The 144,179-nt window shown below is 37.7% G+C and overlaps 6 protein-coding genes and 3 long non-coding RNA genes across 12 annotated transcripts; 6 read left to right on the forward strand and 3 right to left on the reverse strand.

The window, feature by feature from the left end:
• Positions 1-3,310: 3,310 nt before the first annotated feature.
• On the forward strand, positions 3,311-9,121 carry LOC145821275 (uncharacterized). Its single transcript, XR_014363300.1, has 2 exons — positions 3,311-3,565; positions 8,862-9,121. It is a non-coding gene; the product is annotated as an uncharacterized LOC145821275 (long non-coding RNA).
• Positions 9,122-55,263: 46,142 nt separating this feature from the next.
• Positions 55,264-70,332, forward strand: LOC145823087 (uncharacterized). Of its 3 annotated transcripts, XM_082922194.1 has the most exons (4): positions 55,269-55,576; positions 55,655-55,681; positions 68,683-68,870; positions 69,888-70,332. In XM_082922194.1, the coding sequence occupies exons 1-4, from the start codon at positions 55,574-55,576 to the stop codon at positions 70,105-70,107; spliced, it is 438 nt and encodes a 145-aa protein (XP_082778320.1). In that variant the 5' UTR covers positions 55,269-55,573; the 3' UTR covers positions 70,108-70,332. The 3 variants fall into 3 exon arrangements, with proteins under 3 accessions (XP_082778319.1, XP_082778320.1, XP_082778318.1); XM_082922193.1 differs by having other exon boundaries at positions 55,264-55,681; XM_082922192.1 differs by lacking the exons at positions 55,269-55,576; positions 55,655-55,681 and adding an exon at positions 67,638-67,858.
• Positions 58,264-62,784, forward strand: LOC145820831 (uncharacterized). The gene is made up of 3 exons (XM_082917374.1): positions 58,264-59,021; positions 59,109-59,765; positions 62,779-62,784. Exons 1-3 carry the CDS (start codon positions 58,590-58,592, stop codon positions 62,782-62,784), a joined length of 1,095 nt encoding a protein of 364 aa, XP_082773500.1. The 5' UTR covers positions 58,264-58,589.
• A 910-nt stretch (positions 70,333-71,242) lies between the features above and the next one.
• LOC114269152 (uncharacterized) lies at positions 71,243-77,362 on the reverse strand. Its single transcript, XR_014365219.1, has 4 exons — positions 73,611-77,362; positions 73,102-73,210; positions 71,651-72,284; positions 71,243-71,515 (listed from the first exon to the last, which is right to left on the reverse strand). It is a non-coding gene; the product is annotated as an uncharacterized LOC114269152 (long non-coding RNA).
• A 206-nt stretch (positions 77,363-77,568) lies between these two features.
• On the forward strand, positions 77,569-104,437 carry LOC114281900 (uncharacterized). 2 transcript variants are annotated; one of them, XM_082922197.1, is made up of 16 exons: positions 77,569-78,165; positions 79,647-79,954; positions 83,443-83,520; positions 83,713-83,933; positions 86,773-86,856; positions 87,659-87,775; positions 88,452-88,557; positions 100,367-100,419; positions 100,574-100,610; positions 100,751-100,808; positions 101,632-101,708; positions 102,177-102,247; positions 102,583-102,643; positions 103,231-103,290; positions 103,436-103,498; positions 104,049-104,437. In XM_082922197.1, the coding sequence occupies exons 2-16, from the start codon at positions 79,823-79,825 to the stop codon at positions 104,169-104,171; spliced, it is 1,341 nt and encodes a 446-aa protein (XP_082778323.1). In that variant the 5' UTR covers positions 77,569-78,165; positions 79,647-79,822; the 3' UTR covers positions 104,172-104,437. The 2 variants fall into 2 exon arrangements, with proteins under 2 accessions (XP_082778323.1, XP_082778322.1); XM_082922196.1 differs by having other exon boundaries at positions 77,569-78,161.
• Positions 88,867-91,521, forward strand: LOC145823088 (uncharacterized). Its single transcript, XR_014365220.1, has 2 exons — positions 88,867-88,900; positions 89,004-91,521. It is a non-coding gene; the product is annotated as an uncharacterized LOC145823088 (long non-coding RNA).
• Positions 94,011-98,512, reverse strand: LOC114263561 (putative AC transposase). Its single transcript, XM_082922195.1, has 5 exons — positions 98,131-98,512; positions 96,027-96,779; positions 94,666-95,930; positions 94,497-94,581; positions 94,011-94,402 (listed from the first exon to the last, which is right to left on the reverse strand). Exons 2-5 carry the CDS (start codon positions 96,770-96,772, stop codon positions 94,390-94,392), a joined length of 2,109 nt encoding a protein of 702 aa, XP_082778321.1. The 5' UTR covers positions 96,773-96,779; positions 98,131-98,512; the 3' UTR covers positions 94,011-94,389.
• Positions 104,438-104,943: 506 nt separating the features above from the next.
• On the reverse strand, positions 104,944-111,205 carry LOC114281899 (putative LRR receptor-like serine/threonine-protein kinase At2g16250). The gene is made up of 4 exons (XM_028224489.2): positions 108,696-111,205; positions 107,310-107,438; positions 106,127-106,149; positions 104,944-106,006 (listed from the first exon to the last, which is right to left on the reverse strand). Exons 1-4 carry the CDS (start codon positions 110,543-110,545, stop codon positions 105,402-105,404), a joined length of 2,607 nt encoding a protein of 868 aa, XP_028080290.2. The 5' UTR covers positions 110,546-111,205; the 3' UTR covers positions 104,944-105,401.
• Positions 111,206-140,010: 28,805 nt separating this feature from the next.
• On the forward strand, positions 140,011-140,826 carry LOC145822216 (uncharacterized). Its single transcript, XM_082918824.1, has one exon. The coding sequence runs from the start codon at positions 140,011-140,013 to the stop codon at positions 140,824-140,826; it is 816 nt and encodes a 271-aa protein (XP_082774950.1).
• The last annotated feature ends 3,353 nt before the right edge of the window (positions 140,827-144,179 follow it).

Here is a 144,179-nt window from a genome sequence, read left to right on the forward strand (position 1 = left end):
CATATTCTATGCAAAACTACAACCAACTTCTTATTCCATGCAAAACCACCACTCAAAATCACAACCACTACTTCTCTTATGAGACCCCTAAATTTTGTAAATCCTAGTAAGACCCTTACTTTTGAGTTATTATAATAAAGCCTTTAGTTCCCTGTTTATTCGCAAAATTAACCTTAGAACTGAAAACGTATCACAGATGAACCCATACAAACCCTAATAGATCTCGTTAACTTAGAAATCATTTCTAACACTCTAGAATTAATTATTTAGCTCTCAAATTTTAGTAGCTTAAAATCTTAATTTTCGATTTTTATCATTTTCATTCGGTTGTGTGTCCTTTAATTCAAAGCACGATCATTCGGACCAAATTATTTTTTTCTAACATTATTTTAATTAATACTACACTTGAAATAGATATTCTAATCAATTCCAAACCCACACATTTTATTTTAATTACATCTTGAGCCCAAATCATTCTTTATACATATAAAAGCACACCCCCAATATTATAATCCTTTTTTAAAATATCTAAAATGTGTATATATATAAACAAATGAGCAAAGACCCTCAAATCTATATCACATGGCCAACCACCCTAGCATATACACTTGTAGTGTACTTTTGGAAACAACATTGCATGATTCATGGAGGAAAATTTGACCTCGGTACCATAGTTCAAGGAAAGTTGTCTTGTACTTGTAATTATCTTGGTTCTACTTGTAATTATGTAGATCATGCCTTAATACATGATTAGGCTCCCTAATGATCCCTCATTACATTACATTCCAACTAAAAACATCTCAATTCCATTCCATTCCAACCAATGGGCATTTTGGACCTTTTACACCAATTTTATTATAAAAACACCACCACCCTCCACATGTTACACATCTCATACACTCACACACCTACACATTTAGTTGAGAGAAAGAAAGAAGAGGAAGAGAGTGAACTTTGGTAGTAGAGAAGAGGAAAAGAGGAGAAAATTGTGAAAACATTTCACTAGGTAATCAAGTAAGCCATAACACAACTCTCTCTTATTTTTCCTTTCAAATACGTGCTCTTAGAAGTTTTAAACATTCATTTCAGATATGTTTTGATGGTACTTTTGTGTTAAAAATAGAAGGAGTTGAGCCTTGATTCTACCCTTCTTGTATTTCTCTTAATCGATATATGACTACCTTTTTCTATATGAATCACTCAAAATTTCCAAAGGTACACCTGCACCTTAAATTTCTGAGTTTAATACATATTATTTATCATGTTTTCCATCTAACATCTATCTAATCTGAAATCATTTGTTACTGAAGATATATATTTGAGTTAGAAATTTGGGCACAGCTGGTTTATCATCAGAAGAGAGGCACATGCACTCATCATAGCTGTTTCCATCTAGAACCACTCGTTCTGTTTTGTAAATGGCATCTGGGTTGTGTTTTGGCTATCTATTTTGATTTCTATAATTTCTTTGCAATGTTTGCTTTGCTCGAGGCTTTATATCTAAAGAAAGATCTAGAAATTGGGTACTCTGTGTTTTGATCTATTCCCCCTCATAATGTGTATTGATCAGGTGCAAACTTGGATTTGAGGAACATATATCTCCATGGTAACAAATTGGAACTCAACCGGTACCTTGTACAATGGTGAACACCAGCATTGTTGATTTTGACTTTACTAGCATTCTATTTGGATTGTATTATTCTCATAAAAGAACTTTTTTCAAGTTTTTAGTTGTAATAACTTTCACACATGGCTCCAATTTTGAAACTCAAATGGAATGCTTGATTAAACTATAATGTTATACTGTCTGAATTCTTGTCATTGCTATTCCTAGAGTGCTTAACGTTATACTTTTATGGATTTATTTTTTTATTTTTTATTTTTTATTTTTTATTTTTTATTTTTTATTTTTTATTTTTTATTTTTGGCAATGGAAACAAGATGGTCGCCAAAAATCATGTTAGTGTTTTTTTTTTGTTTTTTGCGATGGCAAAATAGTGGTCGCTATAAATAGTCTAGGCAGTCATGAATAATTTGCGATTGTTGCTTTGCCATTGCAAAATGTATTTGCCACCCCCATATTCGCGATCCCCATTTGCCGTCACATGGGTCGCCGCAAAAGGCTTTTTGCGATTGTTTTTTATTATTTACGACGGTTATAGTGGTCGCAAAAAGTACTTTTTTTAGTAGTATGGGAGAGGGCTTGCACACCATGCCCTTGATTGGTACTATTTTTTTCTATCACATAAAGGAAAAAAGAGAAAAGGCTACCCACTATTTTATGGCATTGCTTGGCTTCGTACAAAGATTTAATAATGTATGTTCAAGTTTGTAAGGACTTTTTATAAGTTGTGGATCAAAATGACTTTGTTGAGTATTTCAGTCACTTTTACCAAGAGCTTATATGGTGGTGGTTTTGATTTTCTCAAACTCATATGAGTGTCGATGGTGCCTTTGAATGTTCATCTCTCTCTCTCTCTCTCCTTTTATGATTTCTTGCAAACAGGTATGAACTTTGAGATCTCATCACCATATTCAAATAGTACTATAGAGCTTGTGGAGTGGAAGCGGTGCGTCGGGGGCAGGTAGGAAGAGCTCCTCCTCTCAGTCATTTTCTTTCTCTCTCTCTCTCTCTCTCTCTCTCTCTCTGTCTTTCTCTCTTTGTGTAATGCTTCGATATATATCAGATCTGCAGATGTTTTGAATTAAAGCTTTAGTTTTTTTTTTATATTTTTAAATTACTAACCAAAACGAGTCGTTTTGGTTAGTTTTATTTTGAGCCGTTGAATCTTCCACTTTAAGAGATCACTTCAGAAAGGCCACTCTAGAGGATCTTGAAAAGTATTTAGGAACTTGGGTTGGAAGGCTTTCTTAACTAAAATAGCTAAAAGCATCAGCATCATGCTTTTGAGATTATGTTAACAAGCCAACATTTCAAATCAGTCCTTCAGGTGGTTACTACAAAATAAATTTTATCATTGCTACATTATCTCACTTTATTAAGGTACTATTTATATGTTATAAAATATTTTATTATTTATTTTTTAAAAGTGACCGAATATTTTGTGGAATGACCAACTGCTGAATTTTTTTTTTTTTTTTTGAAAAATATGAAATAGAAGATTTTGGCTATGTTTGGTAAGGCTCGCGAACTATATTTCCACCCTCATATTTGCGCTAGACGTTTGGACACAGATTTGAAAATACAATTCTACCACAGAGTTCAAAATGATATTCGAATTCCCATTTGGCACATTTCTCCCTTTATTCAATCTCCACTATGAAAAGCTTCCAAACATACATATTTTCTCTCTCTTCAGTCTTCGTTATTTCTGAAAAGATTCACGCAAAGAAAATAAAAGCTGAAGATCAAAGCTCAAGATTCTTCACGGGTCTCGTCTTCTCTCTTTTGAACTGAACTGTGAGCTTCAAATCGTTACCATGCTAGTGAACACCCTTCCCACCCATAAATTCACATCCACTAGCTCCTAGAAATCAACGGAGTTTCACTTTGTGCGTTGTGGAAGATTCACCCTCCGGGCAACGAAACAACGACAACAAAGAGGTAAGTAAATCACAAATTCGCCTGGAAATTATATATGGGTTATATATATCTCACTAATTTGCACCTTCATCCCCAAATTAATTTGTCTCAAGCCAAATACAGTTTAATCTCCCTCTGTTGTTGCTGTTGTTGGTGTGGTTGCCTCGAATTAGAGGTTTCACCATGTTTGGGTCTCACTCCTTTTTATTCTAGGCATGATTACAGTGTGAATGGTGGGTTTTGGAGGTGGGAAATTACAGTATGAATGGTGGGTTTTGGAAGTGGGAAATTTCTGATGTGAGAAGTAAGGAAATGGAGTGAAAATGTAAGCAATAGGGAAACAGAATAGAAGAAGTTTCAACTGAGGCTTGGACTGAACTGAAACCGATTGACCGGTTGGATAACCCACCAGTTCACCTGCCGGTTGAGTTGGAGGTTGACTGGTGGTAGTGGGGTTCTGTGAGTGATCTGTTTGGATGATCTGTGATGGCTCTGTTGGCTTTTCCTTTACAACTCACTGAATTTTTAATCAATTTTTCCTCTGTGTTTGTCTTCAAAATGCCTTTGGTATAGGCTTTCTTATAGACTCAGTTTCAGTTGAAGAAATTCTTGATAGTAGGTGTAGGTGGTCGACGGTTTTAAGATTCATTTATCAATAATGGAGGTAGTTGAACATATGCATGGGTTGGGTTGTTTTGCAGAATGGTAATGAATGTTGATCAGCTCACTTCGTAAAGCTTCACCAAGCCTCTAACTCATCTTCATCAATGAAGATGAGTTTCATCAATGATGGGCACTGTGCAGAAATTAATAAATCAAATAAAATTGAATTGTGTGTGATAAATTGAGTAGATGCTACTAAAAAGATATTCGATTTTTTTTTTTCACTCCTATATCATTTGTTAATATTTTTTGGCCATTTATTTGAACATTGCAAAACAATAAACAACAACTTATTTGTGCCAATAATTATTAAAAATAAAAAAATATATTTTATCTGAAAAATATGAAAAGAAAAATAATTCGAATCAAATACACAAATCAAAATTTGTTTGACATCAGTAATTGAATATTTATTTCAATTATAAAAAAAATTAGTTTCCTTTGTAATTTTTTCAATTAAAAAAATGATTAATGTATTTTTTTTATAATTAACTTTTTAATTGAATTTTAAAAAGAGTTTATTTATGAGTTTTGATCAGAATTTTTAATAGAGTATTGAGTAGTATGTTTGGTTATAAGTTATAACAATTTGAAATAAGTTTTTAAAACTATTTCCACACTCAATTCAAAACTCTTTTCAAAACTCATAACCAAATAAATTTTCCACACTCAAATCATAATTCAAAAACTCACAAACTTAAAATACAATTCAATTCTCAAATTATATTTATAAAACTCTACCAAACCCTTCCTTTATCATTTATTATTAGTCATCTTGCCTAACATCGTGCCAGATCATCGGCTACAACACCATTATTTTATTTTTTTATTTTTTTAGGAGTATGGCAACTTCTCTCGGAAGCTACTTTGGGCAAATTATTTGCATGATCCAGGGGATCACAAAAATAAAAATTTTATAAAATTAAAAAATTGTTTGGGATGATTTTTGAATTTTTGAGTAAAAAAATAGAGAAAAAAATATGATTGTTTGAGATAATTTTTAAACTTTTTACAAAAAAAAAAATATGTAATAAAATGTTGTAGATGCAAAGTACACTGACCTGCAATACTGTGCTAGGGTATGCATTTCAAATTTTTTTTTTTTAATGGGAATTGGTGGCATGCATTGTGTCGTGGTATGAACTTGGGAAATATAGATGGGGCTTTTCCCAAATTAAGCCCTTACATTAATTTATTTTTCAAACTAAGTCTAGTTTGACCGAATTTTCCAAATTAAGTTGAAACGTGTTTACAAAACACATTTTCTGTATTTTTGTGGTTTAGACAGACAAAATAAATAAATTTATGAAAGTGTGTTTAGAAAACGCGCTTTCAATTAAAGTCGTGCGGTTACAAATTGCGCATTTACTAATTATCACGTCAATTAATAAAACACAATTAAAAAACGCGCAACATAAAAACGTGTTTTGAAAACATTTTTTCAATAAAATAAAATAAAAAACTTAATTTTACACTCACATCACACACACTCACACTCACATACTTTTTTTTTTCTCTCTCTCTCTCTCTCACACTTACACCCACATCACTCCACTCTCTCTCTCTTTCACACACATCCACACACACTTATAATAAATAAATAAAAATAAAAATAATTAATTTTATTCATTATATTTATTTTAATAAAACATATATAATTTTTAATATATATAAATTTTATTTTACAAAATTGAGACCAATATTAAATATATATAATAATTTATAATAACAAATAATAATCAACTATATAAAATGATCACTTATTTACTTTAATTCTTAAATTTTTTTTTTATTTTAAGATTTAGGATTTAGGGTTTAATTCTTAATTTTTTTTTTTATTTATTTTAGGGTTTAGGGATAAATTTTTTATTTTTATTTTAGGGTTTAGGGTTTAATTATGAAAATTTATTTATTTTTATTTTAGGGTTTAGGATTTAAGGTTTAGGGCAAAGTATAATTTATGATGCCAAAAAATATAGTAAGAACATTAAAAAAAAAAAAAAAAGAAGATAAAACTGTGTCGTTTTAAGGACAATAAAAAACACAATAGGGGGTTACAGCAGTGACCCTGTGGCCAAAAAAAAAAAAAAAGATAAGGCTTATAGCTTCAGACATCACACACACTCACATTCTTTTCTCTCTCTCTGTGACACACTTACACCCACATTACTCCACTCTCTCTCTTTCACACACATCCACACACACTTATAATAAATAAATAAAAATAAAAATAATTAATTTTATTGATTATATTTATTTTAATAAAACATATATAATTTTAAATATATATAAATTTTATTTTTATAAAATTAATACCAATAAAAAGATATCAATCATATTTTTAAAATGAGACCAATATTAAATATATATAATAAAAAATAATAATTACTCTGTTTGGTTTGGTTATATTTTTAAATTTTTTTTTTAATTATTAGTCTCATTTTAAAGATAATCAAGCCAAATAGAGTGATTGTTATTTTTTATAGACCAATATCAAATATATGTAACAATAATTTATAATAATACATAATAATCAAATCAAACAGAGTGATTTGATTATTATGGCTCACGCTTTTTACATGAACTGGCCTAGCGAATTTCCATGACTATGCCATTTTCAAAACTTTATTCCCACTCTAGAGTGGGTGCCTATCTTTATTCCCATTCTTGGGTGAAATGGCTTTTCCAGTACCCTTTTTGTTGAATAAAAAAAGATTAAATTTTTTTTGCATAATTTATTTAAGTTGTAATTATTTCTCGTTAATTTAAAATGGTTTTGCGAAACTCGTTTTGTGCCAAATATTTTTTGTTTTTAAATTCTTAATTTTGAAGATAAATATTTATATTGAAAATATATATAGCAATTCCGGTTTTCCTTTCCTAATTTATTGTATTTCAGATTCGGTTCTGAGGATGTGTTTTGTGTCTTTATCACATCTCCGTCCTTTAATTCTTTATACTTGAGTTTGGGATGTGTTAGGCAGGTTTGAAACAGGTTGGTTGTGTTTAGAAACCAAGAGTTGATGCCCAGATTTTGGCCTCCACGCTCGAGCGGGCCCTTTTGTTTTTGCTCCTCCGCTCGAGCGGGCATTTTGACGCTCGAGCGGGATTATTCAAGCCTCAGTACTTTTCTCTGCAGGTCATCGAATGCTCGAGCGTCCAATTTTACCCTCGAGTGGGGACCTTCGTCTGCATAACTTCTGGAAGTGTGCATTCGACGCTCGAGCGTCGCTTTTCACGCTCGAGGGTGAGTCTGTGTCTGACGCTTGAGCGAGGCGTTCCACGCTCGAGCGGACTGTGTATTATATCAGTCCGAATTTTAGCATTTTGAATCACTTTTTCGGGCCATTCTCTCTCTCTAGCTTTTCAAAACCCTAATTTGAGAGCTCCTCTCTCTAGGACTCTCTTTCTCTCTACTTTTTGATCTTGGTTTAGTGAGACCCAACCCTTGTGCCTTCATTAAAGTAGTAGAGCTTTGCAAGACCTCCATTTTGATCCGAAAATCTTGGGGTTTGGAGCATCTTGGGGTTTGGAGCATCTTGAGTTTTCTTCTTTTTCTCCTTTGAGCTCTGAAATTTGAGGTAGGGATAACTACTCATATTTATGGTCTTTGACATAAACTTGTGGTCATTTTGATTTAATGTTGAAGTTGGAAAGTTTTGGGTGTTAGGGTTTCAAAATGTATAAAGAGGGGTTTTGTTCGTTTGACCAATACATGTGTATTTTGGGTCATAAAATAAGGTTAGTGATGTTTATTGATGATATTTGGATCTTTGGGTCAATGTTGAGAAAAGGGAGAGAAAAGTCCTAATTTATTGTGATGAATTAATTTGTATAATTAATTTGGAAAAGTTATGGAAATATGAAATTGAGTTGAAAATAATGAAATTGGGAAATTATGAGATTCAATGGCGGAGTTGGATTGATTAATCACTCACCTTTGAAATTGTAGATAGTTTATCTGTTTGATAATTTATTATCTGTTTAGAAATAATTGTCTTAGGCTATCGATAGAGGATAGTCTTGAGTGTTGTAGACACTGCATGATGATTAGGTGGATTATAACCAATCAATTGAGTATGCCATTGAATATGACGGAAGAAATAACACATTGAATATGTGCTTTGCTTGATCATCGTATATGATAAGTGTTTAAATACATTGTATATGTATATTATTTGGGAGAAGATGGGGGATGTACTCCACGGTTTGGGAGGAGATAGGGGATAGACTCCTAAACCGGATTTGGAAGGAGATAGGGGATGGACTCCAGTGATAATTAAGTTGGCCGGAGTGTCCAGGGTGAAAGTCCCAAAATCCTAATTGTGTTTGCATAATGTAGATAAATTGAAGTATTGTAATATGAGTTGTAGTCTCATTTGAAATTGAATCGTTGGAGTATTTTTAATATGAGTTGTAGGCTCATTATGAACTGTCCGGATGAATAGAGAACCACATCTATAAATTGGTTTAGATAATGAACTGGAAAGAGATTGAAATGTGTTGTGAATATGGATAAGTTATGAAAGAGATGTATGTTCATTTATATGAGTTAAACATTTGTCAAAATGCTAATGTTTTAGTTATTGCTCATATTATGTTTAACATATCTCTACTGGGCGTTGGCTTACCCTATATGGGACATCATTTTCAGGTTCAGGTGTTATGCCACCTCCAAGGATGTAGCTTGGAAGATCTTGGGAGTTGAAAACTCTTTTTGATTATTTTGTTATTTTTGGTGTTACATGTAAATACAAGCCAAGGGCTTAATGTGTTTAGAGTTAGAACTCTCCTTTTTGTAACCAAGTGTTGGCTTGGAAAATTGTAAGCCCGTAGGGCATTTAGTTTTATTGTCAACATGTAATACTTTTGTACTAAATACTCTGATAAATGGGAACATGTTTCATTCTCTTGTGTCTATGAATGTCATGAATGTTGGATTTATATGTATTATTTTGATGGCGTTACAATATATTTCAAACATAAAACAATTATAGGAAAACCGTTTTACAATACGGCTTTAGCAAAGCCATTTTTTTTAAAAAAAATGTTTGTTTTTTCGGTTTGTCAGTGTTGGTTTTGGTTGAATACACGTTTTTTCTTTGCTCCGCAGTCGAACACACACAGTTGAAGCTGAAGAAAGTGGAAGAGAGACGGAAAGAGTGCACAGCGGAGAAGGGTAATCAAATTTTTGGTTATCACTGTTGAACAGATGAATGAGTTCAGAGATCTTGTTTGTTCCCTTAAATATTTGTTGCCAAGAAATATTTAAATAAAACTTCACACAGCATATAGAAAGTATCTAATTTGCTAATTACTACTACGAACAGGGAAACAAAGTAAAGGTATGACTATAACACTTATGACACTTCAGAACGACGTAGCTAGTTCAAACATAAGTATCTCACAAAAATAATTTGTGAAAACATTCAACATAACATAGTACATAAAATAAAGCGACGAGTACAATACTTAACAGTTACATAGACAAATATTAGACAAACCTTTCACAAACTCATTGCCAAAAGAGTTATTTTAACACACACAGTACATAATTATAGATAACAACATATAATTTAGTAGACAAATAGACGCCTAATCCTCGCTCAAATTGGCAATCTTAGAGTCCGAATAATTTGAGAGCTCAGGGTCAGAGAGAAATGCAGGATCCTCCTTGATAGCCTTGATAGCCTCAGCATTTAGTGTTGTTCCTTTCTTCTTGGCATCCGACTTAAGTATAGATAGTTTCATATCGCGGGCTAACCTACGACGCATTTGAGAAATCTCACATTGAAGTCTTTCACATAGTTGATCAACATTATCTGGATCTTCCTTTTGGATCTCAACTAAACGTGCTTTTGGCACTTTCAGTCAATTTTCCTAACATAATCTTTCCATTTGCACTCGCTCTATAAATAGTGCGGGCCACTTTAGAAGTGTAGCGTCGGCTAAACCATATCCTGTTTGATTATCAGATGGATCCTCCACGAAACCACATGGATCTTGATAGTACTTGGGCATGACAAAATCTCGCTGCCCAAACCTATCATGATAAGCACAAGAGGCATCTAACAAAACAAATGGTGTTTCATCTTCAGTATCGCCACTTCTCTATCCCATTCCTCTTCCTCGGCTTGAACTCTCACCTCTTTCGAAATTCCTACCCCCTGCGAGTCCCCTTCCCTTTTCTCTTCCTCGTCGTGAACTCTCACATCTGCAATTCTTACCTCGTGTCGTGAATCTATACTCCATTTGATTTTTTCTCAATAAATGAATGATAGTTTCTTAGGGCGAGCTAAGTGAAAAGGTTGTGTGTTTACCATCACTCCTTCAGTCCTTTATATAGTTGTTTGTTAACACTATTGCCATGCGGTCGTATTAATGTGACTTAGATGAGTTCTGAAATATGAGGAAAAAACAAAGCATCTAAGTCGCGCTGCACAAAGTCACATGCCATTAAAAGCTCACATATACCAATACATCTTTATGAGTTGTCATTGTAATGAATAAACAATCAATGCTAAACACGCTCCACACAATCAGTATTTCAATCGTCACTCGAAAATGACTACTCACTTTTTCAAAAAAGGTCAATTATCCGTACGTTGTTTACTGTGGCCATATGAACTTGGCCATTTCATTGAGTCCTTTAATTTATTACGTCCTTTAATTTATTACGCCTGTTAAAGTCACTACATCACTGCATCACTGAGAAATGTTGGACATATCACTGTGACAACTTTGACGAGACTACTCACTGCATGAAAAAAACAGGAAGTCGTACCATAGCCACTGTGCCCATGTGAACTTCAGCAATTCATAACAGAATGAGGGGGTGTTAGAACAAAACAACAAAACAATTAGACCCTTTGTGTTTAAAAAGCCACCCTAGCTTCAAATAGATTGATAAATCTTGAAGAGAAAATATTATAGAGTTAGAATGTATTGAAGATTAATTTGTATTAGAGTACTTATAGATGGGTTTATGAATGTATAGAACTTGAAAGTGTTAGCCTAGTATCCAGACAAGAACAATACCGACTTAAATCAACACATAGTTAACTAAAAATTTGAGAGAAATCATTAAAAAATAGTTCAAAGAGATTTTAAGAGTAGTTAATACAGCAACAATTTGAGAAAATCAAGGAAGTGGAACAAGTTAAAAGATATCTGCTGAACCGAAGAATCCAAACTCCATCATGTACATCTAAATAAGCTCACAATACTTATAAAAGATAGAGAAATTAAATTAAAATTAAATTGGTTAAATTTCTCCAATTAAATTAAATTAAATATGTAAGGTGAAAAGTGAAATTAAATATATTGTGAAGGCAAAATAAATTGAATTAAATTTGTAAACGGAAAAGTGAAATTAAATTTCTAAGCGGATTTGAATTTTGCTTAAAACCTTCAGATATGCACTGAGTAGTCAATAGAAGTCGCAGTTACAACTCCTATAAAGTTGATGCATAGTTGTTTAGGTCATAAGGTTGACGTGACAACTCTTTTACAATAATTTTAAATATACAGCTACCATGTGAACCTCCTGAAGTATGACAAGTCATTGTCGGCATGTGAGTTTAGAGTTTATAAGACATGAATACTTGTGTCCATCTCCATTTTGAATTTGTGCATGTTGTAACGACTGTGCATATGTGGTATAAATATCGCATCATACCACAACAAAAGTTTTATAGATATATCGAGAGATATCATCATAAGATATACAGTGGTTGATCTATATTCAGCAATGGGTCGTCATTGGGTTGCAGATGGAGATAAATTTCAATACCCATTAAATCCAAATTTGCGTTACTCACATGCCGCCGTCAATACCATGAAAGCTGAGTGGGAATTTCGCATAACTCGAGCAAGAGTTCTCGTTGAGCTATGTCGTGAAGTTAATATTAAATTTCCTCGGCGATTAGCCATACGTATGCCAATTGACACTCCACAGTTATTGCAAAGGGCATTGTATTGTATCCGTGACGAATTTAATCGCATGACCCAATGTTTACAAAGGTCCAAACTAATGAAGACCACAAATAAGTGTGCCGAAGATGGGTTAATGGATAATGCGCACCAGTACTTCACCTAGAGCATGGATGCTATGTATGAATCTGACATTCATATGCCAGATGATGATGATAATGAATGAAATTGTTTGGATGAATGACCAAACATTTCTCTTGTAATGGCTTTCTAATGCTTATCTACGACTTATTAATGAAGGGAGAAATTTCAATATTTTTTGAATAGTTCTTGTAATTCTACAAATAACAATTACCTTTGCTTTCTTTTCATTATTGTTATTTTGAAGAACACTAATTGATCTACGCTTTCATGATTTTATGCATTATTGAAGTGGAATATAATGATGATACTGAATGAACTTTGTTGCATGTATGACCAAACGTTTTCATTCATTATAATGGATTTGCACTGTTTATACATGAGTTATCAATAGGAAGAGAAATTCGTAACGAATCTTGACATGTGTACTTATAAATGTAGTGATTTCATAAACTTCAGCTTCATATAACAAATAGTTGAAATACATCCATAACCTAGATCAACAACAATATTGTCTTACACCATAATAACGAAGATACAACACAACATACAAACATATATGAAAGATTTGATTTCTTATTCCTCATCTGACATGTAGTAGTCAGAGAGATATTTTTCATTGTTTAAGACATTATTTCGCTCAATCATTGGCAATTCTCTGTTGCTTGCTTCAGCCATTTCGGTGGATAGTTGAAGCATGAAATGTCGACATCTCCGCATCAACATTCTGTTATTCTCCTTCTTAATTCTGCTAATTGCTTTTTCATAGTCACCCACATTTCGTCTAGCCATGGTCAATGAACGACGATGAGGTACCAATGCCCCAAAGTTACGTAGATCATTAAACAATTGTTCTTGCTCCATTACCCTGAACGCCCATTCTGCTCGGATACCAGCATAATAATCCTTCGGACTTGAGTACTTTTCGCTCTTATAGTCATAAGTAAATGGAGGTAGTACCCACACTTTTGGATTTCTTTGACGGTGTGAACTTCCTGCACCTCTTAAAGACATTGTTCATAATAATAATAATAATAATAATAATTGTAGATATATTACTATTGTTATGACTTGAACAAACATCATACTTGGGGTAGCGCTATTTATAGACATGCAAAAGAGATGACATGGTTACGATAATTGAGATGTGGAGGCACTGTGGAAGAAGTGATACTCGTGATATTATTTTGTCTTATTCATTTCATGCAGCCCTGAGTAATATGTTGCCCGTGACTGTGTAGTTTATATACCCGTGATGCAGTCACTTTGGTAGACTTAGTAAAGAATCAAATTCATTATAGTTGTCTTTCTGACACCCCTCATCCCACTATGAGAAGCTCAAGTAACATGGCTTGTTTTAGTGTCACAGTGAGTAGTCGCATTGAACATGCACTTGCAGACCAAAATTACAATTTCATAAAGTTAGAAACGAAAGCACAAAATGAACGAACGTGGTTGTTAGATAAAATAATAATTGTTGGTTGTCTTTTTCAAAATGCAATCCCTTCATATTCGAGCAGTGAGTTGTCAAATTAATCAATAATGTAGTGACTGTGTGAAATAAATTCATCCTGCAATGAAAGCATCAAGTTCACATGGCCACAGTAAACTTTTTTTTGATGCTTGTTTTTTTAATACACTAAGTAGTCACTTCGAACTAATGATTTCAGTACAAATTGGTGTTTTCAAAAAATTATAAATTAAATCATAAAATGAAACAAAGGCTTTAATTTTCCTTGTTTTAAAGCAATATTGTTCATAAACAACTATGAAACAAAGTGCAGGGAAATACACAATCTTACAACTCACTTCAACCTACAAAACTATCGTTGATTTTTTCACCAAAACAATGTTCAAAACAAAACAAAACAAAACAAAATAGTTGCATTTATGACGCCTGTCATCCCACTAAAAAACAAGATAATAAAATGGCCACCTAATATCTAAAGAAGATTGGCACTACAACCTATATTTTATCTTATTTTCACTATACGAAACTTCACAGTCATCCCCTTTTCTCCTCTTTGCATTTTCTTCTTCTTTTTTTATTGGGAAAATTACACTTACCTCCCTTGAGGTTTTTGACAAATACAGAAATCTCTCCTGTAATTTTAATAATTACAGAAATCTCCCCTACTTTAACTGACAATATCAAGCTTCTTTCATTTTTTGATTGTTGTTCACCCAACTAACCGAAGCTGCTAACGTCATCAAAATAAATTCTGAAATGCCCATAATACCCTCAAGTGTCTTGAAATGCCCATAAGCTAAGTTACATGAGATAAAACCCAATTTATTTTCTCTCTCTCACACAGCACTGTGAAACACACCCAGAACCAAAAAAATAAATAAATAAAACACAATGTATTCTGTCCATGTCAGCACCACCACCACAGCCACTGACCACCTCCAATGACTTTTCCTATGAACTTTTCAGAGCCAGCGAGTTTTTCAATGCTGATGAACTTTTTGATGACTGGTGGTGAAATAAAATTGAAAAAAAAAATCTTCAAAACAATAATTTATTCTTCTCACTAAATAATTTCATTTAACATGTCCTTATTTCTAAAAAACATATTAAACCTTGGACTAAATAATATAGGCCCTCATAGGTGTAGACTTTTCACCAATTACCCTTTTTTTGTATATTAATTAAAACTAAATGGATGTTATTTTATATTGTATATTAAAAATGGCTTCTATTTTTAGTTATAATTTTTTTTTATAGACTTCTATTCTTGACCCCTAAAGATAGAATGCTGGCTTCTTCCTGATTACAGAAAAGCTCAATTCTCTTTCACAAATAAATAATTTCTGTCATGACCCAAACCCACCCCGAGAAGGTTGGCATCGTAACCGGCCGGTAATCCTAGATTACCACAGGCCTTTCTGTACAAAACATACATAACCGGGGCCTGCGGAAGCGAAAACAAAACACTAATAGTCCAAAAAGTTGTGCATTTATATGAACATACATTACATGCCAAAAATGTTAATTTACCCACTACATTACATCACATATAATCAAAATTCATGTACAAAACATAGGCTCACGCCGCATGTACAACCAAAACCAAGCTTCCTAACGGCCTTCTAGGCCTAGCCCTAGCTCGGAGGCACCAAAACACCGGGTAGGCTTCAAAACGGCGGCTCGGCTCGGACTCCGCCTAGGCTCGACTCCCGGAGTGCTCACCTATAAATACATATATACAAACAATGAGCTAAAGCTCAACAAGTAACATTAAAGTAAAGGGGTAGTGAACGAATTCCACATTTCATATATCTATAAAATACATCATTCATAAACATAATCATCTCATATCAGAACATACATAATGGCATACTCCATAGAACATAACATTTGTCATCCAACGACTAGAATAACCGGTCCCGGACACCGATTAAACACATACTGAGATCTCGTAAACTGGTCCACTTAGGACTATCTATGGATGCCATACTAGATTCGCAAACTGGACATTCGTTCACAGAAAACATTTATCATTTCAAAACCATAGCATAACGTGGCACTTTTAAACATAGATCATACTAACATATCTTTACAGAAATGTTACTCACACTGGGTTTCCAAAACCGATTGCACGGTCTTTGCCTCCTGACCTGCAATTATTAACATCAGAACACATTATCATAGAAGCAAGTGTTCATGCCATACTATCCTTGATTATGAGATGCTAAATGATGCAAATGACATGTGAAAATCATGTAATTCAACTTCTCAAAATTTCTTGAAATAAGTCCCCCGCTCGAGCGCCACTTTGTCCGCTCGAGCGGACTGCACAATTTTTCAAAACTGCTGGGAGGCCGATTTTCACGCTCGAGCGAAAATCCCTCCGCTCGAGCGGACCATGCAAAATCTGAAATTCTGAAATCTTCCAAAGCTTGGATATTTTCTTTTTGCAAAACCACTTCAACATTTATGAAATCCAAGTCTCAAAACACTTGAAACACAACTTGAATTAAACATTATAGCTTCCAAACAAACCCAAATGCATCATATACAAAATCCAACCTTGATTGAAGATGAAAAATCATAAAACATGTTCATAAAAGCTTCATTCTTAAATCCATGGAGGTTCTTCCTCAAAATATGACAAATATAACCATAAATCATCTATTCATGCCATGCATGCTCAAATTAAACATATTTCCCCTTTCAATTCTCTTATTTAACATGAGATCATTGATGCACCAACCTTACTTCAAGAATTTAGAGAAGATCCTTACCTTGATTCTTTAATTGAGGAAGATTTAAGCTTGATTTCCCCTTTTCTTCCCTTTCTCACGAACTCCCTCTCTCTCTCTCTCTTAGATATTTTCTTTCCTCTTTTGTTGAGTCAATACATGGTCAACATAGTCCTTATCCTTATCTATATATCATAAATATAGAATTGTGCCATAAACATGAGCCAAACAAGGCTTAGCGATTCAGACGAAATTCAGTCCTCAATTTATTTTCCCAAATGGTTCTAAAAATTCCCGGTATCACATAGGCGTGCTCAATTTCGTTTTCTGAACCCATTACGGCCATCAATTTCAGTTCCAAAGTTCTCATCTCAACAGATATTCTTCTAATTCAAACAGATATTCTTCAATTAATTCGCATAAACACATAATTAATTACTGATAAATATGACACATGTTTTGGGGTCATTACACTCTCCCTACCTTAAGAAGTTTGGTCCTCCAAACTTTGCTTATCCAGGCACAAGCTCAGTCAGAAACAACTCCACGGTTCTATTCAGTTATTCAGCATGATAAGGTAGTTTGTATGTCCATTCCATAACAATGAAGGCAGCATCGTAGCAGTCAAACACATAATGAACATATTTTACATATACTGAAGTCAGCTAACAAGTTCCATAGCGTTCAATTCAGAGGTAGTAACATCGATATAACAATCCATAGCAAAAGGAGTAACAAAGGTAAATTTGTTTCATCACAGTCATAGTCAATTTATTTCATGTCGTTCACTTTCAATTGATTTAACATAATTTACGTATGATGTGTTCCGTCACAGTCACATGTTCAATATTTTCCATCGCATAAGTAACATAGCCATCGCATAGATAACAGTGCTAACATCACAGTAGATAATAAAAATCATACCTGTATTCGCTTTTCCAGTATTCTGTGTTTTTTCTGAAACTAGGGTGAAAACCCTTCCTTGCCTCAATGTATTCCCCTCAGGAGTAGATGTTACGGTTGTCTTTGGTGTCATTGTTGAGTTAACTCTACTAGCAATGGGTCTTTCATTTCTTGAGTAAACTTGTGGACAAGCTTTAGCTATATGTCCTTTTTGTCCACATTTGAAACAGACTCCAGTTCCACGGCGACAAATACCCCAATGTTGCTTTCCACATTCCCTACAAGTAGGTCTACCTACACTTCTACTACTGCCCTTTGTTGTATTATCACTAAAACTTGAGTTCAAATTTTCATTCACGGAGGCCACTGATTCACTAACTGTTTCCACTTTCTGTTTCTTGAATTTCTTACTTTCCGCTCCAGTCATGGTTGTTAATTTAGATGTCTTCAAAGCCGTAATATTTGTTTCAGCCATCAAGGCTCTGTCAAGCACATCAACATATTTTTCTAATTTCAAAACATTCACCCGGTCAAGCACCTCAACATGCAATCCACCCTCAAACTTCCTTGCCTTCTTGTAATCTGTATCAACCATATGAGGAGCATAACGGGCTAATTCAGTAAATTTACTCTCATATTCCGCTACTGACATAGTGCCTTGCTTCAACTGTTCAAATTCAGATATCTTCCTATCTCGCATACATTGTGGAAAATATTTTTCATAAAACGTCTCTTTGAATCGATCCCATGTTAAGTCCCTATTCTCACCTCGTACGAGCATCCACCATCTTCGAGCTTCTTCTGTCAGAGTAAATGTTGCTAACAAAACTTTATAGACATCTGTACACGGAAACACTTCAAAAATCTTTTCAGTTTCTAATACCCATGCTTCCGCTTTTAATGGTTCAATTCCCCTTGCAAATTCTGGTGGTTTCAGTTTCTTGTATTTCTGTGTCAAGGTGATAACATCATCATTATTAATTGGTTCCATTTGCACAGGTGGTGGTGGAGGAGGCGGAAATGGTTGTCTCTGTTGTTGTTGGTTTTGCTCTTGTTGTTGTCTCACCAACCCAGTTAAAGCTTCCACCATTCTTTCTAACCGATCTATTCTGGCATTAGAAGATTCTGACTCATCTACATTCCTTGCATTAGTGTTCTCCATTGGTCTCTAGTACCCATAGCAGATAGAATATTTCATTCTCAACATAATAGTTCCTCTGTTGTCGCATCATTTACAGTTCTTGTCTCTTTATATATTCAAAAACACACGCACACATGCACATATGTTTATGCCATGCCCTATTTCTTTTCTAGGACACCCTACAGCTCATATGGACACGTGTGTGAGTAAATTAACTCGTGCGCTCTGATACCATTCTGTCACGATCCAAACCCGCCCCGAGAAGGTTGGCATCGTAACCGGCCGGTAATCCTAGATTACCACAGGCCTTTTTGTACAAAACATACATAACCAGGGCTTGCGGAAGCGAAAACAAAACACTAATAGTCCAAAGAGCTGTGCATTTATATGAACATACATTACATGCCAAAAATGTTAATTTACCCACTACATTACATCACATATAATCAAAATTCATGTACAAAACATAGGCTCACGCCGCATGTACAACCAAAACCAAGCTTCCTAACGGCCTTCTAGGCCTAGCCCTAACTCGGAGGCACCAAAACACCGGGTAGGCTTCAAAACGGCGGCTCGGCTCGGACTCCGCCTAGGCTTGACTCCCGGAGTGCTCACCTATAAATACATATATACAAACAATGAGCTAAAGCTCAACAAGTAACATTAAAGTAAAGGGGTAGTGAACGAATTCCACATTTCATATATCCGTAAAATACATCATTCATAAACATAATCATCTCATATCAGAACATACATAATGGCATACTCCATAGAACATAACATTTGTCGTCCAACGACTAGAATAACCAGTCCCGGACACCGATTAAACACATACCGAGATCTCGTAAACTGGTCCACTTAGGACTATCTATGGATGCCATACTAGATTCGCAAACTGGACATTCGTTCACAGAAAACATTTATCATTTCAAAACCATAGCATAACGTGGCACTTTTAAACATAGATCATACTAACATATCTTTACAGAAATGTTACTCACACTGGGTTTCCAAAACCGATTGCACGGTCTTCGCCTCCTGACCTGCAATTATTAACATCAGAACACATTATCATAGAAGCAAGTGTTCATGCCATACTATCCTTGATTATGAGATGCTAAATGATGCAAATGACATGTGAAAATCATGTAATTCAACTTCTCAAAATTTCTTGAAATAAGTCCCCCGCTCGAGCGCCACTTTGTCTGCTCGAGCGGACTGCACAATTTTTCAAAACTGCTGGGAGGCCGATTTTCACGCTCGAGCGAAAATCCCTCCGCTCGAGCGAACCATGCAAAATCTGAAATTCTGAAATCTTCCAAAGCTTGGATATTTTCTTTTTGCAAAACCACTTCAACATTTATGAAATCCAAGTCTCAAAACACTTGAAACACAACTTGAATTAAACATTATAGCTTCCAAACAAACCCAAATGCATCATATACAAAATCCAACCTTGATTGAAGATGAAAAATCATAAAACATGTTCATAAAAGCTTCATTCTTAAATCCATGGAGGTTCTTCCTCAAAATATGACAAATATAACCATAAATCATCTATTCATGCCATGCATGCTCAAATTAAACATATTTCCCCTTTCAATTCTCTTATTTAACATGAGATCATTGATGCACCAACCTTACTTCAAGAATTTAGAGAAGATCCTTACCTTGATTCTTTAATTGAGGAAGATTTAAGCTTGATTTCCCCTTTTCTTCCCTTTCTCACGAACTCCCTCTCTCTCTCTCTCTTAGATATTTTCTTTCCTCTTTTGTTGAGTCAATACATGGTCAACATAGTCCTTATCCTTATCTATACATCATAAATATAGAATTGTGCCATAAACATGAGCCAAACAAGGCTTAGCGATTCAGACGAAATTCAGCCCTCAATTTATTTTCCCAAATGGTTCTAAAAATTCCCGATATCACATAGGCGTGCTCAATTTCATTTTCTGAACCCATTACGGTCATCAATTTCAGTCCCAAAGTTCTCATCTCAACAGATATTCTTCTAATTCAAACAGATATTCTTCAATTAATTCGCATAAACACATAATTAATTACTGATAAATATGACACATGTTTTGGGGTCATTACAATTTCTTTTTCATGATTGAACTTCCATTAATTAAGAACCTATTCATAGTACCAGATAAACCTGTTCTGAAAGCTTGTAACCAAGTTGATATGTGGATAAAAGAGATAATTGGGGGTTAAGGCCTACGGTGTCGAAACCAAGCGGTTGGTCCAATTAGGGAGCTCATACAGTCCAGTAAGAAGATGTAGAACATGTACCTCAATCAAAAACTTCTGTTGCTTGGGTTTCTTCTAATACTGAGGGAAGTAAAGTTGAAATACAATCTCAAACCGGACATGAGAATGAGTCACCCACTAATATATGGAGTTCTAATAAAAATAGTGAGTCCAATGGTGGCAACGAGTGGGTTGTTGATAAAAATTAGATTTTGGGGAACGACATAACGTCGAAGGCAAATGGCTGAAGGTCCAATAGAGGGGGTTGGGGTTCTTCGAGTGAAGAGGGCCAGAGTAAAGTTGAATTACAGTCGCAGACAGGATGGCAGAAAGATTCACCAAGCGATTCTTGGAAGCAGTCGAGTAAGAATGATGACCACAGTGATGATGAGAAGAAAGGAATAAGGGGTTGGCAAGAAATAGAATTTAGGAGCTAGAGAAACAATCTCATTTGCAGTTGGGAGGTTAATGCAGTTCAGACAGATGAGGTCCCTTCTTCAGGGGCGCAGAAAACAGAATAGGTAGCTCAGTCAAGAGTTTCCCTTAACTGGGGCTCTTCAAATAGTGATGGTTTGGGTAAAGAATTTCAATCCCTTAACTGAGCCACCATTCAATTCCAAGAAGTCCAATGAAGATGACGACTATGGTAACCAAGGGGGGGTTTGGGGGACTAATAAAGTTTAGACAGATGAAGTGGGTACAATAAAGCAATAAGAGTTGTCATTCAATTCTTGGAACTCAAGCACTGATGGGGGGGTTCACAACAACACAACATTTGGAGGCTGACAACATAATCTCAAACGCAAGTGGGTGGTCCGCTGACACTGCAGTTCTGTGAGGGAATGGGTGCTTCATAAAAACTAAAATTTGGGGTTGAAAAAAAAAAATCACTTTCTTTAACCAATTCTTTCTCCTACCCCATAACCCTGGCTGTCATACATTATACTTGTCCAAGTTATTCAATATTATTGTATTGTTTTTGTATAGTCTTCTATTGACTCAAAATATATTAGTTAATAACTACGTATTCACTTTTTGCAAGTAATTTAGTCATATTGTTTGACCCATTGTGACATTAGGATTTGAATATTTGAATTATTTAGGAAAGCCTCAGAATAAGTAAGAATAAAAAATTGTACAATTTTATTTTAGAATAAATAAATATAGCACATTTACATCCTTTGTACAAGTTTGATTACAAAAACAATTAAAGAAAAAAAAATTCTATACACTCCGTATCACACCCTCTAATGCTCTAACTTGCCCCCAGTCCCATAACCCCGACCATGGACCTCCCTCCTCGGTCTCTTATTATAGACTTTCTGAATATGTCACTCCCCCAATCGCAAATGCAGATCTTATGGCACTCCCTCCCCTGCATGTGGCCTCCAGCGACTGCTTGTGGAGCCTGTGACCGTGACTCTCCCTCTCCTGCATGTGCTGCCTCTGATCCTCCCTCTGGCACAACATCGGATACTACTATGAGCTGTGAAACTCTCTCATCTGGTGCAACTATATCATGATCTATAGTTGGACCTCGACCTCTGTCTCTGTCAGCACCTTGACCTCTGTCGCGACATCCGCCACGACCATAACCTCGGCCTCTTCCTCTCGCTCTGGGGGGGACCTTAATATAGACCTCATCCTGAGCATGGGAGATGTCAATGAGAACTGCATCATGTGTAATTGTGGTCACGATCAAACTATTCCCCATAAAAATAGGTGTATGTAATGTAGAAATATGTGATGTAGATGTATCAACTCCAACACTACACACACTTGAACTGTGTGGTGGTGGTAACTAGGTGGGTGGGGTAACAACCTCTTGTATGCATCGGGGAGGTGTCCAATCAGGGTCTGCTACATTAGGTCTGCGAGTATGTTGCGTAGGATGTACATAGAGGGAATCTGGAGATATGTATGGGGTAGTATGCGGTGGGGTCACTGATGTCGAGGACCTAATGTAGCTGGCGCCGAAGTGGAAGGCACTGACGTATCTAGAGTAGCTGTTGCACTCTGTACACCGTAGTAGCCAAAATGTAGACGATCCCTCCGATGGGCATGCTGGATCGCCTCGTATAATAAGTCTCGGATCTCTCCAACGGCCTACAAGGCATGTTGTCTATCACGTCTTAATAGGGTGTCCTCTGCCAAGTGATATAACATCCTAGCTCGAACCACCTAAACAAATATTCGGATGTATTAGGCTACAATTGATTGAAAGTAAATCAATTATAATCTTAATAATTATCTGACACATACTATGATATTCACCAATGCCTCAAAGAGAAGGCCCAACTCCCTGATATTCGGACTCTGACAGGTGGCTCGGATTACCAACTAGTAGACATGTATGTCGCCGATACCACAACATGTAAGGATTGGATGACGGGAGTACCTCATCACTCCGGTCAGCCTGTACGATCGTGTCCCGACAGGTATCCCATTGTTGTATATACCACATGTAAAATTGACTCCAGTCAGTGCCAATTCGACCACGCTTATCAATCGAATGCAACCGTCAATCAGTGTCGAACCGGTCCTGCACGGACTCGACTCGACCAAATTGTTTGAGGACATGATCAGGGAGATGCCAGTCAACCATGTCAAAACTCTCACCATCCATATCTCCCGGCCTAGTCAGCGGTAGTCTGGCAGCGTACTGAAGACCCCAACATACGGCTACCATATGAACTACAACAACGACAAGTATATTAAAATTCGCTTGTGAACTCAAAACATATACAATGAACCAGACATTCAATGCAATAAATTTCAAACCTCGCCCTCGATCATCTGGTCAAACTGGTTTCTATAAACAACGACTACATGGGTTGATACGACCTCGGGGCAGAAGTCAACCCTCCATCGGCTGCCTTGAGGTTCAGGTGGCAACTGCTGCTCTCCTTGCCCCATGGGAAGCTCCCCAAGCGCAACCACTTGCCGCCTAGATGGGGCAATGTAAATGAATATCTCCCACACCCAAGTTTGCAATAGTTTGGACCCAATTACAATACTGATATATATCATACAACATGAATTGACATGTACTAAAATTCTTACTAACCTGTAGTAATACAAGTGGTTCTCCGATCTCCTTCGTACCTACTTAAGCCGCACAACAAAGCATCCTGTACAAGCATGCCAAAGTTGCGCCACCCCAACTGTACTCGCCGATTTCGTCAATGTCTTTCAGCAGTGGCTATAAGCTTGATTAAGTTCTATGACTTATCAAGGAGAAGTACCTCCCCAATAAGCCGCAGAATATATGGTCGGGCATACTGTCGTACCAAGTCAACTGTCGCCTGCTCTAGAAGAGAACCAAAATGCTCGGCTAGCCACCTCACCCTCAGTTTACGTGTCTTTAAGTCTGCAGGTGTAAGTGCGATTCCCAATAGCTCACCACATAACGCTATCCACTGGTCTCTCGTAAATGCTAGGTCAATACCAGTAACTGCTCGGTCGTCAATCCGTAGACCATAGAGGACAGATGCGTTCTGCAATGTCACCGTGGCCTTCCTATTGGAAAATGGAATGTATGCGTCTCCGTACACCACCTCTCAGCCAAAGCAGTGATCAGTGAGTGGTCCAGTCTAATAGGATCGATACGGTACACACCATAGAATCCTGCGAGTAGTATATACTGAAGGACTCTATGGTCCAACGAATGCTTCCATAGGCTAGAATCTACCCGTCGACATTTCAACGCTGCCTGTGCCTCCTCCTGCATAATAGAATGACTAGTTTAAATAATAGTATTATTACATAAGATAGAACAAAATGAAGGGTATTTTAATTGTAAGCGTAAAGTCCAACAAACATTGCATACCTGATGTGCCCATATACTGTCAGGCCGATGTGGATGAATGAGAAATGAGACCTCCTCAAGTAGATGTGCCATGAAGCCTATACAAGTGAAATACTAGATCATAACAATAAATCTCTCATTTAATCATAACAATAAAACTCTAATTATTCTATAAATTACGATTTTTAAAAGGAATCAGCTATTTCAAGATTTAAATTTTTGTGATACTATATATGGAAGCAATTCACTAAAATCTAATTATTTTTTATTTTAAAAAATTTTATTGGTTAACTCTAATTTAACTATAACAATTAAACTCTAATTATCCATAAATTATGACTTCTAAAAGAAAAATATGCTCAGTTATTTTAAAATTATAAATTTGTGTGCCACTAATATGGAAGCAATTCACTAAAATCTAATATAATCATAAAAAAACTCTAATTATTCAATAATTTATGATTTTTAAATATATATATATATATATATATATATTTCTATTTTAAGATTTAAAATTATGTGTCATTAAATATGATAAACAATTCAACAGAATCTCAAAATTTATAAAAACCTTTCAAATGGTCACGTCATCTATGCTATAACTAATATAGAAATCTTTTTCAAAATTATTTTAGGGCCTAAGTTACATAAGCTTAATAATAACATGAACATAGTGCAGTAATATGTGGATAGTTTTCCTATATAAATATTTGCCAAAAATTTTGAATGAGAAAATTTTGTTTAAAATATAGGTTGATGATTAAATTTATAGCATTTTTTACAAAACTTAATTATTGATTTTGTAATGCTAAAAGTTTCAATAAAGTATAAATTTTTTAAATTACATAAATTTATTCAGAAATTTAAATGTGAAAAATGCTTGGAGTAAATTTTCAAATGGTAGAAGAACTATTTGATTAAGTATAGAATTTTTTAATAAACATTTTCAATCAAATACACAATAAAAAACTTAGGCCTATGTGCTAGAGTTAAATTGTTTTACATACATATTCAGTTTAATTTATTTGTTTAGTATATTAGTTGCAATTTTTTTTTTTAATATAAAACAATTAAAATATATAAAAAATTAAAAATTAAAAATAATCTATTTAGAGTTCAAATTAAGAAAATGGCTTTAGGGTTTACAAAATGTTCAATTGGTTTAACCTTTAAAACATTATTAAATATAATTAATTAATAGTTTAACATGGGGTCATTTGCATTACAAACTAAGAATTCACATGGGCTGTCCAATTACAATCTCACAATTAAAAATGGCGACCATTTTACAATTTCACAATTCATGAAACTCAGGTAAGAATTACATAATCTTTATCGACCAAGCCTCGCCGGACATGTCTGCCTATCATGACCTCCTATCATGACTTGTCTACTAATACTCACTGCAACGAGCGGTCAAACGCCTATCTGATATATTCATCTCATTTGGAATACGGGACATAGATTTACTGCTCGTAGACAAAGTGCATTAGGCATTAAGTTCCACTGCGGATCATCCCAATAATCTTGATGCGATATTGTGTTGAATTTAGTTTTCCAAACCCTCATGTATACAGGAAGCCTATATACTGGATCAACGTACTCAAATGGATTGTCACCGCATTAAGACATAACAGCGAGCATGTGGGAACATGGATAGTGTCTTATCTCGTATTTTCCATAACTGCACGTGAGTTGATTCATGCGCACAATCTGTATATTGCGACCTCGTCCATAGCAAAAAGATGTTTGCACCTCAAAGACGCAGTAGGGCCTATCAGACATTATTGATACTAACTAATTGTCATGTTTATAGGTGTAATTAATTTCACAACATAATGAGCACAATTTAGTTTACATTACAACCTAACCTGTCGTACGATATCAACTGGAAAGTATTTCCCCTTACAATGCCCTCCTCGATAGTTTTTTGCATCTCTCTAGGGTATTGGAACTCATTCCGTGCATCTATTTCTACTTGGGCTCCCATCTGGTCAAAATATTTTATGAGTCGTCGAAATGTAAACTCAATCATAGTTGAGATAGGTAGGTTCCTTGCACCTTTCAAGACACTGTTGAAGCACTCTGCATTATTGCTGGTCAATACCCCCCACCGATATCCATTGTCATATGCAAGGGCCCACTTTTCAGGATTCATCTTGCGGACCCAATCGATGGCATCTTGGTTAATTGTCTGTATCTGTTCTAAGTAGGCATTACACTTTTCGTCGTTGATGAGCACTCCCTACTTTCCATAGAAGTTGTTTCAGCTCCTTATTTTTAAACTTTGTGTTGAAGTTATTACAAACATATCGAAGGCAGTGCCGATGATATCCAACAAATTGAAGCGAGGGATTCAGCCAATGCCGCCTCACAGCAGCTAAAATACTCTCAGCTCGATCAGATATCAAAGTCACTCCCTGTCAGTCCATGACAATATGTTCCCTGATATTTGAAATAAAGAACGACCAAGACTCCAAACTCTCCATGCCGATAACAGCGAATGCAAACAGTAATACTTTGCCATTGGCAATGACAATCATTGCTACAAGGAACACACCAGTGTATTTTCCGTATAAGAATGTATCATCTATGGTTATAACAGGCATACAATATCTGAATCCATCGATGACGGGTTTGAAAGACCAGAAAACAAAGTGGAAGACAGGCATAATGGTTGTACCTCCGGTATATCTATGTTTCCATTTAACGATGGTGGTAGGATTAGATGTCTGTAATGCATGCATGAATTTAGGCAATTGGCTATACGATTCATCCCAATCCCCAAATACCATTCTAATTGCCTTTGACCCTGCATGCCACGCCTTCTTGTATGATATACTATAGTTCATGGTCTTTTTGATATTTTTGATGGCATTCTTAATTGGCATATGAGGTTCATTCTGCATACGACAATCAAATATGAGTTGGATTATTTGGGTGTGAACACTATAAACAAACATATATATATATATATATATATTTTATACTCATCGCAACTTGTTGCAAAAGATGAGAACCAATATAACTAGAGTCCATATTAATGTGGTCCCTGTTCATCCTTGGGTATAAACAATGGTGCAGACCCCTATACTGTTTTATTTCAAAAAGACCATGTTTCTTATTAAGAGATGCACGCAACTACCAACTGTAATCGTGCTTGCAAGCAGACACCCAAAGGTCTCGCTTAGAGGTTACGACCTTATACTCTAGATTATTTCTTGGTGGTACAATTTCACTGTATGTATAAGTTGCTTCTTATCGACGAAAACCATCCCTTGGTCCAACTTTGCATTTTCAGCGTTCCAGATCTGATCACAAGGAACGACATCACGGCTACTCATGTCAAAATCACCATTCATGTGAATGTTCTCATAGCAAGGGATTTCAGGTCTAGGTGGGATGCGAACATTTTTAGGGTCAACGGGGTTGTCGACATCATCTTCTTCATCATCATCATCTGATCCGGCCAATAAATTTTCTTCATCAACCATTTCATTTTCATCATCGTCTAGGGCAACATCAGGACCATACATGTCATTGTCAGCAATAGTGTCAGCAAATTGCACATAGTTCATTATTTCCGCCATACTCCCATCAATTTCAACTGAAGTGGTATTTTGGCTGCAGATGGATACATCTTCTATGTTATTGTTGAATTCATAATCATATCCACCACGCAAACTTGATTCCACACCATGGCCCTCAAATGTCTGTTATGTGTAGACCACTAAATAACGTTGATCTGATGCATATATAGGAAACCGAAATGCTGTCGTGTCAATCCCCTGTGTAAGCAATGTAGTGAAGGGACGAGAATCCATCTGTCTCATATTCGAGACATTGCGTACAACCTCTTTATCAATGTATACTTCCAAACAATTTGGTGGTTAGAAACTTACACCGATACTTAATACGGTATTCAACGTCTCATCGTTATTGATCGGTAATGTCTTGTATCTGCTGGTTGCTTGCCACTGGTGATAAAATATCTACATTTAAAGTTCAATTGGACACTTTCATCGTAACTTGCTACTTTGGACATAAGCATCTCCTCCAAATTATTATGCATGGTGCCAAGTTGCACCCCATATATCCCTTTCGACTTAGCATTATATGACACACCTTCATTGGGATCCCGAATTATGTTTCCCCCCTAATAGAAGATAATTGGAACACTCTCCATACACTTGCTTCAATGAAACAAAAAATTTAAAATATTAACAATATACTTATATTGGATTTTACTTCTAAAAGAATTATATGGATTTTAACTCAATCAATTACAATTACTTGTGAGTCAAGAACTTTATTTACGTAATCATTAATTGTAATCTAACAATAATACAAGTAAACCTAAATAATTAATAAAAGAATAATTTTTTAAGTAATCATTGTTGATGTCCTAAATAATTAATTAATGAGTTAATACAAGAGTTAATACAATTAATATTGTTAATTAACTCATTAAATAATATTGTTCTTTTAATGATGTCCTAAATAATATTGTGAACTCATTAAATGAGTTAAAAATTAATGAGTTAATATTGTTAATTAACTCATTAATCAATGAACTCATTAAATAATATTGTTAATTAACTCATTAAATAATATTTTAACTCATTAAATAATATTAACTTATTATTCTTACGCGTTAATTAACAATATTAACAATAATATTAATGAGTTAATATTATTTCATATTGTTAATTAACTCATTGAATAATATTGTTAATGAACAATATTAACTCATTATTCTTACATGTGTTTTGGGTTTACTAAAATGGGTCAATTTGATCTTACTCTCTTTTTGTGTGTTTAGATGTTTGTGAGTGCGGTTTTTGTTTTTTGTTTTTTGGCTTACTCTTCAAACCAAATGCATTGGTTTTATTACAATAACGTTAGATTGATTAGTTTGTGTGATTAATACTTTCTTATTGCAATATAAGTGTGATGTGTGTGTCTAAATTATATATACTGTGGGGACATAGTTTTTTAATGAAAACACATGGCCAAGATGGCATCGAAGTGTCAGCCAAGGTGCCACGTGTCTTGGTCATGACGCCGAGGTAATCTCAGCCAGGCCGAGGTTATCTGCGAAGAAATCGGAGTCCGGGCTAAGCGGATAGGGGACAAGAGTCCTAGATTAGAAGAGGACTTCAGTCTAGATAAAGATAAAACTCTTAGAGAGTTTATCCCAATCTAGCTAGGAGTCCAGGATTAGCATTGAGACAGAATCCCTTGGAGTTAGGCTTCTATTGGGATTAAGTTAGTGTTGGCTATAAAAGAGAGGCACCGTCATGGGTTTAAGGTATGCTTTTTGTATTCTGAATAGTGAGTTAAGCACATTCGCTATCTTTGAGAGATAACTGACTTGATCCTCGGAGTACTCCCGAGTGGACGAACCACTGCCGAAATCTCTTCTTTTTGTGATAGGTCGTTCGAGCTTAATCTATTCTGCCAGTGTTCTCTAGCTGGGTATCTGTTTGGCAGTGTGATCAGAAATCGACTCACACAATTTGGCGCCGTCTATGGGAACGAAAGAATAATAGATGGCCAATAACGGACAGAAAGAGAAGGTTGGGGATGACACTTCTACTGGGAGTGGGAAACATATTGACCTTGACGTCGAAGAAGACAACTACAGCAAAAAGACTCGTGATAAGAATCACGGAGAGAAGGACGTTGGCCAAGAGGGCGACATACCAAAGAAATCAGACCGAGGCGGGTATTATAACGAGGATGATCTCCAAGTGTGGAAAAAAAGATGCCTGCGAAGGGACGACGAGATGAAGGAAATGGTAAACAAATTGGCGGACCTGCAAATAGTTGTCAACTTCATGATGCAAAACAATGTCATGCAGCCACCATTCCCATTACAAGATACGCCGATTCCAGCGGCCAAGAAAAATGCCCCAAAAGATGGGCAGAAAACAGTCCTTACAGTCCCTCAGCACACCACGACCGAAAAACACTCTCGCCGACCTTCAAGGGAGATCGGGCGAGGAGAGTCAAGAAGGGGAGATTCTAGGAGGACGCATCGTACCAAAGAAGCTGACCACAAAGAACATCGGCATGTTCAAAGACAGGAGCTGTGCTTCGACGCAACTAATGGAGAAAGGTCCAAGAGGACTCATAATGATACTGGGAGTAGGGCACCGAAAAGGTTGAAGTCTGGAGATAGTTGAGCTCCATGATGGACCAAGGAGGATTTGAGGGATTACCTACAGAGGAAACAACAAGATGCCGAGGTAACTTCCCCGGTCAAGCTGAGAACGCCATTCTCAGTAGAATTGGACAAATTTGAAGCCCCAAAGAGGTTTAGCATGCCGAGATTCCAGATATACGACAGTAAGTTGGACCCCAACTTTCACGTCGGTTTATACCTGAACTCGATGGCATTATACACTGGGAACGAGCCATTATTTTGTAATGTGTTCCCCTCATCCTTCAGGGAAATTGTATCAGACTGGTTTCACAAGTTGCCGAAAAGAACTGTGAAAACCTGGGAAGGCTTGGCCGAGATGTTTGCGGCCAGGTTCGTGACAAACAAGCTACAGCCATTGAGGGTAGACGCCTTGATAGCCCTGAAAATCAGCGAGGATGAAAGCCTTAGGGCTTATACCAAAAGGTATTATGAGGTATTCAATCGAATACCAGGATGTAACCAAGAGGTGGAGGTTGTGTCATTTAAGAATGGCCTGAAAGATGACTGCCTGCTTCGAAAATCACTGGCAAAGACATTGCCAAAAAGCATGGAGGAGCTTATGGCCAGGATAGAAAAGTATGCCAGGGCCGAGGAAGATACGCCGGGGACAAAGGCGTTGAAACAAGAGAAGAAAAGCAGCTCACCGAAGCGAGGCTGAAGTGATGGTGGGTACAATAAACAAAAGACAAGATTAAGAGCTGCACAGGCAGTCACAACCATATTCCGAATCTCTATTTACAAAGTCTTGGAGAAAATCCAAAATTAGCCCTATTACAAAGCACCAGCAAGGGTACCATTCGAATGTATGGGAAGAAGCCTTGGCAAGCACTGTGCTTACCACAATGAAGCTGGACATCTGGCTCAAGGGTGTAGAGCCCTGAAAGCACATCTGGAAGACCTGGTAAGACAGGGCCATTTAAGGGACCTAGCAGACGAAGCCAGGACAAGGGAAGAGTAGGCAAAATTGCCCCAGGCACCGGCAGCACCGACACACCCAGCACCGCAACCGCAGGTAGGTGGACCTCGAGTGATCAATGTGATTCACTCGAAGGCAATGAAAACGAAATCCATGGAGACACTCAGAAGGTAAAGCACTTACAGCATGTGTACTAGGTCCGTCAGAAAAGACCTAGGGCAGACGAGTGCCAAGGACCACTAGCGTCCTTTACTGAAGACGACTTAGAAATGGTGCAGCATCCACACAATGATGCCTTAGTAATATCCCTTCAGATTAGAGAGTGCCAAGTGAAGCGCATCTTAGTTGACCAAGGCAACTCTTGTGACATCTAAAAGTGGCAACGGGGCGGGACGGGGCCAGGGCCGGGGATCACACTCCCCGTCCCCGATCCCCGATGGTGAACATGGCCCTGTTCCCGGCCTCAATCCCCGACGGGAACCTTTCCCTCTCCCCACCCCCGCCCCTGATCGGGGATCGGGTTTCCCCAATCCCGAAAATTCCCCGCCCAAATTTGTTTCAACATCAACAACATCACATACATTTTCAACAACATACAGAAAGATCAACAACATCAAGAGACTAAAGTGAGAGAGAGAGAGAGAGATGGACTATCAACAACATCACATACATTTTCAACCAGATCAACAACATACAGAGTAAAAAAAAATAAAAAAATAAAAAATAAAAAAAAATTGACAGAAAGATCTGAGAGAGAGAGAGAGAGAGAGAAACTAGATCTGATGGAGTTCATGGAGGAGGACGATCGGTGGCGATGGACGATCTGAGAGCATCATCGGCATCGCGATGGGTGGTTGTGGCTGACTACGTCGCGACAGTGGCGATGGATGACGGAAGGACTCCTCTAGCGTCGTGGATAGTGATGATCAACGTCGCGAACTCCACCAGGTCTAGTTTGGTTACAGTGATGATCGACGATCGACGTGATGATCAATGATCGACGTCGAGAGAGAGTAGAGGGAGGAGAGAGAGAGAGAGAGAGAGAGAGAGAGAGAGAGAGAGAGATAGACAAAACTGGAGAGGATGAGATGAGGGTTTGGTTTGGTTAGGTCACAGTGTGTGTATATATATATTTAGGGGTAAATTCGTAATTTCATTTCAGGGACAAATCGGACCGGAGAACGAGGACGGGGCCGGGCCGGGTACGGGGGCTGGGACACTTATTCCCGTCCCCGGCCCGAATCTGTTCGGGGATTGAATTTTAAATACCATCCCCGTCCCATTGGGGGTATTTTTCGAGAAAAACCCGCACAATTCGGGGCCGGGGGGTCGGGTCCCCGTCGGGCCGGTTTCAAATTGCCATCTCTAGTGACATCATGTATGTCAGGTGTTACAAGGAGCTTAGCCTTCACCAAGATGATCTGGAGTAGTCCAATGGCCCAATGGTTGGGTTTAATGGAACGCCAACGTGGCCCCTGGGAGCAGCGAGTTTGGAGGTGCAGGCTGGCACCAAAAAGATAAGAACAAAGTTCACCATAATCGACACCCCCTCCCCTTACAATGCTATCCTAGGAAGGCCATGGCTATATGCAATGGGGGTTGTTCCCTCAACATTGCATCAGCTATTGCGGTTCCCAACAGAGTATGGAATAGAGGAGATTAGAGAATATCAAGTGCATGCAAAGAATTGCTCCATAGCAGCAATGAAATCCACCTGTAACATACGAGAAGCAAAAGCAACAGAGATTGAAGATGAGAACATGGAGGTCCTTAAGGACATCGGCAAAGAACCAGCTGAGAAGAGTGAGGAAGCCCTGAAAAAGGCCTTGGTCCACCAAGGGGATGAAGAACGCTTCTTCCTTCTCGGCTCATGATTGGCCGAGGAAGAGGAAAAGGAGTTAGAGGCATTCCTAAGAGCAAACCTTGAGGTGTTTGCATGGACACCATACGAGATGCCAGGCATTGACCCCGAGGTCGCTTGCTATAGACTGAATGTAAACAGGTCGGCCAAACCTGTCATCCAGCGAGCAAGGAGGCCGACACTAATGCATGTTGAGGCAGTAGAAGAGGAAGTGGATAGACTTCTGGAGGCTAGAGTCATTCGAGAGGTAAATTACCCGACATGGTTATCAAACACAGTGGTTGTGAAGAAAAAGAATGAAAAATGGAGGGTCTACGTGGACTTCACCAACCTAAACAAGGCTTGTCCCAAAGACAGTTTTCCATTGCCGAAAATTGATCAATTGGTATATGCTACTTCAGGGCATGGAAGGATGAGCTTCCTGGATGCCTACAGGGGGTACCATCAGATAGCTATGTACCCCCCAAGTGAAAAAAAGACTGCATTTATCACCTCAAAATGGCTGTATTGCTACAGAGTGATGCCTTTTGGATTGAAAAATGTAAAAGCAACTTACTAGAGATTGGTAACTAAGATGTTCAGACATCTAATTGGCAAAACTGTGGAGGTATACATAGATAACATGGTCATAAAGACCAAAGAACCTGAGGGTCATCTGGAAGACTTAAAGGCAGTTTTTGACATCCTTAGAACATATCGGCTCTAACTCAATGCATCGAAGTGTGCATTTGGAGTCAGGTTTGGTAAGTTCTTAGGATATTTGGTTACCAGAAGGGGCATTGAGGCTAGGCCGGATCAAATTAAGGCCATCTTAGAATTGAAGAGCCCAACATCGGCAAAGCAAGTACAGATATTGACTGGAAAGGCTGCAGCCCTAAATAGATTTATAAGCAGAAGCTCTGACAAGTGCAAACCTTTATTCAACTTAGTGAAGAAAATCACAGACTTCTTATGGACAGAAGAGTGCAAATTCGCCTTGGCCAACTTGAAGAAGTATTTGACCACAGCTCCAGTTCTATCAAATCCAGTACCAAGAGAAGAGTTGTTTTTATACTTGGCAGTTTCAGAACATACAGCGAGTGCAGTAGTAATCAGGGAAGAAAGGGGAAAACAAAGGGAAGTTTACTACGTAAGTAAAACCCTGGCAGATGCAGGGACCAGATACCTACCCTTGGAGAAGTTAACACTGGCTTTAGTAATGGCTTCCAAGAAGTTGAATCATTATTTTCAAGCCCACAAAATTGTGGTGTTAACTGAGCATCCTTTAAAGGCCCTGTTGCAGCAATGAGATTTAACAGGCAGAATAGCCAGATGGGCAGTAGTGTTGGGCCAGTATGACCTGGAATTTAGACCCAGAACAACAATAAAAGGCCAAGTCTTAGCCGACTTCGTGGCCGAGTTCACACCAGACGTCGTCATACATCGGGCTCCGTTGAGCCGAGGTACACAATGTCCAAGTGAGCAAGGAAAAACCCAGCGGGGGACAGCAGAACAAAGGAATGAAGAGAAACTCAGGTGTTGCAGTATTTACATCGGCAACTCATTCCGGCTGTTTGTTGATCGAAGTTCAAATCGACAAGGAACGGGGGCAGGAGTAGTGCTAGTATCTTCAAATGGGCAGATACTAGAACAATCCATTCGTTTGGGGTTTAAGGCCTCAAACAATGAAGCAGAGTATGAAGCACTAATCGCAGGATTAAAGCTGGCATCAGCCATGGAAGCTGACGAGGTAATAGTCTTCTGTGACTCTCAGCTTATAGTCAACTAGGCAATAGGCAAATATGCAGCCCGAGATGAAAGGATGTCGGCCTATGTAAAAGAAGTGGACAGACTAGTAGCCTTATTCCAGAATTGTCGGTTACAGCAAGTTAACTAAGAAGACAACAGCCATGCAGATGCTCTGGCCAACCTGGCTAGTGCAATGAAAGGAGAGGTAAGAACGATAATGGTTGACTACTTGTCAGATCCAAGCATAGAACCACTGAACACAGAGCATGAAGCAATGTGTGTGGAGATGGGACCAAGTTGGATGGATGCAATAATGGTATTCCTTAGAGATGGGAAACTGCCAAATGACCGTAAAGAAGCACACAAGATCAGACTGAAATCGACAAAATTCAGTTTGACAGCAGAAGGACATCTATACAGAAGATCTTTTACTGGACCTCTTCTAAGGTGTGTGCATCCTGCACAGGTTGAAGACTTTCTGTACAAAATACATGAAGGAGTATGTGGAAGCCACGCTGAGGACAGGTCACTTGCTCATAGGGCCATTACTCAGGGGTACTGGTGGCCCTACATGTAGAAAGATGCTGAAGCCTATGTCAAGAAGTGTGAGAAGTGCTAGAGGTTTGCACCCTTGATACATCAACCAACAGCAGACTTGAACCCAGTGTCCAGCACTTGGCCATTTGCCCAATAGGGCATGGATCTTGTCGGACAACTACCTCAAGCAACTAGACAAAGAAAATACCTGCTGGTAGCAACAGATTACTTCACCAAGTGGGTAGAAGCTGAACCCCTTGCCAAGATTCGGGACGTTGATGTGAAGAACTTCGTATGGAAGAACATCATCACTAGGTTTGGGATCCCAAGAGCAATAATAGCTGACAATGGTACACAGTTTGACAGTAAGCTAATCAAGAGCTTCTGTGCAAAGTTCAAAATCAAGAATTATTACTTTACCCCAAGCTTTCCTCAGAGTAATGGTCAAGCGGAAGCCTCCAATAAGGTTATCTTGGATGGGATCAAGAAAAGGCTGGAAGCTGTAAAGGGAAAGTGGGCGGAAGAGCTGCCCAATGTACTTTGGACATATTGGACTACAACAAGAAGATCAACTGGGGAATCCCCATTTGCCATGGCTTATGGCACAGAAACAGTCATTCCACTGGAGGTCGGCATCCCAGGGATCAGAACTCAGGGAGTGGAGAACGAAACTAATGATGTATTTTTAGCCCGAGATCTGGACTTATTGGAAGAAAAAAGGAAGAAAACATCAATTCTGCTGGGGGCATACCAGCAGCAGCATGCCAGGGCTTATAATAAGAAGGTCAACCCCCAAGAGTTCCAAGTTAGTGACCTCGTCCTGAGAAAGGCTGTCGATAACAAGAAAAACCCAAGAGAGGGCAAGCTTGGCCCGAATTGGGAGGGACCCTACAGAATCATCTCGGTCTTGGGCAATGGGGCATATCGGCTTGAGGACTATGAAAGCAAAGAGTTGCCAAGACCCTAGAATACTTGCAATCTGAAATTTTTTTATCATTAGATTTTCTTGTTTTTTTCAAAAGTTTTTTGTTATTAGCTGAAGTAATAATAAAGTTTTAGCTTGATTTTCAAACTTGTGTAGTTTGATTGACCAGATACTTGACGATGTTTCTAAATGAAACATGACGAATAACTTAGACTTATTATATGGCAGAGTTGAATTATACTTGCATATAATAGAGTTGAACGAAGTTGGCGATGTTTCTAAGCGAAACGTGATGAATAACTTAGACTTATTATATGGCAAAGTTGAATTATACTTGCATATAATAGAGTTGAACTAAATTGGCGATGTTTCTAAGCGAAATATGACGAATAACTTAGACTTATTATCTAGCAGAGTAGAATTATACTTACATATAATAGAGTTGAACTAAGTGGATTAACATAGACTTGTCATGTTGGCGGAATCAGACATAGATCGGAGCTAAGTGCATGTCAGTCAGATTAACAAAAAGACCAAGGTCGGTAACCTTGGCTAGTCTTTGTTTGAACCTGACCTTGGCGACAAGGTTAAAACCACATGCTTAATGAGAACCCAAGTGGAACTTAAGTTCACATTAAGGGGCAGAGGGCTAGAGAATGATGCTTGGGAGTGGGAATTTACAAGCTAAAGTTGGTTTAACACTTGTTGAAATTTTAAGAAAATTTTACAAGTTAAAGTTAAACCGAGGTTATGTTAAAGGAAGTTGGTTTAACACTTGTTAAAATTTTAAGAAAAGTTTACAAGTTGAAGTTAACCCAATGTTATGTTGAAATAATAGAAGACAGAGGTCCTAATAAGAAAAGAGTGAAGTGGCAAGTTGTAAATAACACTTGTGAAAATATTATGCATATTTTCAAGTGTTAGGTCAAAGCCGAGATAAACTGTTAGTGGGTATAGCCGAAGTATTCCACACCGAGAAAATTACACAATTAAGGTGTACGTTGAAGACATATAAAATATTCTAAGTATAGAATCATACAAGAATAAAAAGAAGACAAACATGCAATCACATTAAAAGAAGAAATTTAAAGCTGCATTCAGATAAGGAAAGAAGACACTTTGGCCTGACATTAAAGAGTAATTGTTCAAGACTACAAAAGTTGCACGTCAGCCAAATTAAAGCTTGCATTGTTTCAAAAGTAAGAAAAAAGTACAAGGTACAGAAAATAAAGAAAAACATCAAAATAAACTACTCGGCGTCAGCGGCTAGTTGTGTCTCACCTCCGAAAGACAGTTGGGAAAACTTATCGGCAGCCTTCTCAGTTGCGATCTCAGCATCGATCTCTTGAAGAGTCTGGTCGATGCTCTTCTCGGCGATAGGCGCGTCCAATGTTGTCTTCTCAAGAGTAGCATCTTTGGCGACCTTACCCTCCTAATCCTGAGACAAGTCCACGACTTGCTCATTCAGAGTAGGGGACTTGGCCCCAGCAGTTTCCTTCTCCTTCTCGGCCTCAGCTTCCTCCTTGGACTCAGCCTCATCCTCGAATTGGCTTGGAGTAGGGGGGAATGGCAGAATAAGGTTGCCGGTATCTTTGAGGGGAGAATCCTCAGAGACAACCAACTTCTTCAAAGCATCCATCCAACCAAGGGTGAAATCCTTGTTGTATGCCTGCTTCACTTGTCTCTTGTAATCTTCTTTGACATCGACTCCCCCCTTGGCGTAGGCCTTCTCATCAGCTGCCTTGATCTCGGATTCTTTTGTGGCTAAGGCAGCCTGGAGCTCGGCCTGGGCTTTGACAGTTTCATTTGGGCCTCTTTCTTTTCGGCCTCGCAATGGCCTTGGCAGCATCTGCCTTTTCCTCGACCTCGTCCTGGGCTTTTTGGCTGCCTCAGCCTAATCTATCAAGGCCTTCATTTTTTCCTCAGCCTTGTCAAGGGCCCTCTGCAAGCTAGCAGCCTCCTTGGCCTTATTCGTCAACTCCTTCTTAAGGTTGAAGGCTTGCATTGCGAAGGAGTAGCTATGCTGGATCGTCTAGCAGAAATGGACAAGAACAAAAGTTAGCAAAATTTTCTAAGTAAGGGAAATAGAGAATGTAAAGTCCCAAGTTTTAAGGGCTTACTTGTACGGAATGTTGCAACATTAGAGAGAAATTTTCATATTCTCTCATCTCGGCATTATGATTGAGATCATTGGGCAGGAGCAAGGTGGTAAAAAGGGCAACGCCGACTTCAATGTCATCAGCGCTATCGCCAGCTCTGACTGGCTTGTCCTTGATTGTAATTGCAGGAGCCCAGGGGGCATCAGACTTTAGAGAGCCCGAGGTTGTTGCCGACTCAGACCTCGGTCTCTTCGACTTGGTTGATTCGGAGGATACAGCCTCAGCGGGCCTCTTTTCTGCAGCGAATGCACTTTTCTCCGCCTCAGCAATCTTGGAGATGGGCAAGGTGTCCTCAGAATCGATCTGAGTTATCGTTGCCTTAGGTTGGACTTTCTTTAGTCTTTTAGGCTTTGGCTTTGGCTAAGATGGTTGTGCGGTGACAGTGGTGGGGATGTCGACTAGAAGGTCGTCTGCTACAGCCTTCTTACGACCCATCTCAGTGGCGGCAACGGTTCGACGTCGGCGTTTGCGTTAGGAAGGCAGGATTAGTTGCGGAGCCGAGGTAGATGATTGTTCTGCTGGATCGGATGTTGATCCTTGGTCAGGCCTTGACAATTCAGTTTGTGGAGTTGTAGCTGATGGTGGGGACTTGCTCTTCTTCTTTCTGGGAATGTCGGGCAAAGTTGATCTGTAGGTCAGGATGAAATTTAGAAGCAGATAAGCCTTGCGCTGATTAACAAGTAGGTCCAACAGCTTCTTGAAATCATTATTGGGGAATAAGTTTTTTCGGAAGTCTTTTGGGGGCTGAGGAAGAGCTGCAAAGTAAAAACAAACAAAGGTTAGAGCATTCAGAGATATCAAAGTAAGCAAAAACTAGAAAGCAAATAAAGGTGGCATTTAGCTCTTACCATCTCCTTCTCTGAAAACTGTTCGGCTTAGGGGATAGAGGTGAAGGTTGTCATTTGGTTGAAACTCCTAGTTGCCCGAGACGATGAAGTAATCGTCCCCAGCACCCTTGTTGGAGTCAGGGAGGTTGGCAACAAGTTTGTATTCCACAGACCTCAGCTTAAGGTAATAGACATAACCCTTATCTGACTTCAGGTCGCACATGGTGTAACAATATTGGATGTCGGCAAGGGTAACCCTAGCATTCTCTCTTTTAGCTAAGGCAATTATACCATTGATGACACAGTAAGAGTTAATAGCTAGCTGCATTGGGTTTAGTTTATAATAGTGAAGGACCTCGCAAAAGAGGATTTCAAGGGAAAGCATAAGACCACACTCAGCGAAGGCTACTACTAGGAAGGGCATAGAGTCGTCATTGGGCATAATGGAGCCTTCCTCCCCAGCCAACCTGAGATGAACGTCGGCTGGGATGGAAAACTCTTGCCTAAAATATTCTAATTTGGTTGGGGTGTCTACCCTATACCTCCATATACCCATGATATTGGCTTGAGGGGAAGGTGTTAAATTTCAGAAAGAAGTGTTTTGTGAAGGTTTGAGGAACCTCGGCTAAAAACTGCAATTAATGGGGCAAACTTTTTCTGAAAATCTAAAGGGTTTTAGGTTCGGTTTTCCTAAAGATTAAGGTTCTACAACAAATCCCAAAACCTAAGTCTATGGAAACAAAAATTGAAGACAATAATCTGGAAAAGGCACAGAAAACCGAAACAAGAACAATGATTCAGAATCAAGAAAATTGATGAACTACCAAGAACACTATGATAGAGTGTACAAGGGTGTGAAGCCAAAAATAGTGGCAAAGTGAGCAATGTGTGTGAAATCGTGTGTATACCTAGAAACAGATGAAACAAAGCATGTTTTAAGCATATGAAGGGTAAAATTGGAAACACAGACAAGAACAGGAGCATATGAATGTATTCAAACATGGGAAAAAAAAAAACAGAGACAATAAAGTATGAAACTAAAAGGGAGTAACTCACCGAAGAAAAAGAAGCTGGAGTAAGGTACGCCGGAGTCAGATGATGGTAACGATTAGAGAAGGACATCAAAAGTCTCGCCGAAGGAGGTGAACAGAAATGGTTGTAGAGCTTGAGAGCTTGAAACAATTGTGGATTTGGGAGAGTAGAGAGAGAAAGTTTGTACAAAAATGATGGTGGAAAAAGTGAAGAGACGGAGAGAGATAGGTGATTTTGATCAAACGTGAAGAATGGCGACAAAATGGCAATAAGTGTGCCTAGGACGACGTACTTGTTTGACGCACAAGGGCGATGTAACTTAATGGTGCGTGTCAAGTACGGCTCAGTAAGTGAAAGACGTGTGGCAGAAACGGTTAAAATACTGTGCGTGACAGCTCATACGCGTGATGAAACTCTTGGAGTTCTTGATTTAATGAAGCAAAGACCTCGGCTACGGGGGTGATCTCAGCTAAATAATTTAAACCGACTTGGTTATTTATTCTAAGGCATTGATGAAAACAGATTACAGGTCTTGGTCATATGGGGCCAACGAATGATGACCTCGCTAATGAAGGATAAAGCGAGCTTAGCCAACGTGCTAAGTAGAAGAAATGATATAGGTTCCATCACCTCAAGATGTCGAGGTAATAGAACCTGAGGGGCAGTTGTGGGGACATAATTTTTAAATGACAACACATGGCCAAGGTGGCATCGAAGTGTTGGTCGAGGTGTCACGTGTCTTGGTCATGATACCGAGGTAATCTCGGCTAATCCGAGGTTATCTGTGAAGAAACCGGAATTCGGGATAAGCGGATAAGGGACAAGAGTCCTAGATTGGGAGAGGACTTCAGTCTGGATAAAGATAAGACTCTTAGAGAGTTTATCCCAATCTAATTGGGAGTCCAGGATTAACATTGAGACAGAATCCACTGGTGTTAGGCTTCTATTGGGATTAGGTCACTGTTGGCTATAAAAGAGAGGCAGCCCCATGAGTCTAAGGTACGCTTTTTGTATTCTAAATAGTGAGTTAAGCACTTTCGCTATCTTTGAGAGATAACTGACTTGATCATCGGAGTGCCCTCGGGTGGACGAACCACCGCCGGAATCTCTTCTTTCTGTGACAGGTCGTTCAAGCTTAATCTATTTGCTAGTATTCTCCAGCTGAGTATCTGTTTGGCAGTGTGGTCAAAAATCGACTCACACATATACATAAGTGTGTTTCAGGTTTAGTGAAAGTGAAATTATATATACAAGTTGTTACATTTTATTAATTTGATTTTTGTTTTCTACATAATGTTTGGTTTATGGAATTTTTAGATTTCATTTAACTGATTTGCCAATTTTCTTGATGACTAACAAGTTTGTTTGTGTAATTTTCAGAATTTGTGCATCGATTTCTCAAAAAATTAATTTAGATTACATGTGATAACATATCAAATCTTAACGTCATTTGATTTGTTCATCCATTTTGTGCATGTCTTAATAAATAATAATGAATACTTAAAAAGAATTTTTTAAGTAAACCTAAATAATTAATGAGTTAATACAAGAGTTGATATCCTGTAGCACCCCCAAAAGAATAATTTAAATACAAGTAAACCTATGAAATTTACGGTTCAGCCACTTAAACAACACAGACAATAAAATTAATAAGCCTAATTATTTCCAAACTTTCAAAGTTAACCAAGGGAAAAATCAAATGCTACTTACGGGCTAAGACAATGTATGTCTGTAATTAAGGGATTTGATCTCTTAACTTATGTTCATTTGTGAGTTAAGAGAAACTCTGGTATTTACTGTGACAATACCCCAAAAAATGGCACTTGAATCTCTCTAGGCCTTTGTTATAATCAAGCAAAATATTGGAGTATAAAATATTGGAAGAAATGATGATATCACACAGCAATATCATTATTCAAAATACATTATAAGCGATGCAAACATTTGAGAAAAAAGTAAAATATATAAAAGTTACTAAGATAAAATGCTTCGGAAGGTATAAAGTGGAGTCTGTGCTTTACTACAAGTGAAAATTATAACCAAACCTTACACTAGAACAAAAATTCCATTTGCACTTTCATAATTTTATAATTATTTTTATTTATTTTCCTCAAATATTTTTTAAAGAAAAGTGAATCCCATTTATTCTTTGTTGTCCCAAATTTGAACTTTTTTTGTTTTATTGAGTTACATTAATGGCTTTCTTAGTCCAATATATTTTTAATGCTGAAATGAGACCTAGAGTATACGAGTTTGGCTGTGAATATGTGAAATTTAAATTTTGATGCAATTTGTTGAATAAGTTGTTGAATTTTTTATTTGATGATAAAATTTGATTATGAGAAAAACTATGTGACAATTGACAACACACCCAAATGAGGAAAAAAATAAAACAGGAAAAAAAATTCCAACCCACAATTTTAAGATGACATTTTTAAAAACATCAACAAAAAATCTAAGGTGACCTTTATGAATCGTTGCTAAAACTTAATTGTGTGAAAAGTTCTGTATGGTGACAAAATAACCGTTCCTAGTAAAAATCTATAAAAGAATATATATCTCAAAAATAAATAAATTCCTTAAAACATAAAATCAGCATGTAATAAACAAAGGCTTCAAGAAAAGATCACCAGGTACTCGCTCTAATCCCGACGCTCGAACCCATGTCACAAGAAAGTGGGAGATATACCAATGGAAACAGACCATCATTACAAATATATCATTGAATGAATAGTGATTAGTTCTCTATACTAATCGAAATAGAAAAATCGATTCGAACATGCTAAACAGAACTATCATTGGAGCTACAAGGCGCTTCGGCATTGGGGACCAAGAACATTAAACATTACATCTTCGCAAAATACACAATCTTCCCCCAAAAAAATTTCAATCAACAGCTATCTACCTAACATAAACAATGTATGTCCGTAATTAAGAGATTTGATCTCTTAATTTATGTTCATTTGTGAGTTAAGAGAAACTCTAGTATTTGCTATGACAATACCCCAAAAAATGACATTTGAATCTCTCTGGGCCTTTGTTATAATCAAGCAAATTATTAGAGTATAAAATATTGGAAAAAATGATGATATCACATAGCAATATCATTATTCAAAATACATTATAAGCGATGCAAACATTTGAGAAAAAAGTATAATATATAAATAATTTAGAAAAGTTCTATAATACATCTAAAAAAAATGGGGTACCACTGGATTGAATTCACATTCCTTTAGAAAAAATTGATTATCACTTTGGCAAAAGTTATGTACCACTGGATTGAATTCACAGAATCCTAGCCCTAACCCTCTCAAAACCCAAATTTGAATTCACAGAACCCTAGCCCTAACCCACATTGGTATCTTCCAAACTTTCTCTCTCACTATTCTACTCACATTCGCATTTTCACAAACAAAATCAACATAAATAAAATTCAAACTGAGAGAGAGAGAGAGAGAGAGACAGTGCCAACATACCTGCAAGAGAGACGAGCTCAGAGAGGGGGAGGAAGGTGCAGCGAGCGACAGAGAGATGGAAAGTCACTGTGAGCGACCCAAAGAGAGAGAGAGAGCAGAGAGCGACTAAGAGATGGAGAGTAACTGTAAGCAACCTAGAGAAAGAGAGAAATCAGGGAGCAACAGAGAGAGGGAAGAAGGTTGCCTTTGGTTGGGGTTTTGGGGGAAAAGAAAGAGAGGAGGTAGAAAGCGTGGTTGCAAATGAAAGGGGTGGGCCGTTTCATAACGAGTTTCTGTTAAAAGCGTGTTTTCAAATCGCACAATCATTACCTGAAAGCGCTAATAGTAATAGCACTTTCTTAAGTAAATGCGTGTTTTCTAACTACGCTTTCATAATTCCACTGCCTGGGTCAGAAACATGCTGAAAGTGTGTTTTGTAAACACGCTTCAGCTTAGTTTGGGAAATTCTGCCAAACTAGGCTTAGTTTGGGAAATAAATTAGGATAGGGGCTTAGTTTGGGAAAAGCGCCAATATATATGAAAAGTACACTGAGTTGCACTATTGGGCTAACTAATTCAAGGGCAAAATTACGATATTGCCCTCTAGCTTCCCCCATACACTTCTTACAAATTGTATGGATTTTTTTTGACTTTTTTAGTAATTTTTTGACTTTTTTAGTGTATGTCAAACAAGCACTTAGGGTGTGTTTGATTGGACAGACTGGATAAGAGGGGATTAGAATCTATCAAACTTGAATCTTGGGACTGTAAATCCCCTGGACTATTTGGTTGGATTAGATGTGTATTTCGTGTTTGTTTTTTCATAGATTAGATGTCTGGAAATTACTATTTTTAGTGAATCCAATGGTTGGTTGGACGGACTGGATAGGATAAATGTGCAAAAGACTATTTTACCATTTTTCAATTGTTTACTAAGTAATAACAATATTAAATATATTTTTAATATTTTAATTATTTTTAGCTACATTAAATAAAAGTTTATTTTATTTTATTTTTTACACAATTAAATAAATTTATTTTTTAAAAATAAATTAAATAAACAAATAAAATATCAATAAAAATATATGTTATTTTTTTAATTAAAATTTTAAATAAATTTATTTTAAAAAATAATAATAATTAAATAATGAAATTAAATAAAATATCTATTAAAATTTAAATAATGAAATTAAATAAAATACAAACAAAATTTTAAAATAAAACATCAATAAAATATTTATAAAAAATTATTTTCAAAAATTAAATAAATAAAACATCAATAAAAATAAAATAATTTTATTTTTAAGTGAAACATTTAAATTTATTGAATTTTACTAAATATAATACATAATTAAATAGTAAATGGTCAAAATGGTCATTTTATCACCTAATCCCAACAGTAAATAATCCCATGAAAATTGTCCGCCCCCTCCCCCCATCCGCGGATTGTATAATCCCTCATATGGGGGATAAGGAGTCCGGCCTGACTCCATGTTCGGCGAACTAAAAAAAAAAACAAACGCCGGATTGGATACTTTCAATGAATTACAATCTGCACAGTAAATAGTCTCTTCCTTAGGGTGTGTTTGATTGGACGGACTGGATAAGGAGGGATTAGAATCCATCGGACTTGAGTCTTGGGACTGTGAATCCCCCGGACTATTTGGTTGGATTGGATATGTATCCTGTGTTTGTTTTTTTATGGGATTAGATATCTGGAAATGACTATTTTTAGTGAATCTAACGTTTGGTTGGACGGACTGGATAGGATAAATGAACAAAAGACTATTTTATCCCTTTTTAATTATTTACGAAGTAATAGCAATATTAAACATACCTTTAATATTTTAATTATTTTTAGTTAGATTAAATAAAAAATTATTTTATTTTATTTTTTACACAATTAAATAATTTTATTTTTTTAAATTAAATAAACAAAATAAATAAAATATCAATAAAAATATATGTTATTTTTTTAATTAAAATTTTAAATAAATTTGTTTTTAAAAATAATAATAATTAAACAATGAAATTAAATAAAACATCTATTAACATTTAAATAATGAAATTAAATAAAATATAAACAAAATTTTAAAATAAAATATCTATAAAAAAATATTTTAAAAATTAAATAAATAAAACATCAATAAAAAGTTAAATAAAATTATTTTATTTTTAAATTGAGACATTTAAATTTTATTAAATTTTACTAAATATAATACATAAGTAAATAGTAGAGGGTCAAAATGGTCATTTTACCACCTAATCCTAACAGTAAATTGTCCCCTCAAAACTGTCCCACACCCCCCGGGATAGTATAATCCCCCATATGGGGGATAAGGAGTCCAGTCAGACTCCATGTCCGGGGGACTAAAAAAAAAACAAATAATGGACTACTCACTCCTTTGGATAAGCAATCTGAATAGTGAATAGCCCCCCCTAATCCCCCAATCAAGCACACCCTTATGCCATGTTTGGTTGGAGGATTTGGGGAGGGATTTGGAAAGGGAAATGGAAAAGGTACGTGAAATGTGAATAAAACATGCCTATATTTCATCTAGTTTCACACACATTTTCCCTTTTCTTTTTCAAATCCCTCTCCAAATTCTCCAACCAAACGCAGCATTAGAGTAGAGAGTATGATATAGTGTGTACATATAAAAAAATACTAACTAAAGCATAAAATAGATTTTTGATTACAATTTGGCTCAACATTTACTAAGACTGATGTAGATGCTTTGATAAAGACAAAATAGATTAAAATAGTTAATAAGACAAAATATTACATTTAAATCAGCTTGTTTGGTTTCGTTTTTCTGAAACCAGTTTTCAGAAAATTCTACTTTTCTTATTTTTCTTGTTTTTTTATTTTTACTAAATTTTTTTAATATTTTAAGCAATTTTTAAAATTTTTAAATATACCTAACATAAATATACCTAAAAAGTAAGAAAAATTATGAAAAAAACCTTTTAAAAATTCACTAAATACCAAAAATACAAAAAAAAATACAAGAATTCAGTACATTTTTTATATTTTTATGTATTTATTAAAATTTTAAAATATTTTTTTACAAATTTTTTACTTTTTAGATACATTTAAGTAAGGTGCATTTAAAAAAATAAAAAAATTGCTTAAAATTTTAAAAATATTTACTAAAAACAAAAAAACTCAATTTTCAAAAAACTTAATGCAGAAAATTCAAACTAAACACACTGAATAATTTTATTTTTTCCCTCACAACAGGTTTCGTTTGGCAAGTTGGGTTGGGGGCTTTTTTGGCTATTTTAGCCACAAAAGACAAAATAGGCTATTTTAGCCACAAAAAACAAAACATCACATCCAACCCATAATCATTATACTCTTCTCTCACAAAAAAAGTCAAAAAGTCAAAAAGCCCTTCCCAAACCAAGCTTTTTAGCCCAGGCTAAAATAGTCAAAAAAAACCAAAAAACCAACCCACTTCCCAAACCAAGCCTAAATCAACTAAAAAAAATTCAACTATCAGCCAAAACAAAATGTTTTTTAATAAGACTAAAATAGTTATAAAAAAAATAAAAATAATAATAATAATAATAATAATAATAAAATGTCTGCTAAGATGCGCCTCTCTTTCTGGGGAAAGTCTATAGTACATTTTGTTTAAAAAATGTATGGTACATAGAAAGTCAATGGTTTAGATTGAGCCACATCATTAAAAATGACCTGGTAAGCAGGTCACTTTTTATAGTTATGAGCCAAAATCATATTTGTTCATAACTAGAATCAAATTAATCATAACTTAGTTATGAGCTCTCATCACATATCTCATAACCACATCTCATAACCAGTACCATTTTGTTGATAACCAATATCATATATTTCATAACTACAATCACATATCTCATAACTACATCTCATAACCAATATCCTTTAGCTCATAATCACACCACTTTGATCATAACCAATATCACATATCTCATAACATTAATCACATATCTCATAACTACTACCCATATAACTCATAACCACATCTTATAACCAATCCCCCTTTGACTCATAACCAACATTACATATCTCATAATCAACACCCTTTTGCTCATAACCACATCACTTTAATCATAACCAATATCACATATCTTATAACTAATAATCACATATCTCATAACCAAACACTCTTTTGACTCATAACTACACCACTTTGCTCATAACCAAAATCACATATCTCATAAACAACAATCACATATCTCATAACCATTACCCACATATCTCATAACCAACACTCTTTGGCTCATAACTAACATCACATATATCATAACCACTAATCACATATCTCGTAACACCCTTTGGCTCATAGTCACACCACTTTGATCATAATTAACATCACATATTTCATAACCACATCTCATAACCAGCACCATTTTGTTGATAACCAATATCATATATTTTATAACTACAATCACATATCTCATAACTACATCTCATAACCAATATCCTTTAGCTCATAATCACACCACTTTGATCATAACCAATATCACATATCTCATAACATTAATCACATATCTCATAACTACTACCCATATAACTCATAACCACATCTTACAACCAATCCCCCTTTGACTCATAACCAACATTACATATCTCATAATCAACACCCTTTTGCTCATAACCACATCACTTTAATCATAACCAATATCACATATCTTATAACTAACAATCACATATCTCATAACCAAACACTCTTTTGACTCATAACTACACCACTTTGCTCATAACCAAAATCACATATCTCACAAACAACAATCACATATCTCATAACCATTACCCACATATCTCATAACCAACACTCTTTGGCTCATAACTAACATCACATATATCATAACCACTAATCACATATCTCATAACACCCTTTGGCTCATAGTCACACCACTTTGATCATAATCAACATCACATATCTCATAACCACATCTCATAACCAGCACCATTTTGTTGATAACCAATATCATATATTTCATAACTACAATCACATATCTCATAACTACATCTCATAACCAATATCCTTTAGCTCATAATCACACCACTTTGATCATAACCAATATCACATATCTCATAACATTAATCACATATCTCATAACTACTACCCATATAACTCATAACCACATCTTATAACCAATCCCCCTTTGACTCATAACCAACATTACATATCTCATAATCAACACCCTTTTGCTCATAACCACATCACTTTGATCATAACCAATATCACGTATCTTATAACTAATAATCACATATCTCATAACCAAACACTCTTTTGACTCATAACTACACCACTTTGCTCATAACCAAAATCACATATCTCATAAACAACAAACATATCTCATAACCATTACCCACATATCTCATAACCAACACTCTTTGGCTCATAACTAACATCACATATATCATAACCACTAATCACATATCTCATAACACCCTTTGGCTCATAGTCATACCACTTTGATCATAATTAACATCACATATCTCATAACCATTAGTCATATATCTCATAATCAATACTCTTTGGCTCATAACCATACCACTTTACTTATAACCACTAATCACATATCTCATAACCAACATTCTTTGGCTCATAACCACACCACTTTACTCATAACCACTAATTACATATCTCATAACCACACCACACTACAAGAAAAGTGGGCTTATGAGGCGGAACTTTTTGCGACGTCACATTTGCCGTCGTAAAAAATGACTTTTTGCGATGGCACAACTTGTTGTCGCAAAAAATATGACTTTTAGAGATGGCACAACTTGCCATCTCAAAAAATGTGACTTTTTTAGACGGCACAACTTGCCGTCGCTAAAAAATGTGACTTTTTGAGACGGCACAACTTGTCGTCGCAAAAAATGTGACTTTTGGAGACGTCAGAACTTACCGTCTCAAAAAAATGTGACTTTTTGAGACGGCACAACTTGCCGTCGCCAAAAAATGTGACTTTTTGAGACGACACAACTTGGCGTCGCAAAAAAATAGAGTATTTGCGATGATAGAAATTGCTGTCACAAAAAAAAAGAGTATTTGCGACGGTACCAGCTGCAATCGAAAAAAAAAAAAAAAAGTTTTGTGCGATCGTAAAACGTACCGTTGCAAAAAAAAAAAGTTTAAAATATATATATATATATATATATATATTGTGGCTTTGAGACGGCTTCATATATATATAGTCATAAAATGGTTTAAATAAATGCAACGGTATTTTTCTGTTACAAAAAAAAATAAAAACGACGTCGTTTTACTCTTTTGAACATTTCTCCTTTCACCCATTTTTTCATCTTTCTATCTCTCTATCTCTGTCTCTTTTCTCTTTCTCTCTCTCACTCATAACTCTTCTCTGTCTGTCTGTCTGTCTGTCTATCTGTCTCTCTCTTTCTCTATGTGTCTCTGTCTCTCTTATCTCTCTTTCTCTCACTCATCACTCTTATTTGTTTGTCTGTCTCTTTCTTTCTCTCTATGTCTCTGTCTCTCTTCTCTTTCTCTCTCTCACTCATCATTCATCACTCTTCTCTGTCTGTCTGTCTCTCTTTCTCTCTGTGTCTCTCGTCCATCTTTCTTCTCTTTATCTCCTCATCTCTCTTCTCTTTATCTCTCTCGCTCATCTCTCTCTATCTCTCTCTCTCTCGTTTATCTCTTTTCGTTTTTTTTTTCTCTCTCTCTCTCTCACTTTGTCTATATCTTTTCATCCATTTTTTTATCTTCCTTCATTTCTCTCTTCTCTTTCCCTCTCTTACTCATCACTCTTCTCTGTCTGTCTGTCTGTCTATCTGTCTCTCTCTGTGTCTCTCACTCATCTATCTCTTCTCTCATCTCTTTTCTCTCTCTGTCTCTTTCGCTCATCTCTCTTCTTTTTATCTCTCTCGCTCATCTCTCTTCTCTCTATCTTTCTCTCTGTCTCTCTCATTCATCTCTCTTCTCTTTATGTCTTTCTCGCTCATCTCTCTTCTCTCTATGTCTCTTTTTTGTCTCTCACTCTCTCTCTTTTTCTTTCTCTCTCTCTCTCTCCCATTGTGTTTGCGTTGTTCACTCTCTCACTCCCGTTTTCTCTGTTTGCGTTTTCTCTCTCTCTCCCACTGTGTTTGCGTTCTTTCTCTCTCTCTCGCTTATCACTCTGTCTCTCTCTCTCTCCTCTATCTGTCTCTCACTTATTTATCTCTCTCACCACCCATCTCCTCTACCACCTTCACCACTACTACAAACGCTATTCTACCACCACCACTACTTCCACAGTCGCCACTTCACTTCTACGACTACCATTATTACTGCCATCGCTACCACTTCATTACCACCACTACCACTACTGCCACTACTACTACCATTACCTCTCCTTCACCCTTGTCACTCCATTTACACTACCACTACCACAACTTCACTACTAATCTCTTTCACCATGACCATGACCATCACCATCACCATCACCATCACCATCACCATCACCATCATCTTTTATCCACCATCTTCACCACTATTGCCGCTTCCTTTCCTCTACCACAAAAAATTAGTTCATGATTTTTAGTAACAAAAAAAAAAATAGGCCGCAGAAAAATATTTTTCATTGACTACAAAAAATTAACTTTTATTTTAGTGAAAAATATTTTTCATTAAAATATTACCCCTACTTCTACCAAATAAATAATAATAATATTTTTAAAAAAAAATTCATTAACTACAAAAAAATATATTTTTTAACAAAAAATAAATTTTTTTGATGACGACAACCCCCGCTGCAAAAAAAATTAAATTAAATTAAACGACGTTATTTTATTATTTAAATTTCATTTGTGATTAAAAAAAATATATATTTTTTTATTTTTTATTCCCGCCCCCTTTTTTTTTCCATTTCCGCTCCTCCCTTCCTTTTTTTTTCCATCCCCCTCTCTCTCTCTCGATCGATCGACGTCGAGCGGCGGAGGAGCAGCGTCGGAGCAGCAGCAGCGTCGGCCTCCTCAACTTTACGCCTACATTTTTAATTCCTAATAGGCAGTTACAACATGCCCATGCAACTTTTGTGAAGGGATTCTTGAATCCAGTGAGTATTCTAACAGTTGTAGTATTCAAAAATTCATTACTCATATGTTTAGTTACACTGTTTTCACTATAACAAAAGTAACCTATGGTGACGAAAAGTAGTGAAGAAAATAAATTTCGTTACTAAATAAGAACAATTTGTGACGAATTATAAAATTTTGTCACATATAATAAAAAAAATAAAAATAATAGGTGACGAAATTTATTTGCGTCAATAAATACTTCTTTTTAGGTGAGAAAAAATTAAATTTCGTCATTGAAGGCTTTTCCGCCAAATTTTTTTGGTGGCGCCAAAATTTTGAGACTTTTGGTGAGAAAAAAATTTGTCACTAATTATAAAACTATTAGTGAGGAATATATTTTTGTCACCAATAATTTTACATTTTGTTTTTAAAAAAAAACTTGATTTTAAAAATTAGTTCACCATCACCATCATCTCTTATTCACCACCTTCACCACTACTGCCGTTCCCTTTCCTCTACCACAAAAAATTAGTTCATGATTTTTAGTAATAAAAAAAAAATAGGCCGTAGAAAAATATTTTTCATTGACTACAAAAAATTAATTTTTATTTTAGTGGAAAATATTTTTCATTAAAATATTAGCCATACTTCTACCAAATAAAAAATAATAATATTTTTTTAAAAAAAATTCATTAACTACAAAAAATATATATTTTAACAAAAAATAATTTTTTTTGACGGCGACAACTCCCGCAGCAAAAAAAAAATAATAATAAAAAAAATAAACGACATTATTTTATTATTTAAATTTCATTTGTGGCTAAAAAAAAAATTTATTTTTTTATTTTTGATTCCCACCCCCCTTTTTTTTCTATTCCCGCTCCCCCTTTCCTTTTTTTTCCATCCCCCCCCCCAAAAAAAAAAAAAAATAATCCCCAATCTCAAACCCAAAAATCTCTTCTTACCCCTCTCTCTCTCTCTCTCTCTCTCTCGATCGATCGATCGATCGACGTCAAGCGGCGGAGGAGCAGCGTCGGAGTAGCAGCAGCGTCGGCCTTCTCAACTTTACGCCTACATTTTTAATTCCTAATAGGCAGTTACAACATACCCATGCAACTTTTGTGAGGGGATTCTTGAATCCAGTTAGTATTCTAACAGTTACTTGTAGCATTCAAAAATTCATTACTCGTATGCTTAGTTACACTGTTTTCCCCCTACTGCATATCATCTTTCAATTTGCTAAATATTGATGGTTTGCTGTGGCCAAGGCATATTTTGGCCTGCATTCTGCATCAGCAATTCTAGAACTGGTGGGTACTGTAGAGAAATCTGATCTTCCATTCACAAGCATTTCTGTTCTCAAGCAACATGGTGAGAATGATATGAGCTACAAGATATTCTCTCGTGAACCAGTAGTAGATGCATTGCTGGATCGCATTTTTAAGTAAGCCGTAAATCTCATTTAATTATTGCAGGAAAGACTGATCTATTACTTTTTTTCATTTTAGTAGTTTCTTTGTGTTGTGGGAAGATTTATTTAATATGTGCTAATGTCCCAATTACAAATCCTAAAGTTTTAAAAGGAACTGTTATAAGTGGAAAACCTAAACTTGATAGTTTGAAGATGTGAGCAAACATCACATAATATATAGAGTGCCCAATTAGCAGAATTTCATTGATTTTCATAGACCAATTAGATAACTGAATTTATCAGAAGTTCAAAATGTTTGATGGTTTGTTAATTCTTGCCATTGTAGTGTGCGGACGAAGACAATTAGAATAAATTGGGGAGCTTATCCTCATTACAAGACACCGGTTTGTTAATTCTTGCCTTTGTATGTGAATTTTTGTTTGTATATTTTTGTTTGTGGCTTAAAATACACATTTTACACTTATGTCCAAACTGAACATTAATAGGTCATGTTGGATTGAATAGGATAAGAAATACAAATTAAGCCGATAGAGATTCAAATATTGTTGCAGTTTGAAAATGTTGAATGTACATTATTGTAATTTGAGTATCTCCCTCTCTGCTAGGAGAAATTTTTCTCTCCAGTTATACGTTGTCATATATCTCCCTCATTGCATATGTATCATTTGACTACTGCCTTTTCCTTCTTTTTTTTTTCTTCTCCCATTTAATCAAATAGAAAAATGCTATGAAACCCACTTAAGTACCTCTATTTATCCTGAATGAGAGTTATCTAGTTGAGATTAAATTTGTGTAATGTGGAGTTGATATGTAGAATAATTTTAAATCACAAGATGACAATTTTGGACAGTTAAGTCTAGATTTGTATTGTAGTATTACTTAATCAAATAACCTAATATCAATTTATCTTCTGTCTCATACTTTTTGATGTCTTAGAGAGCCCTTTTTTTTTAATTTATAAAAATTATGTTTTCTTTTCTTCTTTTTAAAATCTTAATTGCACACCGAGTACAATGCTCTTGTTCAATTTTTTCTTTTCTTTTGGGGTGTATCACATAACTCTTCTTTTTTCTTCTAAGGTGTTTCAGAACTCTGTGTGTGTGTGTGTGTGTATGTGTGTGTGTGTGTGTGTGTGTGTGTGTTCAATCTACTTTCTCAAATCTATCTCTATTTATTTTTTCTTACTTTTCTTTTTATGAATTTCTACTTGAACACAAAATTGCTTAGTTTCAAAGCAGTGCATCTCCATCTCTCTTTTGTTTTTAATTTTTAATGAAATGCAATGTTTTTCCTACTGAGTTTTCTGTTGTATATTTCTTATAAAACACGGTTCTTTATATTTTTAACAATTTTTTTTTTTTAATTTCTTTGTTTTGGTATAATTTAGACTCATTTTGTATATACTTCTCAAAAATGTTAATTCACATACAAATTGTTACGAGTAGGATGTTATGATCGTTGACCTATAATATCAGCGTTGACCTTATCTTCAGCAGAATGAGGTTTGCAGCCAGAATAGTAACGTTTTGTAATATCAGCGTTGACCTACATGCTTCGGAAGAGTGTGTGTGAGATTTTTTAAATCACATCACCTCTGTAGGGCATCAATTACTAAGGCCTTCTGTTCCAAGTTCCAACTGCTCTTGCTGGTGGTCTTTATTTATCCTTTTATTTGTAACAACTTTTGTCAGTTAGGTAGAATGCGAAGTGCAGTTCTAAAATGCTTTCATAGCTCATGTGATGTTTATCTCTGTCATTGCAACATTTGATGAGGGTTTTCTTAGTGGGAGTAGTTGGGAGCACAACTGATGTTTAGCAGAGACATGACAATCCTACTGGCTAGCTGGAGTGTTCTTGTACAAACATTAGTGCCATTTCAATGGTTTTTACCTACCATGCTGCTTCTTAAGTTCTTTCTTGTGCTTTATCATTAATTGGTGCCATCCTATCTTTAATGCAGATTCATCGCCAGAGTTCTATGTCTAACGTAGATAATAGCCCACAATCTTTGCTCGCATTCAATGGAAATAATTCTCCTCGTATAATCCTGTTGACCAAGTCCACGCTCCTCCGTGCGACGTCGCTTTGTCACCTGAAAACACAAACGTGAGCTAGCCGGCGGGTGTGTGCCGGAAACCTCTCCGATGCCTAAGTCAGAAAACTTGACAAATAGACAAAGCTCTAAGTTCTCAGAAAGATTATGTTCAATTACCTCCTCCAAGGTGATGTTTGTAGGCTTTTATAAGTTTCCCGTGGCACAATCCTAGTAGGACTTGTACTTCTCCATGCAGAGTCCTCCTAGGATTCATTCTCCTAAGGATAATGCTTATCCTTTTACACCCTCCCCACTGCTTAAACCAAGTGGGATGGTTTTCTTCATGGCCGAACTACCACATGGCCGAAATAACACGGGCTATGTTGAGCCACAGAGAAGGCCGAACTATCCTTAGCTCGGTCTTCTCCTTTAACTCATTACTTCGGCTGTCCCTGTTCAGCCTTGGTATGCTTAGATCAGACTTCCAAGTAACAAGTTTTGACCGACCTAACCAGATTGTGTCATGACCGGACTAACTCTGAAACCGGTCCTCCCAGAACATACTGCGACCGGACTAACTCTAAGACCGGACCTACTCCGAGTTGTCTCTGGATTGGAGTAGCCTTACTCTTCCTTGGGCCGAAGCTACTATCTCTTCTTGAGCCGGAATAAACTCACCTCCTTAGGCCGAAGTAACTCTGTCTCCCCAAGGCTGGAATAACCTTGCCCTCTAGGTCAGAGTATTCAGTACGGCCTTTTTACGCAGTCCTACGCGTTTTGGGCCTTAATGCCCAACTCTCAGCTCGGCCCAATTTTTCCCAAAAATTACCCTCTCAATTGCCCCTTAATTCCATCTGTGCAACATGATTGGGATTACCAGCCTTTTGGCCGAGCTGGAGTTTGTTACGCTTTTTCAGCCGAGCTAAAAAACCCTTTTAGCCTTTCCAGCCGAACTAAGTTTACCTCGGGTAACACTATGTCCGGTCAAAAACGTCTCTTCAATCATAGTGTCTGTAACGCTTCCCATTCCAGTGACACGTGGCAGGCTCTGATGGGCTAAGGACGGCTGTCACGCCGTCTTCGTGCTTTGAGATCTCGAGACGGTTCCCGCCCAAATTTTGGGCTCTCTAACAAAAGTGAACCCTAAGGCTAGGGTATCTTCACTTTTACCACCTTCATACTCTCCCTCTGCTTTTTTGGCTGCTCGAGTTCTTGAGCTTTAAGCTTACTGTGTTCGTGCTTCCGTTGCTGCCACTGCTTCGTCTTCAACTTCTTCTTCTCCAAACTGGTAAGTTCTGAGAAAACTTGTTGTTGTTGTTTTCTTCATTTCTGTTTTTTCTATCTGGGTGAAGCATGCTCGTGTATTCCTTGTTTTTGCTTCTGTACTTTCATGAAAAAATGAATAGAACTTGTATGTGTATGAACTGTTATGTAGAAAAACAAGCCTTAGATCCAAAATCACATTGCGACCGAACTATGATTCTGTTTGCCCCTAATACGTAGACTTCTGTAGTCAATAGCCGAACTAGAACTTGTAGGAATGTCAGTAGCCAAGATAAGATTACCGAACAAGCTTGCATATACCGAACTAGGTACTTCGGTCCCCAACCGAGCTAAGACCTTGGGGCCAAGCCGGCTTTCTTAGTTCTGAAACCGAACTCAGAAAGCCGCCCCTAGGGCTCAGCCGGAGTAACTTTCCTCACATCGCAACCGATTTAGGCCTTGGGACTAAACCAGCTTTCTTAGATTTTTGGACCGAACTCAGAAAGCTGCCCCTAGACGTTAAACCGGTCTAAACTGCTCGAAACCGAGCTAAGAAACCTTCTGATGAGCCGAGGTAGAACCAGCCCGCTAAACCGAAGTAGGATTTGTATATCTTGCTTATAATTTGTAGCGCGGTCCAACGATCTGTGCTTAACCCCTTTGTTTTCTACTTTGCAGACTTAGGTTGCCCAGGCACTCCTGCGTGTGCTCAACCGAGCTACTGAGCCTAGTTTTTGTACCGAAATAATTTATTCATAATTTATACGACAATGGGTAAGTATAGATATTTAGTCGAAACCCCTGGTGGCCTGGCCGAATTTAGGCAAGATTACCAGATTCCTGATGATGTCCATCTGGCGCTGGCCAAAAAAGATGCTACCCCCTGGAACAATGAAGGCTTTGTGCCTTTTACCCTTCAATCCATAATAGAGACCGGACTACGGTTTCCTGTCCAACCGCTAATCTGCGAATTTCTTAGACAGACTAGGCTATGTCCCACCCAACTATCCACCAATACGTACCGTATTATCATGGGGATAGCCGCATTAAACCACCAAACCGGACTGAATCTTGGTCTAGCCGAGATCTTTCATCAATACTCTATCGGCTCAAAGAATGCTGGGTGGGTCTACTACCTTAGAATTCGCCGCCGCCGAGAGAAGATAATCAAGCACACTCCGGACAAAGATCTTAACGATGAAGATTTCTTTTGGGTCTCTGGGAACTTTGAGGATTTTCAAGCTCAAATTCCTGGCCGACCTATAAATTGGAAAATGGGAGAGCCTGGTAATTTTACTTCGGTCTTCTGCTTTGTAAGTTATCTCGGTTGTTTAGTCTGTTAGCCGAACTAACACTTCTCTTTTTTGCAGATTTTGCCCATCTCCATTCCCTGTATAGCTATCCTAACCTCGGAGTCTTGCGAGCCGCTTTTCGGGTTAAAGAAAGGGATTGGGCCAAGCTTCTAAATTTCGAACCGACCTACCGTTACAGCGGTCGACGAAAAGCAAAGGTGACTGACTTCCTTCTTGAAGAGGCACCGGAACCGGACCCAACTCTGCCCGAGATAAGACTTGTCCCTTTATCCGCAGAAGAAGAGATGGCGAAAAGGAGTAGAGTCAGGGCCCTTCTCACCGAAACAGCTAGGCCCGAAGTGGCGCCTTCCAGCCAACCGCAGCCTGCTGTTGTCGCCCTTCCTTCCCAACAGCCATCCTCTTCCCGCCGAACCAAACGTGCCCGAACTTCCGAACCCGAACGGGTTTTGATTGATGAAGAAACTCCTATTCAGCCGAGCTTACCACCGAGCCCCCAACCGGAGTCTTCCGACCGAACCATCGGCAGCTGGGCACCGAAATTAACCTTCAACGACCGAGACATTCTAGACACAGACTCGGTCGTTGCTGAGAAAGACCACCTGTTGGCCATCAACCTGGCCAAGAGCGTGTGTCTGCCCAAAGACATGGAACATCACCAAAAACAGTTAACCACCGAGCTGAAGTCCATCCGGTCTGCTACTAAGTCCATGATTCTGGTTAGTGACTTCGGTTGCTTTTCTGTTTATGTTTCTTTTTCTTTTTAACTCTTTCTTCGGTTAAAGGGAAGTTGTTTGCTTTGTCAGGCCATTCAAAAGAACCAAATCACCCACAGGAGAGTACTGGAGCTGAGGAAAGTGACAAGGCAAGCGGCGGCCGAGGCAGAGGCGAAATCGGCCGAACTAGAGTCGGCCAGAAAGGAAATGGCCGAACTCCGAGGTGAGGTCGGTCGTTTGACCGGAATGGTTAGTTCGGCCGAGGCCGAAAAACAAAAGACTGCCATTGTGCTGAAGGACAAGTACTTGCGTGAGCTGGTGAAGCTTGAAAGAAAGAAAGACGCCGAAATGAAGGAGAAGGCGAAGGAGGCTGAGAAACAAGGTTTCAAGAGGGCTGAGGATGCTTACGCCCAACAATGTGACGCTGCAAAGGAGCTGTTCTTCAAATGCGGCTGGAGGGCGGCAGTGGAGAAGCTCGGTCAAGATCAACAGACCGAGGTCTTCAACCCTCCAGATTATTTTATACCGAAGTCCCTGGCGGAGTACGCGGCCGCTCTGCAACAACAGTTTTTGGAAGGCTCTGACTCTGATGATGCCTCTGATGAAGATACTCCGGCCGAAAATGTGGACCAGCCAGTTCGGTCGGTGCCCACTGCTGAAGACCTAACTGTTGATCCTCCCAGTGGAACCGTAGCCGAAGTGGCTCACCCTAGTGAGAATGAGCTCCCTCCGGAGACCGGTCTTCAAGTTGATGCCGATGCGGTTTTCGACGCTGAAATTGATGAACTTTTCTCTTGACTTTTTTACTTTTTCTCCTTTGTAACCGAACTAAGCCCCCTTGTAATTGACTTCTTTTTGAATGAAAATTTTGCTTCTTTTATTCCGGTTATTGTGTGTATGCTTGCCTTTTGTAATGTCTTCTATTACTCCAAGTGTTATTTCGGTTTTTGGTTGGTTAAACTATACTTACCAGCCAACCACTCCTTAGCCGACATAATTACTTCGGCTGAGGAGTATTAAGTGTTGGTTTAATCCAGCCAACCACTCTTCAGCCTTACACTTACTTCGGCTGAGGAGTATTAAGTGTTGGTTTAATCCAGCCAACCACTCTTCAGCCTTACACTTACTTCGGCTGAAGAGAAACAGGAGTTGGTTTATTCCAGCCAACCACTCTTCAGCCTTACACTTACTTCGGCTGAAGAGTAACAAGAGTTGGTTTATTCCAGCCAACCACCCTTCAGCCTTACACTTACTTCGGCTGAAGAGTAACAAGTGTTTGTTTATTCCAGCCAACCACTCTTCAGCCTTACACTTACTTCGGCTGAGGAGTATTAAGTGTTGGTTTAATCCAGCCAACCACTCTTCAGCCTTGCACTTACTTCGGCTGAAGAGTAACAAGTGTTGGTTTATTCCAGCCAACCACTCTTCAGCCATACACTTACTTCGGTTGAAGAGTAACAAGAGTTGGTTTATTCCAGCCAACCACTCTTCAGCCTCACACTTACTTCGGCTGAAGAGTAACAAGTGTTGGTTTATTCCAGCCAACCATTGAAGTTAGTTTTTCCAGCTAACTTGGAATAGAATGCTTGCAATAAACTTAGTCTCTAAAGCTAACTTTTACAAAGAATAATTTGTGCTAAAAAGAATCTCATTTTATTGAGGGAAGAGAAAATTACATAATGTTCGAAAGAGAAAAGCTAAAAGTAAAATATCTTGAGATTGGCCGTATTCCATGGCCTAGGGATTGCCTTGCCATCCTTGTCTTCTAGGTGGTATGCCCCTTTGCCGGCTAACCCGACCACTTTATAAGGACCTTCCCAATTTGGGCCTAACTTGCCGTCTCCTGGGACCAAGGTGTTTCCCATTACTTTGCGCAATACCCAATCGCCAATTTTGAATTGTCTTGGATGAACCTTTTTGCTGTATTTTTTGATTAACTCTCGTTGGTACGCGGCGATGTGGACCAATGCTCTTTCTCTTCTTTCTTCTGCAAGGTTGAGTTCTAAGGCTATGGCTTCTCCATTTAAGTCTGGATCAAAATTTTCGCTTCGAATTGTGGGAAGGCCAACTTCTAGTGGGATCACTGCTTCCATGCCATAGGCTAAGGAAAATGGTGTTTCTCCAGTTGATCGCCGAGGTGTGGTGCGGTAAGCCCATAAAACATGAGGAAGTTCATCCGCCCACTTGCCTTTTGCTTTCTCTAGCCTTTTCTTTAGTCCATCCAAGACGACTTTATTTGATGCTTCAGCCTGCCCATTTGCTTGAGGATACGCCGGTGTGGAATTGTAGAACTCTATCTTGTATTCTTCACAAAAGCTTCTGAAGATTCTGCCGTCGAACTGAGTTCCATTGTCTGAGATCAGTGCTTTTGGTATGCCAAACCGAGTGATAATATTTTGCCAAACAAACTTCTTCACATCTTTTTCTTTGATTGACGCCGATGCTTCTGCTTCTACCCACTTTGTGAAGTAGTCTGTTGCTGCGAGAAAGAATTTTCTGCCTCCGGGTGCTGTTGGAAGTGGTCCTACTATGTCTAAGCCCCACATTGCGAAAGGCCATGGGCTGGTTAAAGGTAGGAGTTCTCTTGCTGGTTGATGTATTTGGTGTGCGAATTTCTGGCATTTTTCACACTTCTTCACGTATTTCTCTGAGTCTGCTTGCATATATGGCCACCAATATCCTTGTGAAATAGCCCTGTAGGCGAGCGACCTTCCCCCTTGATGACTTCCACATACCCCTTCATGTATTTCGAACAGGAATGCTTCTACTTTGCTGGGATGAACGCACTTGAGGTAAGGCCCAGAGAACGACTTCTTATATAATGCCAAAGATGGAGATAGCCAAAATCGTTGTGACTTCGCCCTTATTCTGTTGGCTTCTTTTTTCTCTTCAGGTAGGATGCCGTCTTTCAAGAACAGGATGATGGGATCCATCCAAGAAGGGCCTAATTCTGCGCAACATACTTCTTCTGCTTCGGGGTCTTCTATGCTTGGTCTTGGTAAGAAGTCGATGAGTAATGGATGAGGGATTGATGTATCTGCCATTGAGGCAAGGCCTGCTAGCTCGTCCGCTCGGCTGTTTTCCTCCCTGCCAATTTGTTCTATCCTTACCACATCAAACTTCTTGATCTCCGTTCTGACTAGCTCTTGGTACTTGGCCATTCTGTCATCCTTTGCTTCGTATTCGCCAGAAATTTGGTTTACCACTAGCAGTGAGTCACTGTATACCATTAGTTCGGTTGCTTTCATGAAGTGTGCCGACTTGAGTCCTGCGAGAAGCGCCTCATACTCTGCTTCGTTGTTGGATGCTGGGAAGCCAAGGTTGATTGCTTGCTCTATAACCAGGCCGTCTGGAGAGATGAGGACTATGCCAAGCCCTGCACCATGTCGGTTGGATGCTCCATCCACAAAGAGCTTCCACATCTCTCCAACGAATAGTTTCCAGCAGGTGGAAGGGTCAGACGATGCCGTGGGGTCAAGGATGGTGATTTCTTCAAAGTCCATATTGGCTGTCTGCCCTTCGTCCTCGGTTTGAACTGCTGGTGAGCCTTTGTTTGGCTCCTCCTTGCCGTCCTTAATGTAGTCTGCCTTTGTGCTTGATGGACTACCTTTCACTAGGGATTGCGTTATTCCGGCGTCAACTTCGGTCCCTAGTTCGGTTGGACTACCTTCCACTAGGGGTTGCGCTATTCCGGCGTCAACTTCCGTCCCTAGTTCGGTTGTGTCAGTTAGGTCGACTGGGCAGATATGATGACTTCCAGGAGTAAATTCCGCGACGAAGTCCGCCAAAGATTGGGCTTTTATTGCTGTCTTGGGTTGGAATTTGATGTCGAATTGTCCCAACTCCACCGCCCACTTCAAAATTCGCCCACTAAAATTCGCCCTTTCAAACAGAGCTTTTAGTGGAAAGGCCGTGAGGACGACTATGGTGTGGGCATAAAAGTAGTGCGCCAATTTTCTGGATGCCATCATTAATGCTAATGCTAGTTTCTCCAATGGTAAGTACCTTGTTTCGGCTCCCAACAATGTCTTGCTGACATAAAAGATGGGCAAGTGTTGTATTCCTTCTGCACGAACCAACACTGCGCTGACTGCGTGTTGAGAGACTGCTAGGTACAAAAAGAGTTCTTCACCAGGTACTGGAGTAACAAGTAGTGGTGGGGAAGACATGTATTCCTTCAAGCTTTCCAGAGCTCGGTCGCATTCTTCATCCCACTCAAACTTGGCCTTTAATGCTTGGAAGAAAGGTCGTAGTCTGTCCGACGATCTGCTTATGAACCGGTTGAGTGCAGCCGCCATACCAGTAAGATGCTGCACTTCTTTGACTGAGTTTGGTCTCTCCAACTCCTGGATCGCTTTGATCTGAGAGGGGTCGGCTTCTATACCTCGGTTGGTCACCAGGAAGCCCAAGAATTTGCCAGATCCAACTCCGAATGCGCATTTGGACGCATTGAGGCGTAGCTTGTGTTTCTTCAGGATCTGGAACATCTCGCCTAAGTCTTTCAGATGGTCATTCTTATCCTTGCTTTTGACCACCATGTCGTCGATGTACGCCTCCATTGTTCTGCCTAACAATGGTTCAAACATCTTGGTGACCATCCTTTGGAATGTCGCCCCTGCGTTCTTTAGGCCAAAGGGCATGACCTTGTAGCAATATAACCCCCTTGGTGTTGTGAAGGAAGTGACCTCTTGGTCTGGTTCGTACATGGCGATCTGGTGGTAGCCTCTGTATGCATCCAAAAAGCTAAGTCGGTTATGTCCTGCTGTTAAGTCCACCAGTTGATCTATCCTTGGTAGAGGGAAGCTATCTTTTGGGCACGCTTTGTTGACTGTTTTGTAGTCGACGCAGACACGCCATTTACCATTCTTTTTTGGCACTACGACGGTGTTGGAGATCCATTTTGGGTAGTGCACTTCCCTTATCGCTCCTGCCTCCAACAGGTTGCCTACCTCTTCTGCCACTATTTCGGCGTGGTGGAGCGCCGATCTGCGTGTGCGTTGAATGACTGGTCTGGCGGATGGGTGGACATTGAGTTGGTGACTGATGAAGTTTGGATCAATGCCTGGCATGTCGTACGGTGTCCAGGCAAACACTTCGATATTAGAGGTCAAGAATTCCATGACCTCTAATCTCTCAGCGCTGGACAATGATGAGCCAAGCAAGAAGAACTTATCCGGGTTCTTCTCATCTATTTTTACCTCCACCAAGTCTTCCACCGCTTTCTGATCAGCCTCTTTGCCGACGTCCGCGAATAGTTCATTACTCTCTGGTTCTTCCACCGAATGAACGTATCCTTTGGCAGCTCGGCTTCCATTTGCTGTGGCGAAGCACTGTTTTGACATGATCTGATCGCCATAGACTTCTTCAATTATACCGGCGTCATTGGGGAACCGCATTACCTGATGGTATGATGACGCTACTGAACGCATGGCATGCAGCCATGTTCTGCCCAGGATGATGTTGTAGGTGGAGGGGACCTTCAATACCCAGAACTCCACCTGTTTTGATACACTTCCTGCTCTGACTGGAAGGATTATTTTGCCGACAGGCCACTCAGGCATGGAGTTGAATCCAATCAGGGGAGAAACTGCAGGTGCCAAGTCTTTGTCTTGCAGCTTTAGTTGTTTGAATGTGTCGTAATACATGATCTCACATGAACTACCCTGGTCAATCAGAATCCGCTTGACGTCAAAATCCTTGACTCGGAGAGTGACAACCAGGGCATCATTATGGGGGCAGTAAATTCGTTCTAAGTCCTTATCTGAAAAGGTCATGACGTTTGTTGCCTCTGTCCTCCCCTTCTTGATGGCAGGTTGGGCACTCAATATTTCCCTAAAGTGCTCAGCCTTCTTGATCGAACCTCTAAGCTCGCATACGCGCTCAGGTTCAAAAACTCCATGAATTACATTGATAATGCCTTGAGGTGGTGCATCGTTTGGCATTCCATTGGGATGGTCATTATGATCTTGGGGGGCCGGCTGTACTCCTCCTTCAATGTATTCATCCAAGTGGCCTGCTGCCACCAATTCTTCCAAGTGCTGTCTTAGTGGCGTGCAATTCTCAGTTCGGTGCCCCTTTTCTTTGTGGAAGGTGCACCGTGATCTGTCGTCGTAATTCTTCTGACCTTCCCCTAGCTTGGCTGGCCACTTGACAAAAGGCTTGTCTTTGATTTCGCTCAGAATCCGATATATTGGTTTTTTGAACACCGTTGTTATGGCAGTGCGGATTCTCAACCATCTTTTGTCTGGGTCTTCTCCGTTATCTTGTCTGCCACGTCCGTTTTTGTTACTTCGGTCAACCGTGTTGACCTTGGCAGGGGTTTTCTTTTCTGGTGCTGCGGTCGTGCTTGATCTTGTTTTAGCACGCGCGCCATCCTCTTCTACCCTGATGTGCTGATGCACTCTTTCCATCAGGGCCTCCATGGTGAGGGGTGGTGTCATGGTGATCGAATCTCTTAGTCGATTTCCTACTGGTAGGCCTCTTTTATATTGCGCAATGGCCAGATTGGTGGGGCAGTCTCCAATCTGGTTGAATGTCTCCCAGTAGCGACTGTTGTAAGATCTGAGGGTTTCTTTCTCACCCATGTCGATGGAGAGTAACTGGTCTATCTCCACCGGTGTTTTAGTATTTGTCCGAAACCTTGTTACGAACGCTTCTGCCAATTGGGCCCAGGAGGCTATGCTGCCCTCTGGGAGCTTTTCGAACCAAGTCAAGCCTAAGTCGCCCAGACTTGATGGGAAGAGTATGCACATTAGGGCCTCGTTTCGCCTGTACACAGCCATGACTTGGCGAAAGTGGCTCAGGTGAGAATACGGATCCGTCTTCCCTTCATATGTATTGAACTTCGGCTGAAGGAAGCCTGATGGTAGGGGAGCGTTTTCGATTGCTGGGACAAACGGCGAAGTCTGTAGTCTTGCCAATGCCTTGTCTGTTGGTTCGTAGGCCGGTCGCGGTATTGGCATTCCAACCTCGACGCTTCCGTGCGTCCGAGGAGCCAACCGTTGTAAGGCCGAAACTCGGTGTGGATCCCTTGCCCTGGCATCCTCCTTGCATCGTGCTTTTTCTTCTAGCACGGTTCGTAAGTCGGATGACCTGGGTAGCTCGGTTTGTTTGGATCTGGTTTGGTGTGAATGTGAAGGCCAATACGTGCTTCCTTCAGTGTATGATCTTTCGGATCTCGTCCTCTCAGACCTGGAGTGACGAGTTCTTGAAGATAAGGAGTGAGTGTCGCCCGTCCTGAGGCTTCTGCTCTCTCCTTGGGAGGGTGTAGTATTCCTACTACGACTTTCTGAGTGGCGAGGGGGCGTCTTGTGCTTGCGCCCCTCTCCTGTCGCCACATCTTTAGTCTTCATCTGGCGTTTTAAAGTCTCCATGTCCGCCGCCATCCTTCGAATTAGTTCATCTTGTTCCTTTACGCGATCTTCCAGGGCTTGAGGATCAATCCTCCTCCTTTGCCTGTCGGGACTTTGAGAGTGACGAGGGCTGCCATTCCGCCTTCCCCTGCCACTCCTCCTGGAATTATGTTGTTGGGGCTCCAAGTCCCCCATGGGAGGGACGGCAGGTAATCCTTCACGCCTTGCGCCCCCTTCTGGAGTTAGTCCGTCGACGGCGGACTGCGGCAAGTCTTCAATGTGTGCCATTGAATGAGAAAATGAGAAGCTTAGTCAAGAGGTTTTTGTTCTTGTCTGTTTTTCCCACAGACGGCGCCAATTGTACGGGGAAGAAATAATTCTCCTCGTATAATCCTGTTGACCAAGTCCACGCTCCTCCGTGCGACGTCGCTTTGTCACCTGAAAACACAAACGTGAGCTAGCCGGCGGGTGTGTACCGGAAACCTCTCCGATGCCTAAGTCAGAAAACTTGACAAATAGACAAAGCTCTAAGTTCTCAGAAAGATTATGTTCAATTACCTCCTCCAAGGTGATGTTTGTAGGCTTTTATAAGTTTCCCGTGGCACAATCCTAGTAGGACTTGTACTTCTCCATGCAGAGTCCTCCTAGGATTCATTCTCCTAAGGATAATGCTTATCCTTTTACACCCTCCCCACTGCTTAAACCAAGTGGGATGGTTTTCTTCATGGCCGAACTACCACATGGCCGAAATAACACGGGCTATGTTGAGCCACAGAGAAGGCCGAACTATCCTTAGCTCGGTCTTCTCCTTTAACTCATTACTTCGGCTGTCCCTGTTCAGCCTTGGTATGCTTAGATCAGACTTCCAAGTAACAAGTTTTGACCGACCTAACCAGATTGTGTCATGACCGGACTAACTCTGAAACCGGTCCTCCCAGAACATACTGCGACCGGACTAACTCTAAGACCGGACCTACTCCGAGTTGTCTCTGGATTGGAGTAGCCTTACTCTTCCTTGGGCCGAAGCTACTATCTCTTCTTGAGCCGGAATAAACTCACCTCCTTAGGCCGAAGTAACTCTGTCTCCCCAAGGCCGGAATAACCTTGCCCTCTAGGTCGGAGTATTCAGTACGGCCTTTTTACGCAGTCCTACGCGTTTTGGGCCTTAATGCCCAACTCTCAGCTCGGCCCAATTTTTCCCAAAAATTACCCTCTCAGGTGGGTATATAAATATCATGTCTGATTACAACACATATGTCTTCAGTACCCTTTAAACTGAAAGAAAGGGAGAAAACTTGACCTTTATATTATTTACATTTTTTTATATATTAAAGAATTTTTTTTCTATTTAATTCTATCACTGGATTCTAATTTCATCTTTTTTGGCCGCCATTTTTCTAGATTTTATTAACCTCTTTGACTAGTATGGATGTTCCTGTATTATATTCACCAGTACCATTTCAAAACGCTGCCCTTTCTTGTCCAGAGGTAGGGCTGCTTAGTATGTGCATTGGTAAACAAGCTTTTTGAATCTTTGCTATTTCTATCCACTCAATTGGAATTGGCTTTGCTTTGTCTTCCATAGTATTACTCAAATTTTGTTATATTACACCATTATGCTATGGAAATTTTATAATTGGTTAACTGCAAATTTATTAGTTTTTGCTGGATGCACTAGGCAATTGAAGCTTTCTTCTTTGAAAATTAAATGGCGAAGGGAATTTTCAGTTCCTTTTTGAATTAGTAATGTGGATTTCTATTAACTTTTAGAGGTCCTCAAACTCTCTTTTCTCTGAAGAGTCTTAATGTCTCATTTTTGTTGCCTAGAGTTGAAAGTAACACTGTGCGTGCTTACTGCCTGATCTATTAGGAACAAGATGCAATTTCTCTGATAGAATCCAAAATCCATAACCTAGAATCTGCCTTGTTTGTGCAGGGGACTAGCAAAACTGTGTCTATGCTAGTTTGTGAACTAGCTAAACCACTTTAAAAAAAAAAAAACAATTAAAAAAAAATAAAAATAGAAGTATAAACTTACTACCAAAAGCCGAAGTTGCTTCACATGAAACTGGGTAAAGACCCTTACAAACATCACTGTTACTTTTGATTTATCCTATTAGATAAGTTAGAAATTATAGCATATCCTTATTTAAATATACTTCTTTTACTGTATGCTATTTCATTCTTGGCCATGAATCTTATGTTGTTAAAACTAGATTGATTGTTGTTCTTCTTACAACTTGGATTGTGCCACAATTGTTATACAAAAAACATAATCCTGCTAATACATGTTTGTTTGCCTTCTTTTGTAGGTTAGATGCAAGGAAGTGAGAAGGGCTGATAATATATCTTTTCCTCTAAAGGAATTCAACATGAAAGATGAATCTTCATCTTCTGGTTTCTGCTATAGCATTGAAATCAAGGATGCATATCTTCCTCCATGGGTAATCAGCAGTTTTTGTGAAGCCATGTGCTCTGAGGGAATGAGCTTTGAGGCAAGGTATGAAAAATTCTGACAATGATACATAAATTTTCACTTTATGGACCATATTGAAGACGGATCTTTATGTCGTTGCTGAAAAAATCTTGCCTTTATAAAGTTTTGCTGCTCTTTTTGCATTTTTTTGTTTTTGTTTTCTGATCCATTATGATTCTAAATTCGATTCATCAGAAAGGAAGTAAATATCTAATTGAAGTCTCTAGAATGGGTGGCATTCTAAGTGGGCAATACTTGGGTCCATCAGATATTTCAACAAAATCCCACTTGATTTCTAAGATTAATGTTTTATTTGTGTTGATCATGAAGTATGGTAGTCCCCAGCAAAAAATATAGTTGTTAGTGGTTGTAATTGATGGTTCCTGGATTGTTCATGGGGTATCTCTCTAGGGTTGCATTTGCATGTGTTTCCTTCTCCATATTTTGGCTGATCAACTCTCACCGTCTCCCTCTCTCTATATCTTTGCTATAATAGGTTGGTTATGGAATTGAGAAACCATAATGTAACTGACTCCACTAAAGGGTTAGTGCACTCTAATGGGATGTCATATAGACATAGGTTTGGGACACATGGCACAAAGGTACAGCCTAGCCTGTGGTAAGCTCACAATGCCCTATCACATACAATTAAAGGTGCAACTCAAACTCATAGACTCACACAAATATCATCAAAGGGCTAGAATTCACTCTTACTCGATTACATGGCATTTTCTTGAGAAAACAATTAAAAGCCTCGTGATGAACAATCAATATGCTTGGAAAAATCGTAATGCGTGAAATGTGTACGCTAATACATAAGAATGGACTAAGTCCTTACACAATGCTTCTTTCAGGGATTAATGATATGTAGCCTATCCTATGATGGTGGTGTACATGAGCCAATGCAGGCAGATTTCAACCTTATCATAACATTGCTTTCTAGAATTTATTTTGTATTTTTCTAAAGGGTGTTGGCATTACTACGTAGCTATTATTTTGTATTTACTTGGTGGCTTATGCATTAGTTTTGGTGACGTGCAGTTTTGTTACGGAATCTACCACAACTGGGTTGAATGTTGGCTTCGAGACCATTTGCCAAAAAGTGAATCCTCATCAACCCACAGCAGTTGAAGGCTTGCAAGAAAGTAGATGCGTTTTTGGTATTTCAAACACCATTTTTTCTCTTCACTTGCGTTCTGCCTTTCTAAAAGGTTTGAAGTACAGTACTGGTTCTTATACAGCTTCTGTTTCATCCGTTTGACATTCTGTTTTATGTCGTCTTTACCATAAATGAAACAGTGAACTCTTGTTTTCACGGCATAATGGTGATTATTTTTGCCCTTTCGGTTTTTGGTAGAAAATGCTAACCATTTCTGTATTTGATGTAATGTTGTTGAATTGTTTGATCTACACTTTGATTGAAATTGTAATTTTATTTAACCCAGATTAGAAGTTAAAAAAAAAAAGGAAGAAAAGAATTGAAACAGTTGTTAAACTACTGGCAATTTTTAAACAGTAACATTGGTATAACAGATGTAGGGAACCATGTAAGCATCACAAAGACAAAGAAAACGCTTCAAAACGTTTGGTTTTGCAAAAGGCTCCATATTTCTTTTGTGTTGTTGCCGACTGAAGAATTCAGTTCCCATCCGAATTTTACATGCTTGAAAGTGTTTAGGTCTAAAGATACTCTGGATAAGATAGCAGCTAGGCTCAAGCTTGGTAGCTACCTTGCTGCCAAAAAAAAAAAAAAAAGTTTACTGCTGTGTTTGGTTGAGGGATTTAAGAAGGGATTTGGAAAGAGAAATGAAAAAAGTAAATGAAATGTGAATAAAACATGATTATATTTTATTTAGTTTCACACATTATTTTTCTTTTTCTTTCTAAATTCTTTCTCAAATCTCTTAACCAAACTCAGCGTACATGGTCAAGAAAAAGGAATTAAAATCAAATTGGGCTGGAAATGTGCAGAATTCTTTATTCCCAATCTTTGGCTGGATGATTGGGTTGGTGCCAAGTCACTATCTAATACAGTAAAAATTAATTGAAGTTGGAGAGCTGTTCCTTTCTCTATTCTAATCATTGAGGTGGATGAGCATTATATTGCTGGACCTGCTATAACATTGCTAGTTTGTGAGCTGGAATTCATTACTCACCATTGCCTCTGGAAAATTTTATTAAAAAAAGGAAAAAATGTGCATAGAAATCGGTGAACAAAAGGGAAGTCTCACATTAAGACCCCACCTCTTGTGAATGTTCTTTAACGGGGTTCTATGCATGTAAATGCAGTAATTTTATTTAGGACTTCGGGACAACAAATTGAAAAGAAATGTGAATCACCACCGCAACAAAACTACTAACAACAAAACTACTAATCACCACCGCAACAATTAGACTTTACTGGACAAAATTTCATTGCATGATATACTCTTTAGCCAATATTTTGGCCCTAATTAATAAGTTAGTACAATCAACTGATATCCTCTTCAACTATGAAGTTCAAATATCTAAACACGAGGTTAAAAAAAAAAAAAATGGGCAAGATGTAGATGATCTGGTTCCAGCTGCAGTCCCCTAGCATGCACACATTTTACTAGGGCAAGATGTATTCCCAATTGAGCTTCTCTCACTTTCTCAATATAAGGTCCCTGTCCTGATTCCAATGCCACCTACCCCATATAACCAAAAATCAATTTCAAACTTTTGAAGCAGTTGATTAAATGAGTTCCAATCCAACCCAGATTATTCAAAAAGATTTCATATGACATGAATTGGAATCCAAATCGGGCTTCGATAATATGTACCTGAATAATGGGTAGCATTGGAGATTGTAGATCAGCACGCAGGTCCATGAAGAATCTCTCAAGTCGGCCCTTGTACAAAGCAGCATCCTCGAGATTCACAGTGTTGCAATAGTTCCCATTGTTGTGCATTGACCTTGTAACAGTTGCCATTACCCTGGCAATAGTGTCACCCAAAGCCCTCTTAGCTCTTTGCAATTCAGAAAAAACTAACTCAACCCACAGTTCCATAGGAAAATCTCAGAATCAAATATAGAAACAACAATATTAACCATCACTCTGTTGTCAACTAAAAATAACATCTTCAACCACCTTTGTGGTAACCTTAAAAAATAACTGTAGAGTGGTAACATCACAATAGTCACAGGAGCATATTTTAATTTCCCCTGCTTCCTTGATTATAATTTTTACTTGCATATAATTAAAAAATATATGCTTCTCATAATTAACTACCCAAAATAGGACGGCTCATTTAGTAAGGTTACATCTATCAAATCACATGTCATGTATCAATCTCATCTGTTTATCAAATATCTTGTGTATCAATCTCATCTGTTTATTGAACATCTTGAGTATTTTCTGTCCCTAATGAATTAACTGCATATCGGCAACATTTCTCCAAGACAACGTCATGAACCTGCAAAATATCCACCACTCATCAACCAAGGAGAAGATTGGAAAATTTTAAATATTATGGCCAGAACAAATAAAATAAATAAATAAAAGTACCTACAAAATAAAAAATAAAATAAAAACAAAAATACAGGTTCCAGGATCAGAAAGCTATAAATGCAAGATATCGTGAAATAGACAACACATCCAATAGCTGTTATGTGTCCAATCCCATATACTTCACAGAATTTCAATGGCCCTTTTGTGTCCCATGAACTCTTGGAAACCTGGTGAACCAGAGTTAGCATCTATTCATGATAGATTAGATGTTCCAAACTAAATGGGACCATTAAGTTACCACACTTAACCAGATTGTGAAATGGACATGCCTGCCCAACAAATTCTTGAAGAACAAGCCCCCGATTGGGATGCTAGTGAATCTATGGATATATCTCTTTCATAAAATAAAAAATATATATTTTAACATAAAAGGACTTCAGAGGAATGAGTTCATCATAATGTGTTCTAAATGCCTGTGAATGACCAAACCAGCCATTTAAGATTCCTAGGAGCTGATGAACCATGAAGTTAATGAGAAATTGTTCAACAAGCTAGAAAGATAAATCCAATGAAGTGATTGGGAATCTTCAGAAGATTAGTCAGTGTAACATTGTTTCTTTTAAACATGAACTGCTCTGTGTCTGTCAAGTAGCCACATTGATCTGGGTTTATAGCACGTACATAAATGATGTTACGATCATTAATAAATTCTTTATTCATAGTTTAGTGGTGGTTTTGTTTAATGATTTTGAAAACATATATATTTGAGGAGAGAAACTCACGTCAATGGCAGGAAATGATTATGACTTCATAAAGCATATAACTTTAGCTGTGCACTTTGAAGCATCTCAGATGTGGGAACAATTGAAGCAGTTCTTCACGACTTCGTCTCTATGAGGGAAATATATACACATCAAAAAAAGGAAAGAAAAAAAAGAAAGAAACAACAGGAGAGTCTAATAGTGTGTTACACGAAAAAAAAATAATAAAAAATAAAAAAATAAATAAGGGCAAAACACAAAGCCCACAAAGCCGTAGTTAAACTCTTGCTCCAATGTCAAAAGTGGCAAACCCCAAGCAAATCAAATTGACAACCAAAATAGGAAAAGCTATAAAAAAAACAACAAATCTAATGGAATTCCTATGGTGACTTAGAAGAATTTGAGTGGTGTAAAAGTAGTTAGGTTGACTGATTTGTTCAACAAAATATTACAAACTAAGAAGATGGTTGATGATTGAAAGAAAAATGCTCTTGGTACATGTATATAAGAAAAAATGTGATATGATATACCTTGATGCCAATGCATCCATTCACATCGAGGGTTGTAAGTGTGTTTGAGCAGAACCTTGACAGGGCCTCTAAGCACTTATCAGTAACACCAATAATACCAAACAAGCTGCAGTTTTTCCATCCATGAAATCAGTAACAGATGTTATATCAAGAGGAAACTTTTTAATAGCCAGAAGATGACTGCACGACCATACGATTTCACCATAACAGTATGGAATGGCCAATGCTCATCAATCTTGCTAGTACTTTGTATTTGATACTAGATGTGCATGTTGCACTAAAATTGTTTCAGCAAGGTTGCAATAAAATTCAATCAATAAAAAATTTGAACAATATGACAATGACCATCGTGTCATAGCTCAACTCAACTCAACTCGACAAGGCTTTATCCCAAATCCCAATTACTTTAGTGTAAGCTACATGGATCCATTTCCTTGAATTGATTATGATAAATACAGCTGCATAAATTACAGATTTCATTTTAAGTTCATTCCCAATTATAGTTCAGCTTTCATATTTTCTGCATGCCATGTTCCAATAACTTGGGTATGGATGTCAGAGGTGTGTATGTGCCTAAAATCGGATTTATCTATTTCCAAATTTAAGAAATGAGGGACACAGCTAAATGTGATATTACTTAATGCTCTTTTGTTTTTGTTTCTAATGTTAAAATGGTGTTTTTATGTAACATAGAGCATCAACCACCGATACTATACCCAATTTGAAGCAACAATATCCAAATCACATAATAAGGGAGTTTTGACTTCATGGCATAATCGCATGGTATGCTCTTAAAAGCTTCTAAAGGCACAAACCAGACATAAAATGCATCAATTTTTCACATTCAATAATATTAGTCTCATCAAGATTTAACCCCAAGGGACCGAGTGGTAAAGACATAAGAATAAAATCCAAGGTCTCAAGTTTGAGTCTCCCAAGGGGCCACTAGAGGTTTGTGGTTGTTAACTTCAGGCCATATGCTTTCAACGTTCAATGCATACAAAATACGATTTTAAAATGGAATCCAAAAGGCTTTGACTAAAAATTAAAATAAAACATTTCTACAACTTACACTAGAATGTTGAATTGGAGCACAAATTCCCATTAGTCCACATCCAAGATGCTCTATACCATCTTCAAATAATTGGACTATGTTATAAGTCAATTTTTACCTTGTTCTTTCAATAATCAAACAATAACAACATGTTTTGTGTAAGAAAAAAGCACAAAATCTGCAATAGCGCAAATGAATTGAACATGCAAGTGATGCAGACATATTTTTCAAAACCATAATTAATTTTTTTTTTCTTGCCATACCCATTGAAAGGTTTTAATTTGCAATTGCAATCACTGCCAAACTTCCAAAGCATGGGTAAGTTCTATCAATGGCCTATTGGCATAATTGATGAGTCATAGGTACTAACATTTCAATAAGAATAGTTGAAAACAAAAGGAATAACAAATGGCATACTACCATAAAAGTTGCTATTTAAAAGCAACTTTAACTTAGAAATCAAGAGAGAAGGTCAAATAATGTTTCCCTGAAGAGTAGGTAACACAAAACAATTTACTAAAGGAAATAATCTTAGCCTAATTAGGTAGCATAATGGGGAAATGAGATATAATTATATCAAATAATTAGGCCTATGGGGAAACAGATTCACCATAAATCTAATAATACAACAAATTCACCATGATTTCATGATTTCAAGACCTATTGGCATAACAGATTCACCATAAATCTAAAATTGGTAAAAAAAAAAATTAATACAAGAGATATAATTACTAATTTATTAAATATATGATTTCAAGGTCTAAAGATCGATACAAACAATCAAGAAAACTAATGGGTATAAGGGTAGATTATATGTATGCATATATACATACCTATATGCATATGATATGCTATCTCTATGTGTGTGTATATATATAAATAACGCCCAAATAGTACACATTAATATGTGTTGGGGAGGGAAAAGATTGGGTACACACCTAACCTTTGACATAGTACACAGAGTGGCTGCCTCGAGACTTAAACTCATAACTTCAAGATTATTAGGCTAAGATTTTTACCATTAAACCAATGGTCACCCCTGTGTGTGCGCACGCACATATATATATATATATATATATATATCTTAAATATACAAATATGAGAAAATAACATTTCTCATAGGAAATTAAGCTTCCAGTAAACCAAAAAATGGGTAAGCAAGAAGTATTATCATTGAATCTGTAAACAATGTTCAAGATTATCATTATCAAAGGGTTCAATAAAACCACAATACACATACACACAACGAAATGATTTTCTAGATAATAATTTTTGAAGAATTCATCAAGAAAATTGGTTGCACCTGTCTTCAACTAACCTAAGTTGAAAAAAAATAATTCATCAAAAAAAAATTATTTATATGTTTTGGAAAATTTTGATAAAACTCTAATTTGAACGAGAGTGTTAAGATGAGTTGGGTTTTCCCATATCACACTAATCTTGCACACAACTTTCAAATCCAAAATTTCATATCAGGAAGTACTAAACAATCCAAGAAGGCTCTTTTGATTCTAACATATTAATCAGAAACTCAAACAAGGTCTACAATTTCTTACATATCTATTGGTTTTCATAAAAAAATCATATGATCAAAACAAGACCCAAATAACTTATTCTATCAAACAACACCATTCAAGCTCGATCCACAGATCATCTTAAGATAAGTAAAAACACCAATTAGATTATATTATTTTGTTATAAATTTTCTTTTACACATTATTATGTTAAAATTAGTGTTTGTTTTATATGTCTAGATTTTTTATTTTACTTGTGTCTAATAAAAATTTGGATCTGCCAAACTTTATAAAAAAAAAAAAAACTAAAATTTAAAAGTAATTTTGTAGCTTAAAAACAGAAAAAAATTATTTTATATAAAAATTTACATTGTAAAAAAAACTCGTTTAGATTTTTCTCCTTAGGTGCACTTTTAGATTTTCTCAAAAAAGCTTGAGCTGGGTCGCTTGAGCATGTAGACGTATAATGCTATAGCAAAGAGAAAGCAATTAAACAAATGCTAATATGATTGAGAACCGATGTTAATTTTGAATGTGAACAAAACTTAATATCATCAGCTATTCACTTTTTAGGGTTAGCGTTTTGAAATCAAAGCCCAATCTTGGGTGGTTACAGATGTTAATTTTGACTGAGAACAAACCTTAATATTAGATATTCAGTAAGGGTTAGGGTTTTGAAATCCAAGCCCCAATGGCACAGCTATCTTGGGTGGCTGTAAATAGGAACATACCTGACCTACAGAAGAGAGCTCTTGTAAATATTCAATTCGACTGGAAGGGAAAATATTTGCTGACAAACCCATGGTGGAGACGTGAACAGAGTGATGGCTTGTGAAGAAGATGTAGACAACGATGGCGTAGATCACCGACGGGCTGGTGGTCTTTGGCCATGGCGGAAGCTTCGGCTATGGTGGAAGAGGAAAGAAAGGTGAAGAGCAAGAGAGAGAGGGAGGCCAATCGTTCTTCTCTCGCTATGGTGGAAGAGAAGAGAAAGGTGAAGAGCAAACGAGAGAGGCTATGGTGGACGAGAAGAGAAAGGTGAAGAACGGTGGCCCCGACGCTTGACCGTTGGACATCGACAATCTCTGCAGCTTCGGCTATGGTGGAAGAGAGGAGGGAGGAGAAGAGAAGATCAAGAGCACGAACCAGAGCAAAAGAGGGAGGCAAGTGACTTGGGACCATTAGACTTCTGATTTTGGCAACCGGTTAGACCGGTTGTCAATTCAAAATTAAATTATTAAAATAATTTAGTTATATGATAGTTATAAGATAATATGATATATATAAATAACTAAAAATAACTAAGTTATGAGTTAATATGAGAATAGTTATGATTTATATAATATTAGTTATGATATCAAACCACATAATCTCATAACTAATGTATGGTACATCAAAATGTACCATAGCATCACCACTCTTTCTGCTCCTCCACAGCCTTGTAGTTTTTTCAGTTACGAGCGTCGACAAAAAAAGATTATATTCACCACCGCCATTGAACGCCGTCGATCACCGCGACCACCCTGCTCTCGCCGCCGCAAGTCATTGCCAGCCGCCACCAAAGTAACGCAACGCAACGCAACCCACGTGGCGCAACCCTTTCCCTCGCCTCTTCTAGACTTGAGCTTCGCTGAAAATCGTCAATTCCTATCCCGAATAATCACATTCCTATCCCAACCCATCAATCGAAGATCGCATAACAACAACGATTCTCTTACATGCAATCTGGACTTGCATCGCCAACTGGTAATCACAGCGAGTCGACACTTATCACTAGCATTTCGTCCTCACTCTCTAACTTTCTTCCTCCAAATATGCCCATTTAATAAGTCCAAGATGCGATTTCCAGAGAGACCCATTTTGTCCTTTTGCCTCTCTCCTCCTCCTCCCCCTCTTCCTCCTGATTTTCATTCCCTTCGCTTTCACTCCTCAATTTTTAGAACTTTTTATCGATCTTCGGGCAAGAGAGGACGGAATTATAAGGTGGGTATGTGTTATTTCCTGGAAATCTTACATGTCTAGCATTGTTTTATTAGTTTTGTTGAATGAATTTAGGGTTCTGTTTATTTGTTCATTTTAGTGAAGCAATTGGTTACCATAACCTTAGTTATTGGTTTAGTGTTTTTTTTTTTGGTAGACTGTTTTTTATGTGAGGAATTGGACTTTAGGTGGTTCTAGGAGCAATTTACTTGAGAGTTGGAAACACAACGCCCTGGGCTTTGTGTTATTGTCATTGAAGGTAAGTTGTTAAGGTTTTGTTTGTTGGAAAAGTCTTGTTCCCTGTTTTCAGCTTTTGACTTATGCTTCATTCTTTTCCCCCTAATTTTTTATTCTTTAGTCTTCAATATGGTTGACGTATATGACTGTTGAGAGGGAGGCAAGTGAGAGAAATTGGTGGGCTTTTGATTTATTCTGTGTGAATTTTGTTGGATTGGAGGGTGAATATCATAAAATGAGGAGTTGGAGATATCACTAACTGCATGTGGCTGGAATAACACTGAAGCGATAATTAAGGTTACAGTTACCCAATTGCTTCAAATCCTTGCTAGATGTCATCATCGGAATTATCAGTGCATGTCAATTCTTTGGATAAATATTAAATGCAGACTCAAGTCACCAAATCTATAAAAATTTGCAGTGACTTGTTTCCATAGACTTTGAATTTATCTACAAGAATGAGTTTATTACCATTATAGAGCTATATCAAAAGAGAGGGAAAGAAAAGAAAAGATAGACAATTGGATGTCATGAAATCCTAAAAATAATAGTATACTGCCATCTGATCACATTACTTTTTTTTGTTTTGTTTTGTTTTTTTTGGTGGCTTTGTGAGTGATGTGTCTCTAAATACTATGTAAAGCGCAGTGTTTTTTTATTTTTTATGCAAAGGATAAACTTGTAGGTAGTCAGCGTTCACAACAATGCTAACAAGGAGACGTGTTTCTCTTCTCTGATTAGCTAGTCTAAAATTTATTGATTTGACCTGCATCTGGATAAATATCAATGTCAATCTGAACAACTAAAAAAATAATTATGCTTATTCACTCTTTGGATTGCCTTTGATCAGATAATTTCCTTTTCATATAAGAATATCTCTGCAGCTCGTTGTATTTGTTTCCTGATTTTAAATGAAAAGTCTCTTTGTTGTAACAATAAATAAGATGGATTTATGCTTGAGGGAATTTATATACTGTAATTTAATGGCTAGTAATGGTTACTTCACTATGAATGTGAGCTTTGAGGTGAGCACAGCAAACACCAGTGCATATTGAAATTGATTAAATGTTTGGTTGGTTTCTACTTGTCCCATGCAATTTCTGTTCTTATTTGATTTTGTTAGTCAATTTAGGTTCATGTGATTGCCATTTTATCAATGCATCATGCTGTCATGATATGGGTTTGATGCCATTCTTAATCACTACCAGGTACTCATTGTTTTCCCCACCTTTTTTTGCTAAATTCTTTCAGGAGCTAATGATTTGCAAGCTAGTTATACAATGGATGGGACTGGTATAGATGGCAAAACATCACAATTTCAGAGCATGACATTCAGTGATGGTGGTCAGGCATGTATTTGGTCATCTCGCAGAGGGGGTTGAAAAATTAATATTGGAAAGCAAATATTTTGCATTAGATCTTTAAACATGAAAAGTATTGTTGCGGTTGGTTTTGACATGGATTATACCTTGGCACAATACAAACCTGAAACTTTTGAATCTCTTGCATATGAAGGCACTGTCAGAAAGCTGGTGTATGATTTGAAATACCCTCCAGAGGTTAGTCTGCATTTTTCTCCATTCTGCAATGCTTAAGTTTGTGTTTGGCCATGGTTTGTCATAGAAAAAATGTATGAATGACATGCTTATGTACATGCTCTCTGTTAGTGATTTTTCACATGAAATTAATCAATTTTTTAATTATATTCAAAAAAATGAAATTAAACTAGATTTGCATGTTATTAGTAGAAATTTAAGGAAATATTGGCAGGGTACTTTCATTTTTTTAATAGATCACACATTATGTTTCTTATTATCTAAAAATTTGATTTTATTTGTCAACTGTAATTTTTTTTCCTGCTCTTATTTAATAAGTGTAGAAATTTAATGTATAAAGAGAAAAAGAGAATTGTATTATTGATTGATGTTTGTAATTTTGTATTTATTACAATGATTCATGATTCCTATATATAGAAGAGGGTGAGTGTGTAGTAGGTAAGGAGTAGGTGAAGTGGAGGTGGTAGTGGTGTAGTGGGTTAGGTTTAGTGGAGTAGGTGAGGTGGTAGTGGTGTAGTGGGTTAGGTTTAGTGGAGTAGGTTTAAGTGGGTGAAGTAGGTGATAAGTTTTAACAGCCCCCCGCAAACTCAAGGGGGATAGGAACTAACCAACTTGAGTTTGGAGAGAGTTACAAAACAAGAAAATACATAAAAATAAAAGAGGATAGGTGACACTGTATGGTCGTGTCAGACCATTGGTGAAGACACTGGATGGTGGTGTCATAACGTTGTAGAGGACACGGTATGGGGGTGTCATAACGTTGTAGAGGACACTGTATGGGGGTGTCATAACGTGGTAGATGACACTGTATGGTGGTGTCAGACCGATGTAGAAGACAGTTTATGGGGTCATGTCGGACCGTTGTAGCAGACAATGTGGTGACAGTTGTTGTGACAGTTTACAGAGTCTTGCTGGACCCTTGTAGAAACTAACCGGAATCAATGTCGGGACAGTTTACAGAGTCTTGTCGGACCCATAAAGGAGCTAACCGGAATCAATGTCGGGACAGTTTACAGAGTCTTGTCGGACCCTTAAAAAGTCGCACCCTCAAAAGGTGTGCCCAATCTTTCAAAAGGCGTGCCATAAAAAGGCGTGCCCAATCCATAAAAAGGCGTGCCAGATATGATGGCGAGGCACGTGAGTGCCTTGGCTGGCGCGCCCGTTTGTCGTCTGGCGGCAAGTGGCGCGCGATACGCGTGGCTGCCCCGTCTATTTAACCAATGTTGATGCTGAGGCTGAGGCAGACAAAAAACTTCTGAAAATCCTCTGAAAAAAACTCTTCCTTTACTGAGAGAGAAACTCTGTAATACTCTGTAACCAACCCGTCTCTGAAACACTCAGCAACATGGCCTCTTCTTCCCGTCCAGCTACCCAGAACATGGCCTCCTCTTCCCGTGGTCTGCTCACGCTCTTTCCAGAATTGAACGAGTCCACAAGAGAAATAACTGGTGCGGTGGCCAGTGAACCTCAACCAAACACCTCTGGTTTTGCTCCGTTGAACTTTCCGATGCGGTCGGTGGAGCAAAAAATGGCGGTGCAAACTGATATTGAAGCCAATCAGTATACTCTGAAGTCATGTGTGGAAACCATGACTGCGGTCACAAACCTGTCGCACCGGCTGCAGAGCAGGACAAATGAGGTGCAACAGTTAAACTCCCAGCTGGCTCTGCTCCAACGCATGTATAAGGATGCGCGAGCAGAGATAAGTGTGCTAAAGACAGAAAACAAGGAGCTGAAGCGGAAGGCCACCGTGATGTTCCGATTTGGAGGTCCACCATATGCTGTAGTGGAGGAGCAGGGAGGAGGCAACTTGCTTGGTGGTCTAGGAAGCACGGAGGCAACACCGGCAAGGACCACCCAGGACGGAGGCAAGAAGAAAAGACCGGCGGCTGAGTAGAGAAGAAAAATCCCACTGTGGATGTGGTAGTTTTGTTTTTGTTTGTGTGGGTTTTTTTTTTTTTTTTGTTTGATGTAAAAGTGTGATCGGGGTTGATCCCCTGATATGAATAAAATGACAAGGTTGTGGAATGTTGTTGGTGTGATTTTGTGGTGTTGTTTTGTTTAATAAGAAAAATAAAATAAAAGAAAATAATGGATAAAGAAAATAGAGAAAAATATTTGTGGATGGGTGATAAGAAAAACAGCAGTGTGATTTTTTTTTTTTTTTTCTGGTGGAATATAAAATAAATAATAATAAGAGAATGGAAAACGGGTGATGCTTACTAACAAAGGATAGGGAAAATATATTATAATAAAATATATATATATATATATATTAAAATAAAAGAAAAGGGTGAAAGAACGTGGATGAAATAAATTAAGAGAAAGGAGAGAGATGATTAAAGTGGGTTTGAAAGTGGGAAAAGATGAGAGAGAGGGAGATAGAGTGGGTGCATGATGATGATGTTGGGTCCATGGAGAGAGAGAGAGAGAGGGATGTCCAAGAAGCTTGTGCTTTTGACAGTTACACATTACCCAAGCTGTATGTGAAGATGCATGTTACTGTCTTACACTTCTGCAGGCTTGGTATTCTTTGTGGGGCACTTGCAACACGTGACATTGAAAATTGTATTCGAAAATGATGACATCTCCAACATGAAACGTCTTGGAAGCAGCCCAGGCCTTGTAATCAATATTCCCAATGATGGTTCAACCAGCGGAGTCCCCAACCTTGTACACTGCTGCCATTGAAACCTTCAAGCCAGCAATCATGGCTACCAACAACAGAGCCACAGCTCTACACCCCACACCCAAATCCATGGCTAAGAGAGAGAGAGCAAATCGGGAAAAAAACAGCAGTGACGAGCAGAAAAGCAGCGCCAGAAACGCCAACGACGACGACGAGTAAGAGTACAACCACGGATATGTGAGAGGCGAGGTGAACGGCGATAGAGGCTAGACGATGATGCGGGTGCCGCCGCCGACATAGCGGAGGAGGGGTGTAAGAAAATGTTGAAGAAGTCAAGGTATGTGTAGAAAATAAGCGGAATAGATTGAGGTCCGGCGGACGGCCAAGGCGAGGTTGCCGCCCGCCGGTGAAGCGAAAAATACTAAGTGCTTAACCTTGCTCTGATACCATGTAGAAATTTAATGTATAAAGAGAAAAAGAGAATTGTATTATTGATTGATGTTTGTAATTTTGTATTTATTACAATGATTCATGATTCCTATATATAGAAGAGGGTGAGTGTGTAGTAGGTAAGGAGTAGGTGAAGTGGAGGTGGTAGTGGTGTAGTGGGTTAGGTTTAGTGGAGTAGGTGAGGTGGTAGTGGTGTAGTGGGTTAGGTTTAGTGGAGTAGGTTTAAGTGGGTGAAGTAGGTGATAAGTTTTAACAATAAGGGTTGATTTTTTTGTTTTCATTTAAAAAAAGGTTTAACCTTATGTCTTGATAAGTAATGGTCCTTTGTTATTAATCATGTCTTAATTGTTTGGTATTCTAACACTTGAAGCAAGAATCAGCAATTTATTTGATGAAAGTGATTTTTGTGTAGTTGTTGGAGTGGACTTTTGATTGGAAGTACATGGTCAGAGGTTTGGTTCTTGACAAAAAGTGGGGCAACATATTGAAGGTAGTTTAATCGTCTCATGTACTTGTTTTTAGTGGCAGGAACATATGCACACGCACACGCACACACACACGGAGTCTTAATGGACACCACTTGCTGATTCTATTATTTTCATGCAAATTTTGTCAACTGAAATTTGTTACTTATTTTTTTTTTCCTGTTTATTTATTAGTTTTTTTTCTTGATATCATACAGATGGATCGACACAAGTATGTGAAAGTAGCATACCATGGATATAGGGAGTTATTAAAAGAAGATAAAGTTGCAACATATGGAAGTACTTTGATACGAGACACATTTGATGAACCTAATTATGCACTGATTGATACCCTTTTTTCACTGGCTGAAGCCTATTTGTTTGCTCAACTTGTTGACTTCAAGGATAATAATCCCGGAAAATTTCCAGAGGATGCCGAGTAAGAGAGTACCTGTTTTAGAGTACGCTTTACAAGTAGTACTAAGAGAGTACCTGTTTTAGACTTTCAATTAACTGATGCTTTGATTCACTTGTGAATATTTGCTTTAAGTATTTATGGAAAAGTAATTAATTATAATTCCTTAGTGCATTTGAGGTACACAAATTTACTGTGATGGAAAGGAAGGTGCGAAGGAGGAAGAAGTTGTTAGCAGCCAGCAAGGGGCGCACACACAAAAGAAACTTTAAGAATAAGCATAATGAGAAAAATTACAATGAAGCATGTGATGTGAGAACATGTTGCCATAAGTCTAATGGTGTTAGCGTTTGTCTTTTTCACTTAAGAATCTTCTTCACAGCTTCTTCAAGGTGCTAGAGTGACTCCAAAGATCTGCCTCATTATTGTTGGCCCTTTAATTGCCACATTTCCTTAGGTCATGTGTATTCTATCCTTTTCATTTTCTCTCCAAAATAGTAGATTATTTTGTTCATTTTTCTATTGTTGATCAAACAAAAAACTCCAATATTTGCAACCAAGAGTTTCATTCTATATTGGATTGGAAACGTTCTCTATGTCTCTAGTTTGTGTACCTTGCTAAATCCCGAGAATGTCTAGCCTTTTTAAAGTCATGGTTTGTTTGGAATAAGCTAGTTCACTATTTGCTTTTAGGCATTACAAATCTAAATCTAGATTGTGTTCCGTGCGTTTTTTTCTTCATCTACCACGATGAATCAATTGATATAATGCAGGCATTGCACTTTGCTAGGAAGCATGAACACTCCAAAATGGGTGTTGTGTCTAACACATGTCGAACATGCCACGTGGCATGTCAAAATTTTTAAATCATTCTACTTTTTGCAAGACACGTTTGCAAGGTTCTGAAAAGCGGTTGCGGTCGCCATAACGGTGGCGGTGACGTGGTTGCGGTTGCGGGGTGTAAAGGCCGTAGTGTAACGGTTGCAGTAACCGGAACCGTGAATTTTTTTATTTTTCGCACAATTTGAAAAAAAAACTTACCAATACGCATATTTTTTTTCCATGATCATATTTATTGGGTTAAAAATAAATATTGATCAATTTTTGTAAATTTTTAAGTATGATTCAATATATTTCATATTTTTAAATCACTATAAACTGAGTTTTTTACATTTTATTTTAATAATTAATGACTTTATATTTTACAAAAAATCAATCACTAACTATTATATATATATATATATACATATTTTAACCAAGCCAAATAGATATTGACCACACTTATTAGTATTATTATTATTATTATTATTTTCAAACAATATATAGATAGGCACACACAAACAAAATGGTTTAGTGATAGCAGCTGAATAGAATAGCATAGGTTTTATAGTTTTAACAAATCAATAACATGTTCATCTTCTCTCTTCTCTCTCTCTCTCTCTCTCTATCTATCTCTTGCTCCTCCATTTTCTCTATTTATCTTCCCTCTTCTCTCTATCCTTCTTCCCTCACTTTCAGCTTTTTTTTGTGTGTTTTTTCGAAAAAAACAGTTTGGAACTGTTACGTAACGGTGCGTAACAGGCCGTTACGATTGTTACGGCACCGTTACGATTGGTACGGCACCGTTACGACCGCTACGGCAGCCGCTACAGCCTACACACCTGTGAATCTCAATTACACTGCAAAAGCGGCCATAACGGGTGGCGGTAACCGCCAAAACCGTTACGTAACGGCGTTACGTAACGGTTGCGGCCGCTTTTTAAAACCTTGCATATAACAATTAAAAAATCAAATGCAAAAAATAATTGCAAAAATACCATATATGTTTAAAGTTTAGCTAATTCTATTCACACACTACAAAAAATCTCAATACACACTATTCATGTCGTTCAGATATAAAGTTTTGAAAAAATTAAATGCTCAGACATAAACTTCCGAACAAAAACTAATTGTTCGAACATAAACAGTTGAACAAAATGTACATCTGAACAATTCATTTTTTTTCGGAAATTTATGTCCAAACATTTTACTTTTGTTCAAAAGTTTATATCCGAATGACACAAATAGTGTGTACTAAGATTTTTTGTGGTATGCATATAGAATTGCCCTTAAAAGTTTCTAAAAATAGGCACAATGTAATTGTTCCAGTACCTCTATAATTTTAAAGAGTTACATTTATGTCATGAAGTACCCACAAAAGTATTCAAAACGTTACCTATCATGTACCTGAAACATACATATGTTGTACCAGTCCTGTATTCATGTTGTGCTCGATCCGTTCCCAAAGTATTTTGCATACTGGGTGGATGTTTCACGTACCCAGTATGCGTGCAGCCTTACCAGTATGCATACCCGTACTGGGTAAGCACTTGGTACTCGTACACGATGCTTAATAGATTTCTATATATTTTACTCTAACCCCAAATTAGTTTTCTAAATTTAGTTTTCTTAAAAAAAAACACACACGCACACACAAAGGTCTGAGGCATGTCCAAACATAAGACATGGGTGTCCATAAAGTGTCCCAAACGTAACACAAGCCTAGCCTACATTAAAATACCTCACAGCCTGAGAGGTTAGGTCAAAAAAGGAACGCATGAACGCCTAGCTCATAAACATTCTCTCAAAACTAGGGAGGATGGGTTAAACAAATGGTAGTCACCATTTCCACCAATTTGTTTGAAAAGACTTGGTTTCTAATAGTATTTTGTTAGGCTTGGAGATACATTGATTTAGTTGATCATACTCGTCACCTGTCTGGAAAATTTGTGAATCAAGTCTATCATAATATTATAGTCATTAACTGTTAGGCGTTTTGAAGTAGTTATTTCCCCATTTGACAGGTGTGCCTTTTGTGTGTTAGGTATATTAATGAGGATACCTTAATAGTTCCCATGATCAAAATGCTCCGAGATTCTGGTCGTTCCACATTTCTGGTGACAAATAGGTTGGTGCTTTTCTTAAGTTCTTTCAATGTGAAGGTTTTAGGATGGATGGCTTTATATTTTTAGATTATGCTGTTAGTAATAGTTCCCTCTGAGAAGATTTATGAGTCTCTACCTCCACAGTGCTCAGGAAAAGAATCAAGTACTTTATGGCCCCTGCGTATATTTTCTGACAGAGGGAATTAGTTATTTCCGCATATTGTGTTATCATGGCCCCATCCCCGTTGAAAAAAATTCCATTGTGATTACTTGTGTTTGATGCTGTCTTGTTAATATGTGGAATTAAGATTTATGATCCTCGCTCTTTGAAGAGGTATTTGTACTCTTTCTGGAATCAATTATTCACTAAATTATATCTACCATTTCGGTTAGCAATTTTTTTTTTCACCATCAAATTTGAGATTAATTTGTTTGGCGGTGATTAGATAATCATTATCTAAAATTTGAGGAATAATATTTTCCATTTATATTATTGATTTGAGTGAACCTCATATGCTATGAAGAACATGTCAAACGTCTTCTATTCTGTTGACAACAAAATTCCCCTTTCTGTCATGCAACAATTCTATTCTCAAATCCTTTTTGCCTTCTAAAATAATTCATATAATTGATTATTACTTTTTTATTATCCCAATAGGATTATGTTTTTTATATTGATTTTTTTCATGAGATCTTTCCATCCCTCCCTCCCTCCCTCCTCTAGAATACATATTTTTGTATTAACTTGAGGGCTTAGTTTTCTGAAAGTAGGCTATATTTATAGCGAGCTGACATAATTTAAAATCTCACTTAAATCTGTTGCAGTCTATGGGACTACACAAAGATCGTAATGAATTTTCTCTGTGGGCCCCAGACACTGGATAGTGGTTCCACATCAAATTTTGAGTGGCTCCAATACTTCAATGTGGTTATCACGGGCTGGTTTTGTTCTTTCCTTGAAACATTATAACCTGTTATACACTATAGGTTGAAGTTGTTGCAGTTGCAGTTGTCATTTCATTTTCTTTATTTAATTCATCTATACTTTACCTTTGATTAGGTGTCTTTAGCTCTATGGATCTCAATTTGACACGTGCATTTTGTGTTTTTTTCTTAAATTATTAGTTTTATTATTTTTTCACTTCTGAGTAGGGAATGCTCCATCATACATATTGTAGTCTACACTAGCAGTTAATATATTTTCATATAGAAAAAAGGTCCAATCTCATTGCACAATATTTTCATATTTGCTTTTTCACCTTGTCTGCTAGCTGGGACTGATGGCTTGCATGCATAGTTGCCTCATTGGTCTGCATGCCACCCCATGAATGTCGTTGAGTCATCATGACAATGCCATGTGGCTTCATCATGGCGATTCCACGTGGGTCTTCGATTCATGTGCCTGCAGATGATCTTGTGAGCTTCTATTGTTGACTGGAAAACACACCATTTTTTAAAAACTGGTTCATGCTTTTGAACTCTTTCAACAATTTCAAATTGCAACTTCGTAGCATTTTATAGAGTTTGATGTTAATTAATGAACATGCGTACCATATTTTCATAATTATTATGCATTGTTTGGATTTATAATCTAAAAAAAGCAATTATATTTCTACAGTGCAAAACCAAGTTTTTTCCATGATGAGAATCGTGCCAATCTTTTTGAGGTTGAACCCGAGTCTGGGATGCTACTTAATACTGATAATGGCACTCCTATGCCTCAGGTTGGTGTACATATCCTATGATCTGTAGAATTTACCTACAACATCCTTATCGGTTATTGTTTTGTGTTCTTACGAATTTCATTTTTAATGGCCTAGGTGGGAGGTACTTCAATGATACCATTAAAGAGCCTGAATAAGAATTGTAGAGTGTAGAAATTTAATGTATAAAGAGAAATAGAGAATGTAAAATTTAATGTATAAAGAGAAATAGAGAGAGAATAAATTGTATGTATTATTGATTGATTTATATTGATATCTATTACAATGATTCATGATTCCTATATATAGAAAAGGGTGAGTGTGTAGTAGGTGAAGTGGAGGTGGTAGTGGTGTAGTGGGTTAGGTTTAGTGGAGTAGGTGAGGTGGTAGTGGTGTAGTGGGTTAGGCTTAGTGGAGTAGGTTTAAGTGGGTGAAGTAGGTGGAGAGTGGGTGAAGTAGTGGGTTAGGTTTAGTGGAGTAGGTTTAAGTGGGTGAAGTAGGTGGAGAGTAGGTGGATTTTAACAGCCCCCGCAAACTCAAGGGGGATAGGAACTAACCAACTTGAGTTTGGAGAGAGTAACAAAACAAGAAAATACATAAAAATAAAAGAGGAGAAGAGACACTGTATGGTCGTGTCAGACCATTGGTGAAGACACTGGATGGTGGTGTCATAACGTTGTAGAGGACACTGTATGGGGGTGTCATAACCATGTAGAGGACACTGTATGGTGGTGTCATAACGGTGTAGAAGACACTGGATGATTGTGTCAGACCAATGTAGAAGACAGTTTATGGGGTCATGTCGGACCGTTGTAGCAGACAATGTTGTGACAGTTGTTGTGACAGTTTACAGAGTCTTGCTGGACCCTTGTAGAAACTAACCGGAATCAATGTCGGGACAGTTTACAGAGTCTTGTCGGACCCATAAAGGAGCTAACCGGAATCAATGTCGGGACAGTTTACAGAGTCTTGTCGGACCCATAAAGGAGCTAACCGGAATTAATGTCGGGACAGTTTACAGAGTCTTGTCGGACCCATAAAGGAGCTAACCGGAATCAATGTCGAGACAGTTTACAGAGTCTTGTCGGACCCATGAAGGAGCTAACCGGAATCAATGTCGGGACAGTTTACAGAGTCTTGTCGGACCCCTAAAAAGTCGCACCCTCAAAAGGTGTGCCCAATCTTTCAAAAGGCGTGCCATCAAAAGGCGTGCCCAATCCATAAAAAGACGTGCCATCAAAAGTTGCGCCCTCAAAAGGCGCGCCCACTTCATCAAAAGTAGTGCCCGACAGAAAGCGTCGAGCCATCAAAAGGTGAGCCGGAGACGCGGCGAGGCACGTGAGCGACAGAGTGGCGTGTCGGCCGCGTCGTCAGTGTCAATATAAACCAATGCGGAGGCTGTGCTTGAGGCAGAAGCGAAGACAAAAAAACTTGGGAAAAAACTTCTGAAAAACTCTTCATTTTCTGAGAGAGATATTCGTTTTTCTGAGAGATTGCCTCTAAGAGCTGCAAATCTTGAAACACTCCCCTTCCGAATATTATCAGTCTGAAATTACTATTTCGCTGAAACACTCAGCAACCCAAAAAACATGGCCTCTTCTTCCCGTTCAGCTACCCAGAATATGGCCTCTTCATCCCGTGGTCTACTCACTCTCTTTCCCGACCTCAACGAGTCAACAAGAGAGATAACTGGTGCGGAGGCCCGTGAACCTCAACCAAACACCTCTGGTTTTGCTCCGTTGAACTTTCCGATGCGGTCGGTGGAGCAAAGAATGGCAGTGCAGTCGGATGTGGAGGCCAATCAGTATACATTGAAGTCATGTGTGGAAACCATGACTGCGGTTACAAATTTGTCGAACCGGCTGCAGAGTAGGACAAATGAGGTGCAGCAGTTAAACGCCCAACTGGCTCTGCTCCAACGCATGTATAAGGATGCGCGAGCAGAGTTAAGTGTGCTAAAGGCGGAAAATAAGGAGCTGAAGCGGAAGGCCACCGTGATGTTCCGATTTGGAGGTCCACCGTATGCTGTAGTGGAGGAGCAGGGAGGAGGCAACTTGCTTGGTGGTCTAGGAAGCACGGAGGCAACACCGGCAAGGACCACCCAGGACGGAGGCAAGAAGAAAAGACCGGCGGCTGAGTAGAGAAGAAAAATCCCACTGTGGGTGTGGTAGTTTTGTTTTTGTTTGTGTGGGGTTTTTTTTTTTTTTTTTTTTTATGTAAAAGTGTGATCGGGGTTGATCCCCTGATATGAATAAAATGACAAGGTTGTGGAATGTTGTTGGTGTTATTTTGTGGTGTTGTTTTGTTTAATAAGAAAAATAAAATAAAAGAAAATAATGGATAAAGAAAATAGAGAAAAATATTTGTGGATGGGTGATAAGAAAAACAGCAGATTTTTTTTTTTTTTTTTTGGTGGAATATAAAATAAATAATAATAAGAGAATGGAAAACGGGTGATGCTTACTAACAAGGGATAGGGAAAATATATTATAATAAAATATATATATATATATATTAAAATAAAAGAAAAGGGTGAAAGAACGTGGATGAAATAAATTAAGAGAAAGGAGAGATATGATTAAAGTGGGTTTGAAAGTGGGAAAAGATGAGAGAGAGGGATGTCCAAGAAGCTTGTGCTTTTGATAGTTACACATTACCCAAGCTGTATGTGAAGATGCATGTTACTGTCTTACACTTCTGCAGGCTTGGTATTCTTTGTGGGGCACTTGCAACACGTGACATTGAAAATTGTATTCGAAAATGATGACATCTCCAACATGAAACGTCTTGGAAGCAGCCCAGGCCTTGTAATCAATATTCCCAATGATGGTTCAACCAGCGGAGTCCCCAACCTTGTACACTGCTGCCATTGAAACCTTCAAGCCAGCAAACATGGCTACCAACAACAGAGCCACAGCTCTACACCCCACACCCAAATCCATGGCTAAGAGAGAGAGAGCAAATCGGGAAAAAAACAGCAGTGACGAGCAGAAAAGCAGCGCTAGAAACGCCAACGACGACGACGAGTAAGAGTACAACCACGGATATGTGAGAGGCGAGGTGAACGGCGATAGAGGCTAGACGATGATGCGGGTGCTGCCGCCGACATAGCGGAGGAGGGGTGTAAGAAAATGTTGAAGAAGTCAAGGTATGTGTAGAAAATAAGCGGAATAGGTTGAGGTCCGGCGGGCGGCCAAGGCGAGGTTGCCGCCCGCCGGTGAAGCGAGAAATACTAAGGTCTTAACCTTGCTCTGATACCATGTAAAATTTAATGTATAAAGAGAAATAGAGAGAGAATAAATTGTATGTATTATTGATTGATTTATATTGATATCTATTACAATGATTCATGATTCCTATATATAGAAGAGGGTGAGTGTGTAGTAGGTGAAGTGGAGGTGGTAGTGGTGTAGTGGGTTAGGTTTAGTGGAGTAGGTGAGGTGGTAGTGGTGTAGTGGGTTAGGCTTAGTGGAGTAGGTTTAAGTGGGTGAAGTAGGTGGAGAGTGGGTGAAGTAGTGGGTTAGGTTTAGTGGAGTAGGTTTAAGTGGGTGAAGTAGGTGGAGAGTAGGTGGATTTTAACAGAGAATTGTATTATTGATTGATATATGTTGAATGTTACAATGATTCCTATATATAGAAGAATAGGTGGTAGTAGGTGGTAGATGGAGTAGGTAAAGTGGCGGTGGTAGGTGGAGTAGGTGAAGTGGAGGTAGTAGTGGTGTAGTGGGTTAGGTTTAGTGGAGTAGGTGAGGTGGTAGTGGTGTAGTGGGTTAGGTTTAGTGGGTGAAGTAGGTGATAGGTTTTAACAGCCCCCCGCAAACTCAAGGGGGATAGGAACTAACCAACTTGAGTTTGGAGAGAGTAACAAAACAAGAAAATACATAAAAAATAAAAGAGGATAGGAGACACTGTATGGTCGTGTCAGACCGTTGTAGAAGACTGTATGGTTATGGCAGACCGATGTAGAAGACAGTTTATGGGGTCATGTCGGACCGTTGTAGCAGACAATGTTGGGACAGTTGTTGTGACAGTTTACGGAGTCTTGCTGGACCCTTGTAGAAACTAACCGGAATCAATGTCGGGACAGTTTACAGAGTCTTGTCGGACCCATAAAGGAGCTAACCGGAATCAATGTCGGGACAGTTTACAAAGTCTTGTCGGACCCATGAAGGAGCTAACCGGAATTAATGTCGGGACAGTTTACAGAGTCTTGTCGGACCCTTAAAAAATACAGTGTATGATGGTGTATATAGGCTGCCCAAATATATATATATATATATGGATATATATAGTGAGCCCTCAAAAGTCGCGCCCTCAAAAGGCGCGCCCACTTCATCAAAAGGCGTGCCTGACAGAAAGCGTCGAGCCATCAAAAGGTGAGCCGGAGACGCGGCGAGGCACGTGAGCGACAGAGTGGCGTGTCGGCCTCGGCTATTTAACTAAGGTTGAGGCGGAGGCTGTGCAAACCAGTCTGAAACCGCCGAAAATCCTTTGAAAAAACTCTTCCGTTTCTGAGAAAGAGATTCTGGAACACTCTGTTGCCATTCTGTAACCAACCTTTCTCTGAAACGCTCAGCAACCCATAACATGGCCTCGTCTTCCCGTTCAGCTACCCAGAATATGGCCTCTTCGTCCCGTGGTCTGCTCACTCTCTTTCCCGACCTCAATGAGTCAACAAGAGAGAGAACTGGTGCGGTGGCCAGTGAACCTCAACCAAACACCTCTGTGTTTGCTCCATTGAACTTTCCGATGCGGTCGGTGGAGCAAAAAATGGCGGTGCAAACTGATATTGAGGCCAATCAGTATACTTTGAAGTCATGTGTGGAGACCATGACGGCGGTCACAAACCTGTCGCACCGGCTGCAGAGTAGGACAAATGAGGTGCAGCAGTTAAACGCCCAACTGGCTCTGCTCCAGCGCATGTATAAGGATGCGCGAGCAGAGATAAGTGTGCTAAAGGCAGAAAACAAGGAACTGAAGCGGAAGGCCACCGTTATGTTCCGATTTGGAGGGCCGCCATATGCTGTAGTGGAGGAGCAGGGAGGAGTAGGAATGGCAACGGGGCGGGGCGGGGCCGGGGACTACTCCCCCCGTCCCCGATCCCCGAAATTTATATACGCCCCGTCCCCGTCCCCGATCCCCGACGGGGACCCAAAACCCGGCCCCATCCCCGCCCCCGATCGGGGATCGGGGATCCCCGACCCCGAAAATCCCCGAATTTTTTTTTTTTTTTTTTAATGTAAAAATCTGTAAATAGATTAAAAAACATCCTGAAACATCCAGTTTTACAAAACATCCTTAAAATCCATTTTCATCCTGAAACAATGGATTAAATATCTGTAAATTGATTACAAATCTGAAACATCTGTAAATTGATTAAAAATCTGAAGCAACATTTTGTTGCCAACATACAAAACATCCTGAGGCAACAAAAAAATTTGTAAAAATCTGTAAATGTAAACATCCTGAAGCAAAATACAAAACATCAATAAACATCCATTTAAATCCTGTAGCAACATCCTGAAAATTCAGCATCCATTACATCCTGTAGCAACATTATAAAAATTCAACATCCATTACAACATGAAAATTCAGCAGTCCAACAAAACAACACAAACAAAACATCATGTAGCAACAAAATAACACAAAACAAACATCTGTCCAGCAACCCACACACACAAGAAAATTCAACAAGTACCAAAGAGAATAATTAATCCCAAGCACAACCCGCAAGGAATAGGTTACCCAAACATTGAAATTAAAAATAAAAAAATATATATCCATTACAACATAAAAAAGCAAATCCATTATTTCTTCAAACCCATACAAACCACACAACTTCCATCATCTCCTTCAACTTGAACTCCTGTTAAATAACAAAAGGAAAAAAATAAATAATTAATACTAATAATAAAATGTAAAAAATGTTAACAATTAAAACAAAAAAGATGACAACTAACACAAAAGTGGCACATGACTGATCCGACTCGATCTCATCATCATCATATATAGTTGCATAGCCCACCGATTCCAATGTTGAATTTCCTAAAAAGTAAAGAATATAAATTCAATAGTGAAATTATTCCATGGTAATATAAATAATAATATGCAAATTGGATGAAATAATACCTTTCATCTCTTCACCCCACAACCAACTTTGTGCACACATTAATGCTTCTAATGTGTTTGGATGAAGTCTACTACGATGTGGACTCACCAACCTTCCACTAGTACTAAATGCTGACTCAGAAGCAACAGTGGATACAGGAATAGCTAAAATGTCCCTAGCTATTGCCTGTAAGGTCGGATACTTTGGTCCACTAGCTTTCCACCAATTCAAAACATCAAAACCTGAAGTTCTTGGCAAAACATCATCATCTAGATAATGGTCCAACTCTGATCTTACATTCTTCATTTTTTTACTTCTCTTTCTACTAATAAACAAATCAAATTCTGAAAGAGTCTCTGTAACAATTTTTGGATGAGCAGAAGAGTCACCAACAACATCGGTCTCCATACCAACTCGGTGTTGATACTCTTGCAACAAATCATAACAAATATGACGAACCCTATCAACTTCATCTTCAGCTTTGTCTCCATAAAGTTTTTCAAAATAAAACTCCAATACACTCATCTTATACCTAGGATCAAGTACAACTGCAACCCCAATAACACCATGTATCACTAACCAATATTTATCAAATTTTTCCACCATTTTTGATGCCATTGTTCTGATCACTTCAATTTCACAAGAGAGCCATTGAGACAGTGTCATCCTAATCTCACATAAAGCTGGGAAACAAACATTGGCTGTGGGATACTTTGTACCAGAAAACAACTCAGTGATAGAAAAAAAAATCTTAAACCTCCCACTAATCTCTCTAGCAAACTCCCATTCTTGTTCAGTTGGCACAGTCTTGTATTGGGGCTCTCTAATTTTCAATCTAGAAAAAACATCCTTATACAATAAGGCTGTCTGAAGCATCAAGTAGGTTGAATTCCACCTAGTTGCACAATCAAGTCCTAATTTCTTAGTATGTGGAATACGCAATTGGTTAACTGTTTCTTCAAATTTTTCTACTCTTTTTGGTGTTGCTGTCCAATAAGCTACACTCTCTCGAATTTTCTCCACACCAACTCGTATGACATCCAATCCATCTTTCACTATCAAATTCAAAATATGCGCACAGCAACGCATATGAAACAAAGTACCACCCAACAAAAGAGATGAATTACTTAACTTATCCATCAACATGGTAACCATGGCATCATTTGTGGAGCAATTATCAACAGTAACAGTCGAGATTTTTCTATCAATATTCCAATCCAGCATACACTCAAGCAAAGTATCACAAAGAACTTCTTTTGTGTGTGGACATGGAACATAAATAAACCTAAAATATGATATTCATAAACAAGTATTAATAACATGCAAATTGAACTGAATAAGTTATAATTTTTAAATGATTTGCAAATTAACAAAAATATACCTCAAAATGCGACTTTGCAATGTCCATGAATCATCAATAAAGTGTGCGGTGACAGCCATGAATCCTTTCTTTTGATTGCTAGCAGTCCACATATCAGTTGTGATTGCCACCCTACTTTTATTATGCTCCACCAAACTCAATGTCTTCACCCTCTCATGATCATAAATCTTTAAAATATCACCCTTTATCGTATTTCGAGAAGGCACTTTAAACAATGGTTGAAGTGCTGCTGAATATCGTTTAAAACCAACATGGTCTACGATAGAGAGGGGATATTCATGCAAGATTATGGCATATGACAACTCTTTCCTAGCAAAATCTTGATCAAAGATATAAGAATTCATTTTTGGAATCTCTCTATTAAAGTTGTTAGTTAACACTTTTTGCCTCATGTCCATCACTTTCTTCCTAGTACAACTCTTATGGTGATCATGCAAATGCCTTGTTCCATTTTTTGAATCACCTCCTAGATGCTTATTACAATAATTACATATTGCCTTCCACACCCCATTGACTTGTTGTTTTTTAAAATGTTCCCACACAACACTTGATTTTCTTTTAGTTCCTCCACAAGTAGTATTAGACTCTTCTAAGTCAATAACATGTTGATTAGAGAGGGGAGACGGTGAGTTCATAGGTGCGTTCGTAGGTGGCGATGAATGTTGTGACGTGTCATTCTCAAATGGTACTTGAGAGTTAACGGGTGCTTCAGAGTTAACTGGTGCTTCAGAGTTAACATCTGACATTTTTCACCTTTATAAAAATAATATGGATTGAATTAATATAAATAAATTAAGTACTCATCATCTTTCAAACAAATTATGACATGATTGAAACAATTAGAACAGTAAACAACTTAACTTTATTTTATTCCTAGGATGCCCTCTACAAAATAACTATAACAGAACAGTAACATGAGCAAGGCAAACTTTCAGAGGAAATGTTTGCTCCAAAAATAGCACATTCGTAATTAAAGATTTTGTAGGCACCTATTAAAATCCATTACACTCAAAAATATTGTCCAGCAGAAATAGAAAGCACCACAAATCAAAGTTAAGATCTGTGAGAATACAAGTTACGGAACCAGATCAACATAAGCATGCCTCGAGACTGCAAAACCATGACCTTCACACACTAAAATGTTGCCAATAATATGTGACTTCAATCATAATCAAGCTCTTTTTCTTTTTTTTATTGGGTGTGTGTTTCTTTTTGTACAATAAGAACGTAATTCTATTCATCAATTGTAGTATATGATACGCAGAGATAATGACAAAAGAACTACATCAAGCTAAACAAAAATGCAGAATTTCAACAATTTAAAGTCCCAAAATCCAAGTCTCATACTATTTTATTGTTTTATATTGTGACAAATCATTAAGTTGCAATTGAATTGCATCAGTGCAACTGGTTAGTTACTGAATTAAATGGTCAACAAGTGGTTTACCATGGAGTGGACTAAATTGCATCAGTGAAACCAAATTGGAACCATGAAGTGGATTCCAATAATTACCTAATGCATAAATTCCAAGGACTTCTCAAAACACTTATTATTTCAATAAGAAAAAAAACAACAAAGAAATTCTAGGCTTGCACAAGACATCAACATCCAACTAAAAAGAAAGGGAGGCAGGGTACTTTTCTAAATCTATTTTTTTTTTTTTTTTCCTGATAAATCTATATTAGTAGAATGAAATACATAGAGAAAAGTTGAGAAGGGTTTTCCAAGTTAGAATTACTCATGAATAGTTCGTGTTAAAAAGAAATGAACTAACCAAACACCGTATGTGACCAAATGTAGAACTTTTAAGGAAGTTCTCTGCGAAATATTGAACTAATTAGAAAATATTACAAAAATCATAGGCAAATGTAAACCGATCACTGTGAAACCTAAGACCTGTAACCAAATATTTTCTTTAAGAACCAAACTATTTTAATCCTGCACAGAGAGAACGAAGTATTACAGGGACAAACTGGTTTATTCATTGCACACTCCGCAATGAATACTAAACACTCAGATATATATATATATATATATATATAATATACATATATGTAAACCCTAGAAAGAGAGAGAGAGAGAGAGAGAGAGAGAGAGAGATACCGAAACAGAGAGAGCCGGAGGAGCGGAGGTAAGGGACGATCGGAGGATCGCCGGTGAGGAGGGAGGCTCGGCGGTGACAGATGAAAGAGAGAGGGAGAGACCAGTGGCGAGCGAGAGCGAGAGACCAGTGGTGAGCGAGAGAGAGAGAGAGGAGCACCGTGGGTGAGTGAGAGGCTCGGTGATGATGGAGGATCGCCGGTGAGGAGGATCGCCGGTGATGAAGGAGAGACCAGTGGCGAGCTGCGAGAGAGGGAGAGGAGCGCCGTGTGTGTGAGAGGAAGTTTGGTGTCTGAAAGTGAACCCTAATCAAACACAAGCATATATGATATATATATATGCAAGGACAACAAGGTAATTTCATCTCGGGGAATAACCGGGGCGGGGGCGGGGGCGGGGCCGGGGAGCGGGGCCGGGGCCGGGCCGGGCCGGGGCCGGGTACGAAACATCTATCCCCGTCCCCGGCCCGGATATCATCGGGGATGAAATTTTGAATACCGTCCCCGGCCTGTAGGGGATATTTTTCGGTGAATAACCATTAAATTCGGGGACGGGGGGTCGGGTCACCGTCGGGCCGGTTTCAGATTGCCATCTCTAGGGAGGAGGCAACTTGCTTGGTGGTCTAGGAAGCATGGAGGCTGGGCAGTCACGGGACAATCAAGAGAAAAGCAAGAAGAAGAGACCCGCAGCAGAGTAAAGAAGAAAAATCCCACTGTGGGTGCGGTTGTTTTGTTTTTTGTTTGTTTGTTTGTTTTTTTTTTTTTTTTTGATGTAAAATGGTGATCGGGGTGAGTCTCGATATGAATAAAGCAAGTGTGTTTGGCAAACTCGAATGGTAGGTGTGGTAATGCAGAAAAATCAACTGGAATGAATTTTTTTTTTTTTTTTTTTTTTTGTGAAAATAATAATAATAATAATAATAATAATAATATTGGTATCATGGAGTGGGCGGTGGTACAAAAATATTGTGTAGAAAAAGAGGGAGATGGTGGAAAATTATTGTTTAGACAGAGAGAAGGCATGTGAGGTGTAAAGTGGAGGACAAAATAAAAGAAAAAAAGGTGGGAAATGTGATGATTTCTGTCCCTTCGCACAAAAACAGTACCACTAAAAGATGTTGTGGCTGCAAAGCCTGAAAAACTCAATGCATCAGTGGTTGATGGAGGAGACAATTGGAGTGTGGGACAGAGACAGCTTCTGTGCTTGGGGAGAGTCATGCTGAAACACAGCAAGATTCTGTTTATGGACGAAGCAACGGCTTCTGTCGACTCCGAGACCGATGCTGTCATTCAGAAAATCATTCGCGAGGACTTTGTGTCGTGTACAATAATCAGCATAGCTCACAGAATACCCACAGGTATGGACTGTGACAAAGTGATGGTTATGGATGCTGGATGGGCAAGGGAATATGAAGTCCCATCTCAGTTGCTCGAGAGGCCTTCGTTATTAGCCCAGCAATACTCAGATTACTATGCATTTAGAGGCCATGAGGTGTACCAAACACCATTCAAGGAGGGGAAGAAAAGAGGGTCTGAGAAGCTTGATCAGAAGCAAGTTGTCCATAGGAAGTCCATTGATGCATTTGGACAGAGGACTTCACAGTATAGAGGTGTCACAAGGCATAGATGGACCGGTAGATATGAAGCCCATCTATGGGACAACAGTTGTAAGAAAGTTGGAAGAGGCAGGAAAGTGAAGGTATGTGTACAAAATTCCAGCGGGCAGCGAAGGCAAGGTTGCCGGCCGGCTGCCCGCCGGTGAGAAAACAAAATACGGGCCTAAATCTTATGGCTCTGATACCATGTAGAAATTTAATGTATAAAGAGAAATAGAGAATTGTATTATTGATTGATATATGTTGAATGTTACAATGATTCCTATATATAGAAGAATAGGTGGTAGTAGGTGGTAGATGGAGTAGGTAAAGTGGAGGTGGTAGGTGGAGTAGGTGAAGTGGAGGTGGTAGTGGTGTAGTGGGTTAGGTTTAGTGGAGTAGGTGAGGTGGTAGTGGTGTAGTGGGTTAGGTTTAGTGGGTGAAGTAGGTGATAGGTTTTAACATAGAGTGTTCCTGGTAATACTTGAAGCTAAATCTTTCATTTACAAAGTCTATCTTGTATAAGATGCAGAGATTGTATTGTGTGCTTTTGGTTCCGGGCCTGTCTTCTATGATTGTTGAGTTCCATTGGGTACTCACATAATTAAATGTGCTACTCATATTTTTGTGAACTTGTGTTTTCAGGGGGCAATGTTGGTCATCTGCATAAACTGCTGGGTACTGGGTCCAGTTCACAGGTTTGTTTATTTGAATTTTTGATGGTTAGATTATTTTTCTAATGGTTTCTAGGCATTATCAAGAATATCTTCTTGATTGATATGTTTCCTTGTTAAGTTATTTGCATATAAGCAAGAACTAACGTCTGTCCTTATTGAATTTTCTGGTATGCAGTAAATTGTTTCAAGTTTTTGAAGTTTATTTTAATCAAGTAATTCATTTTACAATTTATATAGGAATCTATTAGTCATTTATTCATTATTGAATCCAATATAGCAATCAACATCATGCTTTTTTGTCCAATAAGTTTTCATACTACCATTATGTTCTAATAAGGTGTACATTTGGTAGGTTCTTTATGTTGGGGATCACATATATGGAGACATTTTACGCAGCAAAAAGGTTCTAGGTATGCTTTCTCTATTTCTTTTTCCTAGGCATAATATTAATAGCTAGCTTATGAACTTTTTTGTTCTTGCCTCATTTGATTAAATTGCTATTACATTCTTTTAAATTTGGATGAAAGTTGCACAACGCTTGTCAACTCTCTATTTGGTTCTACAATATCTTCCTGTAATAAACCAACCAACCAAACCAAGCCTCAAGTCCCATCAAATGGGGTCGGCTAATATCTTCCTGTAAATATCTGGTTCTAAAAAATGTGGCACAGAAACTTTTGAACTAAGAACAGACCTGACACTACAATTGTGCTTTCCAGATATTGAAAAGTGCTTTGAAGCTCTTTTTTGTTTGGCTGAAAACATTTGGGATATCTTTTTCGAGACTACAGAAGTAAATTTTAGGCATAACAGAGATTTCTTCTAAATGTAACTGACTTTCTTCCGATTATCTTCATTATTCTTCCATCCAGATAAGGGACCTCAGTTAGTATTATTATTTTTGGCACCACATTTTCCAGTAACTCTTATGTTGATGACACATAAGAGATATAATGGTAATTATATTTGAAATGTTGGAAACATATGAAAGTGGCTCAGAGTAAGCATGCTGTGAACTTTTTGGATTATTGTTGTTAGGGTTAGTAGTTGTATTGATACAAATAAAATATATTCAAGCTTAGCTGAGCTAAGTTTTATTTTGTGGTGGTTGGTGCCCTTTCACTACTTACTCTGTCTTCACTGATTATGTAGGACCTGTACTATAAAATTTAGTTGTTAGCATAACTTTATAAAGTATACACCATGTTGTAATTCAAAATCCTTGTAATCCAGGATGGAGAACAATGCTAGTTGTTCCAGAGCTGGAGAAGGAGGTTGAACTCCTCTGGGAATTGAAGGATACCCGTAAGGTATTGATGGAACTATAGTTTCTTCCCTACTTTTTTTTGTCTCTCTCTCTCTCTCGCTCTCTCTCTCTCTCTCTCTCTCTCTCTTCAACTAATAGGTTCGAATTGTAACTTTGATGCCTTCAAACACTAATGGAAGTTAAGTAGCATAGACATGGTGACCTGGCCTTTAATGCAAAGTGGTTGCATCTCATATTTGAACCCACAACCTCAAGGTTATTAGGCTGGATTTTAACCACTCAACCAGTGTCCCCCTGGTTATCATTGTAAATGATATTAAAAAAAAACATGATTTATTTATTATGATCAGGTTTACGACTATACTAAACTAGGCACTTTCAAATTGCATTGTTATTCATATGGACATACCTGATGCTCTTTGCTGCTAGTGCTTATTAAAAGTATGATCACATACATGCTTTATTTTCATTTTGCACCCCATTCTGAAATTTATGAGGTGATTTCATGCAGCAACTTCAACTATTGGGGAATAAGCGTGATCTTGTTGAAGACAAAATACATCATCTGAAATGGTCTCTCAAGTAAGTAGTTTTCTTTTATGCCACTATATGCGAGTGAAACCTTCTCAGATGTTTGGCAAAATTTTAACGTAGAAAGAGTCCCCGTCCCAATGATGTGCACCCATGAGGTGGAAAGTGTGGCAGTTTCCTGTTGGTGGGTTTGAATCCATCCTGTCATAATTCAATCGTAGTGCTGTTACAGTGAGCAGAATATTGACTGTTTGGTTATTGCTTCTGAAAGATTATGATGTTCTTGTGTGTGACTTGGTCTTTTGCTTATTTCTTTCTTTCATTCTTTAAATGGTATTATCTTGATTTATTTCTTCTACTTAACATCGTTCATTCTCTTTGTTTAGGTTTGAAGGTCTTAATGATGATGAGGAGAAGAAACTATCATGCAAACTTGACAAATTGGAGGTTGGTTCATGTTTCTTTGATGCTTTTGCAATTTATAAAAGGATGCTCTTGTTGAACGAGGGTGTATAAGTGTTTCATATAGATGGAATCACTTTGTTCTATGCCCTATAACCCACAGGCACAAGAGTTGGTCTTATGCATGACAACTGAAATGAAGTATTTGGGAAATGTTTAGACATCAACAATGATGGAAATGTATCATTATTTCCCCTTTCTTTGTTGAGTTTTGAGTTTTGGGGATGAACTATATATAATATGAGTGATGTGGCATGGCCACTTGAGAATTTTTGTTGAATGTGTGATTGGGCAAATAGATATGTTGATTTTATTTCATAAAACATTTTGAGAATATAGTTGCCCTCATCATTTTTTTTACACGTCCGTAGATGTAGCTTGTTGCATCTTATTTAGCAGTAACTGGTTAATGCTACCTCATTTGAACAATCTTGCTTTATGACTAACTTTTTGGTAATCATTCAAATCAGTTAAATGTCATTGACATCTTAAAATTATAGCAACTATTTTGAACAATGATGAAAAGATTAATTCAAAATTTGACATATTTTTTCTTGATGGTTTCATTTTAGTCTCAAAGAGAGCAAGTTCGTCTTAGTCACCAACAGGCTCAGCTACAATTTCACCAAAAGGTATGTACTTGATACGGAAACAAGTGGTCTCACTCTTGTAGTTCATTTCATTGTTGGGAGGTTTTCTTCTATTGAATGAATAGTTGGTTTCCTTGTTAGCACAAATTTTATGACATGCTTGTCGTTTTTTTCGTAATTGTCTCAGTTCCATAAGGTCTGGGGACAACTCATGAAGACTGGCTATCAGACTTCCCGCTTTGCACATCAGGTTAATTTAAATATCTGCCGATATAATGATTTAAAGGGGGTGTTTGTTTCAGCTTTTCAGAGCCAACTTATGGCTTTTAGCTTTGAAAAAGTTATTTTGGACTGTTTAGTTAAACTTATTTCAAACAGTTTCTGATTTTAACAGTTTATTTTAACTCAAAAAAGCTGATTCTGAGAAGTTGCTCACCCCTTGCTTCTGATTATCAGCTTCTGCTGTGGACATGTTAATTTATGGTTATACTCTTAAATTTTTTTATTTTTTATTTTTTTAAAAATAGAAAAAGACTCAAATGGACTATAGATTATTATTATTATTTTTTATGAGAAATGTAGACAAACAAAAAATAAAAATTAATTGAAAAAGTTATTTCACAGTTTATTTAACAAACACTACTCAGCAACTTAAATCTATAATCCAACAGTTACACCAAACAGATTAACAACTTCTGATTAAAGTCATAATGTATAATCTGTTAAGTTATAATTTATAAGTTGTTTTAACAGCTACAGCAAACGGTTTTGTGCTTAAATTGTTATTTACGATTATGTAGGTGGAGAGATTTGCGTGCCTCTATACTAGTCAAGTGACCAACCTGAGCCTGTATTCCCCCAACAAACACTATAGCCCAAGCGAAGACTTCATGCCCCATGAATTTGAAATCCTTGGAATGTGAAAAAGGTCCTCAATCCAATAAGATGAGAACGTGGCAATTTGAGGAGGCATCATTGATTACTTGGCTTTTGGGAGAACATGGAAGCAGAGCATTCTCCGAAATTTCCTTTTTTGTTATGTTCTCTTTTGGGTCTGTTCCTTAATGTGCTGTTTTATGGTTTTATTGATGTTTTTTTTTTTTTTTTTTTTCCTAAACATTTTACTGATTCAACAGTGCATCAAATAAGTAGAAAGATATAATGATGTTTTTTTTTCTCCCCCCAGAAAGTCTGGTTTCACTTTTTAGGATTCACCTTTCAAAAAATTGAATTTTTTTTAATATTTTGAACAATTTTTTAAAATTTTTAAATACACTTAACATGTATATATTTAAAAAGCATAATATTTATAAAAAAAAACTTTAAAAATTCACTAAATATCAAAAATATAAAATATATATATATATAAAAATTCAGTACATTTTTATATTCTTGTGTATTTATTAAATTTTTTTTATAAATATTTTATTTTTTAGATATATTTAAATAAAATGTATCTAAAAAGATAAAAAAAAAATTGCTTAAAATTTTAAAACTATTCACTAAAAACAAAAACAAAAAAAATACGAAAAATAGAAAACTCAATTTTTAAAAAATTAAAACTAAACACAATAATTGGAACTCCAGCAAAGGTTTTACCACTTGAGTGGAAATGCACCCAAGGGAGTAATGCATAAATATAACAAAATTCAATGTTCACAAAATCAATCATCCAATCTTAAAGCTATATCCAAATGGAAATGAACATTTGAATTCTATTAATAGCATTCCAAATCTAGACAGCTTCACTCAAATTGCTTACCTGCTTCTAATAAATCAGGAAATAATGATTACAGCACAAGAAGAAAGCCTAGCCTTCTACAATTTACAATTCCCGTGGACCTCTGAGAAGGTCTCAAAACAATCAATAACAACAAACAAGCCAAAACCCATAAATCTGGCTTCAAAAACACTTTTCTCTCTCTCTCTCTCTCTCTCTCTCTCTCTCTCTCTCTCGTACACGAACCATTTTTCTTCGATCAAATTCAATTGGGTCCGGCAATGTCAACCCCGCCAAGTCTTCCTTTAGAGAGAGTCATTTGCAACTGATGAATTCTTGGTATGAATGGGATGAAAGTAGGAGGAGAAGTAGCTTTGTGTTTCATGAAGGCAATCAACTCCGCAATCAATCACAATGTTATTCACACTCTTGGCTAGTTCTCCTCTTGCCTTTCTATGTCTTGCATATCAACCGGTTCGGGGAAAATCTCACTGGATAATCTTTTGTGTGAGGAGGAAAGTTCATTTGCACCGCTACCATGTGAGCCTACTCCGCTCGTCTGTTTTAAGCCACTTACACCCTCTCGGTTTGTTTGGTTGCCTGGAATGTTGGCACTCTCCGATGAGCTGTTATGCCAGCTACCAAAGAAAGTAGCACTCCAAGACCTCGTTGACGAAGTCGTTCTTAACCTTGCAGAGCTGTAATTTTCTTCCCTCACCACTTTCAAAGGGCTTTCTAGTGCCCTGAGGATATGTCTCATTAGGGGGCGTCGTGAAGGCTTGGGATTAAGGCATGACTTGGCCACTACTGCCATGGCCCACACTTCGTCAATTAGATCTTCATCGACAATCAGAGATTGGTCAACAATCTTAGCCACCATTTCCTTATCATGTGAACTGATGAATGGTAGATTTTGCTCCAACCACTCCTTTGTATTGGTATCATCCGATGAGCTGATACCAAGCTTACCCGTTACAAGCTCAAGTAAGACCTTTCCAAAACAGTATACGTCGTAAGCACAAGTCGCAGATGATGAGTCTGTTCATTTCCAAAACAATGAATGAATAAGCAAAAATTATAGAAAAGAAAACTGCAATTTCAAGCTATACACCCACTTGCTGACCCAAACGAAAAGTTTCGAGAACTAATTGCACTTACCGGAAGGGCCTTGTTCGGATGTCCTGCAAATCATCAAGAGAAAAGTGTATTATAATTCTGAAACAAATTGATCAACACGAAGAGAAAAACAGTTTCATCATCAGCAAAAGAATATTACAATTAGGTGGTTGATCTAACAAATTCAGTAAAAATCACAATTTAAATGTACTAATAAAATGGGTAAAATTCAAATTCAGTAAAAATCACAATTCTCTCTGGTCATTGACAAAGAAATGGGTAAAACTTTTCCTTTTCTTTTTTTCTTTTTTCCGTTTGCAGGAAGGGTGATGGAAATTATTTATTTATTTAAATTGAAGCTGCAATTGGTGGAAAACTTTTCCCTTCTTTTTCTTTTTTATCGGTTGGGTGGGGGTGAGGAGGAAACATAATCGTAAATATGGCTATTCTGGTTCCTTAATGGTGTTTTGTACCAGTTCTCAGCATTCTTTTTCTGCATAATGGAGTTCTGTACTACAAAAAACACTCGGTGGATTCTTTTATTTAGAAAACTTCTTCAATCTTCACATTTAATAGGTCTCTCTAATTCTGTAAGTGTGAGTGTGGACACATTTTGTTTTCTTTCACGAGAATATTTGATGCCGATGCTGTAGGTTTTCTTTTGAACTTCTATAATCATAAGTTCATAATCATATCTAGTGAATCCAATATAATCTCACTCATGAAAAGTTTTATGCCAATATCACAACACACCAATGGCTTGACAACTCAAGTACCCATAGCTAAATGAAGTTAAACATGAACGTATGAGAGGTGATCACACCATAATATGGTGGACCCTCTCACACCAAATCAAATCCTTATATGGTGATTCAATCTTCCCGCAGGAAGAAGTTAGTGGAAGTAGGAAGTTTAACATTTGAATGAAGAATCACAATGGTTTAGAAAATGGGTTGAGTTTGATCATTGAGTTTGAATTTCTAATAAGTTGTAACCATTGCTTAACAGCCACCATATATACTATAAATATATGGACAGAAAATGGGTTCTTTTCACATGAATTCTCTCTGTTTTTCCTCTTTCAGATTGTATTCTTCTGCGTGATCAAACACCCTCACGGGAACTTCGATCCATTGCCATTGTAAAGATTATCTTTCAAAAACGAACCCAAAGCAAATAATATGCATGCACTATGGTTCCAATCAAGAACTGATAAAATACTTACTGTGGCATCCGCAGCAACCTCGTGATTACATTCTGGTGATTATCTCCTCCTTGAGCACATACCTCACTCAAGCTTCCAAGCCGCACTTCATATTTGTCATCAAGAAGGATACTGCTTGCTTGAATATCTCTTTAACCACAAAAAAATGGAAAACATAAACTTCACAAACTTGAAAGCATATGATAACTATTATTTAAAAACTAAGACATTCTGAATGTTCAGATGTACCCCTGTTAGTTTCATTTAAAAGGAAATTGAAGGTCCAATCAAAGAGCCCTCTACTACTAGTCTCTCTAGTAAGCAACAACTCTTTATATGAGGTGTAGGCAGGACCTTCTCATTTTGCTTTTGATAAGGCCATTTTTTTTACAGTTATGTATTTTGTACACCAACATTACTATATATGCCACACATGTGCAGCCATTGTGTAACTTTGGCTTTGGCCTCATTAATGGAACACACTACACCTCTAATTCTTTCTATGTAAGAGAATTAACGTTAATAAATTTGATTTTGTTCTTTGCATGTGCGTACTAAGGTGCTTCATACTAATGGGCTATTCCGAGGCCAAAAGTTGAGAATCACAAGACAGATTCCTTCTGCTCCACAAATCATTCCATAGTTCCATGATGTAGATTTCATTACAAGTATTAAGTATATGACCACCCAGGCATCATAAAGCATTTGAGCATTAAAATATTTTATTCACCACAAATCTCTCCTTCCAATGACAACATTATTTTCTAACATTCTTCACTTCTAGGTCTAGCAATATGTGGGAAAATTGTCGTTTCAATAAAACTCTATCTGCAATATTTAAAGTAAAGTTGCCATCACAGCTGTCTCCCACCTAACTATTCCCACCATTGATGACTTAAAACATTGCCATCTTGCATAAATGCATCACACGTGCCCTGTCTGGTTAATCAGGAATGAAGGGGGAGCATGTCAATGGTTGGGAAATCAAGTCAAGAGTTGACTCATAATTACACATTTCATACATGCTACCAACCCTTTGAACTTGATTATTTATTTATGTTAGTTAATCAACTAGTTACTGCAGTAAAGGAAACAACTAATTACAAAGTGACATTAATATGTCACAAAACAGCACGAAAAAGTAATTTGAATCTACTTGCTCCATGAGCTATACATGAAGGTAAAATCTCAACCAATAAGGGCTAGGTCAATTGACCAAAACCCTTGCACTTCCTAGGAGGTCAAGAGTTCGAGTCTTTCTAAAAAAAAAAAAAAACAGCCTCAAATCCAAACGAATCTGAAACACCATAGATAATAACTATGAAACAAAAAATGACCCAGACTTAGATAAATGCATTCTATCAGAATGAATGAATTAAAATAGCTGAAAATCAAGTTTGGTAGTACCTATGAGCAATGGGTGGGTTACACTCATGGTGTAGGTAAGATAAACCTTCTGCAGTTCCTATTGCAATTTTCAGTCTGGTAATCCAATCCAAAGACGGTAGACCGTCATCTTCCAAATTGGTAGATTTGTACAAGGATTTAGACAAATCTCCATGCGGCATATATTTGTAAACCAAGAGTTTCTCATTCTCATGCTCCAAGCAGTGCCCCAAGAGTGGGACCAACCTTTGATGCAAAGCCTTGCTGAAAAATTCCAATTCCAACATGTAAGATTCTTTCCTGAAGGAACTCAAATCGACCCTCTTGATAACCACGGGGAACCCACCTTCCAATGTTCCGTAGAAAAGGTCCCCAGAGTGGCCATGTTTGAGAAGGTTTGAATCACTAAAATCCGCTGTGGCTTGGAGCAATTGTTCATATGTAAAGGATTCACCCAAATCTGATAAATTAACAGAAGCCTTGGGAGGGGGTGTGCTGCCCCCCGGAACAGGCCCCATACTTGCGGTCCTCTGATCTGTATTTCCCTTTTTGCTTAGTTTCAGAACCAGTAGCAGCACCAATACCAAAAGTGCAATGAAACCGAGTCCGCCAAACAGTCCCACCAATATATACGTCACTCGTTTTTTGCTGATTGATGCAGGTTCTAGAAAAGGAAGTGAGGCTGGATTTGGGGCTATATCATTATCAAAAATTAATCCTCTGCTAGCATAAAACGACCTACAATCCTGCAATCTCCTCTGATTCGGCAAACTCTGTAAACAATTTCCATTGACAACAACATTGGTCCCTGTATTACTGGGAGCTGGACCTTGAAAATAATTATCGGACAAGTCAACCACCGTGCCAGCGGCATTAAAAAATGCAGTAAGGTTTGGTAAAACACCTGTGAACTTGTTGCTAGATACGTTAAGAAGGCGCAAAGCGGGCAAAGACGACAGAACATCAGGAAGATTACCATCGAAACTGTTCCCACTCAAAACTACGTACTTGAGCTGAGTGAGATTCGAAAATAAACCACTTGGCAACGACCCGGACAAACCGTTGTTTCCAAGATCAAGTACAATCAGTTGAGAAAGGCTAGCTAACTCAACAGGAATAGAAGCATCAAAGCTATTGTTTTGCAAATGCAAGAACTTAAGCCTAGAAAGTGAACCAAGATTATTAGGAATTGACCCAAATAGGAAATTTGAAGAGAGGTCAAGGGTACTAAGATTGAGAAGAGATGAAAACACAGATGGAATTGTTCCTGTGAATGAATTTCGCGAAAGGTTAAGAACTGATAGAGACAATAATTGGCCCAATATCAAAGGTATGGCACCAGTTAGAAAGTTATCAGACAAATACAGAGAATTCAATCCACTCAAATTCCCAAGAGAAGAAGGAATTGAACCGGTTATTGAACAAGATCTAAGATCGAGCACTTGGAGTGCACTGAGTCTCTGACCAAACCAGTCCGGTATAGACCCAGGAAGTGGAAACCCAGATGATTTAAACTTAGCTAGAAGAGTAAAATTGGCCAATGAATCGACGGCGAACCGGGGATTTCGACCGCCGGCACGAGTCCGCCTCAACCCGGACAAAGTGATTCCGACGACTCGGCCGGTCCGGCAATCGACTCCTCTCCAGCGTGAACATGGGTCGGTCTTTCTTGGCCAATCTTTAGCCCTAATCCCTAAACTCGACCGGAGATCGAGCAACGCCGAAAACTCCGAGCGGGAACTCAGACGCACCACCTGCTGAGTCAAGACCGAGTTAATGAGTAAGAGTAACAGAGCTACCTTGAGTTGAACTCGGTGAGCTTCCATGACTACGAATGGTCTACGGAGCTTCGTCTTTTCATCTTGGGTCATCCTCAGTATTGCCTTTGTTCATGTCCGTGTACTCCATTACTCCAAAAAAAAAACTTGTGGGTTTCTGAATTATTTTTTTTTCAATACAAGAATGCAATGTATTTCTTTGTGGGTAGTACTAATCACACCTCAATCAATCACGAGCTTTGATTCTTCATTTGGTGTGCTCTTTAAATGAACACACAGAAGAATTCAGGAGAGAGAGAGAGCTTTAAAGGGCGTTGTATTAATGACCAAAGCTACTCTCAACGGTGCAATGGTGAGTCGCTTTCACTCTCGCCGGAGCTATTTAATGAGTCTGGCACTGAGTTTAGCAATTTGTACTTCGAGTCAGACTCGCTTTGCTTAGTTTTTGGAAAGTGGGTATGAGAGAGAGAGAGGAGAGAGAAGCTGAGCTTTGTAAGGAAATGGTGGAGAAGAGGTGATTCCGTCGCCGGCGAAGATAGTATAGTCGGAAAAGATGATATATATTTTGTGGTTACTTGGGAATTGGCATGTGTGTAATGTCTATTATTATATTGGGCTTACGTATTAAATTAGGCAAGAGTTTAAATAGGAGAGAATTTTCAAAAAGTTTGATTTTTCTTTTTCTTCTTTTATCTTGTTTGAAATTGAAATGGAAATGGATTATTACTGGGGCAAGTAGGCCACCAAATGGTTAGAGAAAACAAGAAGAAAATATATGTATATATATATATAATTCAGAGGTATTTTTTAAATAGATTTTTATTAATAAATTTTATTTAGGAGTATTCTAACATAATAAGTTTATAAAGAAAATTTATAACCTAAGTAGTTTTATATGTTCATGTGTTTATACTTTTATTTTATGAGATTATTTTTTTTTAATTTATATTATTTGTTAAACTATTGTACCCTTATATTTATTGTTTATATATATATTATAGACAAAATATATACGTTTCTTTTTTTACTATCATTTTATTTTGACAATTACTATGATTTATGCTTTTAATTGTGATTTCGTTTCACTCACATTGTAGTGTTGCTTCATTATGCTACGGTTTCATTGGTATGGGAGGAATATGACGAATTAATATTATATTAGTATTGTTCGTTTATGCTCTGTTTTTTTACATAATTTTGCAAAATCAAACATTGATCAAAAGGAGAAAATGAGTAGATAATTTCGTCTCAAGGTTAGTATCATTTTGTTTAAGAATACGTGTTCATTTATATTTGGTTTATGCTCTATTTTTTGTTTTTAACTTCATTTTCTGGAATAAGGAACATAAAGGATTGTATCCATTTTCTTTATTTTTATAGTAACATTGTATTATCTTGATTACCTAACAAAATAATAACCTTGAGCGTAAGCAACATATAGAAAGTTAACACTTTTTTGTTGAATTTCTTTGGGCTCGTTTGGCAATAAGGGTTGGGTTGGATTAAGTTGGGTTGGGGGTTACTTTAGTCACAAAAAGATAAAATAAGCTTCATAATTCATTAAAACAAAATATCACATTCAATTCATAATTATTTCATTTTTTCTCTTACAAAAAAAGTCAAAAAAATCAAAAAATCTATCCCAAATGAGACTTTTTAATCCCAGATTAAAATAGTTAAAAAAATTAAAAGTCAAAAAGTTAACACACATCCCAAACAAATCCTTTGTGTGTTTACAAAACTTTGCAAACTGCTTTGTAAATTTGGCACATAAATTTAACAAGTTAAAAAAAAATTAAAATTTGTTTTGATCATCTTTTAAATAAATTTTATTTAAACTAATCACGGGCGCCAAACTCATACTGCATCAGAAATAAATACAAATTTCAAAATTAGGAATGGTTTGAAATGTTCTAAATAAGTATACCTTTTAACTTTTTATAAAATATGGGTTGAGTTTGAAGTGATGTGGTAAAGAGGTGATGTGAGTTAAATAAGATGATATGATTTAAATAGTATAGTAACTTTTTGATCTTTTGATTTTTTTAAAAAATGCCAAATAAGGCCTAAATTATACATTGACCATTTTTATATAATTAGTCCATTTCAAAAGAACTTTTAAAATTTCAAACATGAGTTATGCTTAGGTTGGGGGTTGCCTCCAGTCCACTATCTGTACTGGAGGGTTCAGTCCGATTTATTGAGTCCATTTTTGAGTCTCTTTTTGATAATTTAAACTATTTATATTGTAAGATTTATTGAGTACATTATCCCTGTAAAAAATCACATCAATCGAATAACAGATATTATGTATTCGGATCACTTTTTTTTATGAATCGTTAATTTTATAACTATCTATTTTTTTCAAACAAAAGTGATCCGAATACATATTATTCGTTATCCGATCGATATAATTTTTTACAGGAATAATGTTCTCAACAAATTCTAAAATGTAAAACTGTTTTGATTATCAAAAAAGGGCCTAAAAGTGAGCCCAATGGATTAAACTGGAGATAACTATCTCAAATCTGCACTGAAGACAGTTTGATCCCTATGTTTAAATTGTTTAATTTGTTTAATCACTCTATCTTTGTTGCAACATTTAATGTTGTGATATGATTAGAATTAAAGTAATTGTATTTTTATGGGTGATTTGGGATATTCTAAATAAATGTACTTTTTAACTTTTTATAAAATATGAATTAGGTTTGAAGTGATGTGGTAGAGAGGTGATGTGATTTAAATAAGATGATATGATTTAAATAGGATAGTAACTTTTTGACTTTTTGACTTTTTAACTTTTTTTGAAGGTGCCAAACTTAGCTTTATTATTTTTTAAAATTAAATAAAACCACACCAAAAAAAAAATATTCATGTTATCTAACATACTTCTTTCTTCTCAAAAAAAAAAAAAAGTCTTTTTAGAGAATTTAACTTTTTTTAGTAGTATAATTATTACACTTTAAAAATATTAATTTTTTAAAATTATCCTTTGATAGTACATTTGTTTAGGGATATCAATTGTCATAATTATATTTTTTTGTGTTATTAATGAATTTACAAGAAGAGCAAAATATATTATTTTAGTTCTTAATTCTTAAAAAAAGACACCGGGCTTGTTTGGTTTGTGTTTGTAGAGTAATTTTTGAAATAAAAAGTACAAAAACTTGTTTGGTTTGTCTTTTTTCAAAAATGGTTTTAAAAAATTATTTTGGAGAGAGAGTTTTAAAAAAAGTGATTAATTTGATGTGTATGAGAGAGATAGTAATTTTGGAAAGAAGCAAATCAAACAAAATTTTGAGAATTTTTTTAGAAAAATTTGTTTGATTTGATTACTCTTGAAAATTTATTTGTAGAGAATTTTTCCTAAAAATTTTTCCCAAAAACAAACCAAACTAGTTTTTTCAAAACACTTTTCAAAAAATTCTACTTTCTTATTTTTCAAATTTTTACTGAATTTTTTTAATATTTTAAATATTTTTTTTAATTTTTAGACACACTTAACATAAATATACTTAGTATAATTTTTGTAAAAAAAATATTTAAAAAATTCAGTAAATATCAAAAATACCAAAAAAATATGAAAATTCAATATTTTTTTTTTATATTTTTGTGTATTTATTAATCTTTTAAAATATTTTTTCACAAATATTTTACTTTTTAAATATATCTAAGTAATGTGTATCTAAAAAAAAAAAACTTAAAATTTTAAAAATATTCACTAAAAAAATACGAAAAATAAAAAATTTAATTTTCAAAAAATTAAATTTAAAAGACTAAAACCAAACACACTGTAATATTTTAAAATAATAAAAAAAATTAATATTTTAAAAAGAAACGAGTACATAATTTTGGCTAAATATGAACTTCAAAAAAATAAAATAAAAAAATAATTATCCATAGTGAAGAATGTTGTGGAAAAAAAATTGTCAGTCAAACCATTCATAAGAGGGCTTTCATTATTCGTTGTCAATCTCTCTCTCTCTCTCTCTCTCTCTCTCTCTCTATCTCGTCTACTCTGACCACCCAATTACAGATGGACCCACGTATTATTAGCATTTACCCAGTGGCTTAAACTATTTTTTTTTTTTATTACAAATGTTACGTAAAATTTTTAAAAATAAAATTATATATTTTTATAATAATATATATATTTTTGTAATAAAATTATACATTCTGTTATTCAAAGTATTTTGATAAAAATGTGTAATATTACATATAAATATATAATTTTATTTTTGAATTATAAATTATCATAAATTTATTAAAAATTTATGTAATATTTATCACAAAAATATATAATACAAAACTAAAGTAATAAAACATATAATACATAGCTTTTAAAATTAAAGATTAAAAAATGCTATCCATTCCAGTGATGGGCATTCCACATTTCTCGACGCGTATTCGGGTATGGCCCGACACACTCCGCGTTAAGCCGACTTTTCATCATGGAAAAAATTATTGTTATATAAAATAAATAAATTATTAATGACAGTTATTAATAAAAAAATTTAAAATAATTATACAAATTTTGTGAAAGTGTATATCATAAAATAAAATATAAATCCTGCTATTTTAAGTTTATTAACCAATGTATTTAATGCAATTAAAATCCGACTCAAATTAGTGTCTTAACAAACAATAGTATTACACATATCAATTGACATACTAATTAGTATATTAATAAATTCTATAACTTTATTTCTTAACAAAACACAAGTAAAAAAAAAACAAAAAAAATTGATTACCCAAGTCAACAATTTTTTTTTTAATTGCACAAGTCAACATATCAGAATTTATTTGTTTACAAATATACTTTAATACCTGTTATCATAAACACTATTCTTTTTATTTTTTTATGTTGGGTATGCAAAATAAATAAAAAGTAAAAAAGAATTATTGGCAAATACCTTTTTATTCAAGTGATACCTAAAAATGAATACATAAATTATAAAATATAAAAGAGAAAACTAGTAATCTAATCCAAAATCCAAGGGAATATGTAGCTATTTTTAATAAGAAAATTTTTAGACTTAATACTTTGAGAGTATTTTAGAAAGATGGTTAAAAAATGACTTTTTAGCTCTTTTTTTATTTTTATTTTTTTAAAAGTGACTTTTAACCTACTTCTCAAAATAAGCTAAAGTACTTTCTTCAAAATCTCACTTCGATCGCTCGACTTTTAATTGTGACAATTAACCTCTCATATATTTAAAGCATATTGCAATATTACATTTTCGTCCTTGTGATATTAATAAGGCTAATAGAACTTATCACCTAAATTATATGCAACATCTCACGTCATTGGCATTCTTATATTTTCACCTTAATCCATGAACTTTCACCAATGCACCAATTTGGTTCCTTTCCTTTTAATTTCTCATTAAGTGTTAAATTGACTGTCACAATTTCTTTCCATTCTTTTTTAATTTTCACGACCCTTCTTTAATGTTAAAGTGAATGTTAAAATTTTCGCCAACCGTGTTTGTACCTTGTATTTGAAAAGAAATTTGTGAAAATTAAACAAAATGGAAAGGAAATATGAAAATAATAGCTTGTGTTTCATTATCTTTCTCTCTCTCACACTTTTTTCTATTATATTTTGTTTTCTTTCACAATTTTTTATTTTCAAATCAAACACAGTTTAAAAATAAAAGGTTCCAATTTGAAAATTGCTTATTCAGATTTTTTTTTATTTTTTTGAGAGGGGTCTTTTTTTTTTGTGCAATACTTTAGATAACAGCTGTGTGTGTCAATTTCCGACCACACTGCCAAATTAGTATTTAGCTGGAGAGTACTGGTAGAATAGATTAAGTCCGAACGACTTGCAACAGAAAGAAGAGATTCCGGCGGTGGTTCGTCCACCCGGGGTACTCCGAAGATCAAGTCAGTTATCTCTTAAAGATAGGAAAAGTGCTTAACTCACTATTCAGAATATAAATTGCGTACCTTAGACCCATGGAGGTGCCTCTGTGATAACCCTGTTTAGTATTATGCTAATTGATCTTTATTATGAATATGATTATGTGTTTGTTATGATTTTAAGTGTCATTTATATGAATATATATGGTTTTGAATTTCTATATGTTCACCGTAGGAAAATCTGTTTGACTTTCTGCTTTGGAATTTAAATTGAAGGCCCTATCAGCCATAGAATTCGAAATTGACTACACCATTGTAATTGGCGTAATTTTTAGAGCTTACAGTGAAATTTAATTAAAAATTGATTTGGATCAAATTAAATAGATTAAATTAATGCTATAGTGCTCAATTAATTAGTATTAATAAGTGTAATTAAGGGAGTTTGTATAAAAAGGGTCATTATACACTTATATTCATTTATTTGAGGCTTAAATCAGATTTTATACCTTAGGGAGAGAGTGAGGCCGGCTTAGAGAGAGAGAGAGGGAGCTCAAATTGAAGGTTTGATCAAGAGGCTTGAGAATCTTGAAGACGCACTCAAGATTTAACTAGAATTTGTGAAGATTAAAACTCTTAGGTGAGTAAATTCATGAGTTTGAGCTTGTGATTTTGTGAATTCAAGATTAAATAGTGATCAAAAACATGAATTGAATTGATTATGATGAAAATGAGTTGGTTTTGATAAATTGGAAGTCAATATACACGTGCATGTAGGAAATTGCCATGAATTTGTATGTTTGAGCTTGAAAGACATGATCCATGTTGAATCTTTGATTGAAGTTCATGCTTTTGATCATCTCTCCATCATTTAAATTGGGAATGAGAGTTATATCTCTCATGCATGTACAATTCATAAGAATATGAGTTTTGAATACATGAAATTGTTATGTTGGAAATAAGTTTGGTGTAATTGGAACATGCATGTGGTTAATTCATGAAATTGAACTTCATAATGTGATGAATTTGGTGTTATATCATGTTAGTAATTGTATATGTGAAGTTGAGTCATAATATGCAAGATATGTTGATTTGAATGCAAGTGTGGAGCTCAAAATGGTTGCTGTAAAACCCAGAATTTGGTATGTCCCCCGCTCGAGCGTGAAATACGAGCTCCTATAAGTTTTGCAGACATGGGTGTCCGCTCGAGATGGGAGATTCACGCTCGAGCGGGGAGCCATATAGCGAGACTTTCCGCTCGAGCGTTCGAATTCACGCTCGAGCGTAAAAATGAGACAACCAGTACTTTTGCAGACCAAAGGGGGGTCCGCTCGAGCAGGGAAACCTGCGCTCGAGCGGGGAACCCTATTTCTGAAATTTTGTAAAGTCGAATTGAGTTTCATTTTCCGTTCTCTTCCATCTCTAAGCACTCTTAGGCATGCATTAAGCATTGTAAATGAGTTAAAAGGATGATGACGAAACCTAAGAGGAATATATGAATTAAGAACGGAATGAATCGTTTGTGACCCATATGTATTATGTAATGTGTAGAGTCAAGCTCAAGGGTGAATCCACCGGCAGTGAGTAATATCTTCATAAAGATATCTGAAGTATGTTATTTGTTCAATTGCTTATTTCTATATAAGTCTTATAAGTTTGGTACATTGAATTGGGGGACAAATATTTGTATGACATGAATAAATGGGCCAGAGGCCGTATGACACTAATGTATGGGCCAGAGGCCGTATGACACGAATGAATGGGCCAGAGACCGTATGACATGAATGAATAGGCCAGAGGCCGTATGACACAAATGAATGGGCTAGAGACCGTATGACATGAATGAATGATAGTCTGACACGAATGATAGTCTGACATATGAATGATTGGGCCAAACGCCGTCTGACATGAATGATAGTCTGACATATGAATGATTGGGCCAAAGGCCGTCTGGCATGAATGATAGTCTGATATGAATGATAGTCTGACACGAATGATAGTTTGACATATGAATGATTGGGCCAAAGGTCGTCTGACATGAATGATAGTTTGGTATGAACAACTGGCCGAATGCTGTCGAATCTGAACGATTGGGCCAAAGGCCGTCGGATACGAACGATTGGGCCAAAAGGCCGTTGAACATGAATGGATGGGCCAAAGGCCGTCGGATATGAGTTAATTGGGCCCGAGGCCATTTGATACGTCTAAAACTTTAGTCGATTGATACATTAAATAGAAACATGAATTGGGCCCAAGGCCGTCTGATGTAACTGTTTCAAAGATTGTTCATGTATCTTCTTTATTTGATATTATTCACTGGGCTTTCACTCACGCTCATTCATGTCTATGTAGGTGAGCCAAGGGACGTCCAAACCCAGCCTCAGTGAAATACGTGAGAAATAGTCAAGGTTTTAGAGCAAACGTCTCACGCACGAGACTTGTCTTCGCCTCTTTTGTTCTTTTGATATAGTTTTGTTATATTGGTGAAAACAACGGATTACTTTTGTGTATAAGCTTTGGGTTTGACCGACTTAGACTTAATGATCCTGTATGTACAGAACTTTATGTTATTACTTATTTGACGTGAGTTATTAACATGTATGTATATGGATTGTTATGATGTGCCATGTAAGCACAGCTCTATAGATAATTTGTAATTTTGCTTTCGTTTGGCCCCTTTACTCTGATGAGTTATGTCTGGTTTGGTTTGAGGCCATCGGTAATCCCTTGATTACTGGCCGGTTATGTCCTTAACCCATAGGGGTGGGTTCGGGTCATGACAGCCTCCTTTTTATAGCCAATACAATCCTAGTCCCAATAGAAGCCTAGCTCTATTGGACTTAGGATTATTGCTAATCTTGGACTTCCAGTAGGATTGGGATAAACTCTCTAAGAGTCTTATCTTTACCCAAACTGAAGTCTTCTCTCATTTTAGGACTCTTGTCCATCATCTGCTTATCCCGGACTCTGATATCTTCAGAGATAACCTCGGCCTAGCCGAGACGATCTCGGCGTCATGACCAGGACACGCGGCACCTCGACTGACACTCCGACGTCACCTTGGTCATGTGTTGGTACTTAGAAAATATGTCCCCACAACTGCCCCCTAGGTTCTATTACCTCGGCATCCTGAGGTGATGGAACCTATATCATTCCTTTTATTTAGCACGTCGGTAATCTCGCTTTATCATTCATTGCCGAAGTAATAACTTATTGGCTCAATATGACCAAGACCTATAAGCTGCTTCTATCAATGCCTCAGAACCATTAACTAGGTTTGTTCAATTTTCTCAGTCGAGATCATCCTCCTAACCGAAGTCTTTGCTTCTTTAAACCAAGAACTTCAAGAGTTCTATCACGCGTGTGAGCTGTCACGCACAATTTTCCAACGGTTTTGGCCATGTGTCTTTCCCCTATTGAGCTGTTCTCGACACGCGCCATCAAGTCGTATCACTCGTGCGTGCGCTGTCTAACATGCACGTCATCCAAGACACATTCATTGAAGTTTTGCCGCCATTTCGCATTTTTGACAAAATTTCTCCCTCTCTTCGTCTTTTCACTTTACACCACCGTTTTTGGAGCATCCAACTTTTTCTCTCTCTAACTTTTTCTCCCAAATTTTCCATTGCCGCTCTAGCGAAGCTTTCTACAACCAGCTTCACTCTCCCCCTCCGACGAGGATTTTGCTGTACTTCTCCGGTTACTGCCACTATCTGATCTCGGCGACCCTAATCTTTCCCTGTAAGTCACTGTTCCTTCGTTTCAATTTTTGTTCTCCCTCAAACTGTTACATCTATATACTACAATTGCAACGTCATTCACATCTGTGTTTTTGAATCCAACCATGTATTTTGAGCATATTTAACTCATGATTTTGCTTTTTGCCCAAACCGTTCTTTAATATTCACACAATACCCACATACTTGTTCATTCTGCCACTGTTCTTGGCCTTGCACCCTTGCACATACTCTGTCACAGTGTTCTTGATGATTCACCACTATTCTTGATTATGAATCATTGCTCTTGTTTGTGTTTTCTATATTTTTTCCAGATTCTTGCCTTCAATCTCCATTTGCTTAAACTTAGGTTTGAGATTTGCCATAGAACATACGAATCTTAGGGAAAAACTGAAACAATCTTCACTTTACATCGCAAAAAATCTTCACCACATCACTTGTTTAGGTTTTGCCGAGGTCTTCTGAGCCTTTACAAAACACTTTATTTCCAAATTATACACGTTCCCCCTTGGCCGACGTCATGGGTATGTAGAAACATCGAGTAGATATCCCGACCAAGTTAGATTACTTTAGGCGGGAGTTTTCCATCCCTGCCGACGTCCATCTGAGGTTGGCTGGGAAGAATGACTCCATCATGCCCACCACTGATCCTATCCCCTTCCCCGATGTAGCTTTTATTGAGTGCGAACTTAGGCTCCCACTCGACATCCTCTTCCGTGAGATACTCCATTACTATAAATTGAATCCAATGCAGCTCGCCATCAATTCCTACCGAGTCATCAATGGTATAATAGCCTTAACCAAACAAGAGAATGCTGGGGTTACCTTAGCCGACATCCAATACTGCTACACCATGTGTGGCCTCAAATTAAAGAAAAGCTATATTTACTACCTCAAACCGAGGTTCATAGAGTACAAAATTGTTGCCGACCTCCCAGACTCCAACAAAGGAGCCGGGGATGATTACTTCATTATCTCGGGGAACTGTTTTTCTTGCAGCTCTTCCCCAACCAGAAAAAGGCTTCCGCAAGTCCTTTTTCCCCAGCAAGGGTTTGAAAAAGTTGTTTGATCTACCCATTCCAAGGCGGAGAGCTCCTTTCCTACTTAATTTCATTCCCACCTATAAGTCAGTTTTTCCTGACGTCCCGAAGAAGAATAAGAGCCAGTCTCCTCCGTCCGCCACTACTCCTCCAGCAACTTCGTCATCTCGGCCAGATCAAGGGTCCCTCTCTGAACCAACAAAGCAGTCATCTACTTCAGCTCCACAACTGAACCCACCATCTCAACGCCGACAAAGACGGCGAACTATTTTTGCTGCTGAGATAGGCCGCAAGAAAACAGTCGCTGAAGACCTTTTGGCCGATATCCCATCATCCGTCGACGCTCAACCAGCACCAACCCAGCCTCAACCAAAGCCGAAACAGAAAAGGCTGAAGAAGGCTCAGCCAAAGGCAACGGTGACTCATATTGATACTGAGGATACCTTGCCAATTTCAAAATTGACCGAGAGTGAGAAGACCCCCTTCATCCCCGAGAAGAGGCCCGTTGAGACCGAACCATCCCAATCAACTCGGTCGAAGAGGCCGAGGTTCGAATCGACAACTGCTTCGGGCTCCATGAAGTCTGACTTCCCTTGGGCCCCCCAAATCACACTGGAGGACAGGCTGATCAGAGCTGGCGATAGTGCCGATGACGTTAACGTTGGCGTTGCCCTTAGTACAGCTTTGCTCCTTCCTGGAGATCTTGATCGTAACGCTGAGATGAGCCAGTATGAGAACTTTGCTCTGATGCTCCAGCATTCTGTTCAAGTAAGTCTTTCATACTTTGTATTTTTCTTTCTTTATTCCTTCATACTTAGGGAATTTTACTAACTTTTGTTCTGTTAATTTTCTTTCAGGCGATCCAGCACGCCCACTCCTTCTCAATGCAAGCTTTTGAAATGAGGAAGGAGTTGGCTGACAAGATTAGAGAGGTCTTTGGTTTGCAAAAGACCATCAAAAAGACTGAGGCCAAGATGAAAACTTTATCCGATCAGGTCGTGGCGGCTATTAAAGCCAAGGACGAGGCCGAGGAAAAAGTCAATGTTGCTGAAGCTATTACCAAGATCCTCACGGTTGAAAAGAAAGAGGCCGAGACCAAGATGGCCGACACCCAAAAGAAACTACAAGATGCCTTGGCCACAAAATCTACCGAGATCAAGGCCGCAGATGAAAAGGCATATAATGAGGGGGTGCCCGATGCCACGGCAGACTGCAAGAAGCAAGAGAGGTAGCCATGCAACAAGGGTTTCATCCTTGGTTGGATGGCTGCCCTCAAAAAGCTTGATGTCCCCGAGGACTCCCCTTTCAAGAATGCCGACGTCCTCGCCCTACCATTCCCCCCTACTCCAAGCCAATCTAAAGACGATTCTGAGTCTGAGGAGGAAGCTTTAGTAAGGAAATCGAAGGAAGCTGCTGGAGCCAAGTCCCCTCTTCCAAATGAGCAAGTCCTAGACTTGACTCAAGATGAGGAATGTGAGGTCTCCAAAGATGCTCCTCCTAAGAAGGCAACATCGGACATGTCTATTGCCGACAAGAGCCTCGACCAAACTCTTCAAAAAATTGATGCTGAGCTCGCGGCTGAGAGGGCCGCCGAGATGTCTTTTCAACAGTCTTCCGAACTCCAGACCCAGCCGCCTAAAGACGCCGAAAAGTCTTAGTTTGATGCTTTTCTCCTTTTTTTCCCTGTACCTTGTACTTTTTTCGTTCTTTGAAACAATGTAAGCTTTCTGTCTGGCCGATGTGCCCTCTTTCGAATGTAAATACAACTTCCTCTTTTGAATGCTTATATGTTTGTCTTCATTGTATGATTCCATACTTAGAATAATTTGCATGTCTTCAACATTCACTTTAGTCTATGCAATCTTCTCGAGGTGAAATACCTCGGTTATACCCACCAACGGTTTACCTCGGCAAGTACATAAGTACTTCTTTTAATACAACCTTGGTCTTAACTTGTAAATTTCAACAAGTATTTAAACTAATCTTTCTTTGTCATAACCTTGGTTTCAACTTGTAAATTTAAAATTTCAACAAGTGTTAAACATGTCATCGGTTTAACTTCAACTTGTAAACTTAAATTTCAACAAGCGTGTGACCTTAGTTTAACTTTAACTTGTAAACTTAAGTTTCAACATTCAACTTGTAAACTTAAATTTCAACAAGTGTTTGACCTTAGTTTAACTTCAACTTGTAAACTTAAATTTCAACTAGCGTTAAACTAATTTTAGTTTGTAAATTCTACCTTTCAGGAACCATTTCCCAACTCTCTGCCCCCTAATGTGAACTTAAGTTCCACTCGGGTTCTAGAGACATTGTCAAGCATCTTCTCAGTCACAAGTGTAAAAAAATCAAGCTAAAACTTTTATTATTACTTCGGCTAATAACAAAGAACAAGAAAGTCTAATGATAAAAAAAATTTAGATTACAAGTATTCAAGGGTCTTGGTAGCTCTTTGCCTTCGCAATCCTCAAGCCGATATGCCCCGTTGCCCAAGACCGAGATGATTCTATAGGGTCCTTCCCAATTTGAGCCAAGCTTGCCTTCTCTGGGATCCTTCTTTTTACCGACGACCTTTCTTAGGAGGAGGTCACCAACTTGGAACTCTCGCAAGTTCACTTTCTTATTATAAGCCTTGGCAAGCTACTGCTGGTATGCCCCCAGCTGAATTGCTTCTTTCTCCCTTCTCTCTTCTAGAAGATCCAGATCTCGAGCTAAAAATACATTATTAGTTCCATTCTCCACTGCCTGGGTTTTGATCCTTGGGATGCCGACCTCTAGTGGAATGACTGCTTCTATGCCATAAGCCATGGTAAACAGGGATTCCCCTGTTAATCTTCTCGGTATAGTCCGATATGCCCAGCGTACACTAGGCAATTCATCTACCCACTTTCCTTTGCTACTTGTAGCCTTTTTTTTTATCCCATCCAAAGTACACTGGGCAATTCATCTACCCACTTTTCCTTTGCTACTTGTAGCCTCTTTTTTGTCCCATCCAAGATAACTTTGTTGGACGCTTCTGCTTGTCCATTGCTTTAAGAAAAATTTGGGGTTGAAAAGTAATTCTTGATTTTGAACTTTGCACAGAAGTTTTTGATTAGCTTACTGTCAAATTGTGTTCCATTGTCTGCAGCTATTGCTCTTGGAATCCCAAACCTGGTAATAATGTTCTTCCAGATGAAGTTTTTCACATCAATGTCTCGAATCTTGGCAAGGGGTTCAGCTTCTACCCACTTGGTAAAATAATCTGTTGCCACTAGTAAGTACTTCCTTTGTCCAGTTGCTTGAGGTAGTTTTCCGACAAGATCCATGCCCTATTGGGCAAATGGCCAAGGACTGGATACTAGGTTCAAGTCAGCTGCTGGTTGATGTATCAAAGGTGCAAACCTTTGGCACTTCTCACACTTTTTCACATAAGCTTCGACATCTTTCTGTATATAGGGCCACCAGTACCCCTGAGTAATAGCCTTGTGGGTAAGTGACCTGCTCCCAACGTGACTTCCACATATTCCTTCATGTATCTCGTACAGAAAATCTTCAACCTGTGCAGGATGCACACACCTCAGAAGGGGTCCAGTAAATGATCTTCTGCAGAGGTGTCCATTTAGGGTCAAACTGAATCTTGCCGACTTCAGTCTGATCTTGTGCGCTTCTTTTCGGTCATCGGGCAACTTCCCGTCTTTAAGGAATGCTATTATTGCATCTATCCAACTTGGTCCCATCTCCACACACATTGCTTCGCGCTCAGTGCTCAGTGGTTCTATGCTTGAACCTGGCAAATAGTCAACAATTATCGTCCTTGCCTTTCCAGGTTGTATTGCATTAGCCAGGTTGGCCAAGGCATCAGCGTGACTGTTATCATCTCGGCTAACCTGCTGAAGTCGGCAATTCTGAAACAAGGTCACCAATCTGCCGACCTCCTTTACATAAGCCGACATCCTTTCGTCTCGGGCTGCGAACTCGCATGTTCTCTGGTTGACTATAAGTTGAGAGTCATAGAAGACTATCACCTCCTCTGCTTCTACTGCTACTGCCAGTTTCAGTTCTGCAATTAGTGCTTCATATTCTGCTTCATTGTTTGAGGCCTTGAACCCGAAATGAATGAATTGTTCTAGTATCTGTCCATCTAGAGATACCAGTACTACTCCTGCCCCCTGCTCCTTGTCGGTTTGAACTCCCATCAACAAACAGTCTGAAGGAGTCGTCGATGTAAATGCTACAGGGCCTAAGTTTTTCTTCATTCCTTTGTTCTGTTGCCCTCGGCTGGGCTCCTCTGTGCTCGCTTGGACATCGTTCACCTCGGCTCAACGGAGCACGATGTACGATGGCTCCTAGTGTGAACTCAGCCACGAAGTTGGCCAAAACTTGGCCTTTGATTGTCGTTTTGGGTCTGAATTCCAGGTCATACTGGCCCAAGGCCACTGCCCATCTGGCTATTCTGCTTATTAGATCTCCCTGCTGTAACAGGGACTTCAAAGGATGTTCAGTTAGCACCAAAATTTTGTGGGCTTGAAAGTAATGGTTCAGCTTCTTTGAAGCCATTACTAAAGCCAGCGCTAACTTCTCTAAGGGTAAATACCTGGTTTTTACATCAGCCAGGGTTTTGCTTACATAGTAAACAGCTCTTTGTTTCCCTTTTTCTTCTCGGATTACCACTGCACTTACCGCATGTTCCGAAACTGCGAAGTACAGGAACAGCTCTTCTCCAGGTTTTAGATTTGAGAGAACTAGAGCTGTGGTCAAATACCTCTTCAAGTCGATCAAGGCGGCTTCACATTCTTCGGTCCATAAAAAGTCTGTGGCTTTTTTCACTAAGCTGAAGAAAGGTTTGTACTTGTCTGAGCTTCTGCTTATGAACCTATTTAGGGCTGCAGCCATTCTAGTCAGCATCTGTACCTGTTTTGCCGACGACGGGCTCTTTAGTTCTATGATGGCCTTGATCTGATCTAGGCTGACCTCAATGCCCCTTCTGGTCACTAAGTATCCCAAGAACTTACCAGATCCGACTCCAAATGCACATTTTGATGCATTGAGTCTGAGCCGATATGTTTTTAGGATGTCAAAGACTGCCCTTAAGTCTTCTAGATGGTCCTTAGGTTCCCTGGTCTTCACGACCATATCATCGATGTATACCTCCACTGTTCGGCCAATTAGGTGTCTGAACATCCTGGTTACCAATCTCTGGTAAGTTGCTCCTACATTTTTTAACCCAAAAGGCATCACTCTGTAGCAGTACATCCCCTTTAGGATGATAAACGTAGTTCCTCCTCGTCTGGGGGGTACATGGCTGTCTGATGGTACCTCCTGTAGGCATCTAGGAAGCTCATCCCTCCATGCCCTGAAGTGGCATCCACCAGTTGGTCAATCTTGGGTAAAGGAAAACTGTCTTTGGGACAGGCCTTGTTTAGACTGGTAAAGTCCACGCAGACCCTCCATTTACCATTCTTTTTCTTCACCACCACTGTATTCGATAGCCATGTCGGGTAATTTACCTCTCGAATGGCTCTGACCTCCAGAAGTCTATCTACTTCCTCTTCCACTGCCTCAACATGCATCAACGTCGGTCTTCTTGCCCGTTGGATTACAGGTTTGGCCAACCTGTCTACGTTCAATTTATGGCAAGTGACCTCAGGGTTAATGCCAGGCATTTTGTAAGGTGTCCAGGCAAACACCTCAATGTTTGCTCTCAAGAAAGCTTCCAGTTCTTTTTCCTCTTCTTCGGCTAGGCCTGAGCCGAGAAGGAAGAAACGTTCCTTATCCCCTTGCTGGACAAGGATTTTTTTCAGGGCTTATTCACTCTTCTCGGCTGGCTCTTTGCCGATGTCATCTAGGACTTCCACGTCCTCGTCTTCGATCTCTACTGTCTCTAGTTCTCGTATGCTGCAGGCGGATTTCATTGCTGCCATGGAGTAGTTCTTTGCTTGCAGCTGATCCCCTCTGACCTCCTCTATCCCATGCTCTGTTGGGAACTGCAATAACTGATGCAACGTTGAGGAAACAGCCCCCATTGCATATAGCCATGGCCTTCCCAATATAGCATTGTAGAGGGAGGGTGTGTCGATTATGGTGAATTCTGTTTTTATCTTTTTGGTGCTAGCCTGTACCTCCAAGCTTGTTGCTCCCGGTGGCCATGTCGGCGTTCCATTGAACCCGACTATTGGGTTGTTGCATTGCTCCATATCGTCTGGGTGAAGGCCAAGCTCCTTGTAACACCTGACATACATGACGTCACAAGAGTTTCCTTGGTCAATTAGGATGTGCTTTACTTGGCACTTCCTAACCTAGAGGGATACTACCAAGGCATCGTTGTGTGAGTGCTGCACCATCTCAAGGTCAGCTTCAGTAAAGGACACTACTGGTCCCTAATACTCCTCGGCCCGAGGTCTTTTCTCCTGAACCTGGTACACATGCTGCAAGTGCTTTACCTTCTGGGTGTCCCCTCGTATTTCGTTTTCGTTGACCTTCGAGTGAATTACATTAATTACCCGAGGTCCGCCTGCCTGCGGTTGCCGTGCTGGGAGAGGTGGAGCTGCTAGTGCCTGAGGCAGTTTTGCCTGCTCTTCCTTTGTCCTGGCTTCATCTACAAGGTCTCTTAAATGGCCTTGCCTTACCAGGTCTTCCAGGTGTGCTTTCAGGCCTCTGCAACCCTGAGTCTGATGCCCATCTTCATTGTGGTAAGCACAATGCTTACCAAGGCTTCTTTCCATAAACTCTCCTAGTACCTTTGCTGGTGCTCTGAAATAGGGTTAGGTTCGGATTTTATCCAGGACTTTGTGAATTGGAATTCGGAATACAGTTACGACTGCCTGTGCAACCCTCAGTCCTATCTCTTGCTTGTTGGATCCATTGTTACCTCGGCCTCGCTTCGGTGAGCCGTTTCCTTTTTCTTGTTTTGTCTCCTTAATCCCTGGCGTGTCTTCCTCGGCTCTGGTATATTTCTCAATTTTGACCATGAGTTCTTCCATGCTTTTTGGCAATGTCTTTGTCAATGACTTTCGTAGTGGACAATCATCTTTTAGGCCGTTCTTGAAAGACACGACCGTCACCTCTTGGTTATACTCGGGTATTCGATTGAATACCTCATAATACCTTTTGGCATAGGCTCTCAGGCTTTCGTCCTTGCCAATTTTCAAAGCCATCAGGGCGTCTACCCTTAACGGTTGTAGCTTGTTTGTCACAAACCTGGCCACAAACATCTCGGACAAGCCTTCCCAGGTTTTCACAGTTCCTTTCAGCAGCTTGTGAAACCAATTTGATGCAATTTCTCTGAATGATGAGGGGAACACCTTGCAAAGCAGTGACTCGTTCCTGATGTATAACGCCATCGAGTTCAGGTACAAATCGACGTGAAAGTTGGGGTCCAACTTCTCGTCATAGATCTGGAATCTCTGCATGCTAAACCTCTTCGGGCGTTCGAATTTGTCCAACTCTACCGAGAATGGCGTTCTCGGCTTGACCGGGGAGGTTAACTCGGCGTCTTGTTGCCTCATTTGTAGGTAATCCCTTAGGTCCTCCTTAGTCCGACCAGGAGCTCGGCAATCTCCTAATTTCAGCCTTTTAGGTGCACTACTCTCAACTTCGTTGTGAGCCTTTTTCGACCTTTCTCCATTAGTTGCGTCGAAACACAACTCCTGCCTTTGAACATGCTGATGTTCTTTGGGGTCTGCTTCCTTGGTGCAATGTGTCCTTCGAGATTCTTCCCTTTTAGACTCTCCTTGCCCAACTTCCCTTGAAGGCCGATGAGAGTGTTTTTCGCTCCTGATGTGCTGGGGGACTATAGGGACTGTTTTCTGCCCTCCCCTCTGGGCATTGGCCGCTATAATCGGCGTGTCCTGCAACGGGAACGGTGGCTGCATGACGTTGTTTTGCATCATGAAATTGACGACCGTTTGTAGGTCCGCCAATTTGTTCGCCATTTCTTTTACCTCATCGTCCCTCCGTAGGCACCTGTCCTTCCATACCTGAAGGTTGTCCTCGTTATAATACCTGTTTTGGTCCGTTTTCTTTGGTACGTCGCCTTCCTGGCTGACGTCCTTTCCTCCATGATTTTGATCACGAGTCTATTCGTTGCAGTTGTCTTCTTCGACGTCAAGGTCAACACGTCTCTCACTCCCAGTAGGAGTGTCATCTCCAATCTTCTCTTTCTGTCCGTCGTTAGCCATATATTCTCTTTTCTTTCCCATAGACGGCGCCAAATTGTGTGTGTCAATTTCCAACTACACCGTCAAACTAGCACTTAACTAGAGAGCACTGACAGAATAGATTAAGCCCGAACGACCTGCAACAAAAATAAGAGATTTTGGCGGTAGTTCGTCTACCCAGGGGTACTCCGAAGATCAAGTCAGTTATCTTTCAAAGATAGCAAAAGTGTTTAACTCACTATTCAGAATATAAATTGCGTACCTTAGACCCATGGGGGTGCCTCCCTTTTATAGCCAATACAATCCTAGTCCCAATAGAAGTCTAGCTCTATTGGACTTAGGATTATTGTTAATCTTGGACTCCCAGTAAGATTGGGATAAACTCTCTAAGAGTCTTATCCTTACCTAAACTGAAGTTTTCTCTCATTTTAGAACCCTTGTCCCTTATTCGCTTATTTCGGACTCCGATATCTTCAGAGATAACCTCGGCCTAGCCGAGACGACCTCGGCGTCATAACCAAAACATGCGGCACCTCGGCTGACACTTTAGCGTCACCTTGGCCATGTGTTGGTACTCAGAAAATATGTTCCCACAACAGCATTTTATTGAATTTTTATAAGAGTTCAAGAAGAAAATTTTGATTTTATTTAAAAATATGTTCAAAGAGATAAAAATAACAACAAATTAAAAAAAAGAAAAAGAAGCTAACTTAAAAAACAGATTATAAAATTAACAAAAATGTTAACAGATTCCAAATAAATTACTTAGGCGTTGTCGAGAAAATATTATTTTAATTAGTTATTTGATTTTTTAATTATTTTAATCTAATTAAAAAATTTATATTTAATAATTAATAAAGTTATGTTTAGGGTAATAGTCATTTTTTTAATTGATTTGATGGTTGTGAGAGAAAAAGTAAAATAATTATGAATTAAATTTGATATTTTATTTTATTGATTATTTTAACATATTTTGGCTTTGTTTGGGAAATTAGTTGACTTTTTGACTATTTTAACCTGAGTTAAAAAATTTTATTTAGGTTGGACTTTTTAATTTTTTTGAATTTTGTAAAAGAAAAAACGAAATGATTACGATTTGAATGTGACATTTTGGTCTCTTTTGAAAAGTGAATTAAAAGTTACTTTTCAACTTTTAATCCATTTTGGGTCACATCATGTCTTATTTTTTATATGAGCTCTGCTACAGAGCCCGAAAGGGTTTCGAGCCAAATTTGGCTCGAATTTGAGAAGGAAGAAGAAGAAGAAGAAGAAGAGGAGAAGCAGAACTCGAGGGGGCTCTAAAAATGGGGTTGGAGGCGGAGGCGGAGGGAGGCGGAGGGAGGCAGAGGCGGAGGCAGAGGCGGGCGGCGGGCAGAGGCGACGATCGGCCGACGAGCGACAAGCTGCGACGATCGGCCGACGAGCGACGAGCTGCGACGACGAGCTGCGACGACGAGCTCCCGCCTCTCCCCTCCGTTTCTCTCTCGCCTCTGCTTCTCCTGTGTTCAAAGAAACGAAGAAGAAGAAGAAGAAGAAAAGAAGAAAAAGAAAAAAAAAAAAATTTTTTGAAGCCCAAAACGAGCCAGTTTCGAGCCCCATATTTCGGACCCTCAAACATTTTCCTTTTTATATTTTTTTCAAAAAAATCAAAAAAAATCAAAAAATTAATTTTTAATCATCTTTTTAAAACATTTATTTATTTTATTAACTTTTTAATCTATTTTATTTTTTTATAACTATTTTAACGTTTTAGTCTCCCGATCTTGGATGCCAAACGAGAGTTTTACCTTTATTGACTAATTTAACCAAATAATCCCTGACCAAACAATGTTTAAATATTTTTGCTAGATAGTCACATAAGTGTAAAATTCATATAAATCTCATGAAGTTTCATGTATGAAAAATTTAATAATTTAAGATTTGTTTGGAAGAATTTTTATAGTCTAACTTTTAATTTTTTTTTTTTAAAACTAATTTAACATAACTAAGTTAGTTTTATTTGGAAAGAAATTTTTATCTCTTTTATTTAAAAAAATAATTATAATTTAAATATAATATTTTATTTTATTATTTCTTTATACTTTTTCAACCTCAAACCACTTGCCAAACGGCGGCTTTCTTTAGAGTTACTAGTTTTGCTCTAGAGTTAAAGGCGGCTAATAGGGTACGGGGCTAAAAAAGAGTGTGGTATTATGAACAGAGTAAAATTAAAAGGAGACAAAATTTCCATCATGGTATAGGACACACTGGTTTGTTTTGTCTTATAGCGGTGCTACTGATGGATTGATTAGATTGATTTTTTTTTAAATTAAGAAAAAATATTTATAAAACCCACTCATTGACCAAGTCATCCACCTAACAATAATCATGCGAAAATATCTGCCAACCCTATTAATAATAATTGTAGTAGTATTTTATTATTGAGAGCATTTTTAATGGTGTATTAAATTTTGTATTAAATTTGAATAAAAAATTTATTTGATATCAAATGTTTTAAAGGAAGTTTTTAAAATTTCATTAGAACACCGATAGTGACGGAGTATGAAATTAAATTAAGAGAAATACTTATTAATTACAGTTTTTTTTTTCATAACCAATCATAAGAAGTTAATAATAATTTTTGAATTAATATTAAGTACAAAAAATTAAATAAATTGTTACAAAAATATTTTACATAAAATTTTACAATTAATTTTGAGTAAAATCGCAAAAAAGTATTGCGTGTAATTAGTGTATCATGGATAATGTAAAAAAGTCATATATTTAAGTTGTAAAATAAATTATATAATGGTAAAATAAATTAACTTTTTACAAAATTTGAGTAAAAATTTCATATAATAGTGATATCATGTCATTATTGACATATGATATCACCAATCAATAGTAAAGTAATATATGAAGGGTGACTCCATATGCAAATATAACTAACACTCTAGTAATTTTTACATATATATAGTGGAATTAATTATATTTGCATATCAATAATGATGGATATTACCTTTATATTGAGATTTTTTCACAAAATTTTCATATATAAAAATATAATTTATTGTAGTCACTTCATTTTCAATAAAAAATCACTATTATTTTCATAAATTTAAATATGCCCTTGATATTTTATTCTAAATATTATTTTTGTTTAAAATTTTATTTATACACATATGTAAAAAAAAAATATGAAACATCCAAGGGAGGCACGTGACCCCCTAGTCTCCACGTGGCTCCGCCATTGAACACCGATCAACAAGATGGATAACTCGGCGGATGTTTGCTCGATCGATCGGCTATTGTAAATGTTTCACAAATTTTTGCCTTGAAGTGATCATTCGGGGGGTTGACCAAGTGGACGACCGGACATATGTCCGCCCAGTGTAAATTTTTCATAAATTTTTGCCTTAAGGTGGTCATCCGAGGGAGACATCCGATAGAACATTCAAGGGTAAAAATCCAACGATTATAAACACTGATTTGATAAAAGACACATTTATCCTCAATCTGATGAAAGATTTGAAATCCTAAATATGATGAAAGATTTGATGAACTATTGAAGTATGAAAAAAGGAATAATAAATGATAGTATCAAATTAGACCATTCCTAATGCTTTACTAAATATTTTATCAAATTTAAATAAATAATAGTATCAGATTAGACCATTTCTAATGCTTTACTAAATATTTTATCAAATTTATTTATTATTCCATTACTGTTCTGTGTTCGTACATAACAACCATAATATAAATCAAAATTCAACTTCTTCATGGAGGTCGGCCATGCCAAGTTCCATCAAGTCTCTTTTACTTGAGACATTTCGCTGCAAAAAGTTGAGGTTTAAGACATTTTCTTAAGTTACAGTTATTATAACATTGATCTTAGGTTGTATTTAAATAATAAATTTCGGTAGAATTTTTTTTATAGAAAAATATGTAATATATATTTTACTTAATTTTTTATTTTTTAAATTTATATACAAATTCATAATCCAAACATTATCTTAATTTTCACAATTCCCATGTAAGTTTTCAAGTCAAAACCAATAAATGTTTGCTTTTGGTCTTTGTTAGTTACAGTTGGATACCTCGTGAGAATCACATGAATTTTGCTTTTGGTGAGAGATCTCTAACGATATATTAATTTTTTTATTAAATTTAAATAAAAATTTGAGCAAAAATTTTATTTGATATTAAGTGTTTTAATAGAAGTTTTTGAAGTTTTATTAAAATACCAGTCAATTGGGTGGACAAGCGGGCGGATATTTGACTCATCAACCGATTAGTATAAATTTTTTATAAGTTTTTGTCTTGAGATGGTCTTCAGGGGAGGGTTGACCCGGGGGTCGATCGGTTAGTGTAAATTCTTCACAAATTTTTGTTGTAAGATAGTTATCTGGAGGACATCCGGTAGTAAAAATCAAACGGTTATGAATCATGATTTGATGAAAGGCACATTCGTCCTCAGTTTGATAAAAAAAAAGTAAAATCCTTAATTTGATACATATATAATGAAACTATTGGAATATAATTTTTTTTTTCCATCAAATTCAAGTTTAATGGAAGGTTTAAGTAGCTATTGAAGATGGTCTAAAAAATTCAAGAATCTTAGGCTCCGTTTGGTAGAGCTTTGTAACTATGATTTGAGAATATGAGTTGTATTTTGAGTTTGTGTGTTTTAGAATTATGATTTGAGTGTAGAAAATTTGTTTGGTTATGATTTTTGAATAAAGTGTTGATTTGGGTGTGGAATTGAGTGTAGAATTGAGTTTTGAAAGTTTGATTTGACATGTGAAGTAAGAAAATTTATTTGGTTATGAGTTTTGAAAAGAGTTTTCAAAACTTAATTCAAATTGTTATAACTCATAACAAAACACATTACTTTCACATTATTGAAAATTTTGATCAACACTCATAACCAAACTCTTTTTAAAATTCAATTAAAAAATTTATTATTAACAAAAAATAACATTAATCAATTTTTTAATTGAAAATACTACAAATGAAATAATTTTTTTTCAAAATAAATATTCAAAAAATTTAAATCATAAATATTTAAATAATTTAAATAATCTAAAAAATTTAATAAGTAAAAAATTAAAATAAATATTCAAAAATTTTAAATCGTAAAAATTTAAATAATTTAAATATTTAAAAAATTAAAATAATTTAAAATTTTAATATTTTAAATTTAAAAACAACTCTACACTTAAATCGTAACCAAACACATAAAACAAAACTCAATTAAAAAATTATTTTTAAAACTCATAACCAAACACATAACTCGAAACTCCATACTATTTTTACAACTCTACATTCAAATCGTAACCAAATGCATAACAAAAAAATTAAAATATTTAAAAATATTTTTATAAAATAGAGTTTGAATTTATTTTTATAAAATATTTTAAAATTTAAAAAATTAAAATCGTAATATTTAAAAATATTCAAAAAATTAAAAAAATTTAAAAATTTAAAAAATCGTAACATATTTAAATATTAAAATATTTAAAATCTTAACAAAATTAAAATATTTTTAAAATATTGATTTGAATGGAGTTTTGAAAAGAGTTTTGAATTATGTGTTTGGTTATGAGTTTTGAAAAGTAATGATTATGTTTTAAATTGAGTTTTGAGAAATGAGTGTAGAATTATGATTTAAAAACCCTAAACAAACACCACACTCAAAAGTGAGTGTGGAACTAGATTTTGAAAACTCCACCAAACGGAGCCTTAAGCTTTTTGTTCGCCTTTTTTTCATTATGTTTTTTGTTTTTTATTTTTTTGAAAATAATAATAATAAACTTCAAGAACTGAGTATTCAATATCACTTTTGTTTTTGTATGAAAGCATTTTTTCTTAAAATTCAAAAAATAACTTGAATGTTTTTCTTAAAGTGGAGTGTCTTCATAAAACAAATTCCAAGACAATTTTACCAAACAGTTTTTTTGTTTTTTTTTTTAATTTTTATTTTTTAAGAAAGGACTCACTAAAAGCCCTGAATGACTCGCAAAACTTTAATTAAAAAAAAAAAGAAGACGAAGACTGTTTTAACTATTATTAAAGAGTTAATTATCTAAAAATTTTACTTACAAATTGTAGCTCAGGTTCTATTTAAAAAATTTTAAACCCATAAATCTTATTTAGTAAAATTGAGAATATTATCAAAATTTTCTAATTTTTAAATTAAGAACATTATCAATTTTATATAGTAATGTTCCAGATAATTATTTCACTAACCGATAAAAAAAGAGAGTATGAAATGTTTTTACCCTTCTACTTATTGGTTTGATTTAATTATTCAATAAAACCAAGAATATTAACAAATTTTTCAATTCTAAAAGTGAAAACATTATCAATTTTTTTTTTTAAGTTTTTTTTATTTTTTTCTTTTCAATTTTGCACATCAATGTTCCATTATCATGCTCCTTTATAGACACAAAATTTTTAGTTTTGCACAAAAAAATAATTCAATTTAAAAAAAATAAAAAATGAACAGCTTGTTTGGTTCTGATTTTCAGAAAACTATTTTCAGAAAATTTTACTTTTTTATCTTTCGTATTTTAATATTTTCAATGAATTTTTTTTAATATTTTAAGAATTCTTTTTAAATTTCAAACACACCTAACATAAATACACTTAAAAAGTATAATATTTATAAAAAAAAATCTTTTAAAAATACACTAAATACAAAAAATAAGAGAAATTCAAATTCAATACATTTTTTTTTGTATTTTTGTGTATTTATTAATTTTTTAAAATACTTTTTCATAAATATTTTACTATTTAGATACATCTAAGTAAGGTGCATCTAAAAAAATAAAAAAATTACTTAAAATTTTAAAAATATTAACTGATATCGGCGGGCCCACAAAAGGGTCCGGCCCACGACTCAGGACCAAGCCCACGGACCAGATATTAAGGCCCAATAATCTTGAGAAATCAATGATGGACCAGGATCAATAGCATTCAAACGCCTGTCAAGCAAAGGTCTAGCACATAAGCAGACAAAGATCCTGTAAAGTTATTGCACCCATATATCTGCCATTAATGAGGCTCTCACAGCATTAAATATGACAACCCCTTCATGTCAGAATATATAGACTCACCACGAACGATGTGAGCTAGAATATAGACTTTCGGCCAACACGACAGTTTGGAGTGGACAAAGAAACGATGAGCAAAGGATATAAGAAAGTTTCCAAGACGTATTAGAGGTTAGCTTTTCTTTGTTCCCTTTTTCTCTCTCTACACAGTCAATCTATCCTATTCTAACTCGATCGTTGGAGGGTCCGTCGGGGGATTACCTCCCTCTTTGGACCTTTTTGCAGGAACGTTCTGTGGGCTTCAAGACCAGCAAAGCTGTTAGAAGTGTGGATTAGCTTGACCCATCTTCTGTTGGATCTATCCCTTCATCAATTGGCGCCGTCTGTGGGAATACTATTTCGGAAAGACAGTTATGTTCATTGTTGCCGAAAGGAACCCCGTAATCACACACCCCCTGTATCAAGGTGGATGGTTATGACTAGATCCATGGCTTCCGAACATAACACCGGTAACCCCGAAGTTAAGCCCTTCAACCCAAATAACCCGCCTCCATATTTCGTAGAACTCACCAACAATATCAACCAACTGACCGAGCAGAATCAGGCCCTGATCAATGTCTTACTCCAGCGTGACTTGCCTATACCGCCTTTACCACAGCCAATAGTTCCCCTGCACCAAAAACAAGCCCACTATCACCATTAATTCCCACCACACGTGCCTCAAGAAACATTTCCACCATTCACCTCGCGACCTCAACCATCGAATCTTGACGGTCTACACCCTCTCCCGTCAGGCTCTCAGCCTCATCGAGATATGCCACCACATTTCCTTAACCACCCCTTACCATACCATGCAGTCACCCATGAAGGTGAGGCTAGCAGTGCTCAGCCCCCGATCCCTGTTTGTGGGGATAATGCTTCCGTCTATGATGAAGAACTGCGGGCCATGAAACTCTAACTACAAGGGGTCATACATAACATACAATACAAGACTTCCTCCACCGTCAACTCTCCTTTCACCGTGTCCATCCGGGATAAAGCTCTCCCTTCCAAGTTCAAAATGCCATCGATCGACACCTTCGATGGTACCACCAATCTCGTCGATCATATAGAAACATATTAGACGCTCATGATCTTACATGCTTTTCCAGACGAAATCATGTGTCGCGCTTTCCCTGTCACGTTAAAGGGGTCGGCGCGCCTTTCGTTCAGTCAGCTCTCCCCAGACTCAATCACTTCATTTCGCCAGCTCAACGAATCTTTCTTAAGCTATTTCATTGGTGCTCAGTGACAACGACATGCAGCCATCTAACTACTAAACATCCGGCAGACAGAAGGAGAGTCATTATATAGCTATGTCACCCGCTTCAACACCGAAGCCCTACAAGTGAAGGAAAACGACGACAAAGTCCTTCTCACAGCCTTCATGGCCGGTCTGTGCCCGTCCGATTTTCTCTTCTCCTTCTCCAAAAATCCCCCGACCACCATGGCCTCCCTTCTCGCAAAAGCCCAAAAATACATGAACGTTGAAGACTCTCTAGTAGCTCACCAAGACTCCACACCCAAAGCCCCACCCTTCAAGGACAAAAGAAAAGAGCCCCGAGCCTTGACCCTCGCAATATACGTACCGACTCCCACCACACCCAGATCGGCCTACATGCTCAGACCGACCAGCCCCAACTCGCTCACTTGGTCGGTTCGAGCGATACACCCCCTTCAATTCACCCATAGAGCAAGTTTTGAACCAAATTCAATGAAATGGCCTCAACCATCCAGATCCCCCTCCAACCGACGGGATCAATCCAAGTACTACCGCTTCCATCAAGACCACGACCATAACATTGACAAATGTGTCAACCTTAAAGACCAGGTCAAGGATCTAATCCGCCAAGGACGTCTCAGCCGATTCACAGCAGCTCGTCCCCCGTAGAGGTCTAGAACTGGCCCCCCAAACCATAACCGCCCATACACTCCCCCCCGATGACCAGTACAGCTCGAGCGGAATGATGACCGGCCTCAACACCAATCCCAAGCTCACGGTGACCCTCCCCCCCCCGGCTAGGTGAAATAAGGGTCATTGCTAGCGGCCTCGTGTGCAACGAACCATCGCGGTCGGCACAGCGAGCTAAGGTTTGAAAAATTTGACAAGAATCTGACAGAGAAGTAGCCATGGTGGACCGACGCTACAAACAACCCAAGCAATGGTCCGAGCCGGTCACCTTTACAGCGGCAGACTGCACATGCGTTCGCTATCCCCATGAAGACCCCCTGGTCATCTCTGCTCTCTTATCAAACTACAAATTCAAGCGAGTTCTGGTCGACAACGACAGCTCCTTAGACATCATCTTCCTCAACGCCTACCGCCAACTAAAGGTCAGGAAAAGGAAGTTGTCACTTCTACAAACCCCTCTAGTTGGTTTCACCAGTGATCGGGTCATATCCATGGCTCCATCGACCTCCTTATCTCCATCGGCGAGTATCCACGGCAGTCTACCAAACTTCTTACTTTCCTCGTTGTCGACTGTATTTCTGCTTACAACATCATATTAGGGCGCACCAGAGGGTTGGCACTGTGAGAGGTGAACAGACGGTAGCCCAAGAGTGCTATGTCGCCTCATTGAAGGAAGTCAAGATGAAGAGGCATGATCATTGAAGGCCTTGATGTTAGAGACGAGAAAGAGTTAGTTAGAGGGGAACCAGTGGAGGAACTTGTCGAAGTACCTGTCGATCCTACCGATCCAACGAAAACAACTAAGATTGGCAGCTAGTTGTCTACTAAAGCCAAGGCCGATCTCACGGCTCTCTTAGTCGAGCACAACGATGTCTTTGCTTGGACCCATTCAGATATGCCAGGTATCGACCCTTCTTTTATTACCCATCGTCTCAACATTGAACCCCAATTCCAACCGTTCCGCCAAAAGCAGCGCATTTTTCATTTGAAATGCAACAGCCTCATTGCCTCTGAGGTTGACAAGCTACTGAAGGCACAGTTCATCAAAAACATGGACTATCCCAGATGGTAGTCCAACGTGGTCTTGGTCTGCAAAAACAACGACAAATGGCGACTCTACGTCGACTATTTTGACCTCAACCGAGCTTGCCCCAAAGACAGCTACCCCCTTCCCAGGATAGATCTATTGGTCGATGCAACTGCGAGACATTAAATACTTAGCTTCATGGATGCTTTCTTCGGCTACAATCAGATCTTAATGCACGCAGCCGACCAGGAGCACAACTCTTTCATCACTGACAAGGGGACTTATTACTACCGTGTCATGCCGTTCGGTTTGAAGAATACTGGAGCCACTTACCAACGCCTGGTTAATGCCGTTTTCCAACACTAGATAGGTCAGAACATGGAAGTCTACGTCGACGACATGCTCGTTAAGAGCAAACTCTCCTTCAACCACTTAACAGACCTGCCCGAGACATTCCAAACCTTGCGCCAATATCAGATAAAACTGAATCCGAAAAAATGCGCCTTCGGCGTTGGGTTTGGTAAGTTTTTGCAGTTCATGGTCAGCCAAAGAGGCATTGAGGCCAACCTAGAAAAAGATCAAGGCCCTAATAGAAATGCGGTCTCCCAGAACAGTCAAGGAGGTTCAGTGGCTCACAGGTAGAGTTGCTGCCCTCAACTATTTCATTTCTCGAGTGACTGACAAATGCCTTTCATTCTTCAAAGTCCTCCGGTAGGCCTTCGAATGAAACACTAAGTCTGAGGAGGCCTTCCAGCAACTGAAACAATGCATGGCCAACCCTCCTCTCCTCTCTCAAGCATTGCCAGGCGAAACTCTTTTCCTCTACTTAGCTGTGTTTAACACCGCTGTCAGTGCTGCTTTCATCAGAGAAGATGGCTCAGTACAGCGCCCAATTTACTACATCAACCGCGCACTCAAGGGAGCTGAACAAAACTACCCTCTATTAGAAAAAATGGCTCTTGTCTCCAGATGCCTCCGACTCTATTTCCAAAATTATTCCATAGTGATTCTCACTGACCAGTCTTTGAAAACGATCATGCAACAACCAAAATCATCAAGCAAGCTCATGCAATGGTCTGTTGAACTAAGCCAATACGACATCTCTTACCGACCACGAATAGCCATCAAAGGCCAGGCTGTCGCAGACTTTATCTTGGAATTCATAAATCTTACAACACAGGCGCCCCCTCCATCAGCACACGACACCATTGAGGAGGAAGATCCCCATTCCTGGACTCTTTGTGTCGATGGTTCATCCTCTAAAGAGGGTAGCGGAGTCGGTTTAATCCTCACCACCCCAGAAGGAGAATACTTCAAATGCGCCATTCGATTCCTATTTGCTACAAGCAACAACCAGGCCGAATATGAAGTTCTCATAGCAGGTCTCCGACTGGCTAAAAATATTGGAGTCGATCATCTCCAAGTACTTTGTAACTCTCGGTTGGTAGTCAGCCAGGTAACGGGCGAGTTTGATGTCAAGGAAGAAGCCATGCGATCATACAGGGACATTACTCTTCTTTTGACCCGTCTCTTTAGTGGCTTTCGTATGATATGTCCCCAGGTCAAAAAACTCCCAAGCAGATGAAATGGCACAGTTAGTCTCAGCAGACCAATCAGACCTCTACCATGGTGTCCGAGTTGAGTCCCTAACTCATCTAGCAGTCTTACCGGATCAACAAACAATTCACCTGCTCCAAGACGAGCCCATCCCATGGGCCTAGGACATCATCACATTCCTCGAGCAGGGAACACTTCCAGCAGACAAACTTAAAGCCGCCAAAGTCAGGACTCGGTCGTTGAATTATGTCATTATTAGTGGCACCTTGTATAAAAGGAGATTCATACGACCATATCTCAGATGCCTCAATAATGATCAAACAACTTATGAAATGAGAGAAATACATGAGGGAGTTTGTGTGAATCACTTTGGGAGACGATCTCTAGCTCATAAAATTCTTCGAACAAGTTACTTTTGGCCTATACTTAGTTAGGACACCACTAATTTTGTGATGAAATGCGACAAATGCCAGTGCTTTACTAACATCCCCCACGCCCCTTCAACGGAGTTGATCACGCTCAGCAACTCTTGTCCCTTCGCTAAATGGGGAATCGATCTCGTTGGTCCTTTGCCGATCGGCAGGGGTCAAGTAAAGTTTGCCGTCGTGGCCATCGATTACTTCACCAAATGGGTTGAAGCAGAACCTCTCGCCAAGATTACTGAGCGGAATACCACTAGGTTCATCTGGCAGTCCATTATGTGTCGTTTTGGAATTTCCCAAGCCATTATCTCCAACAATGGCAAACAATTTGACAACGCCAAATTCAGGAAATTCTGCACAGAACTCAACATCAAGGCCTGCTTTTCCTCCCCAGGCCACCCTCAAGCCAACGGTCAGGTGAAGGTTACCAACCACACCCTGCTGAAAATCATCAAGACCAAGTTAGAGGCCGCCAAGGGCTTTTGGGCAGAGAAATTTCCCAATATCCTCTGGGCCTATCGAACAGCCGCTCGGACTCCAACTAGGGAGACCCCATTTTGCCTAACATACGATGCCGAAGCGGTCATCACTGTGGAAGTCGGCCTACTAATGCCCAGAATTAACCACCCCAATCCACACCTGAACGAAGAACTTCAGAGAGCCAACCTAGACCTCATTGAGGAATTGTGAGAAACGACCGCTGTCTGACTGGACTTATATCAACAGAAAGTAAGGAAGCACTATAACTGTAGAGTCCGACCGAGGGCATTCACAATAGGAGACCTCATCTTACACAAAGCCACTCTCGCCACCAAAAACCCAACTGAGGGCAAGCTAGCAGCTAAGTGGGAAGACCCTTATATCGTCAAAGCAAGACCCCACCCAGGCATATCCTGTCTCCAAGACATGGAGGGCAAAGACCTTCCCCATCCATAGAATACCGAACACTTGAAACACTACTTTCAGTAAAGCGGCAGTTCTTGCTTCTTCTTTTATTTAAATTGTTATATGTTTCATTTTGGTGATCCGGACACTTGTCCATTTTGGCTCTTGCCATGCCATGCATGTATTTATGATCACAGGACTAGAAAAACAATTCAAGATTCCCATTATCTATGTTGTGCCTTAATCCAAAACGTAAACAAAACCTCAGCCAGACTGAGCTCTCCAAAGCCTTAGCCAGACTAAGCACGAAGAGCTCAGCCAAATTGAGTTAAACAAGCCTCAGCCAGACCGAATATGAAGAGCTCAGCCAGATTGAGCCCTCCAAAGCCTCAGCCAGACTGAGTTAAATAAGCCTCAACCAGACTAAGCATGAAGAGCTTAGCCAGGCTGAGTAAACCATAGCTCAACCAGACTGAGGCCTCTAAAGCCTCAGCCAGATTGAGTTAACCAAGCCTTAGCCAGACTGAGTATGAAGAGCTCAGCCAGACTGAGTGCCAGATTGAGAACATGAAGCGCTTAGCCAGACTGAGTCAAATAAGCCTTTGCCAGACTGAGGATGAAAAGCTCAGCCAGACTGAGTTAACTATGTGAGACCCGTAACTTTTGTCAACCTTATTAGGTCCCTAAATTTTGAGTTACTATAATAAAGCCCTTAGTTCATCGATTATTCTCAAATTAAACCCTAGAACCGAAAACGCATCACGGACGAACCCATACAAACCCTAATCAACCCTAGAAGCTTAGAAATCACTTCTAACACTCTAATATTAATTATTTAACTCTCAAATTTTAGATTAATCACTATAAACCTTATCTTCCGATTTTCACAATTTTCGTTCGGTTATGTACCTTTAAATTCAAAGTAAGATAATACAAACCGAATTATTTTTCCTGACGCTAATTTATTAACTCTACACTTGAAATATATATTTTAATTGAGCCCAAGCCCTCACATTTTTATTAAATCACATTTTGACCCCAAACAGGTATTATTATATATTTATATATACACTTGTACCCTAAAATCTTTTTTTAACATTATATTTTACAATTTCCAAGATTTGTATACAAAAAAAATATATAAAATAAGTTCCTCAAATCACCATTTATGGCCAGCCATCCCAACATAGATATGATGAATGTACTTTTTGAGACTATTTTGCATGATTTAAGGAAGAAAATCTTTGACTTGATACAAACTTTTATGTATATATGTATATATGCAACTAGGTTGGTTTGATTGGGAGGAAAACCCTAAATAAATCATATTTAGAAACCTAATTAAGACCTTTAATCCCCACTATTCTATTGAATTCAAACTAAATCCAAACTATCCAATCCAATTCCAACCAAGGGACATTTAGGACCTTTTGCACCAAATTCATTATATAAACAACCCTCCCTTAGCATTTTACATACAAGAAAAACACTTATACACACTATATTTAGCTGAGAGAGAAGAAAGGAAGGAGGGTGGGCTTGGTAGAAGAGAGGAGAGGAAAAAAAAGTTTGCTAGCAATTCCAACAACCCTCAAGTAAGTCACAACACAACTCTCTCTTTCATTTTTCTTTTTCAAATACATGTTATTAGAAGTTTAAAATGGTATTTTTAATGTGTTCTAATGGCATTCTTGTGTTAAGAATGAAAGGAGTTGAGCCTTGATTCTACCATTCTTCTACTTTTCTTAATCGGTATAAGACTACCTTTTTCCATATCAATCTCTCAAAATTTTCGAAAGCACACCTTCACCTTAAATTTCTGAGTTTAATACATATTATTTATCATGTTTTCATCATAAGAGAAGTGAAAAATTTCCCCTAGATGACCTCTTTTCTCATCAACTTTCTATTTTCAAGAACTGTGCCAGAAAAATCTGTTTTACACTACCTTGCGAAAATTTTAGAAAAATTTATAAAAATCTTCTGGACCTTCATTTTATGTCCAAATCTTTCTTAAGGAGTTATCTTTCAAGAAAAATTGGTTTCATTGAAAACGAGTGAGCGGTTTGTGAAG

The sequence above is a fragment of the Camellia sinensis genome, chromosome 3 (assembly GCF_055761805.1).
Source record: "Camellia sinensis isolate YWXY chromosome 3, ASM5576180v1, whole genome shotgun sequence".
Lineage (NCBI taxonomy): Eukaryota > Viridiplantae > Streptophyta > Magnoliopsida > Ericales > Theaceae > Camellia > Camellia sinensis.

Coding starts and splice junctions, on each gene's coding strand:
- LOC145820831 (XM_082917374.1), top strand. CDS start 58,590: ATGGCGAAAAGGAGTAGAGTCAGGGCCCTTCTCACCGAAACAGCTAGG. Junction 59,022..59,108: donor CTACTAAGTCCATGATTCTG/GTTAGTGACTTC, acceptor TTGCTTTGTCAG/GCCATTCAAAAGAACCAAAT.
- LOC145823087 (XM_082922192.1), top strand. CDS start 67,796: ATGGATGTTCCTGTATTATATTCACCAGTACCATTTCAAAACGCTGCC. Junction 67,859..68,682: donor CTGCCCTTTCTTGTCCAGAG/GTAGGGCTGCTT, acceptor CTTCTTTTGTAG/GTTAGATGCAAGGAAGTGAG. Junction 68,871..69,887: donor GGAATGAGCTTTGAGGCAAG/GTATGAAAAATT, acceptor GGTGACGTGCAG/TTTTGTTACGGAATCTACCA.
- LOC114263561 (XM_082922195.1), bottom strand. CDS start 96,772: ATGTCAGATGTTAACTCTGAAGCACCAGTTAACTCTGAAGCACCCGTT. Junction 95,931..96,026: donor TTGCAAAGTCGCATTTTGAG/GTATATTTTTGT, acceptor ATCATATTTTAG/GTTTATTTATGTTCCATGTC. Junction 94,582..94,665: donor GTGGGGTGAAGAGATGAAAG/GTATTATTTCAT, acceptor TTTACTTTTTAG/GAAATTCAACATTGGAATCG.
- LOC145822216 (XM_082918824.1), top strand. CDS start 140,011: ATGGCCAACCCTCCTCTCCTCTCTCAAGCATTGCCAGGCGAAACTCTT.
- LOC114281899 (XM_028224489.2), bottom strand. CDS start 110,545: ATGACCCAAGATGAAAAGACGAAGCTCCGTAGACCATTCGTAGTCATG. Junction 106,150..107,309: donor AGGTTGCTGCGGATGCCACA/GTAAGTATTTTA, acceptor GATGATTTGCAG/GACATCCGAACAAGGCCCTT. Junction 106,007..106,126: donor ATCCGAACAAGGCCCTTCCG/GTAAGTGCAATT, acceptor GGAAATGAACAG/ACTCATCATCTGCGACTTGT.
- LOC114281900 (XM_082922197.1), top strand. CDS start 79,823: ATGAAAAGTATTGTTGCGGTTGGTTTTGACATGGATTATACCTTGGCA. Junction 83,934..86,772: donor AAATTTCCAGAGGATGCCGA/GTAAGAGAGTAC, acceptor TTTGTGTGTTAG/GTATATTAATGAGGATACCT. Junction 87,776..88,451: donor AATGTGGTTATCACGGGCTG/GTTTTGTTCTTT, acceptor ATATTTCTACAG/TGCAAAACCAAGTTTTTTCC.